We start from the raw sequence: 144,179 nt of genomic DNA, 5'->3' as shown, positions 1-144,179 counted from the left end.
GTACTCGAAAATCACTGACGAGGCTGGGACTGAGCACTTGAACCTACATTATATGACAATGTAGCACATAGATGTTTATGTGGATCAACACTTGGGAATGTACTGAGTATATGGGGGTGTATGCATTTATAGAAAACAATATCCATACTCTTTAATCAAATCATGCATCCAAATATGAATGACTTACAAACTTGAATACGCCTATAATATAAAGATTATAAATCATATAGAATGAAGCATGTAACACAAATCTCGTGAGTCATTATACTTTAGCTTTAAAATCTCAACTCTTCTCTTATTCTCATTACTCGTAGACTAAAGAAACCTTTAAACAATACTTTCAAACTCATTCATATATCTCATAGAGAGTAAAACTTCTTTAATTCTCAAAAACTTAGAACTCTTTTAAACTCAAGACACTTGGAACTCGAAATTCTATAACTCTTACTAGTAGAGAAAACTACTTTCTTCTTGAGAAAATTTTACTTTAAGAAACTATTTTGAAAATCTTACTATTAGGGAAAATCACTTATCTCAAAGCTCTAGGGAAAATATTCTATCTCAAGGGAGGTTCTCTTAACCGACATAAACCATGCGAGCTACATGGAGTCCAATGTATTCTCCTCCTAAGGAAGAAACCTCTCATTGGGGAGAGGCGTCATACTTTTACTAGGGAGTATAACCTCATCTCAGTGATCATTTATCTCAACCTTGGGCCCATAAATCTCAATCCTACGGTGACACGTAGTTTTGGGGTATGAAACCATAGTAACTTACCCAACTCGGTGCTAAATACTACTCCTTTTTTTAGCTAGCTACACTCATCTCAGGGAAATCCACTTTAAAATAATCTCATGGTTCATAAGAACCCAACTATAAAATCTGTAGTCTCGTTTGATAAAGTGGATTTCAAAGCTACTATGATCATTAAGGTCAAAACTTTCTCAATGATCTCAAAATACTCAAATCATGGGTACTTATAGCACAAAAGTTTATAAAAACTGAAATCTCAAGTTGGGTTTAATGACCCACAATCAAATCTCAAGTTAAGACTCATCAAAATGCATACTAGATGTCATAAGGATACACAAATCATATAGAAATCTAGAATGTTCAGCAATTTGTCTTAAAATATCAACATACTCTTGTACTTCAATTTCTAGAATATTGACAAATCTCAAAATTTCATGCATAGTAATATTGGGTATGAACCCTCACTTTAAATTCATAGGAGAAATCATAAAGCCATATATATTTGTAATTTAAAATAACTTTTGGCCACAAGGACGAAAGAATTGTCTTTGTTCGAACCCCACATACCTTAGATTGTGAAACTAGATGAACAAGCTTGCTTGAAACTGTTCTTCTTACTCTTTGAGATAGGGTTCTTGAAGCCTTGGACTTGGGGATTTCGAATTTCAACTCAATTTGTATAATCTATGGTGAGTTCTTGAATTTCTTGGAGAAGGGTTTTGAATTTGCTTTTGAGGGAGAAACCTTAGCTCTTGGATATTTTGGAAGATAATGAAGCTATCTGCTTCGTTTTGAATATATCAGGGTATTAAAAGAGAAAAGACCTGAAAGATCCTTTTAAAAAAAATGACTTAAAAATACTGAATAGGATTTGCGATGGTCGGAGTGACGGTCCGTCACTAGTCTGACGTTCCATCGGATCGTCCGTCGTACGTTGGTCAGAAAAAGGCCACACTGCCTTAGTTGCGACAGTCCTAGTGATGGTCCATCGCTAGCTTAACGGTCCATCGTCTTAGTCATCACACTTGGACTAGAAGAGGGAGTCACTGCCTTGGTTGAGACGGTTCGGGCGATGGTCCGTCACAAACTCGATGGTCCGCCAACCAGTCCATCGTACTTGGGCGGTTCCGACAACTCTTAGTAAAATGGCCATAACTTCTCACTCCGATACCAAATTTGGATGAAATTGGTATTGTTGAAAAGCTAATTCAATTTTCTACATGACAAAAAGTCTATATTAAGGAAATTCTATATGGTTTAAAATATTTTTCACTTGGGAAGTCAGCCCTTACTCTTCTTAAAGATGAAACTCGACTTAAAGAAAATCCGGGGTATTACAAAGGGCGCCTACGTATCTCACTTTTGAGAGAGGAGAATCAGGTGAGCGTAGTTCATAAAATTTGTCCACAAAATGGCCAATCAGACTCTCTTTCTTTTTCATTTATTTTTTCTTGAAACTTTAAGGAGAAAATAAAATAACAAATTATCAAAAGAATTGATGAAAATCTTTTTGAATTTTTTCAACTTTAACATCCCTGTACAAAATGAAACCTGTGATTACCAAAGAAAAATCTTTTTGGGTTTTAGATTTTGAATTTCATGCGAATGAAACATGAAACTATTAAAGGAAAATCTTTTTGTGGTTTTCTTTTGAAGATGTATATGAAACACCTACTCTAAATAAAGAGTGAAGAAAATATTTTTAGATTTCTTAATTAAGATCATCGAACCCTGGAAGGGTTGCCTACGTATCTCACTCTCTCGAGAGGAGAATCAGGTGTGCGTAGTTTGTTTAGATTAAAAAATTAAGGATTAAATAACAAACTGAACCATGACTTAAGAGAGACGACCAAGACAGACGAATAAAATCTTTTTTGAGTTTTCAATTTGATACTTCACATCAAAATGACACCAACAACTATGAAACAAAAATCTTTTTGGTATTTTCGTTATATGAAATGCACAAAATTTCTACCATATTTTTTGAATTTTTCTTTTATAAAAAGCTACTATTAGAATTTTTTTTTAAAAATTTTTAATTATGAATGCTTACTAAAGGTAACAAAATAAAAATATTTTGGATGTTTTTATTTTTGAGAAATGAGTGCAAAAGGTAAAATCTTTTAGAATTTTTAGATTGTGAAAAACAAATGCCATAAAGAACTCTAGAAAACTACGAAACTCTTTTTTTTGCCTCACTTATTTTCCAACCTTTCTTGCCTACAAACTTTCCTTTAATTCTAGCACATGTTTTTCCCAAATCAGTCCGCCAAATGACCCTGTTATCCTCAAATATGCAACAATTAGCACATAGAAATGATTCAGGACTGAGTCTCATACAAAAGACTAAGTGGGTGCCACTAGATCTTAATATGATGCATATAAGAATGACCTAAAGGCTGACCTAGGCTGGTGGCTACTAACAAGGCTTTTCGGGGGCGCATATGGTCAATAGTGGTTGCGATTGCTTTCCACCTACTCCATACATCCAATGGCTCTCTCCTCTAAAGTAAGGATGACTGAACTAGAGTTTGTGTACACGACGTGTACTCGGGATTTTGTTACATTAAAAATTGACTAGGGGTAATGCATATGATGCCAGATATAAAGTAGTAACATATAGGAGAAAACTATAAACCGTAGCACAAACGTATCCAACAATGATAAAACAATAACACAGTCAATAGCACAAATAAAATTTGTATACACCTATAGTGTCAAACTAAAGCGATACAACTCAAAAAATAAGCTCAAATTCTGAAGATTCCCCAGAATAAGTGCCAGAGCTGTCATACCCTTTTTTTTTTTTTACCAAAAAAGATTATTTTAAGTTTGAAGGGGTTTTTGTTATTAACTAACAAAAATTGAATAGTTATTTCAAAAAAGACTTTTAAATTTAAACTTAGAGTCACCACTTGGCATAAATTTAGTGTTCCAAGTCACTTTTGGAAATCCCTTTTCAAAATAGTTTTTGACTCTTGTAAACTGATCCACGAACAGAGATTTCGATGAAGGAATTCTGTTGATCGAGGGGAAGGTGTTAGGCACCCTTCGATCCCATTATTCTACCACGGACGCTTTGTGGAGTATATCAGCTAGTAGACACTATAAGATGTATAAACCAAACAAAACACACAACGAGAAAACAAACAATCAAACAAACAAAATCAAAATAATGTCCAGTCTAATTTATTACAGACCTAAAATAGAAAGGTATTGAAAATTAAACCTACACTAACCTAAAATGATCCTAAACTATGCTTCACCAAATGCCTCGGGTCTTGATCACTGATGCTGGGTGTATTTATACACTTTAGTATTACTATTCTAGCTTATTTCGCCTAATTTTGACGATAACTTAAGTGCTTAAGGTATTGATATTTATCTAAATAAGCATCTAAGTGATAAAATATGTGTTATTAAAATGTGCAAAGTGTATTCTAAACAAGTTTGGGTTTAATTGTATCACTTAAGAGTTCAATTGATGAAACTAGTGTTACTACCTTGAGCTAGGTGCTTGTCTAGTCTCTTTTGATGGATTATATTATGTTTAATGTGTTCTAAATGGTTTTAATGGTGTTATTATATATGCAACAACATGTTCATAGTGTACAAAGTTCAAGAGAGTCAAGTAAAGAGTCGAAACATGAAGTGAAAGATCATGGAAATTTGCCTTGTCTTAGCTCTTGTTTTTGATTCGTCGTAATGGATGTTGTGTTGTTTGAACTTATAATTCATGTGGTGTATTATTTTAAGATATTTTGTGAGCTATTTATGATGATATATTGATGAATTAGACTCTGGAAAACCATGGGAAAGACACCACAATGTCAAGGATAAATGAAGGAACGTCCAACACTTAACCCAATTTCAAGATGCAACTTCCAGAGAGGTGTCACGATGAGCTTGCAATGCGACTTCCACACATGTTTCCAGGGCTCATGTAACCCCCTAAAAATGGGTCCCAGAGCATCACACGGTGCTTGAGGCTACGAGTAGCCCCAAGATAACCCTTTGAGCCATTTTTATTTAGTTCAACACGAATCAACGTGGTTTCCATAAATAACCCTCAAATATCAATAGAGTAATCATAATCCAAGAATAAAAGAATCTCAAAAAGATAACAAAATACGACTTATTAGTCAACTCTCAATATCTATACTAGTCTGACAAGCCTGTAAGAAAATTAATAAAACCAGCGAGCCATTGAGACATGCCCCAACTGACTCATACTCAGTTATCAAATGTAAATAATTCCGTGAAACCAACATCAGACATCACGTCCTTAGAACATGAGGACTCACCACGATAGAGGATGTAGAACAGCGTGCCTGAAGAATTACTGTCGAACCTGGAACTGAGCACCTGAGCCTACATTTTGAGAAAATGCAGCCCACATCCGAAGATGTGGGTCAGTAACATGGAAAGGAATCGAGTATATGGGGGTGTATGCAATTGTATAAACATCATCATCATAAATATTTATAAAAAATATGCAGGATGTATGAAAGACTCACATAGCCTGAAGAAAATCATCATAATCATGAGAAGATGAAATAAGTATAATAACATGTGTGAGTCCTCATATAATTTGTCAATCACTTTCAGTTAATCAAATATCAATTCTCATAATGTAAATATCATTTAAATCTTTCGAAAGAATAACTTTCACAATTTAACTTTCAAATCACTTCACCATTCACCATAGACACAAGGAAACACACACACACTGGGAGATACTATAATTGACATAAACCATATGAGCTACATGGAGCCCAACGTACAACCCATGTTGGGGAGAGCCATCCTATCCTTGCCATCGGAGAAGGACTATCGATATCAAATCCACACAAACTAGTGATCACTATATAAATTAGCCTCAGACTCACTCTTATGGGGGTACGTAGTTCTAGGAAAGTAAGGTCACTTTATACCTCCCACTCGATGCTAAAGATTTCTCCTAGACTTAGCTTAGATTATTTCAAAGACAATCAATAACAAAATAATTTCAGTAGTATATAAATATACATCGAGAGCCATCATGCTTCTCATCTATCAAAATCAATCACGTTGTGGATTTCTTTCACGCTCGAGTTCAAAACAACTCCATTAAGATCTAAAGGTCAAATCATTCAAAATATCTCAAACGTGCTTATAACACACACTTTCTCAAAAAAGAATAATTTCCAATGGGGATTCACAACCCAAATATCAAAATTATGATAAATATCATTCAAGATTTATGCTTTATATCTCCACACATGTAAATTCATTTTTCAAAATCATAAACATAAAGATTTCATAATAATCATCATAAGATATGGGTTCATGTTTCAAATTCATAAAAATCAAATAAAAATCATGCCTTTGTAAAGAAAATTATGTTTGGGCACAAGAACGAAAGAGAGTTCTTGTTGAAAAACCCCACATACCTTGAATGATGAACTTTTGATCGATACTCATTTTTGAGATGTTAATCGTGCCTTTGAATGATGGTTCTTGGAGTTCTTGAACTAGGAACTTGGAATCTTGAATAAATTTGCAGAATTAATGGTGAACTTTGGAGGTTCTTGAAGTTCTTAAACTAGGAACTTGGAATCTTGAATAAATTTGCAGAATTCATGGTGAACTTTGGAGGTTCTTAAAGTTGGATGTAAGAGCTTAGGGTTTTCGTTTTCAGGGAATTTGATGAAATATAACATATAATACTTCTAATAGGATTTAATATAGGGTTTGGATGGATTTTGGGTAAGGGAGAATGACCAAAACGCCCCTAAAAAATAAAAAATTCTCGAATCTATCCTTCGGTGGACTATTTTGATAGTCTGAAGTAGTTCAACCATAACGTTTTACTCTGATTTCCAAATTGGATGAAACTAATTTCATTAGAAAGAGGACTCTCATATATTTCCGTTGATATATAGTATCTCACCCAGATCATTGTGTACGAGGAGTTATGATCGTTTGAAGTTGACCCAAAAATTCGCTTTTGATAGGCTGAAGTAGATCGACCATAACTTTTTGCTCCGATAAACAAATTGGATGAAGCCAATTTCATTGAAAAGAAAACTCATAGAGATTTCCATTGATAAATAATAAATCACCCCGATCATTATGTACAAGGAGTTATGATCATTTAAATTTTGAGCAAAAATACACCAGGCCTCAGTACTTTTTCATGCATATTTTACTGTTCACTACTATTCATGGTTTGATCGGAATGTTCATAACTCGTCGCTCGGGTGTCTGTTTTGGATGATCCACATATAATTGGAAATATTATTCGATACTCTACACAATGGTGGGTCATAATCTAAGATATTCCGCATGAAAAATTTATAATTCATTCTAGAAGATGACACCCAACATGTTTACACATAAAATTTCAACGAAAAATTTCTTGGGGTATTACAGCTCATGACGCAACCTCCACACATGTATCCAGGGCTCGCGATGTGACTTCCATAGATATTTCCAGCTAGTGCATCGTGACCGCGCTCATAATATGGCACAAGTTGCACTATGGAATCCTATACGGCTTGGGCTTTATTGTCTAGTATAAATACATTTTTGTACATATTATTATTAATCTTTGAATGTGGTTGAATATCAAGAAGGCTTATACAAATCCATAACTTAGGTTTTTATCATTTAATTTAGTTCATACATTTTCTTAGTTGTTAATTACAAACTAGTGATTACGACGATGACTATGCGTCGCTAAATTCCCTCTTTCCGAGGTTGAAGCCAAATACATGAGTAATCTTTTTTTGATTCTAGTTCATTGATTTGTTTATCATTTTTGGTTGTGTTTCAATCTTATTTTAACTATTTTGAGGCTTGATCCCCCTTAGAATACACCCATTGTCAACCTTGTGAACTCGGGAGAGGGAATAGGGAGATAGAATGAGATTAAAAAAAGTATGGTTTGTAGTCTTTTATTAAATAAGGAATATGAATTAGTGTCTAGGACAAGGATGTACTTAGATACCGTACTTGATTCAAATGTACAATGATAGCTGAAAGAACTTAATTGGATTATTACATTCCCGCTCAATGATGTCGTTGTAATATCCACGTTAGGTAATTGGTTAGAGGTCGGGAGACCATGATCATGCAATTAACCCTACGAATCGACAACCAAGATAAGTGAATTGATGAATTAAAGTCAATAACATATCACGATTATTCAAAGTGCTTCAACCCTGTGTTTTACTCCTATTGATTGTCCTAGATTTTTACCTTACGCACTATTTACTTTACTTGCAATTTGCAAACTCCAATCTCTCTTTTGGTTACTTTTGCACTAGTTGAATCTAAATTGTGAATTGAAATCGAACTGTTGTCTAATCAAGTCTCTATGGGATCAATACTTGTCTTCTTAAAAGCCACTTTACTACTTGATAAGACCACGTACACTTGTGTGTGCGCCATTAAGTTTTTGGCACCGTTGCCGGGGACTTATTATTTTGCCATTGTTTGTTTTAGTTTTACTTTTAGATTTCTTTGGTGTTTTTACACTTGGTCTTGGTTTTGTGAATGGAAAAAATAGGTTTTAAGGTTAGGAAGCTGACAAGGGATAGGGATTTGGTTTAACCAAGGCTCGAATATGAACAACACTTCCATCAACGAAGGAGAGACACAATCCATTACCCCCAATTTACATAAATAGAAGAATACCAAGTATATTTTGCTCTAATAACTACAGAAAAACAACCACGCAGGATAGTGTGGCAGTCCCACTTTCGATAAACTTGACTTCCACAATTTAAAGACCGGCTGCTGGGGGTATTTCGAGTTAAAGCACAACATGGTTCAGCTTCTCATCAGCAGGGGTCAGTTTGCAGGGCTTTCATATGAGGATCCACAGTCTACTTAAAGAATTTCATTGAGCTTATTATCACATTCATTCTGAATGGGGTGAGTACAAATTATGTGAGGCTGACACTTTTTCCCCATTCACTCTTGGGGGAAGCTAAAAAGTGGTTAAAAGAGGAATCGGCCAATTCAATCACATCATGAGACGACTTAGCCAGAAAATTCCTCATAAGATTCTTTTTATCTAGAAAGATTATGAGGCTTCGCAGTGAGATAGTGAGCTTCAAATAGAAGCCAAATGAAAACCTCTATCATTCTTGGAAATACTTCAAGGATCTTCTTTGGGATTCTCCACACCAACAACAGTCTAATGAGGTACTTGCTCACACTTTTGTAGAAGCACTTGATCACAGCACAATGATTTTTCTAGATTCAGTCGCAGGTGGTCAAGCACCCAAGTTGAGTTATGTTGAGCTGTACATTTTGTTGAACTGTATAGCACAAGGAAATCCCGAATGGCATTCATATTCTAAAAGTGCCACAAAAAAATTATGGGTGTATTGGAGGTGGACCAATACATTGCAGAATATGATAAACAGTTAGTTCAACAGCAAAAAATTGGGAGCTCTACAACCTATAGCCATAATCAATGCCATCCAACAAACTACAGGTTGGTTGAAGTGTGCGGTAATAGTGGTCATTCAATGGACATATGTGCATCCAATCCAGAATCAGTAATATATGTAGGTAACGCTCAAAGGCCAATTTATGGTAATGCCTACAACATGAAGTGGCAGACTTAATCTTGGAATGCCCAACATAAAAAAATTCAGCAACCACAGGTACAAGGGAATCAGTCAACTAGCAATATAGAAGAAATATTAATGCAACTCCTAGCTAGTCAGACACAATTGGCTGCATACATAAAAAATTTGTAAGTAGCTCATAGAAGCTTGGAGATTCAAGTGGGGCAGATACAACAAACATTAAATAGTAGGCCTCAAGGTGGTTTGCCAATAGATATAGAAAATCCAAAGAAGGTTACGAAAATCACCTTGAGGAGTGGTAAAGAGATTTAAGAATAACCTTCCAAGGCAACAAAGGAAGTAGATGCAGATTTGACTCTCCAACAGGTTTTTGAAAAAACTGCTGATAGGTCAAGAAATTCTGAGTACTTGAAAGAGAAAGTTGTTTCTGAACCAGAAAAGAAGCAAGCGCCAACACTACCATTCCCTTAGAGGAAAATAAAAGCGAAGGAGGATTCCATGTTTAAAAAGTTCTTTGACACATTCAGAGAACTTCACATTAACTTACCATTGTTAGATGTTTTGCAGAGTATGCACAAGTACGCAAAGTACTTGAGGTATGTGATTTCTAATAAGGTAAAATAATAGAATGTGGGAGAAATAACACTCACTCAAAAGTGTAGCGCTGTAATGACACAGAAAATCCCCAAAAAATTGAGAGATCTAGGAAAGTTTGCTCTCCCTATCTAAATTGGGAGTTAGGTGGTCCATGTACTGAGTGACTTAGGGGCTAGCATTAATCTGATTCCCCTATCTCTGTTTGACATATTGGTCTTAGGACCTAAATTGACCAAAGTGGTTTTGCAGCTAGCAGACGGATCCATGGCCTATCCGAAAGGAATCATTGAGGATGTCCTCATAAAGGTTGGTAAATTAGTTATTCCTGCTGACTTTATTATTCTTGATTTTAAGGCAGATGAACAGGTACCAATCATCTTGGGACATCCATTCTTAGCAACTGGAGGAGCGTTGATTGATGTTAGAGAAGGCATGTTCAAAATGAGGGTAGAGGATGAAGAGGTGGTATTTGATGTATACAAAGCACCCACACTAACATCCCAATATAAAGATTTGTGTATGATCAATGTGATTGAAGTAGATAAGTATAAGGTGGCTAGTCCACCAAAGACCTCTTTGGACTACCTGATTGAGCAGCCTAAACTTCTACCGCCTAAGCCTGATTTGATGCTAATTGATGAGCCTGAAAAGGATAAAGTTGTGGAATTTTCTGCTCTTGAGAATTCATACTCAAGAGGGGATGAAGAGAATAAAAAGATGGAGACAAGTATAAGAAAGAGAAGGAAAGAAAATGACTAAGTCGTTAGTTGGGTCGTGCACGATACTAAATCAGGTGCTGCTTGGGAGACAACCTATGTTAAGTAGGTATGTTTTCTTATTAATTTTTGTTTTTATTTCATGTAGTTTTTGTTTTTGATTGAGTTGCAGGTTAATGGGAAGTCTGAGTACAGAAAACCTAATCTAAAAGCATGGCAAAGACTGAGTGTGGGGTCCCGTGGATTTCATTAATGCAAAAAAGATGCTACTAGCAAGGCCTAGAGGCCTCAGGGAGTATTTGTATCTCTTACTTTCAAATTCACTTTGGGGACAAAGTAGATTTTTAAGTGTGGGGTCGGGGAAATTCTCAAAGTTTTGGCTCAATTTAAAATATTTTTAGGTTATGAATAAAGAAGATATTCTTGTTGGTGCTATTTTTGATTACATTGTGTAAGTGATTTGTTTGATAAAAGCATGTTGAATGAGTGAATTGCTATTTTTGAGACTCTTAAAGCTCATGTTTGTGACTCTTGTACTTGTTAGCTTAAATTTGAATTTGTGCTATTGTTTAATTGGGAGTCTATGATAATCCTATGTGAGTCTAGCATGTGCCATGTGCGTGTGAGATTTATGGTCGTGATCGTGACAAGGAACTAATAGGTGATTAACATAAAAGAGATTTATGGAAAGACCATAAAACTACAATCAACGTAGCCCAGTGTTACAAGCACAGTTCATCTGCTTTGCATCCCACTTATGAGCAAAGGAATTAATCCCAGCATAGAGTGCAATTCATGCTAAATATCTTAAGTTTGGTGTGTTTTTTAAGAACATCCCTTCCCCCATAATACCCTACCTTAGGACAAGGACAGATCAGGTGTATATATGCAACAAAAAATTCGATCTGAAGTAAGAAATTTGATGCCTCTCTGCAAGTCTTTCATCTCTAATCACGTCTAAAGATGCAATTGCAACTGCACTAGCCAGGGGATTTCCCCCAAAGGTGCTGATGTGATTGAAAAGAAAAAAGACATGTATCATGACACAAAGACAAATTAATATAAAGACTTTCAAAGCATACACATAGTAAAAACTAAGAAAGTAAATTGATTATTCAAGAAACCAATTATTCTTTCCATTCTAAGAAACCAATACACGTATAGGATAACACAAAATAATATATCTTTCTAATTCTGAATATGGCTGATGTACAATATAACACACTCTCCTCTTTTATTTCCTACACGGGTTCACAACTTTCATCTTCTCAACTATGACTACAATACTTACTTATACTAACTAACTATCATTATAACTATGTAGACATTATTATAGATAAGAACAATGACATGCTGACTATTTTTTTACATGTCCTTATATTTTTTCATAAATTTTAATTACGTATTATAGTTATTATGATTATCCTTTAGTTAATTCTTGAAACTGTATGTAATAATAGTGCAAAATTAAAATTTATTCATTAAAAGTTTAAAAATGACAGTTACCTAGTAATAACCTATTTTGAAATTCTCAATAACAATTGATATTTCATATTACTCATATTTTCTCTGGCAAAATTATCATCTAACTCCATCTCTCTTTTAAAATCTTTCAAATTTGCATATTAAGTCACAATTCCAAAGTCCTTATAATTGGAAAATAAAAAGAAATCTATTTTTGTACTAAGAAAATACAGCATACAAAATAAAAAATGATGCATACAAAGCACTTTTAACAAAGGTATGATCTTTCATTCCGACTCCCATCTCTAATTTAGAGGAAAAATCAGAAATTACTTTGATATTATAACGCCCCAAAAACCTATCTCGAGACGTCACATGGTGCTCAAGGCCACACGTGGCCTCAAGCTAACCCTCTAAGCCTGTCATGACTTTCAGAACTCATTATAGCTCAAATCATGCTAAGATAAAGAGGAATAACCATGTCATGAACATAATGAAATACGAAGTAATACTGCCCTGTACAAATAAAATACGGAAATCTCTGTACACACTGGTACACTAGTCTGACAAAACCTCTACTACATAGGATTGAGGAGCCATTGAGATAGATCCCCGACTGATTCGTACTGAACTAAAAGTAAACAACCATCTATTAACAAGACAAAATCAGAGACACAGTTCCTCGAACCATGAGGACTCACCAACCGCAAAAATGTAGATGAAGGTACTCAAAGATTACTATCGCTGCTGAGACTGAGCACCTGAACCTATATCATGAGGAAATATAGAGTACAGAAGAGTATGAGAGTCAATACTTGGGAATGTACTGAGTATGTAGGGGTGGATGCAACATTTTAAATAATATCATAAATGTATAAGAAAATCATGCATGTTGACAATAATAACTCTCTTCGCTTGAATTATCTAAAACACCATTTTCGTAAGTCATCAGTAAAAACATATGCTTCATAAATCTCATAAATCATTTAACTCAACTCAAACTCTTTGACTCATGACTTAGAGTGACTCAGTAACTCATGGTACTTAGATCATTATGGACGTGGGAATTTCTTATAACTGACATAACTACACCATGTGAGCCACATAGAGTCCAATGTTTTGCCCTCCTTAGGAGAGAACCCCACATTGGCGGAGGTGTTGTACTCTTTCCAGGGAGTACAACCTCAATCTCATTATCACAATTCCATACTCGGCCTCTGACCCATAATTATCAACATCAATTCTACGGTGGCACGTAGTTTCAGAAAAATATCATATTCTTTGCTCGGTGCTAAATACTCCTCCCAGGCTCAGCTCAGAATATGTTTGGAAATCCACCTTAATCAATATCAACTCATGGGTCTATTTTAAAGACCAAAACATAAATATATATCTCATCTATAAATCATAAACATCTTGTGGATTCCTAACCCGACTTAACTCAACACAATCTTTCTCAGCATCAAGTACATTTGCTTTTTGAATTATTTTCAAATATTAAAATCTTCAAGGAAACATCATAGGACTCAATATTTACTTTTAATCTCAAATATCGATATATATGTTCAATAGTCAAATTTCTCATGGAAAGGCATAACTCATGACACTTGTCTTAAATCGCTTAGAAATCATCAATATATAATGACAATATACAACTAAGGAATAAATTCTCAATTTAAGAAATATGATGGTGAAATAATCATAAATATCAAACTTATTCAACTCAAATCTCGTAAATCATAAATAAAGAAATTTGGGTGTAAAACCACTTGCTAAATCATGTAAATCAATAATAGAAAGTAAATCTTTAGGCATAAGAACGAAAGGAGTATTCTTGTTCAAGACCCGCATACCTTGGATTATAATTTTGGAGATGTAGAAACTTGTTTGGAACTTCTTCCTTACACTTTTGAGCTAAGATCCTTGATGCCCTTGACTTGGGAAACTTAATTCTTGAACAACTTGGAGAAATCTATGGAAGATCCTTGAATTTCTTGAAAGAAGATTTGATTTTTGGGTTGAGAGAAAACCCCAGTTTTCTAGAAAATTCTTGGAGAAATTGGAGAGAAATAGGAGAAAATGATCTTCTCCTTACTACTTTGATATATATATATATATAAGGAAACAAGGAGCAGAAATGACCAAAATGCCCTCTTAAAAAAGCTAAAATTCGCTGATCGAGGCTTGTGACGGTCGATCTGACGGTACGTCAAGTCTCCAGATGTTCCACCAGATCGTCCATCACTCGAGTGCTAAAACTGAAATGTTCTGCCTTGATGTGACGGTCGAAGTGATGGTCCATCAAAAAATTAATGGACCACCAAGTCATCCGTCACTCGAGGGCCAGAAATGAGAAATTTGTCTCGACCTGATGGACCCCTTGATGGTCCACCAACTTGGATGTCGCATGATGGATTGAAAAAGGAGTCACTTACTTGGCTTGATAGGGCATTTGATGGTTCACCAGGGACCTGACGGTCCGCCAGGTCGACCGTCAAACCTGCGCGATCCGATACCATTTAGTAAAACGGCCATAACTCCTTCGTCCGATGTTGGATTTCAATGAAATTGGTATTGATGGAAAGATTATTCAAAGATCTACATGACAAAAAGTATAAATTAGAGAAATATAATATGGTTTAAACATCAATTACTTTGGAAGTCATACATATCCACTCAAAAGACGGATTTAGGCTTAAGAAACGATCAGGGTACTACAGATATTTCTAGCAATATTTGCTTTTTTCTATAGAATAAACTAAAATAACATACAAATATCTTCTATAGAAAAAAGTGAACTCTCAAAGTACAGAAATCATTTTGTCGGGAGTGAAGAAATACTAGCCCCTTTAATAGATATAACAAATTATGAGCGATAATATCCCTAATATAATTAATTATTATTGTGTTGTTAGAACTTAATTTCTAATGCTCTTCTTATATAGGTATGCGTGGTGATAACATATTGACTGATTTAAATGTATTACCTAAAGCTAATACAAGGTTATTAGTGCTTTAAATTTTTCATCTAAATTAGATCCTAAGTTAACACTTTCAAAACTTTAATATGATTTTGCAAATAATACAGTAATATATTTCATTTAATCTATAGGTATGCATATGCATAATTCTCTGTCGGATTTAAATAATACTCTAATAATGGAAGGTAAGTATCAGATTTAAATAAAACTCCAATAATGGAAGAAAAGTATTTCAAGTTATCATTACTTATCAATTAAAAGTAATATATATTGTTAACAGTACAAATAATTAATTAGTGTATCTTTCTTACTAGAAATCGAGGCAATAATAAACAACACTGTCTTACAAGGTCTGTTCCAAGAAAATATTTATTTATCTTTCAAAAAATTACATTAGTAAAACTGAGTTTCTGAATCAATGATCTTTAATTTACAAAAAGATTATTATGTTTACATTTATATACACTCATAAATTTATACACATAACAGAGCAGCTTCAACATAACATAGAAAATGAAGAAGAAGAATATTCAGGCATGATAATCATACTTTGCTTACTTCTCTTATCATTACAATATAAAACTATCTCGACAAATATCGATATATATTGAAAACTCAAACCTATTAATTGATTTTTTACTACTTTCTACAGATGTTGATGTTGAATATGGTGACATTTACAACGAAGGTTCATCTACGAAACTCTTGATTAAGATAAAATAGTTTGATCAATTAAATCTATAATGTTTTCTCTTTAACTATATATACTATTGTAGTTATAGAATATAAGAATATAGGAGATGCTACATATGAATATAGAAATTATGGGACTTTTTTTTGATATGAAGAAAGAACACACAAGCATTATAAATCAAAAAAATTAATTTTCACAATGTGCTGTCAACAAGAAAACAATAAAGCTTCCATATCTTATAAAACCTCCTCAAATTTGAAACAATTATTATTTGGAACAGGTTAGAGAAATTATCAGTTTTAGTATCAACATATTCAAAACTACCTATATTAACCTTCTTTATTATGTAATTATGTTAATATAGGTCCTAAAAGCAACTATTTTGAGAAAAAAATAAGGAGTTATAATGCTATGTTCCCATTTACATCAATGTAAGGAAAGGTGGATGCCTCCATCAATAAGAAACGAAGTCCAAGAACATTTAGATTATTTGGACAAAACTATCATCAAATTGATAGCTTATTACTTCCTGAAGGATCTACTCCAAATTTGCACAGCTGTATATTTACGATATAGAAAATGAAGTTGCAAATAGAGTTAACATTATTAGGTAAGTATTATATCTTCATTATAATAGTATGCAATTAACAATTATATTAAATATTTTATTAATATAATATATTTTTTTGAAGGTAACAATTTGATATTATATATCTTTTGTAGTGTCTAAGGCTAGGGATGTGGATGGTTACAAGCTGTGGTACTCTGGGAGCGAGAGGCGTAGGAATGGAGTTGGCATCTTAGTAGATGAAGAGCTTAGAGGTCAGGTAGTAGAGGTGAAGAGGATCAACAAAAGGTTGATGATTATTAAGTTGGTCATTCGGGGGTTTACCCTGAACGTGTGTAGTGCCTATGCGCCGCAAGTGGGATCGGAGGGGGAGGAGAAGATGCGGTTTTGGGAGGCTTTAGAGAAGGTGGTGAGAGGCGTGCCTAGCTCGGAGAAGATTGTTGTAGCAGGAGATTTCATCGGGCACATCTGGGCGCTACCGGGAGGCTTTGGTGATGTGCATGGTGGTTTTGGTTTTGGGGAGAGAAATGAAGAGGGGGCTACCCTATTGGAGTTTGCGAGGTCCTTTGGGCTGGTGGTGGTGAACTCGGGCTTCCCGAAGAAAGACGAGCACCTGATCACCTTTCGAAGCGCGATAGCCAAGACCCAGATTGACTTTTTGTAGCTTAGGAAAGGGGATAGGGCATTGTGTAAGGACTATAAGGTCATCCCGAGTGAGAATCTTTCGACCCAGCATAGACTCTTGGTTATGGATTTGGGTATAAAGAAGAATAGAAAGAGGAGGAGTAGGGAGTGTAGACCTAGAATTAAGTGAGGCAGCCTGACGCCAGTGAATGCGTGGGAGATAGAGGAGAAGTTGGCGGAAATGAGGGTGTGGGAGTGTAGGGGAGACGTGGATAGTATGTGGGATAGGGCGGCTAGGTGCATCAGGGAGAACGCAAGTGAGGTGTTGGGTGTTTTTAGGGGTCGGGCCGGGCACCATCGGGGGGATTGGTGGTGGAATGAAGAGGTGGAGAAGAAAGTGGGGACGAAGAAAGAGACGTATACCAAGTTGATGGAGAGTAAGGACGAAGAGGAGAAGTGGGTAAATAGGAAAGAGTACAAGCTAGTGAGGAAGGAGGCTAAGTCAGCAGTCACGGCAGCTAAGACGGCCGCCTTTGAGAGCTTGTATGCAGGGTTATAGGGGAAAGGAGGGGAGAAAAAGTTGTTTAGACTCGCTAAGGCTAGGGAGAGGAAGGGTCGTGACCTCGATCAGGTGAGGTGCATTAAGGGGGAGGACGGTAGAGTGTTTGTGGAGGACGGCCACATTAAAAATAGATGGCAGTCGTACTTTCATAGGCTCTTGAATGACGAAGGGGATAGAGCTATTATGTTAGGGGAACTGGAGCACTCAAAGGATTGTCGGGATTTTAGCTATTGTAGACGTTTTAAGGTAGAAGAGGTTAGACAGGCTGTTCGCAAAATGTGAAGGGGTAGGGCGACGGGGCCGGATGAGATACCGGTGAAGTTTTGGAAGTTCGTTGGAGAGGCTGGTGTAAGGTGGTTGACTGGATTGTTTAATGAAATCTTCAAGACGACAAAGATGCCCGAGGCTTGGAGGTGGAGTACCATGATCCCTCTCTATAAGAATAAGGGGGACATCCAGAGTTGCAATAACTATAGGGGGATTAAGTTATTGAGCCACTCTATGAAGATCTGGGAGAGAGTGGTCGAGGTGAGGCTGAGACTGATAGTGTCTATTTCAGAAAATAAGTTTGGATTTATGCCTGGCTGCTCGACGACGGAGGTAATTCACCTGGTACGGAGGTTGGTGGAACAGTATAGGGAAAGGAAGAAGGACCTGCACATGGTGTTTATCGACCTGGAGAAGGCCTACAACAAAGTTCCCAGGGAGGTGCTTTGGAGATGCTTGGAGGTGAGTGGAGTACCGCTGGCATATATCAGAGCAATTAAGGATATGTATGATGGAGCGAAAACTAAGGTGAGGATGGTGGGAGGAGACTCAGAGCATTTCACTATCCTGACAGGGTTGCATCAGGGATCTACTCTTAGTCCCTTTTTGTTTGCGTTGGTGATGGATGTGTTGACGCGACGTATTCAAGGGGAGGTGCCGTGGTGTATGCTTTTTGCAGACGATGTAGTTCTGATAGATGAGACTCGAGGGGGTGTGAGTGATAAATTAGAGGTGTGGAGGCAAACCCTTGAGTCTAAAGGGTTCAGGGTAAGCAGAAGCAAGACAGAGTATGTGGAATGCAAGTTTAATGACGTGAGGCAGGAGAATGAGGTAATAGTGAAGCTGGAATCACTGGAGGTATGTAAGAGGGAGAGCTTCAAGTATCTCGGGTTCGTGATCCAGAGTAACGGTGAGATTGACGAGGATGTCTCGCACCGTATTGGGGCGGGATGGATGAAGTGGAAGCTCGCGTTGGGGTGCTGTGTGATAAGAAGGTGCCGCCCAAGCTTAAAGGCAAATTCCACAGGGCGGTAGTCCATCCGGCCATGTTGTATGGAGCAGAGTGTTGGCCAGTTAAGAACTCCCACATCTAAAAAATGAGGGTGGCAGAAATGCGGATGTTGCGCTGGATGTGTGGGCTGACTAGAGGGGATAGAGTTCGGAATGAGACTATCTGGGAGAAGGTTGGTGTGACTCCAGTGGAGTGCAAGATGCAGGAAGCCCGATTGAGATGGTTCGGACACGTGAAGAGGAGGGGCATGGATGCCCCGATCCGTAGGTATGAGAGGCTAGCATTGGATGGTTTTAGGCGGGGTAGGGGTAGGCCGAAGAAGTACTAGGGTGAGGTGATTAGGCGGTACATGGAGCAGTTATAGCTCACCGAGGACATGACCGTAGATAGGAAGGTCTGGAGGACGCGAATTAGGGCAGAGGACTAGGGCCAGTTTGAGTCGCTAGTGTAGGGAATTACTTGGTGGGGGTTTTATTCTTGTTATGAGTCCGTGTTCCATGTTTTATTACGAATCTGTGTGCTTTCCTCTGTTGTATATTACATATGGGTGCCGTATTTATGTTATGTAATCTTGTGTTGTGCTTTACTATGTGTTTGTGTGGTATCTCGTGCCTTGAGCTGGGGGTCTATCGGAAATAGCCTTTCTACTTCTTCAGAGGTAGAGGTATGGACTACGTACATCTTACCCCCCCAGACCCCACTAGGTGGGAATACACTGGGTTTGTTGTTGTTCTTGTATATCTTTTGTAGTCGTTGATAAGATGTTAATAAGATTCATGTTGAAATTGCTACTGATCTAAAACAAATGCTTGATGAAAATAATGTGTTGATCAAGAATTTTAGAATGGTGAGAGGTAGATTTCAAAAAAATAATAGCTCCTATGTGAAGCTGAAACTAATAGGGAAAAGAGGTACTAATGGTAGAAGATACAACCTACCAATAATACCAAAAGTAGTTACTTTGGTGGTTGGAGATTTTGATGTTTCTAGATTTGATCGTGATATCATTATAGAAACACAATCTAGACAGTCGCAAAGGATCAATGAACTGAGTGCTGTATACTTACGCCTCCAATATTCTTTACTTTTTTTCTTATGGTGAAGATGGGTATAGAGAGGACATTCTTTTAAGTTCAGGTGATAAGGGAATACAACGTGTTAGTAAGCATGAATTTTTTTCTTACAGGATTCAAGAAAAAAAAGGTGAAGTTCCTACCACTGTGGCTTCAAGAAGCTTTTTTCAGCAATTTTTAGTTGATGCCCATATAATGATGGAATCTTCTCGGCTGAAGTCCATTAGGACTCATAAAAAATAATTTAGGATTGAGTTTTATAAGGTCCTATCAGATGCCATTTTACATGGAGACTAATCCTTCATCCCAAGGTAAAAGAGTATTTCTACCATCAAGTTCCCGGGAGGTGCCTAATATATGCTTCAAAATTACCAAGATACTATGGCAATTTTCAAATGGGCTAGATACCCTGACCTTTTTTATCACATTTACTTGCAATCCTATGTGGCTAGAGAATACTAGATTTATAGCGAGAAGCGGGTTGAATCCTGAGGATTGTCCAGATATTCTAAGTAGGATATTTAAAATTAAATTGAATCACTTGATGAATGATTTGAAGGCCAATCAAGTATTAGGAAAAGTAAAAGCAGGTTTGTCATATTTACTATTTGATTTGAATATACATGAGGACACTATATGATCATTTTATATATATTATTCTAACAATGTATTTCTAATAAACTTATTTGATTTCTAATGTAGTGATATATACCATTGAGTTTAAAAAAGAGGATTACCTCATGCTCATATATTGCCTTTTCATCACGAGAGCAATAAATTTTCATATACATCAGATATTAATCAAATAATTTTAGTAGAAATACCAAATATAGTCAATGATCCTCATTCTTACAATGCTGTGAAAAATATGATGATGCATGGTCCATGTGGTTCTACTAGCAAATATTCTCCGTGCATGCAACATGGTAAATGTAAAAAGCATTTTCCTAAAAAGTTTGTTCATACAACAAAAGTTGATGAATAAGGGTATCATGTATACAGAACAAGGGATAATGGTAGAATAATTGAGAAAAAAGGCATTTATTTTGATAACAGGTATGTGGTTTCACACAATCACAGGTTGTTGTAAATGCTCGCATTAACATGTAATGATGCAATCCATCAAGGTCTATTAACTATTTATTTAAATATAAAGGACATGACCGTAAAACTGTTGCTTTTTCACAAAATACATGTGCTGATGGTTTAGCAACTGTTGATGAAATCAACATGTATTATGATTATGATTGTCCCTACATATCACCATATGAAGCTGCTTGGAGAATATTTAAATTTCCAATTCACCATAGAGAACCACCAGTGGAAACACTATCATTCCATCTTGAAGATAAACAATGTGTCTTTTTTTTTTCTAATGAAAATCCAATCAAAAATTTTATCAATAAATCAATTGTTAGGAAATCTTAGTTTTTAAGTTGGTTTGAGGCTAACAAAAAGTTTTCAGAAGAGGGAGATTTGACTTATACAGAATTCCCTTTTAAATTTTGATGGGGCAGAAGTTCCAAGAAATAGGATAGGAGAAGAAATTCTGCATTGTCTATTGGGAGGATCTTCTTTATTACCCCAGGGAGTGGGGAGATATATTATATCAAGTTGTTATTGAATGTAATTAAAGTGCCAACTTTCTACGAAGACCTTAGAAGAATTAACAACAATGATCATGCTACTTTTAATGATGCATGTTATGCACTTAGTTTGTTGGATGATGACAAAGTATACACCGATGCTATAACGGAGGCAAGTACTTGGAGGATGCCATCTTATCTTTGACAATTGTTTGTCATATTATTGATAGCTAATTCAATGTCATTGTAATACCCCGTACTTCTACCTAGTTTAAAATCATCCTAAAAATGTTAAAGATTTACTTTAAAAGATGAATACACTTTTCTACATGTGGAATTTTCAAGATTTTAACTTTTTGTTGTGTGGAAAATTGAATAAGATTTCCATCGATATCAAATTATCCCAAATCCAACACCCGGGCTAAGAGTTAGAGCCATTTTAGTAAGATAGTGTGCCACCTGAACCATCAATGCGTCACGGAGCATGACAAAATGGCAATCGTCAAAATCCAGTGGGCCTACATGAATATGGTGCGTCGCGCCAAGTCTAAAATCTAGAATTGTCAATTTCCAATGTCTTAACGTGATACCACCGTGTCGCGATAAGATTCCAGGTCCCATCTAGTATTGCAATGTGATTTTACCGCGTCGCGCTGTCAGCTCAGTTCCCAGTTGGTAATTTCCAAAGGCACAACACGATTTTGCCACGTCGCGCCAGGTGCCCAAGTCGGGTTTTCAGTGATAAAAATAAAAACTTTCTAAGGAAAATTAGGTCTTTTTCAATGACCCAGATCAACCTTTAACCACAAAATTATGCCCTACAAACTCTATTATATCACTTTTTCTCACTTTCTCTCAAGAATAAAATCATTCTTCCTCAAGAGGAAAAAACCCTAGCTCCAAGTTTCAAAAGCAAATCTCAAGGATCCCTCCAAGAACTTCAAGAAACTCACAATCAAGGTATGTCAAGTGTTGATTCATGGGTCCCTTTCACCCATGAAGCTCAAGAGTCTCTTTTTAAAATCCAAAGATTTTGTATTTATGAATGTTCATGATTTAGTTGAATTGAAATTCATGTTCATGTTATTGTTGGGTTTCGATTCATGTATCAAATTACATGTTCTAATGATTGATCCTACTATGTGATGTTTTGCATAATGTTCATGAGAAAACCTTCAATTTTCAAGTTGAATTATGTATCCATGATAATTTGATTTATTGATTATTGCAAAACCAAAGCACTCTCCCCATGTGTTTGATAAAATGCCTATGCGAAGAAAATAGTGCCTTCATAACATGTTATTATGAAATCCCCATTCATGTTCAAGTTAGTGCATGTAAAGTGTTTGATAAAATATCTTAGTCAATAAATTATGGATATATGTAGCCATTGTTGTACTTTTAAGATTGTGCCATGATTTACTTTAATGCTATCAAGTCCTGGGGGAATACTGATAATTTAGCTGTGTGCCTTGAGCCAATGTTATGTTTTCATGATACTCTCATTCAAGGCATGATCAATAGAATTTAGTCAGCCATGTGACTCAGGAATACTTAGTAAACTCAGTATCAGTCCAGTCCCATTTAGTAATCTCAGTAATCTCAGGAATCTCAGTGATTTCAGTCAGTCATCATGTCTCAGTAGTATTCAGTTCAGACCTTAGTAAAATCAGTCAGCTAGCATAACTCAGTAGCATTCTATTAGTTAATAGAATTCAATAGTATTTCATCAGTCAACGAAAATCCAGTAAACTTAGTTCAGTCTAGTTAATCTGTAAAGTTAGTAAAATCAGTAACTGATTAGTCCAATCTAGTATGAACTAGGAAATCAGTACTGTGTCTTTTCAGTTGGGAGTAGGATTCATCACCAAGTGAACCCAGGGATGAGGACACACACTATCAGCTTGTAGAGGGTATGATCCTTAGTAGCAATCCGAGCGTTCCAGAACTATATAGCCAACATAGGTTGAGATGTACTATTACAAGTCTAGGGACTATACATCTCATTTGAGTTTTTCCTTATTGGAGGGGTTGATGAAAGAGTTCCCTATCAGAGAGGGTTTACTCACAGCTTGTCTTTACCCATAGCATGGTACTGACACCCTTCTAGCTGCGGTTACAGGTTGGACCCCACTAGTTCAGATTCGGGGCATGTAGGTTAGATAATTACCTCCCATTGTCTCAGTTTCAAATTCAGTCTCTGTAATAGAACTCAATTAGTTCTATAGATATCAGGATTTAAGGACTGCCAGGTATAGTCATCCAGCTCTGCATAACACTTAGATCAATTATTTATAATTAGGACTGTTAGAAATAGTCTTTTAGTTATTAGTTACTAGCAAGATTAGATATCAGTAAATCTATGTGGCTAGTAGACTCAGTAGTTAGAACTCAATACTCAGTCTTATCACGACCTCAGGTACAGTTACATATTCATGTATGTATTCTCACGTTCATATATACAGTCAGTTAGTATTGTTCATGAATATGAACCCTTTGCATTCAGCCTATCTCACTTACATACTAGTACATTCAACATACCAATGCATTTACGCTATGGTGTTTTATACCAGAGGTTTAGAAGTACGGGATCCCGAGCATCCTTAGTAGATCAGACATTCAGCAGCCAGACTAGTAGTGAGTCCTCATTATTCAAGGATAGTATGATTATTTTATTAACTTTATTATTTTAGCAGTTTAGAGTTAATTAGGGACATGTCCCATTAACTCTACAGATTTCAAACAGTTTAGAGGCTTTCAGACTACAACATCTTTCAAACAATTTATTTTAGTTTTGGGTATTGTTATACCCCATTACAGACATTATTTTATATTTAGTATTAGTTTAGTTTTGAACCTTATGGCCTTACAACTTATATTCTGCATATTTATAGTATATTATTCATTACTCAATTACAAATATCAGTCATGGGTTAGCTTTTGGTCCTTCAGAGCCATGAGCACCGTCTAACATTTCTAATACCTGATTCGGGGTGTAAAAAACTTGGTATCAGTGCCTAAGGTTTAACAGTATCCTAGGAAGTCTTAAAAGTCGCATAGAGTAGAGTCTTGTGCATGGGTGTGTTGTGCACCACACTTATGTGCAGGAGGCTATGAGATGTTTTAGGAACAGTTTCCCTTCTTTTAGTATATATGTCATGCTAGTGAGCATAATATCTAATTATTTTCTTAGTATAATCTATTTCTTTCTCTCGCTTATAGAATATGCCTTCCAAAGGGGCTAGAGAAAGGAGAATCGATTATTAGTCAACACCTCATCCTATTTAGGCAGATCCCCTGGATGAATATGTTTCCCATGCAGAATTCAGGATTGCATTTACTACTCTAGCCAATTCAGTCACAACTCAAAATGAACGGCCAGGTGCTGTTTCGGCCAACCTTGTGGCTAATTCAGCTGTAACCAGGATTCAAGACTTCACCTGAATGAATCCTCCCTTATTCTCAGGTTCTAATTCCAAAGAGGATCCACATTAATTTCTTGACCAGGTTCAGAAAGTCACTGATATCATGGGAGTGACTTCCAGTGAGAGTGAAGAGTTAGCTGCTTATCATCTCCAAGATGTAGCCTATACATAGTTTAAGCAGTGGAAGGTAGACAGTGGGTACAAATGTAGAGCCCATAAAATAGGAGGAGTTTGTTATGAGCTTCTTAGATAGATTCTTTCCCCTAGAGAAGAAAGAAGCCAAAGCGTTAGAGTTCATCAATCTCAGACAAGGTAGCATGAGTGGAAAAGAATACTTCCTCAAGTTCACCCAGTTAGCCAGGTATGCTACCCATGTAATAGCTGATAGTAGATCCAGAATAAGTAAGTTTGTGTTTGGGTTTTAGGTAGAGTAGTTAAGGAGTGTAGGACTGCGATGTTGATTAAGGAAATGGACATATCTAGACTTATGGTCCATGCTTAACAGATTGAAGAGAAAAAACTTAAGAAGAAGGAGATAGAGAATAAGAGAGCCAGAATAGGTAGTTATAATTTTTCTCAGCCAGGGTCACAAGGTGGTAACCGTTCTCAGCATAGATAGAATTTTTTAGTTCCAGCTCCTTCCTCAGCCAGTGCTTCAGTTCCTAAGTTCAGAAATAGTAGCAAAGATAGGGTGCCAGGCTCCAAATCAGAATAGTGCAAGCATTATTCGCACTCATCCGCTTTGCGAAGAATGTGGTAAGTATCATAAGGGTGTGTGTAGAGCCTGTAGTAATGTGTGTGTCAGATATGGCGAGTCAGGTCACAGGGTTCGAACTATCCTAAACGCAGTCTATGAAGTCAGCACGGTCGTCCTTTAACTCAGTCTGATCACCCAAATCAGAAGGGTGCCATTTCTAGTGCCACCAGTGGGCAACTCCCAAATAGACTCTATGCACTTCAGTCCCAACAAAATCAGGAAAGTCCTTCTGAAGCAGCCACTGGTATATTACAGATCCCTCATTTAGATGTTCACGCTTCTTCTGATTCAGGGACTTTTATTTCTTTTGTTACTCTTTACATACTAGTCTACTTTAAGGTCATATTAGATTTTAACAAGATCTTCTGAGTCTCTACCCCAGTGGGTAAAATGATCATAGCCCAACGGGTATAGGGGAACTATCCGGTTATGATATCTCAGAAAGATAGGCCTTCAAGTTCTAGTAGTAATACCAGTATGTGTAGGATATCAGTAAGGTAAGATGATTCCCTGCCCATTCCTATCTCAATGCGAAGTTTTATACTTCAACTATCACGATACTTATGCATGTTTCATGTCATAATTCCATGTACCTAGCTTATATTCATACGCTTTTCATAAAATAGTGTGTGTTTTAAGTTCCTAGTATAAGGAGTTTCGAATTATGTTCCATGAGTACAAAAAATCAGACTTAGGTCATGCAACTCATGACTTATGCACTTATGTCCTATCTTATAGTATGTTCAGCCCATATGACTCACGCTCCACTCCTAGTGATCAATAAAACTCAGATTATGTCACATATACTCTCAGTTTAGATACCTCAATGGATCCATGATGTTGATGTTCCACCCTTAGCGCTCAATTACAATGTCATTCAGTAATCAATATTCAGTAAATAACTCAGATAGTACTACAGAACTATGGCTTTCAGCTATTATTTACTGAACCATCAGAATTCAGTACGTCCATATCAGTTTAAACCTCAGTTATCAGAAAACTAGTATTCAGTCCCAGTTATAGTTTTAGTTATGGTTACAGTCTCAATTACCGTCTTAGCTACGATCTTAGTCCCAGTCCCAGTCCAGCCAGATCAGAAACTCAGTTCACTTTCAGGATTACCCGACTATAGCATATGGTCATCAGTAACTCAATTATTAGTATTTCAGCACCTCAGTTACAAAATATTTTTGAATCATGTCATACACTTGGTCTCGCTATTTTAAGTAATACAATTTTCATAAATCCATGCCCAGTCACCTCATGTCACTCAATCAGTCCTTACCTTCTATGCATAATACTCTATAGCCTTAGGCTAGTTATTTAGACCAAGTACAGTTCAGTCTTATATGCCCAATATTTATCTATCTATTATTCAGTTAATCAGATCAATTAGTATATTTATGCATTCATGCGCTACACCCACGTGAATTTTTTTTTGTAGTCTCAATTGCAGTGAATAAGGTTTAGTCACTTTATCTTAGATGATGTTTCATAGGCCTTTCCTTCTAATACAAGAATCCTAGCCATGTAACGATCTCTCATTCAGATGTCCTACTCAGACCAGGCTAAGATTTGATTTCTCTCTACAGTCATTAGAACTCTATATAAAGAGTGTCATAGAAATGCTCCAGTCAAGTATAAGTTTTAGCATGAGTAAGTCTGTAGAGCTAGTAGTTTAATTTAGCAGTGAGGTGGACAAGTTTGGATGGCGTGGTTTCCATATTTCTATCCAATCGCACTATCCGTAGACTCATGAATGTGATCATTCTAAGATGGACTAACCAGGTAGTTACGCGTTTAACCCAGTTTATGCATCATGTCTTAGTTTTAGATCTCTGATATTTAGTCACGATTTAGTTTGTAGGTGCCTTGTGCATTACCTCAGTTTGTAGGTGCCTTATGCATTACCCAAGGGGGAGATACACTATAATACCCCTAAACTTTCATGACATAAACATACCGCTCTCTTTACTTAATGAATCTAGTTTGGGGTAAGGGGTGCTCATGAGTTGACCCTCAGACTCTGATCTCAATCGTAAGTCACGTATTCAAGGTGCTCAGTTCAAATTATGATATTCAACTTATGTATCATGTTCAAGACTCAGTTACATTCTCATGTTTCCATGCATATCTATCTAGTAATTAATCTCAGGCTTATTAGCATTTTTAGTTTAAGAAAATAGTCTTCCTTGAACTTATTTAGTTTCATGCTCAGATTTCCATTAAAAACTTGGTATCAGGAATTTCATTACAAATCGAGTATCAATTACCATTGCATATTTAGTCATGCAGTTATGTGTCAGTTCAGTCATGTATTCACGTATCAGATATGCGTGATCAGGTTATCAGTACTCTCAATCATGCAGTCATGCCTCAACTCAGTCATAAAATCATGCATTAGATATGCATGCTCAGTATGAATCTAAGTAATTTCAGTCATGTACTCATGTCCTAGTTGCTCATGTTCAGTATGTACTCTAGCTTATCGTTTCTCCTATTTCAGTAAGTCTTATTCGAGGATGAATATTCCTAAGAGGGAGATATTGTAATACCTCGTACTTTTACCTAGCTTAAAATCATCCCAAAAATGTTAAAGATATATTTAAAATATGAATCCACTTTTATACATATGAAATTTTCAAGATTTTCACTTTTTATTGCGTGGGAAATTGAACAAGCTTTAAATTGATATCAAATTCGCCCAAATCCAACACCTGAGCGAAGAGTTAGAGCCATTTTATAAGATAGTAAGTCACCTGAGCCATCAACGCATCACGGAGCATGCTAAAATGGCAATCATAAAAATCTAGTGGGCCTCCACAATTATGGTGCATCGCGCTAAGGCTCAAATCCAGAGTTGTCAATTTCCAGTGTCTTAGTGCAATACCACCGCGTCACAGTAAGATTCCAGGTCCCATCCAATATTGTAATGTGATTTCACCGCATTGCACTGTCAGCCCAGTTCCCAGTTGGAAATTTCCAGTGGCATGATACGATAGCACTGTGTTGCGCCAGATGCCCAAGTCGGGTTTTTAGTGATGAAAAATAAAAACTTTCTAAGGTAAATTAGGTCTTTTTCCATGACCCAAATCAAACTTTAACCACAAAATTATACCCTAAAAACCATATTATAACACTTTTCCTCACTTTCTCTCAAGAACAAAATTATTCTCCCTCAAGAGGCAAAAACCTTAGCCCCAAGTTTCAAAAGCAAATCTCAAGAATCCCTCTAAGAACTTCAAGAAACTCACAATCAAGGTATGTCAAGTGTTGATTCATGGGTCCCTCTCACCTACGAAGCTCAAGAATCTTTTTTCAAAATCCAAAGATTTTGTATTTATGAATGTTCATGTTTTAGCTGAATTGAAATTCATGTTTATGTTGTTGTTGAGTTTCGATTCATGTTTCAAATTACATGTTCCAATGATTGATCCTAGTATGTGATGTTTAGCATAATGTTCATGAGAAAACCTTCAATTTGTAAGTTGAATTATGTAGCCATGATAATTTGAGTTATTGATTATTGCATAACCAAACCATCCTCCCCATGTGTTTGATAAAATGCCTATGCGAAGAAAATAGTGCCTTCATAGCATGTTATTATGAAATCCCTATTCATGTTCAAGTTAGTGTATATAAAGTGTTTGATGAAATGTCTTAGTCAATGAATTATGGATATATGTAGCCATTGTTGTGCTTTCAAGCTTGTACCATGATTTACTTTTATGCTATTGAGTCCTGGGGGTATTAAATACCCAACAAATTTGCTGTGTGACTAGAGCCAGTGTCATGTTTTCACGATACTCTCAGTCAAGCCATGATCAGTAGAATTCAGTTAGTTATGTGACTCAAAAAAACTCAGTAAACTCAGTGTCAGTCTAGTCCCATTCTGTAATCTCAGTAATCTCAGGAATCTCAGTGATCTCAGTCAGTCATCATGTCTCAGTAGTATTTAGTTCAGACCTTAGTAAACTCAGTTAGCTAGCAGAACTCAGTAGCCTTCTATTAGTTAATAGAATTAAGTAGTATTCCGTCAGTCAACAAAAATCCAGTGAACTTAGTTGAGTTTAGTTAATCAGTAAAATCAGTAACAGATCAGTCTAGCCTTATATAAACTAGGAAATTAGTTCTTTGTCTATTCAGTTAGGAGTAGGATTCAGCATCGAGTAAACCTAGGAATGAGGACATATACTTTCATCTAGTAGAGGGTATGATCCTTGGTATCACTCTCTGCATTCTAGAACTACGTAGCCAGTATAGGTTGAGATATACCCCTACGAGTCTAGGCACTATATATCTCATTTGAGTTTTTCCTTACAGAAGGGGTTGACGGAAGATCTCCCTGTCAGAGAGGGTTTACTCACAACTTGTCTTTACCTATGGCACGGTAATGATGCCCTTTCAATTGGGTTTAGGTTGGACCCCACCAGTTCAGATTTGGGGTATGTCGGTTAGATGATTACCTCCTATAGTCTCAGTTTCAGATTCAGTCTCAGTAATAGAACTTAAATTATTTCTATAGATATTAAGACTATCAAATACAGTCACTCAGCTCAGTACGAAACTCAGTTAGTTGCATTAGATTTTAGGACTATCAAATACAGTCATCCAGCTTCATATAACACTTAGATAAGTTGTTTATAATCAGGACTGTTAGAAATAGTCTTTCAGTTATCAATTACTAGTAAGCTCAGATATCAGTAAATCCATATGGTCAGTATTTTCAGTAGTCAGAACTTAGTATTCAGTCCTATTAAGACCTCAGTTATAGTTACATATTCATGCATATATTCTCATGTTCATGTATATAGTCAGTTAGTATTGTTCATGCATATGAACCCTTTACATTTAGCCTACCTTATTTGTATACCAGTATATTCAACATACTGATGCATTTGTGCTATGGTGTTTTATACCATAGGTTTAGAAGCACGATCTCCCGAGCATCTTTAGTAGATCAGATGTTTAGTAGCCAGACTAGCAGTGAGTCCTCATTATTCTAGGATAACATGAATATTTTTTTAACTTTATTATTTCAATAGTTTAGAGTTAGTTGAGGATATGTCCCATCAACTCCACAGATTTCAGATAGTTTAGAGGTTTTCAGACTACAACATATTTCAGATAGTTTATTTCAGTTTTGGATATTGTTATACCCCATTACAGACGTTGTTTTATATTCAGTATTTGTTTAGTTTTGAACATTATGGCCTTACAGCTTATATTCTGCATATTTATAATATATTATTTAGTGCTCAGTTACAAATATCAGTCATGGGTTAGCTTGTGGTCCTTCGAGGTCATAAGCACCGTGTAATATTTTGGGTACCAAATTTAGGGTGTTACTGTCATAACTAAAAGTTGTTTGCCAACAATCATAGCAACTACTTTCAGAAGATATCCTTTGTGAAGAAAGAAGATTATTGGACAACCCAGGTACAAACAATATCATTATATAATAACAAAAATATTTTAAAAATATTTTTATTTTTAATTTAGTTATTTTATCAAATATGAAATCAATATTGATACCTAAAACAACTTTATTACTCCTTCATTTCATTGGGTTGTCTCACTTTTAATAAATAAATTATTTAAACATCCTGGGTTTTAACCCTTAGAAAATTTCCCAAAAATATGTTCTCCATACCCAATACGACTCATGAGTATGAGCTATATAATGGGGTACAAATGGTATGGTCCTACCATATGCTGACCAATATTAGTTGGTGGGATGTTTTGGTAATTGGAGTAGGTGCGACTTAGGGGTACGAGTCATATTGGTATTTATGGGTTGTTTGGTTCTCTAACTTAATCTTAGACTTGGTTACTTAGGTTGGATCTGAGTACGAGTGGCTCACTATGAGCTATAAGCCAGGGTACGATTCATACCTATGACTCGTAAGGTAAATAGTGTTTAATTCTCCTGGTATTCCATTCTACCATGGATCGGGTTATGGGTACATATCGTATAATGTGGTTACGACTTGGTTGGATGAGTAATATACTAGACAATGTTTGAACCAAGGGATAAGGTTGGGGTACAAGTGGTGGATACCGATCATATAGGAGGGCACAACTTGTATGGGTCAGTTGTATCCATGTGACAGGTTTTTGAGGCATTTTTGTGGGGGTATTTTGGATGTTTCCCTACTTACCTAAATTATGACCCACGACTTCTAATATATTTAGGAGTTTATTTACCGTATTATTCAATTCATTAACACTCAGAAACTATTCTAAAACATTCAATAATTCTCTCAAAAGATTTTGGGGTAATGAAGCTAGGGTTTTAACTAAAGGATTGCTTTGGTAATTTCTTTCCATCAATTCTTTGATTTAAGGCATAATTCTCTTCCCTCATTATAATTTCAATTAAAGGCATGGTTTATATAATTGATTTTATGTCTTTACTATTTCATGATTATGGTTTTTCAACTATTATTGGGGGTTTTACTATTGAATGTTTGGTTATGTATTCTTACAATTTTAATTATGCTTTTTATGCATTAATGGTGGTTTTAGACAATTAGAGATTTAGGTTCATGGTCAACTGGGAAGTTCACAAACCCGCATCGAGTAGAGTCTCTTTTTGGGGTGTGAAGCGTGCCACACTCATAATAAAAAGGTTGCAAGACATTTAGAAATGTTCTACTTTCTTGGTATTCTATCTTCAAAATTGATTTCTTAATCCTGGAAACTCCTCTAATCCTTTTTTATCCATTTTTCAGATCATGCCTTCTAGATTTAGAACATAAAGAAATTCTTTTATTCCATCTGGGGATAATGCTGAAGGGATATGTCCTACATCTGGAGTACATCTTTAATCTCATGGTACCATTCCTGATGGTGCTAGAGTTCCTCCTATTCCGACTAGTTCTCCTTAGGCCTCTCAGGGCAACGTGACAAATGCAAAATTTCATCAGTCTGTTCATGTCATTGCCTAATTTTCTACTTCTCAGGCTAAGTAGGGTGGGACTAGTGTTTTGTCAGCTGAGGCCACAAGGGTTGGTCAATTTATGAAGATGTGTCCTCTAACTTTTATTATGGTAAAAGAGGAGGAGGATCCACATGACTTATTGGATGAAATAGAAAAAAGCTTTCAGCTGATGCAGACTACTAATGTACAAGGGCTTAACTTTGTAGCTTATCAGCTTAAGGATATTGCTTATCAGTGGTATGAGGAGTGGGATAGGGATAGAGGTGATATGGAAGAGAAAAGATTGTGGAAGGCTTTTTATAATGCCTTTATGGATTGGTTCTTTTCTCAAGAGTTGAGGGAAACAAAGATGGAAGAGTTTGTGAACCTCAAGCAGGGGAAGATGTCTATAAAGGAATATTCTTTAAAGTTCCATCATCTATCAAGGTATGCTCCTAATTTGGTGGTTGATATGAGGTCGAGAATAAGGAAGTTTTCTTTTGGGTTAAATAGAGATTTAATTCTAGAGAGAGAAAGACAACCTTGTTGATTAAAGATATAGACATCTCGAGGTTGACTATTCATATGCAACAGGTTGAGGATGAGAAGAGAAAAAAATATAGAGTTTGGGAATAAGTAGCAAAAATAAAGTAGGTTTTCTCATCAAGGAGTTGCTCAGTCTCAAGGTGGTAAAGATGATGGAAAGTGGCATAAAAAGAATTAGGGGAGTTCTGGCTCCTTTTCTGCCAGTGCTCCTTACTCACAATAGTCAGCAGATAGGCGTCACCAAGGTGGTGATAATTCTCGAGCATCCCAATCTCAAGTGAGTGGAGGTCATTTATTTTCTTTGTGTCCTCTTTGTTGATTTTGTGGTTGTCCTCATCGAGGTTATTATGAGAAATAAAGGGACAAGTTCTTCAAGTGTGGCCAGGTAGGCCATCAGCTTAGGGATTGTCTAGTCAATAAGGTTGCTATGGGTGCGAATAAGATTCCTATTGCTTTATCTTCTGCTCCTGCACCTAGTGATGTGGCATCTGCTCATATTACTACTCTTAGTTTTAGTGTTGGTCGAAAAAGGTTGTATGCTTTGGCGTCTCGATAGGAATTTGAGGCATCACCTAATGTCGTTACTGGTAAATTGTAGCTTTTCTCTCGTGTTGTATATTGTTTGCTTAATCTGGGATCCACTCTTTCTTATGTGACTCCATTTATGGCTATGCCTTTTTGTTTTGATCCAAAAGTTATCTCGGATCCTTTTTCTATTTCTACCTTAGTAGGTGACTTGGTTATTGCTAAGAGAGTCTATAGAGGGTGTATGGTATCTATTGGTAGAAAGCAGACCTTGACATATTTGTTTGAGTTGGATATGGTAGATTTTAATGTAATCTTAGGTGTGGATTGGTTGCATTCTTGTTATGCATATGTAAATTGTCGGACCCATCGAGTTATCTTTAAGTTTCCTGGTGAATCAATTATAGAGTGGGAAGGTAGTTCCTTAGCTCTTAAGAGGAGGTTTATTTCTTATCTTAAAGCTCGAAGGTTATTCTCTAAGGTTTGTCTTTATCACTTGGTTTGGGTTAAAGATTCTAACTCAAAGGCCCTTCTTTGTCTTTAGTCCCTGTGGTTAATGAGTTTCCAGAGGTCTTTTTGGATGATCTTCCCGGTGTTCCTCTGGATAGGGAATTAGAGTTTGGTATTGATTTGCTTTCGGACACTCATTCAATTTCTATTCCTTTATATAGAATGGCTCCGATTGAGTTGAGGAAACTCAAGGAGTAACTTAAGGATCTTTTAGATAAGGGGTTTATTCATCCTAGTATTTCTCTATGGGGTGCACCGGTGTGGTTTATGCACAAGATAGATGGTTCCCTTAGGATGTGCATTAACTGCAGGCAGTTGAACAAGGTTATGGTCAAGAACAAGTATCCTCTTCCTCGAATAGATGATTTGTTTGATCAATTATAGGGTGCCAAGTTCTTCTCTAAGATAGATCTTTGGTCTGGGTACCATTAACTAAAGATTAGGGAGGTAGATATCCCTAAGACAACTTTTCATACTTATTGTGGGCATTTTGAGTTCTTGGTGATATCATGTAGGTTGACTAATGCTTCGACAATATTTATAGACTTGATGAATAGAGTGTTCAGGCAGTATTTAGATCTCTTCCTCATTGTATTTATTGATGACATTCTGGTTTATTCAAAGAGTGAGGTGGATTATGATAATCACCTCTATATGGTGTTACATATCCTAAAGGAACAATAGTTTTATGCCAAGTTCTCTAAGTGTGAGTTCTGGTTGAATGCTGTGAATTTCTTGGGTCATATTATTTCTAGTGAAGGGATCATAGTGGATCTGCAAAAGGTTGCTATGGTGGATAGAAAGCCTAGGACCATGACTCCATCCGATATCCATAGCTTCTTGGGTTTGGTCAGTATTATAGGTGGTTTGTGGAAATCTTTTCTTCTTTAGCTGCTCCTTTGACTAGGTTGACTCAGAAGAAGGTTTAAGTTTTCTTGGTAGTATGCTTATGAAAGGAGTTTTGAGAAGTTAAAGGATAAGTTAACTTTGGCTAAAATACTGACTTTGTCGGAGGGCAATGATGGGTTTATGGTTTATTGTGATGCATCTCGAGTAGCGCTTGGTTGTATTTTGATGCAACATAAAAAGGTGATTGCCTATGCTTCCAGGCAGTTGAAGGTACATGAGAGGAATTATCCTACTCACAATTTAGAGTTATTGGCGATTATATTTTCTTTAAAAATATGGCGGCATTATTTGTATGGTGTTCACGTGGATATCTTTTCTAATCACAAGAGTCTTCAGTTTGTATTCACTCAGAAAGAGCTTAATCTCAGGTAGAAAAGGTGGGCTGATCTTCTAAGGAATTATGATATGAGTCTTTATTACCACCCTATTAAGGCTAATATGGTTGCTGATTCTCTTAGCAGGTTATCCATGGAGAGTTTGGCTCACATGGAGGAGGGCAAGCAGAAATTGGTAAAGGATATTCACTGCTTGGCTAATCTTAGAGTTTGTCTCTTAGACTCTAAGGATGGTGGTGTGATAGTGCAGTAAGTGGTTCGATCATCTCTTGGTACAGAAGATTAAGGAGAAACAAGTGTTGGATTATTTTGATAAAATTCAAGAGTGACATTGGTGGGTAAAAGGTAATGGTGTTTGAGATTAGTGGTGATGGTACTTTACGGTACCAAAGGAGGTTGTGCGTTCTTGATGTCGACATGTTGTGACAAAGGGTTTTCCTTGAGGTATATGAGTTTCGCTAGGTTGTTCATCTCGACTCGACTAAGATGTATCATGATCTCAAGGATATCTATTAGTAGAATAGTATGAAGAGAGATGTGGTTGATTTCGTGGCCAAGTTCATGATGTATCAACATGTTAAGGTTAATCTATGAGGATAGGAGGGTTGTATCAAGAAATTGATTTTCTCGAATGAAAGTAGGAAGTTATCAATATAGACATCATCATCGGTATTTGTCTATTTCAAAATTAGTACGATTCGATTTGGGTCATCGTGGATAGGGTAACCAAGTCTGTGTATTTCTTGCCAGAGCAGACTACCTTTTTGGAGGAAGATTTTGTGTGGTTGTATCTTCTGGAGATTGTGAAGCTGTACGGGGTACCTATTTTGATTATTTTTATCATGGTTCATAGTTTATGTCTCACTTCTGGCGGTTTTTTCAGAAAGGGTTCGGGACTAAGTTTAGTCTGATTACTTCTTTTCATCCATAATTAGATGGGAAAGTGGAGAGAACTATTTAGACTTTAGAAGATATGCTTTGGGCTGTGTGATTAACTATGGTGGCAATTAGGTTGAGTATATGCCTTTGGTGGAGTTTGCTTTCAACAATAGCTATCATTCGAGTATTGGTATCTCTCATTTTAAGGCGTTGTATGGAAGAATGTGTAGATCTCCTATTGGGTGGTTTAACCTTGGAGAAACATATATGTTTAGTCCTGATCTGGTTTATCAGGCGATGGAGAAGGTGAAGTTGATTCGGGATAGGCTTAAGGCTGCCTAAAGTCGCAAGAAGTCCTATGCGGATGTTTGTCATAGAGACTTAGAGTTTAAGGTTAGAGATAGGGTGTTCCCCAAGGTGTCACCTATAAAGAGAGTGGTGTGTTTTGATAAAAAGCAGAACCTCAGTCCTCGGTTCATTGGTCCTTATGTGATTTTGTGAAAATTTGGCAATGGCACTTATGAGTTTGAGTTACCATCTAGCTTAAGTTTGGTTCATCCAGTTTTTCATATTTCTATGTTGAGAAAGTGTCTTGGTGATCCTTCTTCGGTTGCTCCTTTGGAAGGATTGGGTAATTTAGATTCTCTATCTTATGAAGAGGTCCCGGTTGAGATATTAGATAAGCAAGTTTGTCGGTTGTGGACTATGGATGTGGCTTCGGTTATGGTTCTATGGCTGAACCATAAAGTGGAAGATGCTACTTGGGAAGCAGAAGAGGACATGAAGTCCAAGTATCCGCATTTGTTTTCTACACCTAGGATTCGTGCGGAAGACATTTGTTCTTGAATACATCTTTATATTTTGAGTTTGATAAAGGAAAGATTAACATCTTTACCTCTTTGTTTACAAACTTTGTTACAGGGATGTTTGATAATACTAGTGACTCTATATGTTGTTGCCCCTACCTTGTTTGTCATACGGGGATGAATGTTCCTAGTTGTGGAAATTGAAACATCCTGGGTTTTGACCCTTAGAAAGTTTCATGGAAATCCATTCTCTAGACCAAATACGACTCTTGGGTACGTACCATATGTTGGGGTATGGATGGTATGGTCCTATCTTATGCTGACCAGTGTTAGTTGGTAGGATGGTTTTGGTTACTAGAATGGGTACGACTTAAGGGTACGAGTCATATTGGTGGTTATGGGTCATTTGGTTCCTTAATTTCATCTTAGACTTGGATACTTAGGTTGGATCTGAGTACGAGCGACTCACCGTGATTCATAATATAGGGTATGAGTCGTACCCCGGACTCGTATGGTAAACAATGTTATTCCCCAAGTATTTCATTCTCCAGGGATATGGGTTATAGGTACGGATCGTATACTATGGTTACAACTTGGCTGGATGAATCATATACTGTATAGTGTTTGATCTAAGGGATGAGGTTAGGATACGAGTGGTGGATACCGATCGTATAGGAGAGTACGACTCGTATGGGTCAATCGTGTCCTTATGATGGGTTTTAAAGGATTTAAGTGGAGGTATTCTGGACATTCTCTACTTACCCTATTTATGACCCATGACTTCTAATACACTTAGGAGGTTATTTACCCCACTACTCGATTCATTAAGACTTTAAAACTATTCCAAAACATCCAATAATTCTCTTAAAAGCTTTTAGGGCAAGGAAGCTAGGGTTTCAACTAAGGGCTTACTTTGGGGCTTGCTTTTGTGATTTCTTTCCATCAATTCTTCTATTTAAGACATAATTCTCTTCCCTCACTATAATTTCTACTAAAGACATGGTTTATATGATTGATTTCATGGCTTTACTATTTCATGATTATGTTTTTTCAACTATTATTGGGCGTTTTGATATTGAATGGTTCATTATGGATTCCTATGGTTTTAATTATTCTTTTGTATGCATTATTGTTTGTTTTGGACAATTGTATTGCATGGTAATTATTTAATGGTCTTTAGAATTTGTTTTGGTTATATTATGCCCCAAGGTGTTTGATGAAATGCTTATAAATATATGTTTATTGCATTGATTTCTTTTAATGGAACTCTTATATGTTTTAAATTGGATAAAAGATTTTTGAATGGTTTAAGTGGTTTGAAAAGTCTAAAGGCTAAATGGTTATGCTTGTGGAGAACATGGAAGTCTCCCAAGTGGATTTAATATGGTATATGGAAAGGGCACCTAAGGTCCACTAACATAAATGGTTTAGCTATGGATATTACTTGTAAGTAATGGGATGGTATGACATTACCTCTAATATTGGCCTTGGTTAATAAATGATAAATGGATTGTTTGGACATGGTTTTATTTGGGCATTAATGGTGAGGTGTGTAGCTAAGCCATGTAAGGTGGCAGTCTCGGGGGAAAAGGGGGAACCAAAATAAAAAACTCATATTTGCCGATATGAGGGGTCCTTCATAACCAGACGCAAGTGTTACATTTTATACTGGAGGGATGTATTAGTCATCCTATGGGATATTTCCTGATCGTGAGGCTACACACACTGGGACCCTTTCAGCAGGGTGAGCTGAACCCATATTGCCCATGGGTGGTTAGGCTTGCAAAGCTACATAGCCCAGGTAAAGGTTTTAAGTGCAAGCTAAACCCGGTCCCTTTTCCCGACACTTATATATATGTATGGTTGTATGCATTGTGGATGGTTCTACTTGGTTTTATGACTGATAATATTTTATCCTTACCCTGAGTTTCATGCTAGAGGTCATCCACTAACCCCGTCTACTGGCGGCTGTATACCCATGCTATGTAGGAACCGACCATTCTAATCCTCCTGTTTAGCATGCAGATTTGGTATTAGTATTTGAACTGAAGTGGTGAGCTTCCATCCTTTCGAAAGGCATTATTTTATGTTGTGGATTCTCTTTAGACACTTTTCTTTTATTTTGGATATTGGTTTTGGCCATGGTTTGGGGCATGCCCTCACCGGATTAGTTTACTCTTTTGGATAATGGCTTTGTGGTACTTCTGGGGGTTGGTATGGGCGGGATTGGTATTGGTGTCGGCCTTGGCATTGGAATAAGCTGGTGGGCTAACATCATTGGACTACATTATTGGTTGTTCTATCTTATTACATTTTGGGATTGATTTTTATATTATGTTATGGTATTGCCTTTGGTTTATGGTCTATGATTTGTCTTGGTATGGTTGGGAGGTTGGTGCGGTACGGTTGGATTCAATTGGGTCGGTCATGGTTGTGGCCCTATCCTAGAGTTTTAATGAGAACAATAACACTATCTTGTTATATGTTTGAAATTCATCCTATCTAAGGTTGAACATATGTGGTTGGGTTGGGTAACGGGGGGTGGTCCCCGATCCTGGTTGGACTTGGTATGCCCATTACAACAAGGCTCGGGGTCGGGTCGTGTCAATTATTTTCATCATATAAGAATTATATATTTTGATATGTTCTTAGAAATGCATATTTTAATTCTGATTTAGTGTAATTCTTGTAGTTCACTGATCTATCATATGCAATGGAATTGTACAAAAGATTAATGAACTTTAGTAACATGCATAAGCTACATCTACATAAAACTACTTAGTTGACTTATATACATGATTATGTACTTTTTTTAGACTCTTATAATATTTTTATCATCCATAAGCAGATCTAACAAATGATGAATTGAAAAATTGATGCTTGCAAAAGTTGAACAAGATCTTAAGAGATTGTGGAAAAAGATTTAACAAATTTCCAAGAATGCCAAAACCATGTTATAGTCATGAAAAATTTGATGGTACCAATTCAATCATCAATGAAGAATCGTGCTTTAATAGACGTAGCAGTTGAGCAGAAGTTTGTGTATGACAAAATTATGACTGTAGTGAATGAAGACAAAAGGAGATTATTCTTTTTATATGGTCACAGAGGAAGAAGCAAAACTTTTCTCTATAAAACATTGTCAGTTGGCGTATGCTCTAAAGGTGATATAGTATTAAATGTTGTATCAAGTGGTATTGCATCTTTAATATTACCAGGAGGTCAGATTGTTTATTCTAAATTTGAGATTCCTGTAAATATAACTGAATATTCAACATGCAACATAAATCAAGGAAGTCCATTAGCTAAGTTGATGATTAAGTGATCTGAAGTGGAATTATGCATCTCAGTGTTGTTATCTGGGCTTCTTTAGATTTGTTTTGAGAAAAACTTGCATTCTTAATGTGTTAAAAATGATATAATTGATAATCTAAGTGTTTAAGTATTTAATTACAATGTTTAAGGTGTATCTCAAAAAAGTTTGCGCTTAATTGGGTCACTTGGAATTAAAACCAGAAAACCAGTGTTACTAAATTGACCTAGGTGTTGTTCTATTTGATCTCGATGAATTCTAGTGAGTGTAATGAGTTCCTAAGATTATTATTTTGTAATTATTTTTGGAACAACATGTTTATAGTGCTCAAGATTCAATTGTATCAAGCCTAGAGTCGAATAAGAAGTTAAAGATCAAAATGGGAAAAATTAGTTCTTAACTTAAGTTTCTAGTTCATTGTCTTAAATGTTGTGTTGTTTTGACCTCTAATCCGTGGTGTTTTATGATATAGGATCCTTGGTTTGATTGTGATAATATATGTATGATAAAAAAGCTTGAAATAACACCACAAGGCTTTAGATGGAAGGACAAGTGCACAAGAAATGGATATGGCTTACAAGGTGAATTCCAATTAGGGTATGTGAATAGCCCCGTGGTACACACCCTATTCCCATGAAATACATGGAAAGGCACACACCCTAGTCCTATGGGAATATAAGGGGAGGGGTGCACCCTATTCCCAGGAAATAATCTCCACAGCACACACCCTATTTCATGGATGGCAAAAGTTTTCCTCCTATAAATAGGACACTTGAACGTGATGTTAGACACCATAGACGACTTTGAAACTTGGAGAGGGGATGGAAAATACTTCAATTAGGGTTTTATTCTTTTGATTTAGTGGATTTATGAATTTTATCATGTATTCATTTATCTTGATTATGGTTATGTCCATGAGTGGCTAAAAGCCCTTTTCTGGAGTTAAGACATAGAACATGATTACTATTGCTTTGAATTGATTTGATTTTGATTGATTATCATATTTGGTTGTTTATTTATCATTTTTTATAACCATTTTAAATGATTGTCAACCCTTAGAATACAGCTATTGTCATCTTGTGAGCTCGGAAGAAGAAACAAGAGGATAGAATGTGGGGGTAAATAGAGTAAGGTTCCTATTCCTTTATAAAATAAAGGATTTGAATTAGCGTATAGGATATAGATATACATAGAAACCTTATTTGGTTCACTATGGGTTGAAATATAAATGCATTTAGCTTAGTTCTCACATCCCTACTCAATGATGTAGTTGTAGGGTTAAGTTAGATAGGTGATTAAAGGCTCGAGAGAGCATGGTCATAATATCAACCCCGTGAATTAACGACCAAGCTATGTAATCTAACTAATGAATTTAAATAGCTTAGTGTGATTGTACGTAGTGCTTTAACCTCGGTTTTCTCTTCCTTGATTGTCCAAGCTCTTAGTTTTTTGTACTGGTTACTTGTTCTTGGTTTATAACACAAACAATCTTTAATATTTTTACACCAATCAAATCTTCACTGTTAACTAGAATTGAATAGTTGTCAAAACGAGTCTCTGAGGGATCGATACTTGGCTTCTAAAAGGGCCACTTTACTACTTGTTGAGATCATGTACACTTGTGTGTGCGCTTGGGCACAACAAGTTTTTGACTCCTTTGCCGGGGACTTGTAAATTGGCAACTATTTTAGCTTTAGTTTTACTTTTTTTGATTTCTTTGGTGGTTTACGCTTGGTCTTGGTATTGAATTTACAGGAAACAAGTTTACAGACTAGTAAGCTAGCAAGGGATAGGGAATTGGCTTAACCAAGCCCCAAACCCATGCAACACTTTCACCAATTAAGGAAAAAAGTAGTCCTTCTCCACTGCATCCCGCAAATGTAATAGGAACAAGATAATCCCACTCTCATGGCTTAAGATCCACCAGCCCGCAGGATAGTTCGCAAAGTGGCAATCCCACTTCCGATGAATTTGACTTTCCCTTTTCAAAAACCAGCCGGTGGAGGTAACTTTGATCGAAAATAGAATATAGTGCATCTTTTGATCAACAGTGGACATTTTATGGGGCTTTCACATGAAGATCCACAATTCCATCTAAGGAAATTCTTAGAGATCAGTGTCACATTCATCCCTACAGGTGTGTTACTAACTATGTTAGGTTGATACTTTTCCCATTTTCACTATTGGGGGAAGTAATGAATTGGTTGAAAAATGAGCCAGCAAGTTCAATCATAACCTGGAATGACTTAGACTAGAAATTCCTTATCCGATTTTTTCCATCTGGTAAGACTGCAAGACTGCGCAGTAAGATTGTGAGCTTCAAATAGAATCTATATGTGAACTTATATCATGCGTGGGAGAGGTTCAGAGCTCTTCTTCGGGGCTGTCCCATCATCAGCAGTCCAATGAGGTACTAGCTCACACTTTTTTTGAGACACTTGATCAAAATATGAAAATTTTTCTAGATTCAACTGTCGGTGGTCAAGCATTGGAACTAACGTATGATGAGTCATATACCCTGTTGAACTAGATTGAACAAGGAAATCCTGAGTGGTATACTGACTTAAGAAGTGCTCTAAAGAAGGTTGTAGGTGTGTAGGAGGTGGACCAATTTACTATTATATCAGCTCAGATTGCTGCACTACAAAATTAGTTAACTACTCCACTTAATAATATAAAATTAGGGGTTGCATAGGATGCAACAAAAACTAATGCAATTCATTAGAAAAATAGGTAGTGTGAGGTCTGTGGCAACAGTAGTCATTATGCAGTTATATGTGGTGCAAGTCCTGAGTCAATCATTTTTGTAGGTAATGCTCAAAGGCTGAATTATGGGAATGCCTACAGTCAAAAGTGGCAGACTCAGCCACCAATTCCATCATAGAACAACCAATAACAATAGTTTCAGCATCATCAAGTTCAAGGAAATCAGGCCATGGATCAAACTAGCAATATGGAAGAGATGCTAAAATAAATTATAGCTGCTTAAGAACAGTTGCCAGTAGATATGAAGAGCCAGTAGATGGTTACAAAGAAATTGGAGATACGTATCAATCATATGGCAGAAGCGGAGAACCCTAGGCCTCAGGAAAGCCTACCAAGTGATACAGAGCCAAATCCTAAACAAGTAATGGAAATCACTTTGAGAAGTGGTAAAGAGCTCAAGAAAGAACCTCCAAAGACAACTAAAGAGGTAGATACAGAGTTCGTTGCTCAATAGGTAGATGACAAAGTTGCTGAAAATTTGAGAAAGTCTGAGTACTCAAAAGCAAAAGTAGCTAAATGGGTGAAGGAGAGACAATCACCACCTTTCACACAGATACTGAGAAAAGCAAATAAGGATTCATACTTTAAGAAGATATTTGACATGTTTAGAGAACTTCACATTAATCTTTCTCTTTTAGATGTTTTGTAGGAAAGGACCAAGTATGCTAAGTACTTGAAGGATGTGGTCACTAATGAATTTAAACTGTAGAATATTAAGACAGTAGTACTCACTGAGGAGTGTAGTTTTATGGTGATACAGAAGATTCCCAAAAAGCTTAAAGACCATGAGAGTTTCACTCTCCTTATCTAAATTTACAATAGTAAGGTAGTCTGCGCACTTAGTGATTTGGGTGAAAGCATCAATTAGATGCCCCTATCCTTGTTTAACACTTTAGGCGTGGGGAAGCCGAGATTGAGTTCTATCATAATCCAATTACCAGATCAAAACCAAACCCGTCCTGAAGGAATCATAGAGGATGTTCTCCAAGAGGTAAGAAATGAATAAGAAGATGACCTCCAAGTTGGAGGTAAAGAAAGATAGAAAATAATGAGTCAAAGATTAGGTTGTGGTGTGATACTAAATTAGGCGCTGCTTGGGAGGCAACCCAAGTTAAGGTATTTTTTATTCTTAGTATTTTATTTTTTACTTTATTAGTTTTATATTTTGTTGAGTCAAGGGTTGATAGAAAGTTTGTACCGAAAAACATGAGCTAAGGAGCATGGCAAAGACTAGTATGGGGTTCCTAGACTCTCTTAATGAAAGAAAATGCTACTAGCTAGGCCTAGAGGCCTCGGGGGAGGGGGTATTTCTAACTCTACTTTTAAGTACACTTTGGGGAAAAAGAAGATTCTTAAGTGTGGGGTGGGGAAATTCCCATTTTAGGAGTAATTTAATTTTTTTTGGTTGTAAAAAGCATGTTGACTGTGTGAATTGCTACTTTTGAGACTCCATGTGTCATGTTTATGACTCTTGTACTTCTTGGCTTAAAGTTGAATTCATGTGAATATTTGATTGAGAGTCTATACTTATCCTACTTGAGTTAAACATATGCCATATGTGTGTGAGATGTTTGTATATTACTTGTTTTATTTGATACTAGAACTTTCCTAGTGTGTGTGCAATTTGAAATAAAGAGTCTGGATTTTGGAGATGATATAGGCATTTCCTTGATAACCATGTTTATACCCTTTTTCTGACCTACCATTGTGCATAATCCTAGTTAACCCTATTGAGCCTTTATCTTATTTTCTTTGGCAGCTTCATTTATAGCCTGTATTTAATTCTTTGATTGACCTTATTTGATCCAAAGCTCCTAAGCGCTTGAGTGTAAAAATAATTGAGTAAGAAGTTTGAAATTCAAGTAGGAGAAAGGTGAAAGTGATTCCTAAAAGTAATAGGTATTGGTGTGTACTATAGATGTGTTATGGTTGAGAGTTAGAAAAATTTGTGCAAAAAAATATCATTTTTAGCCCATTTATGTTACAATGAACCTATTTTAGCCCCCGGTCCTCCTAGGACATTATGCACCTCAACTAAGGCAAATCGCTTAAGTTAAGGGTGGATATCATAGGTGTGTGTAATGTAAAGTTGGTGTGAAGAAGGGTAAAATTGAATCATGAATTAATAGAAAATACTACCACCATAGTGTATGTGAATAAGATTAATGAGATGGGGATAAACAAATGATAGGGGTAGACAAAAGTGGTGTAAATGGGTTGTTATATGTGAATTGAATGAAAATGTGTGATGTATTAAAGAGCTTAGGGAAGATAGTCACTTTTCCTATCCAGAATAGTTCCTACCCGTCCCTTATCCGATATTAAAAACCTTAAAGACCTATTTGATCCTAAGCTTCATCATTCTAATATTAGTGGAGTACTATTGTAATACCACGTACTTTTCTTAGTCCCATTTAGCTCCTAGTGTGTCAAGGGTCAACTTTAAAAATGTATAACTCTTGATACATGTATAATTTTTCCAGCTATAGACCTACTAAATTGTAGATAATTAAACTAGCTTTCCAATGATACCAAATTTTGCTTAAATCCAATACTCGATTGGGAAGTTATGACATTTTTAGTGAAGAATAGTAGTTAACCGCAATAGCACCGCGTCGTGGTGCAGTGCAGTTTCGCAATTGTCCATTTTCTAGTGAAGCACCGCAATTACACCACATCGTGGTTAAGTCCAAAATCCCATTGTCCATTTCCAGTAGCCCACCACGATTGGTCAGTGTCGCGCCAGAAATCACGATGGAGCTTAGCACCACGTTGCGGTGGAGTGCATAATGGAAATCATCCTTTTCCAGTGACGCAATGCTATTATGCCGCATTGCGCCAGAGCCCAAAATAACACACGTCCTTTTTCAATGGGCCACCGCGATTGTGCCGCGTCACGCTGAGGCCCAAAATTGGGGTTCGAGTTTCGAACTTATTTTTTTAAAAGGCAATTTAGTCTTTTACCAAGCCCCCAATTCATGAAAAACAAGGAATTAAACCTATTCTAAGCATAATACTCTCACTTTCATCAAAATTCCTCTCCAAGAAACCCTAGAACTTCAAATTTCAAACCTCAAGAAATCCAAATTCCACCATTCTTTTCAAAAATAACCCAAAATTCAAGATTCCCAATTCAAGATCTTAAAGAAACAATATTCAAGAGAATAAATAGGAACTCAAAGTTCAAGCTTCTTCATCCATTCCTTAATTAAGGTATGTGGGGTTTTCAAAGGATAATTCTTTCATCCTTATGCCCAAAATCAGTTTGGAAGTTAATTTCACTTGTATTTACATGAGTTTCAAATTAAGATTCATACCCAAATATTGTTATTTGAAGATTATGATCTTACTAGTGATTTAGATGTTGAATTTCATGTATATTTCCATATTTTTATGCGTGTGACATTATTTTCCATATTTAGAATTGAATTTGCAAGGCTTTCACTATTAAGCATGAACTTTATGATGATTTGACATGAACTTGATGCATGAGTTACTAAGCCTTACTTTGAATGTTGATATTTCAAGAATGACTATGCTTTTAAGAATCCCGTGACTAGTTTATACTCAGATTTTTAATTAAGATTTGATCTTTTGATCCTCATCTAAGATGTGGAATCCACTTTACAATTTTAATTATAGTTTATAGTAAATAGATACACAAGTGGTTTACATTATTAACCCTTATGCTATTTTTAAAAGTGGATTTGCTATAGAATGAGTATGTAGATAAATAGAGTAGTATTTAGCACCAAGTTGGGTATGTCTACATACCCTAGAACTACGAGCCAATGTAGGTTCAGATTATCAAATTATTCCCATTTCTATATGGATGGTAGTTACAGAAATAGGAATAATTGAGTAGAACTACACTCCTATAGATTATCAAATTATTCCCTTGACAGGAGTATGACATCTCTCCCCAATGTGAGGTTTTCCCAAAAGAGAACTAGATGTTGGACAGTAGCTCACATAGTGTATGTCGGTTAGAAGAACCTCCCTATAAAAAAGAGTTAGGAATAATAGAAAAGCTTCTAGAAACTAAGTGTAAAGACTCACAATTTTATACAGATACTATTTTGGATCAGACATTAGCTACTAGATTTCATCTTTTAGTTTACAGATACAGAGGTGAGTCCTTTTACACTTAGCATGTATGATTTATAAACAGATTTCAAGAACATATTTAGAACTAAGTGTGATGGCTCACAACATTTCTATAGTATGTTTTATAATTCATTATTTATGATTATAGTTTTCAATTACTCAAGCCTAAGTGAGCCATTATTACTTAGCATGCATTGTTTATAAGAAAAATGTATAAAGTCCCTCACTATTTTACTTATGCATTCACCCCCATATTCTTAGTACATTCCAAAAGTATTGATCTACATATATGTCTATGTGCTTCATTATTTAATAATGTAGGTTCAGGTACTCAGTTTTAGTAGTGTCAGTAATTTCGAGCATCTCCTTCTACATCTCAACAGTTGGTGAGTCCTCATAGTACGGGGACCCAGTTATTCAGTTATTCAGCTTATTTTAGCTTGTTAGAGTAGTTTATCAATATTTTCAGTCAGTTTGAGTTAGCTGGGGGCTTGTCCAGTGGCTTTCTAGTTGTTAGTAGTAGAGGTTTGTCAGACTGCTAGACATAATTCAAATTTCTAGTACTAATTTTCTAGACTTTTGAGACTAATAAATTCAGATATGATGGTCAGATAATTTCATGTTAGATTAGACAGACTTTCACATTGATTATATGTTTATATTTCCCCATTTTGAGTTATAGATTTTGTAGAAGGCTTATTGGGTTAGCTTGAGACTACTCATAGTTTTGATCACCGTGTGATGTCTTAGGAGCATTTTTGGAGCGTTAAAAACTTGGTATTAGAGCCTAAGGTTATAAGAGTCCTAAGGAGACAGACAATCTGTATTACGTAGAGTCTTGATCATGGATGTGAAGCACACAATATTTATAAGCAAGAGGCTACTAGACATTTTAGGAAATCATACTTTTCCTTTATGATCTATCATGTTTATAGTGTCTTGATCTTCTTTTATTTCATGCTTTTATGTGACAATTTAATATGACTCCTCGCTAAGCTAATGCACTCAAAAATGATAACCAGCCACCCCAGCTTGTTGATCCTCTGAATGATAATGTATCCCATAAAGAATTTTGGCTATCTTTTAGGCGTTAGCCCAAGCTGTGGTAGCCAATGTTAAGGGAAACCATCAGGCAGTAGTCCCACTTCAGTAAAATGAGGATTTAGCAGTAGCCAAAATTTGTGACTTCATGAGAATAAATTCGCTTAAGTTCTTTGGATCAAAAGTTGGCAAGGACCCACAGCTTTAATTAGATGAGGTGATAAAGATTTCCCAGATTAAGCATGTTACTGAGGAGAAGAGTGTAGAGTTAGCATCCTCTAGGCTGAAGGATATGGCGCATGATTAGGTGGTCATATAAAAGAATGGTAGACGTGAGAATATAACTCCTATGAGTTGTAAGGTGTTTCAGGATGTATTTCTAGAAAGGTTTTTTCTGCTTGAATTAAGAGAAGCTAAGGTAGAGGAGTCTGTGAACCTAAGGTAGGGCTCAATGATAGTGAAAGAGTACTACCTTAAGTTCAACTAGTTGTCTAAGTATGCTCATGATACGATGGCTGAACCTAGGTTGAGTATGAGTAAGTTTGTTATTGGAGTATCTAGTTTGGTAGTCAAGGAGTGTAGGACTGCCATGCTTAATGAGGACAGGGATCTTACTAGGGTGATGATTCATGCTCAATGAATTAAGGCCAAAAAGTTGAAGGGAAGAGAAAGGAGAAATAAGAAGACTAGAATTGGGTAGCTTGGATATGGTCAGTCAAAGTTTGGAGGGGGTAATCGTTCTCAGTTTTAGAGATGATCGTCTATTCCAGTGCCATTTTCATCCCGTGCTCTCACCCCAAAATCTATCCAGGAGAAGTGGGGTAAAACTTCTATGTCCAGATCTCAGAATAGTATGATTGGAAAATACAGTTACTCTTCATGTGCTAAGTGTGGTACGAATCATCTTGGTGAGTGTTTGTTGGGATAGAAAGGTTGTTATGGTTGTGGTAAGTTGGGTTATGGAATCAAAGAGTGTTCGCATGCGAAGTAGGGAAACTAGGATTTTCGTCCCCAAACTCAGGCTACTAGCGCACCAGCTTCTCTAGGTTGCCCAGTCCCTCTCCAAGGCGTATCATCTAGTACCAATGGCAGTCAGCACTAGAATTAGTTTTATACTTTACCATCCAGTCAAGAGCAGGAGAATTCATCAGATGTTGTTACTGGTATGCTTTGTATCTTTCATCTTGATGTTTATGTGTTGTTAGAGCCCGAGTCAAATCTATCTTATGTGAACCTATTAGTTGCAGTAAATTTTGAAGTAGGTCCTAAAAAGCTTTCTATTCCCTTCTTAGTTTCACCCCAGTGGGTGAGTTAGTTGTTGCCGAAGGAGTCAGTAGAAAGTGTCTTGTCACTATCCTTCATAAGATGATGTTAGCAGACTTAATAGAGCTAGATATGGTTGACTTTAACATTATTCTGGGTATGGATTCTCTCTATTCTTATTATGCACCTATAGATTGTTGCACTCAAGTGGTGAAGTTTTAGTTTCCAGATGAGTCCGCCTTTGAGTGGAAAAGAAATTCAGTGTCTCCCAAGAGTCATTTCATATCCTATATTAAGGCCAGAAAGTTGATCTCAAAATGGTGCATCTATCATCTAGTTCGAGACTCATGTTAATTTGCGATATGGATATTGCTCGGTTGATGGCTCATGCTCAATAGATTGTGGCAGAAAAGTTGAAGTAAAGAGAGAGTAGAAACAAGAAAGCTAGGACTGGAAAGTTTGACTATTGTCAGCCAAGGCCTAGAGGGGAAAGCCATTTACAATTTTAGGGTCATTCATCATTGCCTGCGCCATCTTCATCCAGAGCCCCTACACACAGGAAAAAGAAGGATTATTCGGGCAGGACTTTGAGTTCCATGTCTTTGAACAATGTAATCAGGAGGGCCAGTTACCCTACATGTACAAAGTATGGTAGGACCCATCCTAGTGAGTGTTTGATGGGTAAAGAGGGTTGTATGGTTGTCACAAGTTGGCCCATAAGATTAAGGAGTGTCCATATGCTAAGTAGGTGTAATACCTCGATTTTCTGAACTGGAATGCTACACGGTGCTCATGACCCCGAAGGACCACAAACTAACCCATGACTGATATCTGTACCTGTATACTGCATAATATATCCTAAAATGCAGAAACATGAACATGAAAGGACATAAGGTTCGAACTGAATAAACGTCTGATAACAAAATATCTAAAAAAGGTATAATAATACCAAAATAAGTCATAAATACTAAAAAATAATAAGATCTGAATATCTAATCTGACATATAATCTGAAAGCCTCTAACTGAATTGAATAAGGAGTTGAAGGAACATGTCTCCAACTAACTCCATCTAGGAACTGAATAAAAATGTAGCAATAATCATATCTTCCTCGAATGAGAAGGACTCACTGCAAACTCTAAACACTGGAATACTACTGCTGATTTGGAGCTCATGCCTCTGAACCTATGGTGTAACATAAAAGAAAGCACCATAGCACAAATGCGTCAGTACGTCTGAATGTACGAGTATATGAGTGAGGTAGGCTAAATGCAAAGGGTTATATGCATGAACAATGCTAACTAATATAAACGTGAGAATACATACATGCATATAAAACTATAACTGAACTCATGATGATCCTGACTACTGGGTCTGAATGCTGATGACATGAATTTAATGATACTGAGATACTGAATAGCTGAATGACTATTTTTGATAGTTCAAATTATGAAGAACTAGTTTGAATGACTGTATCTAACAGTCCTGAAACTGAATACTATTAACGTTAGCTATGACAATTGATATAGCTTATATAAATGTAATGATCGGAATAATTGATATAACTGATACTGAGTGACTATATCTAACAGTCTAAGTTTTGATGGAACTATTTGAGTTCCGTTCTACTTAGAGTAACTAAATCTGAGATCAGTCCTATCTAGCGGGTGATCATGAGTACACAAATAATAAGGATGATTTGACTTAGTCAGATATCAGTCTTATCCAGCAGGTGATGTTTAAATATGATGATTCTGATACTGTTTAACTATAGTTGAGATCAGTCCTTTCTGATGGGTGATCTTGAAGTCTATTTATAATGATAAGGATTGATTGTCTATAACAGTATTGAATCTATACTACTGAACTGAGTTGACTGTATCTGACAGATCTAAATGTGTAACTGAAACTGTGGGATGTATTCATCTAACCGACATGCCCCAAGCTAAGCTGACTGGGGTCCAATCTCTTCCCTGACTGGAAGGGTGTCAGTACCGCGCCACCAGTAAAGACATCTGCTGTGGAGTCAGTCCACATCTAGCGGGTGACTCCTGAGATCAGTCCTATACATATAAATGTGCTAACGGGTGACCCCTGAGTATATCAGTCCTATCTAATAGGTGACATCTCGTACGTACACTGGCAATGTAGTTCTGGAACTTAGAGATTGCTTCTAGGGATCTTAGTCCTATTCTGGCGGGTAAGCCCCCATCCCTAGGTTCGCTCGGTGCTGAATCCTACTCCTATCTGAAAAACACTGAACTGAATAACTGGACTGAACTAAATAACTTAACTGAACTGATTTGCTGAACTGATATTGATTAACTGAACTGAAAATGGTAGTATTATTTAGCGGATCTAAAACTGAGTTTACTAAATTTCGATGATGGATGAAATATAATGAGTTCTGAGAACTGATTAAGAGTACTGAAGTTACTGAGATTGACTGTGAATATTGAAGTTACAGACTGAGTACTGAGATCACCGATATGACTGAACTACTGAGACTACTGAGATTTCTAATTTTTCCTAAGTCACATGACTTACTCAATTCTATAGATCATGGCTTAATTGAGTATCGTGATAACATGACATGGCTTTAGGTACACAACTATATTTTTCGGGTATAAGTACCCCAGGACTCGATGGAAGGAAACTGACACATATGACTGACTTGATCATAACAGTAGAGTCCATAATCCACAATATCATAAATAAGAGATTTCACACTAAGCATGGTTCTTAGCAATCTATTTCATGGAAGGGAATTTCATACAACATGAATATACTTGCATAGCTTACAATATCATGCTCATTGCATATTAGAACCACAATCCATAATATCATAACTTGGGAAATTTCATAAAGTACATGGGTATTCTACATTTTGTACATGAGTGGGTTTTGCAAGTAACCATAGCATAATTCCATAAGACTAGTTCATAAGTAATCCAATAGTGTTCACAAGACACATTATCAACATAGATGACATTGAATCATATAGGCCTATCATGAATCCTTCATTTAGTCACAATTTAGCTATAATGCATGATTTCTTGTCTCTTAGGTATTTTATCAAACACATTACATGCACAACTTAGGCATGGGTGTAAATCATACAATTACTCATAATAAATAATCAAACTTACATGTTTTCAACTCATATGATGTCATAGATTCTTATTAACACATAAAGATTCTATATTGGCATCATTCAACACATAAACATGATTAACAATCCATTCATAACATGAAAACCATAATATATAGTTTTAGAAAATGGTTCTTGAACTTCATGGATGAAAGAAGTCCATGAATGAACACACTCATACCTTAGGAAGGAAACCTTGATGATTTACTGGAGAGTTCTTGGATTGGGAAACTTAATTCTTGATTATCTTGGAAAAAGGCTTGAATCTTGCTTTTGAGAGATGAGTTTGGTTGAAACCCTAATATTGTGGTTGAGAGTGTAAGAGAGGGTTTTTAAGATGCTTAACTAAAGAAAAATGGAAAAAATTACGCCTCTTTAGGGTTATAAGTCGTGGAAAGTGAAGGAAAAGATCAAAATACCCTTATGAAATCATTTCCCAGTTGCTGAAAATCATAGCTAACGACCTTCATGATAGGACGTCACAAATATGATAAGCTATCACGAATGTCGTCACTTAGGGGTTGATTTCTGCCTAAGGATGACGACCTTCATGATAGGGCATCACAAATGTGATAAGCTATTACGAATGTCGTCACTTAGGGACTGGTTTGTGCCTAAGGCTGATGACCTTCATGATAGGGCGTGACAAATGTGATAAGCTATCACGAATGTCATCACACTATTTCCAGCCTTCCATGCTAGAGTAAAATAGGCATAACTCTTTGCTCCGATATCTTATTTAGGAGAAATTGATATAGTTGGAAAGATAATTCAATTATCTATATTTTGATAGGTCATGATCTCAAATATTACAAGTATAATGAGAGATATGCTCATTTGAAGATAACTATACCAATATCCTTCTCAAGAATTCAATCGATAAGGAGTGTTTTGATTCGTCAGATAGCTGGGAGTTATTTGATGCCTTAATATACATCTAAATTACTCATAAATCTATAAAAGAACAATGATTTACTATGCATGAGCTTGGTACATGGCTCTAATATTGGTTTGAATTTTTTGGGGTATTACAATATCTCCTTCTTGAAAACATTAGTCCTCGAATGATAACTGCTTGAGAGGGGAGAAAAGATAAAATGATGCATATATAGCATGAATGACTGATCATGATTTCATGGATGACATGATTGACAACTGAGCATATCATACTATACATGCATATATGATGCATGGGTAGCTGATTTATGAATGTAGGACTAAGTGTTCCAATAAACTGAGTTTGTCAAATTGAGCATGCATATCTGATGCTTAACTAATAAGTTGAATCCATGAATATCTGATGCATGATTATATGACTACCAAGATATATGAATGCATGACTGAAAGTACTGATAACATGACCACACATATCTGATGCTTGAATACATGACTGAACTGGCACACGAACATACAAATAAATATGTAATGGTAAAGGCACTAAGATTGAACTGAAACATGAGAACATGACTGATTCTGCTACGTAACATATAGACTGAACATCATGAACTGAACTGAACCTCTGAATACTTGACTTACAACTGACGTCTAACTTGAAGGTCAACTTATGAGTACCCTTTATTCTAGACTGAATTTGTTATGCAAGGAGAAATTGTAGGATCTAAGGCATGAGAGCATTAAGATAAAGTGGGGTATCTCACCCTTGGGACGCTATTTCCCTCTAAGAACGCTTACCTTATGGAGATACTGGGTGATGTACAAGATATCTACGAACTAGATTATAACTAAACTTTGGGAGTCTGAAACTAATGCATGAGATGGACTGAACTTGCAACTACTAGGAGGTTCTACCTTGAAATAGATATATTCTCTAAGATTTTGGATAGCATGACTAGATGCAAGGATAAGAAAATAAGCTATACAAATCTGACTGCTCACTGGCACGACATGAATACTGAAAGAAGGGAAACTGTTCCTAAAACATCTCATAACCTCTTGCATATAGGTGTGGTGCACAACACATGCATGTACAAGACTCTACTAGATGTGGCTTTCAGACTTTCTAGGACTCTATTGAACCTTAGGATTTGATACCAAGTTTGTTACACCTCAATTTTCTGAACCAAAATACTATACGGTGCTCATGACCCCGAAGGACCACAAGCTATCCCATGACAGATATCTATACCTGTATACTGCATAATATATCATAAAATGCAAAAACATGAACATGAAAGGCCATAAGGTTCAAACTGAATAAACATCTGATAACAAAATATTTGAAAAAGGTATAACAATACCAAAACAAGTCATAAATACTCAAAATAATGAGATCTAAATATCTAATCTAACATCTAGTTCAAAAGTCTCTAACTGAACTGAATAAGGAGTTGAAGGAACATATTTCCAACTAACTCCATCTAGCAACTGAATAGTAAATATAGCAATAATCATACCGTCCTTGAATAAGAAAGACTTACTGCAAACTCTGAACACTGGAATGCTACTGCTGATCCTGAGCTTGTGCCTCTGAACCTATGGTGTAACATAAAAGAAAGAACCATAGTGCAAATGCGTCAGTATGTCTGAATGTACTGAGTATATAAGTGAGGTAGGCTAAATTAAAAGGGTTATATGCATGAACAATGCTAACTAATATGAACATGAGAATACATACATGCATAAAAAACTATAACTGAATTCGTGATGATGCTGACTACTGAGTCTACATGCTGACGACATGACTTTACTGATACTGAGATACTGAATAGATGAACGAATATTTTTGACAGTTCTAATTATGAAGAACTGGTTTGAATGAATGTGTCTAATAGTCCTGAAACTGAATACTGATAACGTTAGTTATGATAATTGATATAGCTGATATAAATATAATGATCAGACTAATCAATATAATTGGTACTGAGCGACTGTATCTGACAGTCTAAGTTCTGATGGAACTATCTGAGTTCCGTTCTACTTGGAGTAACTAAATCTGAGATCAATCCTATATAGCGGGTAATCATGATATACTGATAATAAGGATGGTTTGACTTAGTCTGAGATCAGTCCTATTTAGTGGGTGATCTTTAAATCTGATGATTCTAATACTGTTTAACTATAGTTGAGATCAGTCATGTCTAATGGGTGATCTTGAAGTCTATTTATAATGATAAGGATTGATTGTCTCTAATAGTACTGAATATGTACTACAGAACTGAGTTGACTGTGTCTGACAGTCCTGAATCTATAACTTAAATTGTGGGATGTTTTCATCTAACCGACATGCCCCAAGCTAAGCTGACTGGGGTCTAATCTCTACCCTGACTGGAAGGGTATCAGTACTGTACCACCAATAAATACATCTGCTGTAGAGTCATCCTAATCTAGTGGGTGACTCCTGGGATCAGTCCTATACATATAGATATGCTATGGGTGATCCCTGAGTATGTCAGTCCTATCTAATGGGTGATATCTCGTACGTACGCTGGCAATGTAGTTCTATAACTTATGCATTAATTCTAGGGATCTCAGTCCTATTCTAGTGGGTGAGCCCTCATCCCTAGGTTTGCTCAGTGCTGAATCCTACTCCCATCTGAAAGACATTGAACTGAATAACTGGGATGAACTAAATAATGTAATTGAACTAATTTACTGAACTGATACTGATTGTCTAAATTAAAAATAGTGGTATTGTTTAGCGAATCTAAAATTGAGTTTACTGGATTCTGATGACGAATGAAATATAATGAGTTTTGAGGACTGATTAAGAGTACTGAAGTTACTGATATTGACTTTGAATACTAAAGTTACAGACTGAGTGCTGAGATTACTGAGATTACTGAACTACTAAGACTACAGATATTTTTGAGTTTTCCTGAGTCAGATGACTGATTGAATTCTATAGATCATGGCTTAACTAAGTTTCATGATAACATGACATGTCTCTAGGCACACACCTATATTTTCGAGTACAAGTACCCCAGGACTCAAAGGAAGGAAACTGACACACATGACTGACTTGATCATAACAGTAGAGTCCGTAATCCACAATATCATAAATAAGGGATTTCATAGTAATCATGGGTCTCAACAATCTATATCATGGAAGGGAATTTCATACAACATGCATATACTTGCATAGCTTTCAATATCATGCTCATTACATATTACAACCACAATCCATAATATCATAACTTGGGGAATTTCATGAAGTACATGGGTATTCTACATCTTGTACATGAGTGGGTTTTGCGAGTAAGCATAGTATAATTCCATAAGACTAGTTCATGATTAATCCAACAGTGTTCATAAGACACATTATCAACATAGATGACATTGAATCATATAGGCCTATCATGAATCCTTCACTTAGTCACAATTTAGCTATAATGCATGTTTTCTAGTCTCTTAGGTATTTTATCAAATACCTTACATGCACAACTAAGGCATGGGTGTAAATCATACAATTACACATCATAAATAATCAAACTTACATGTTTTCAACTCATATGAAGTCATAGATTCATATTAACACATAAAGATTCTATCTTAGCAACATTCAACACATAAACATGATCAACAATCTATTCATAACATGAAAACCATAATATATAGTTTTAGAAAAGGGTTCTTGAACTTCATGGATGAAAGGAGTCCATGAATAAACACACACATACCTTAGAAAGGAAACCTTGACAATTTGCTAGAGAGTTCTTAGATTGGGAAACTTAATTCTTGATTATCTTAGAAAAAGTCTTGAATCTTGCTTTTGAGAGATGAGTTTGATGAAAACCCTAATGTTGTGGTTGAGAGTGTAAGAGAGGGTTTTTAAGATGCTTAACTAAAGAAAAATGGGAAAAATTATGCCTCCTTAGGGTTATAAGTCATGGAAAGTGAAGGAAAAGACCAAAATACCCTTATAAAATAATTTCCCAGTTGCTGAAAATTATAGCTGACAACCTTCATGATAGGGCGTCATAAATATGATAAGCTATCAGGAATGTCATCACTTAGGGGCTGGTTTCTGCCTAAGGCTGACGGCCTTTGTGATAGTACGTCATAAATGTGATAATCTATCATGAATGTCGTCACTGGGGATGGTTTCTGCCTAAGGCTGACGACCTTCGTGATAGGGCGTGACAAATGTGATAAGCTATCACGAATGTCATCACACTATTTCCATCCTGACATACTGGAGTAAAATAGGCATAACTCTTTGCTCCGATATTGCATTTAGGTGAAATTAGTATCGTTGGAAAGATAATTCAATTATCTATCTTTTTATAGGTCATGAGCTCAAAAATTCCAAGTATAATAAGAGATATGCTCGTTTGAAGTTGACTATACCAATATCCTTCTCAAGAATTCAATCGGTAAGGAATGTTTTGATTCTTCTTATAGCTGGAAGTTATTTGAAGCCTTAATATACATATAAATTACTCATAAAACTATAAAATAACCATGATGTACTATGCATGATCTTGTTACATGGCTCTAATATTGGTTTGGATTTTTTGGGGTATTACAGTAGGAAAGTAGGTATTCTCATCCTCAGACTCAGGCTACTAATCCAACAGCTTAGCCAGCTGCCTAGTTCTTTCACTGGGCGTGTCATCCAGTACCGGTGGCGGTCAGTGCTAGAATAGGTTTTACACTTTACCATCCCATCAGGAGTAAGAGAGTTTACTAAATGCTATCACTGGTACGATAAGATCAAACTAGGGAAGTCTATAGAAACTGTCCTATTACCGTCCTCTGTAAGATCTCACTAGAAGACCTAATATAGTGTGAGATGGTAGATTTCGATGTTATTTTAGGCATGAATTGGCTCTATTCATGCTATACATCAATAGATTGTTTCACCCATGTGGTGAAGTTTCAGTTTTCTGATTAGGTAGTGTTTGAAGGAGAGGGTAGTTTAGTGTTTCCCAAAGTTCATTTCATCTCTTATCTTAAGAAGATAGTTGGAGTAATTGAAAAATTGTGACATAAGTGTGATCTATTATCCGGGTAAGGCCAATGCAATAGAAAGAGCACTGAGCAGGTTTCTCGTGGGAAGTTTGGCTTACGTGAAAGATGAAGAATAGGAATTGGCGTGCATAGATTATCCTATTTTAGAGTACATTTACTTGACATGAATGATGGGGGAGTGGTGGTTTAGAACATTTTGGAATTGTCTCTGGTAGTAGAAGTAAATAAGAAGCAGTAAAATGACCCATACTTAGCAAAATATTGGAAGCAGTCCAACAGTTGAAGGTCAAGGTTTTCTCATAAAGGGGAGATAGTGCACTTCTCTATCAAGGCAGGCTCTGTGTTCCAAATATTGATGTGTTGAGGGAAAGGATGTAAGATGAGGATCATGGTTTGAGGTATTCCATTCATTCGGGTGATACTAAGATGTACAACAACTTATGGGAAATTTATTAGTGGAATGGCATTAAGAGGGACATAGTAGAGTTTGTGACCAAATGTCCCAACTTCCAGCAAGTTAAAGTTGAACACCGAGATTAGGTGTTATACTATAGGAGATAAGCATCCCCACCAGGAAGTGAGAAGTCGTAAATATGGATTTCATCATAGGCTTGTTTTGAACAAGATGTTAGCATGATTCACTTTAGGTCATAGTAGACCAAATGACTAAATCAACCCATTTCCCACCTGTCAAGACTTCAGATATGGCAGAATATTAGCCAAAATATATATTCACGAGTTTGTAAGGCTTCATGGGATACCTTTTTCCATCATCTCAGACAGAGGAACTCAATTTACTTCATAGTTTTGGTAGTCTTTTCAGAAAGGCCTTAGTACAAAGGTTAAAATTAGTACTGCTTTTCATTCGTAGAACAATGGTCAGGCGTCCAATTCAGACATTATAAGATATGTTGAGGGAATGTGTTTTATACTTTAAAGTAAGTTGGTATGACCATCTATCTTTGATTGAGTTCGCTTATAATAATAGTTACCATATTAGCATTCAGATGGCTCTATTTGAAGAACTGTATGGACGTAGGTGTAGATCACCTATAGGATGGTTTGGGGTTGGTGAAGTGGTGTTGATTGGGCCAGATTCTATTCTTGATGCTATGGAAAGTTTCAGTTGATTTGTGAAAGATTAAAGGATGCTCAGAGTCATCAGAAGTCATATGCAGATGTAAAGAAGAGAGATCTCAAGTTTGAGGTAGGGGATTGGGTATTCGTAAAAGTTTCACCTATGAAGGGAATAATCATATTTGAAAAGAAAAGAAAGTCGAGTCCCCAATTTATTAATCTGTATAAGATAGTAAAGCATATAGGAGAGTTGTCTTACGAATTAGACCTTCCATCTGAGTTAGTCGCGGTTCACCTAGTGTTCTATGTTTTGATTCTTAAGAAGTGAATTGAAGATCCATCCTTAGTAGTTCCCCTAGAGAGTATTGGGGGTCAAAGATAACTTATCATATGAAGATATTCCTATGGAGACACTTGATAGGTAGGTTTGAAGGCTAAGGACTAAGGAAGTAGCATCAGTAAAAGTTCTTTGGAGAAACCAATTGGTTGAAGGGGCCACTTGGGAAACTGGAGTAGACATGATGACCAAGTATCCTCATCTCTTTTATTCCAACTCAGTTTCCATCGAAGGTAAATAGTTAGTTTCAACCAAAACTCTTCTTCTTAAAGTTTGTTTAAGTATTCTTATGTCATATACTATGTTGTAATTAATTGGAACCTTGTGATAGATATAAGCTTGGTTATAAGTTTGGTATAGAGGTGTTGATTCTTTTCCAAAATCAAAATCCTAGATGAATAAAATTCGAGGACAAATATTTTCAAGGGGAAGATATTGTAAAAACCTATGTATGAAAGCCACTGTGTACCTTACGACTCACCTCTCTAAGTCTTATATACACCATATAAGTTATAAGTTGTAAGTTATAACTATGGCAGTGTGGAGTAGTTGAAGTCTGTTGTAGTTTAGATTTGAACCTAGGAATCGTTATAGCATGTTACGAGTCATATGAAGTGAAGTCGCAAGGTTAGCAGTATAGGTTTCCTACGTTTCTATCCAAGTTATGAGTGGTTATTTTGAATTTTATGGACATGTAACGAGTCATAAAATACCACTCATACGTTGACCTATGTGTATTATCTTTGCCACTGCCAAGCTTATGAGTTACTAGTCTAACTCTTATCCCTATCTTATGAGTAGTAAGATTGCCTCATGATGACTTGCAGTCAATTACTATAATTTAAGTTAAGTGGCTTTTTATTCTATTCCTCCACTTATAACTCCTAAACCAAGGCCTATAACCCAAGAGAGGCATTATTTCCCTTAATCTTTTAGTCAATTAACATCATATTCTCTCCTCCTATCTTTAAGAACAACAAGATTAGGGTTTCTCTCACCAAGTCATCTCTCAAGTCTCAAAGTTCAAGTCCTCTTCAAAAGTTAAGCAATTCTAGGTATGTGGGGTTATTGAATAGGGTTAATCTTCCATCCTTGTGCCCCAAAAACATGATTTTAAGATTTAATTTACATGTTCTACATTAGGTTTCATCCCTCAAATTCTCTTATATTGAAGTATACCCTTATCTTGTGATTTAAAGGTTAAAGATGCATAAAGGTTACATTTATTCATGTTTTGAACTTTAAGTTTGATATTGTTATTTGAATTTCATTACCTTGATTTGGATTTATGAAATATTTCTATATGGGTATTGAGCCTGATATTTTGTTATAAGTGCTATTAAATAAAGAAAGAGTTTCAATATTTAAGAAAAAGTATTAATTTTACAAGAAAGTATCATATTTTAATCTCCATTCATATGCAATATAGCATGATTCAAGAAATCTTGATCCTTTGATCTAAAGATAAGACATGAAATCTACAAGTGTTCATGTTGATTATGATTTTACGTTAGATAAGCATAAATGGTTTTCATTATATAAACCTTTTTGCGATTTTTAGGTGGATTTCTTATGTATGAGCATATGTATATTTTAAGAGTAGTATTTAGCAACAAGAAGGGAATATGGGTGAGCTTATCCTAAATTTTTGGAAACTATGAGCCACTGTTGTTTAACATTTTTCCCATATGGATTAAGTATAGGGATCACCTAAGTTAAGGTTTTATTCTAATGAAAAGGGTAGAACAACTTTCCCCAATGTGGGTAAGACGTTGGACTCCATTTTATCTCACATGGTTTATGTCGGTTAGAAAAATATCCTATAAGAAAGAATAAGAGTAAAGATTTTAGAAATTAAGTGTTATGGCTCACTAAGCTTATTTATATGCTTCATTATCCATGTTTTATGATCTTGTAGTCTTTAGTTTTACTTAAGTCCAAGGTGAGTCATTTAAGCTTAACATGCATCATTTGGAAGTATATATATACATTCAGTTCTTGTTTTACTTATGAATTCACCCCCATATACTCAGTACATTCTAGAAGTACTAACCCATATATTTGTCTATGTGCTACATTATCTTATAATGTTGGTTTGGGTGCTCGTTTCCAGCATTGACTATGGGCATCATCAACTTTTAGTGAGTTCTCATAGTCTGAGGACCCAGTTTATCAGACTCCTGTTCATTGTTAAACGTTATTTTAGATCTTTGATTTCTGTTTAAGTTCATGTCAGCTGGGGTCTATTTTAGTTGCTCACTAGTTAGTAGTAGAGGCTTGTCAGATGGTATATGCTCTAAGTTCAAGAGTTTGTTTAAGGTTTTCAAAGATAAAATTTACATTAAGACATGGAATTACTTACCTTCGGTTTCTATATATGTTAGTTCACCCTTTCATGTTAGTTCTAAGTTGAATAAGTATCAAGGGTTAGATTGGGCCAATTCGTAGTCCTATGCACCGTGACATCTAGAGGGTGCTCCCGGAGTGTTACACTCATGGCATTTGAAACCTAACTTGATGGAATATCAATTATGGAATCTAGAGCTTAAAATCTTGGGGTATTGCATCGTGCATCGCAACAAAATGGGTTCGTGTTGGCTTCATTCCATGAAAAGTCCTGCAAGGGCTCACTATCTCAGCTTTGTGCTGGCCTTTGCACCGCGAAGTTGTTTGTTTGCATTGGGCTTTGCACCACAAAGCTGGGGGTTTACCTTAGGCTTCGCACACAAACCTCTCTTATTTCATCGAATGCAAGTTTGTTTTAAAAGTGTATGAAACTTAGTTTTGTCCTTTTACGTCTTATAAACCATCCAATCTCTACATAACCCATTTGTAAGCCTTAAGACTTTTGTATTATCTCAAAAAGGATCACTCTTGTTACCTAAGCTACGGTTGAAAGGCAGTGAGGTTAGGTTTCAAGCTTGGTGCTTCTTTTCTTGCTATTTTCAAAGGGTTTTTCCTCAAACAAGGTATGTTTCTTATCCTTAACTTGAATTTTACATTGTGCCATTTATTTAATCATTATTCATGGGATTTTAAGTGATGGGTTTGAGATTGGGTTGAGTACTTTTGATGGTTATTGCTTGAATTAGTTTTTCCATGATTGAAATGTGTTGTTTATTCATTTATTGATGGTTGTGGGACATAATGGGTGCATTGTTATGTAATACCCCATACCTTTTCTAGCTAAAATCCATCCCTAGAATGTTAAGGCATACCTTCCAAAATGAATAATAATTATTTTGTGTGGAATTTTCCAGCTTCCATTATGTGGGAAATTTAATAAGCTTTCTAACGATAAAAGATTCGCCCAAGTCCGACACTCAGTGAAGGAGTTATGTCATTTTTAAGTTGACAGTGTGCCACTTGGGCACTTAGCGCATCGCGGAGAAGGCGAAATCCACAATTGTCAAATTCCAGTGGCCCTCCATGATAGCCCCACATCGTGGAGAAGCCCTTTTTCCCAATTGTCCCATTCCAGTAAGATTTCATGATTTTGGCGCGTCATGCCAAAAAGGGCACCGTAATTGTGGCGCATCGCAGTGAATGCCCAGTTCCCGCTCGTCCTTTTTCAGAGAGCCACTGCGATAGTGGAGCGTCGTAGTGGCCCAATAATTTAGGATTTTTGGTCGATTTCTAGTTCCGATTTAAAGTTTAATAGAGGCATTTTTGTCAATCCCCTGGGCGGCAATCCGTTCAAAACACATCATTAAGCATATACCAAAGCACTTTATGCTTATTTTATCACTTTTCTCTCAAAAGGAAACCCTAGATCATCAAAGCTCCTTATCCAAGAAACCCAATTCTTTCATTAATTCTCAAAGAAAATTCAAGATTAAGGATTCCTAATACAAGAACTCACAGAATTCTTCATCTTCAATGCATCAATAGCTATCCAAGATTCAAGTTTTAATATCTAGTTCATCAATTGAGGTATGTGGGGTTATGAACAAGGATACCCCTTTCATCCATGTGCCCAAAACTTATTTTAATGAATTTACTGAATTTTATATGATTTTCCATAAAATTGAAGTTAGGGTTTATACCCATTAATGTTATTTATAACCTTATGATATTTCCAATGATTTAGAAGTTGAATTACATGATTATGTTCATATTTTCATGCATATTGCAGAAATTTCTTGATTTTGAATTGAATTATCAATGTTTACATTATCAAGCATGAACATTTTGATGTTTTAATGTGAGATTGATACATGGGTCATTAAGCCCTAATTAAAGATTGTTATTTCAAGAATTGTTATGATATAAGCACCCTATGACTAGATTCCTTTAAGATTACTGATAAAGATTTGACCTTTTGGTCTCAGAATAGATATGAAATCCTCTTTATAGATTCACATTATAGATTTATCTTTACAGATATACAGTCAATTTTTATTATAAACCATTAGATTATTTTAAAAGTGGATTTCTATCAGAATGAGCATATAGATTTAATGGATGTAGTATTTAGCACTGAGATAGGTATTTACTACGGTTTCATACCCCAGAACTACGTGCCAACGTAGGATTTATATTGTTCCCATTTCTATATGGATGATAGATATGTGATCACTTAGATAGGTTATACTCTCTGGCAAGAGTATAACTCCTCTCCCCAACATGAGGATTCCTCCTTAGGGGGACAAGAACATTGGAATCTATGAATGCTCACATGGTTTATGTCGGTTAGAAGAACTTCCCTACTAGTAAAGAAAAGCTTTCAAAGAATTCCATTCACATAAAGTATTTTTCCATGCAGAATGAGTTTTCAGATTTCACTTAGCCTGTATGATTTGAGAATAAGAACAAAATAGAGATTTCAGATCTAAGTGTAATGGCTCACAAGATGTATATTATGTTCTCTACTATTCATGATTTATGATCTTCAGATTTCAGATTACTCAAGCCTATGTGAGTCATTTACATTTAGCATGCATGATTTTATAAATTGTGATAATATTGCTTAATTATTGCATTCACCATCATATACTCAGTACATCATCAAAGTACTTATCCACATATATGTCTATGTGCTACATTGTCTCATAATATAGGTTCAGCTACTCAGTCTCAGCAGTGTTAGTGATTTTCGAGCATGTCATCTACATCCCTGCAGTTGGTGAGTCTTCATAGTTCGGGGACTTAGCTATTCAGATTTTCAGTTTATTAGTAGATGTTTCATTATTCTTTTTAGATAGTTTGAGTTAGCTGGGGCATGTCCTAGTGACTCTCTAGACTAAGTCAGTAGAGGCTTATCGGACTACTAGATTCATTTTAGACTTTTGATCCAATATTCAGATTTTTCAGTATTGTCTTACCAAGACTTGTGAGATTAGTATGTTTCAGATAAGATTTATGCATTTATTATGTTTTCATATTCATATTCATATTTCCCCATGTTGAGATTCAGATTTAGTAGAAAAGCAGTCGGGGTTAGCTCAGGACTACTTGTAGTTCATAGCACCGTGTGACATCCTAGAAATCAAATTTTGGGGCGTTACATGTTTTGAGGATTGGAAGGGGGAACATGGGTTTCCCTAAATTGACATTTTCTCGCTTGAAAATGGAATTAACCCTAACTCACTTTTAAAATGTTTATTTAAACATGTGATTTACATTATTTAACTTACCTTTGGTACATTACATTGGATTGTCTGGAATGCCCTTGGTGGCCATGATATTAGAATTTAAATAGAACTCGAGAGTCTAATGGTTACATGAATTGGTTTTGCATAATTATGTTAGCTTGAAAGATTATTGGTATGATGATAAAAAGTTGGTATATGCCTTAATAAATGAATCCTGGGTTACTGGTTGGTTTTGTGCAAATTATTTTAATTTGACTTTAAGAAAATTATGTAGCTCACTGTAAAGGTGTAAGCCTCAGGGGGGGACAAACACTGAATACCACATTTGCCGATGTCGGAAGGTCTACATGACTGTGTTCTTGGTGCGTACTATATATTTTGGGATGGCTATCTCCTTGGTGTCTTTATCCCTCCCGGAGTTTTCCATAGTTCTTATGGCTAACACACACTGGGCCCTTTCAGTAAGGGGATCTGAACCTACATAGCCCGTGGGTGCCTTTATGTAAGACCCTATAAAATATTGATGATTTTATTTTTGATCCTCCCATATGCGTAATGTCAATTTTTAACTTGCATCATGTTTAAGGATGTTAAAAGGGTAATTCAGATAAGTTTAGGAATTTTTGAGAGGGTACAAGGTCATTTTGGGACCCCCAAGGCAGTAAGGGTCTTCAATATTAACATTCCACGTAGGTTAGACTCCAAGATATCGGCGTGGCATGAAGGCTACCCTATGCGATAGTGGTATTTTAATTTTGTCCAGTTTTGTTTTTTCACTAGTGGTGAGGGAATTTTAATCTTTTTACCCCTTGTACAACTTTTAAACATAAAAGTGACTATTTTAATTCATTTTTAAAAGATCAAATCATTTTCTTTCTCTCTTAGACTCAAAATCAAATAACCCTGGGTTATTGGATTGGTCTATATGCAAATTGCTTTACTTTGGGCTTATAGGGAATTGTGTAGCTTACCGTGAAGGTGGTAGTCCCAGGGGATGGAAACTGGAAACTATATTTGTTGACATTAAGGGTCTATATGACTCTGTGTGTGTGTGTATATATATATATATTGGAAGGGATATTGCCTTGGTGGCTTAGCTTTCCCTCGGTTTGTCCGATTAACAAGCACTGGGCCCTTCTAACAGAAAAAGCTGGGCCTATATAGCCCATGCGTGCCTTTAGGATGAATCAAGCTGCACAACTTAAGTTAATATTTTTAAATATCATGTTAGTTGACCCTTGTCCCCATCCTAACATCCTATCTATATGGATATATAATTGTTATGCATTTGGTTTTGACTGTTTTTGGCATTGACATTATTTTACTACTTACTTTCCCTGAGTTACATGCAGTGCTTATCCCACTGACCGATCCTGAATGCTACATCATTTTATAATATGGGGTCCAAAGGATTTTTAACTGCTCCTGTGCAATGTTAGGTGGCTGAGTACTCCCATGGATCTACTGAGAAGTGGTGAGCTTCCATTTTTTGGAAGGCTCAGTCATTTTACTAGATTTATTATTTTTTTGTATTTCATTTGGATCTATTTTTGGTCATAGCTGGGGAAATGTTTCAACTTAGTTGGAATATCTAGTTTTAAAGGATTTTGTGGACAATGTGGGGATGTCTTGGTTATTTGTTTGAATTCTTAGTATTGTTACTTGACTTATTTATATTTTTATTACTATCTTGATTGGGTTCCACCTTATTATTATTATTATTATTATTATTATTATTATTATTACTATTGTGCACTTGAGGTAAGGCTAAGAGGGTGGTCTCTGGTCCATTATGGGCTTGAGATACCCTTCATGACTAGTCCCTGGTTCAGGTCATGACAAGCTTGGTATCAGAGCATGATTCAGGGTCGTTGGGTATCCATACATCCATGTCTAGTAAAGTCCCTTTTATGGGCATGTAGCACTCCACACTTATAAAGGGGAGGATATATGGAATTTAGGAATGTTTCTCTTTCTTGAGTTCTATTCTTGAGCTATAGAGTCTAGTGCTATATACTTATCTAACTCCTACCTTAATCGCACTTTAGATCATGCCTCCCTAAAGATCTAGTGATCGTAGAAACTCTATTGAAACCTCTGACCCACCTGAGGAGAATGTAGAGGGGACTCACCCTATTTATAGAGTACAAACCCGATCTAGGGTCTCTGCTCCTGACTTTACCACTCCACATGGGGTTCCTAAGCTGGTGACACATATGCTCAGTTGCCACAGGGAGATATCTATAATGCAAAGTTTCTTCAATTTATTCATATGCTTGTGTAGTTGGTGGCATCTTATTCTCATCAGACTGGTTCTTTCTATTCTGCTTTTGGCATATATAAGGTTACTTAGGTTAGCTAGTTATGAGGTTAAATCCCTAAACCTTTACGTTCCCTAAGGTTGAGGAGGATCCTCAAGGTTGTATTGATGAGATAGAGAAAATTTTTTGGGTTATATAAGCTACTAATGTAGAAGGTATGGAGTTTGCTACCTATCAACTAAAAGATATGGCTTATCAATGGTATAAGGAATGGGAAACGATGAGGGGTGATGATGCTGAGTAGGCAGTATGGGATGACTTTTCAGATATTTTTCTTAATAATTTCTTTCCTTAGGAGTTGAGGGAAGCTAAGGCTGAAGAGTTTGTGAATTTGAAGCATAGTAAGATGAGTGTTAAGAAGAATACACTGAATTTCAGTAGTTGTCTCGTCATGCTCCTAAACTAGCATCTAGCATGAGGTCCTGAATGAGAATGTTTTCTTTTAGGTTTTCCTATGATTTGGTGTTAGACTATAAGGCTTCCATGTTATCTAAGGATACGAACATCTCGAGGTTGGTGGTCGATATGCAGCCAGTAGAGGATGAAAAGAAAAGACAAGTAGAGATGGGATAGAGGTAGAACAAGAGATTTATATATTTCAAGTAGGGTACAAATTAATAGAACAGTGGGAGAAATGGTAGATAGTGGACTAAGAAGAAGAATTTAGCAAATTTGTATTCGTCTGCTAGTGCTCCTTATCCTATGTTATTAGGAGATTGTTGTTTTCAGGGTAGCGGTGGTCCTAAGGCAAAGGGTGCCCAATCTTAGGTGGTGGAGCTCAGTCAACCACCCTTTACCTTTCCTATTATTTTTGTGGGGAACTTCACCGTAGAGATTGTAAGAAGGGAGAAATTGGTGTTATAATTATGGTTAGCTTGGTCATATGCAGCGAGATTTTCCTTCAGCTAGAGTTTCCACAAGGCTAATAAGGTCTTGTTACCACTTCTTCAACTCCATCACCGAAGGGCGCTACTTCAGGTACCGATACTAGCCAAAATTATCTTTATGCTCTTTCTACTCTTTAGGAATTTGAGGCATCTCTAGATATTATCACTGGTATGTTATAGCTCTTCTCTCATAATGTTTGCTATTTTCTTGATTCAGGTTCTTCCTTATCTTATATGAACCCTTATATGGCTGTACATTTTGGTTTTATCCCAGAAAGTATCTCCGATGCCTTCTCTGCGTTTACTCTAGTGGCTGATTTTATTGTTGTTAGAAAAATATATAGAGGTTGTGTAGTGTCTATCTTTCAAGAGAGACATTGGTGGATTTGATATAGCTGGATATGGTGTATTGTGATGTTATCTTGGGGATGGATTGACTTCATTCGTTCTATGCTTCTTTTTATTATAGGAACCAAAAGGTCACTTTTAATTTTTTAATGAGCCAGTGATTGAATGGGAGAGAGGTTCCTTCGTACCCAAAGAAAGTTTTATCTCATACCTTAGAGCTCAAAAATTAATTTTTAAAGCATATCTATATTATCTAGTTTAGTTTAAGAATTCTAACTCTAAAAACTTTTTTTTTGCAATATGTCCCTATGGTAAATGAATATCGTAAAGTTTTCCCAGATGATCTTCCTAGAATTTCTCTTGATAGGGAAATAGATTTTAGGATTGATCTTCTACCAGATACCCATCCCATTTTCATTCCTCTTTATAGGATGGTTGCAACTGAACTAAAGAAACTTAAGAAGCTTTTGAAAGATCTTCTTGATAAAGGGTTCATTCACCCTAGTGTTTCACTGTGGGGTGCTCCTATACTTTTCATGTGAAATAAAGATGGGTCTCTTTGTATGTGTATATATTATTGTCAATTGAATAAGGTTATGATGAAGAATAAGTATCTTGTTCCTAGGATTTGTGATCTTTTCGATAGCTTCAGGGTGCTAGATATTTCTACAATGTTGATCTTTATTTGGGCTATCATTAATTGAAAATTAGGGAGGTTTATATTCCCAAGATTTATTTCTGAACTTGGTCTAGTCACTATGAGTTTTTGGTTATGTCATTTGGGATGATAAATGCTCCGACTGCCTTCATGGATCTTATGAATTAGGTGTTCAGATAATTTTTGGATTTGTTTGTTATAGTCTTCATTGATGAGGAGGGTCATGCCAATCACCTCTATATTGTGTTGCGAACTCTTCAATAACAATAAAAACATACCCAGTGTATTCCCACATAGTAGGGTTTGGGGAGGGTAAAGTGTTGCAGACTCTTAAGGACTAGAAATTGCATGCAAAATTTTCTAAGTGTGAATTTTTGTTAAGTGTTGTGACCTTTGTTGGGTATGTTATTTCTATTGAATGGATCAAGGTGGATCTACAGAGAGTTGAGACAGTTAAGAGGTAGCCTAGACCCAGGACTATAATCGACATTAGGAGCTTCTTAGGCTTGGTTGGGTGTTATAGGAGGTTTGTAAAAAGTTTCTTATCTATTGCTACTCCTCTGATGAAGTCAACTTAGAAAAAGGTTAAGTTTTTATGGTCCAATGATTATGAAGGTAGTTTTAAGAAGTTAAAAGGTAAGATGACTTCTGCGCCTATTTTGACCCTACCCGATGGTACTGATGATTTCATTGTGTATTGTGATGCGTCCCATGTGGGCTTGAGTTTTGTGTTGATGCTGCATAGTAAGGTTTTGGCCTATGATTCTCGGAAATATAAGGTTAATAAGAGGAATTATTTGACTCACGATCTAGAGTTGGTGATTATAGTCTTTATGCTGAAAATTTTGTGCCATTATCTGTATGTAGTGCATGTAAACATCTATTCAGGTCATAAGAGATTACAATATATGTTTACAAAGAAGTAATAGAATTTTAGGAAGAAATGGTAACTCAAGATGCTTAAGGATTATGATATGAGCTTTCATTACCATCTAGGTAAAGCTAATGTTATTGCTGATGGTCCTCACAAGTTGTCCATGGGGATTCTATCTTAAGTTGATTAGGATAAACGAGGGTTAGTGAAGGATATTACAGGTTGGCTAACTTGAGAGTTTGATTTTTGGACTCTGAGGATGGAGGAGTGATTATTCAGGAAGTGGTTAAGTCATCTGTTGGTGTTGAGGTGAAGGAAAAATAGGTTTTGGATCCTATACTATAACGCCCCAAAAATGGGTCTCGAGACGTCACACAGTGCTCAAAACTACGAGTATCCTTAAGATAACTCTGTCTGCCTTCTACTAAGTCTGAATCTCATCACAAGGGAATACAGATATAAAATCATATTAAGTGCAAAAATCTGTCTGAGGTAACTAAGAATATCTAAATATAATCCATGAAAAATAATAGACTCTATAGTCTGAATAATCAATATTGAATAATCTAAATCATAACTAGCAATCTGACAAGCCTCTACTACTAATAACTAGAGAGTCAATGGGAAAAACCCCCGACTGACTCAAACTATCTGAATCATTTATACTAATAAGATGGAAAACTGAAAGACTAAGTCCCCAAACTTGAGGACTCACCAACTGTCGGGATGTAGATAGAGATGCTCGAAATTATTCATGTTGTTGGAACTGAGCACCTGAACCTACATTATGAGACAATGTAGCACATAGATGTATATATGGATCGGTACTTTAAGAATGTACTGAGTATATGGGGGTGAATCCATAAGTAAAGCAATGTCTCAACATTATCACAATTTGTAAAAAAATGCATGCTAAATGTAGCTGACTCACATAAGCTGGAATATCTGAAAACTGAGTATCATAATCATGAGTAGCAAATCATACTTTATAAATCTAGTGAGTCATAACATTTAGTTCCAAAAGTTGTACTAGTGTTCTGTTTGTAAATCATTCCTACTAAGTGTAGAAATGACTCACATTTATATCTGAAATTTGAAATCTGAAATCTTTAGCTAAAGGCTTATATAAAGCAATGTCTAAATAAAACTGTGAGCCTTTACACTTAGTTTCTAAAAGTTGTTCTATGATTCTTTACTCTTTTCTGTAAGCTATAGGAAAATTCTTTTAAAATCTTTCTGTAAGATAACTTTTTTTTTTGTAGGGAGGTTCTTCTAATGTACATAAACCATGTGAGCTATCATGGGGTCCAACGTCTAGTTCCCTTATGGGAAAACCTCACGTTGAGGAGAGGTATCATACTCTTGACAAAGATTATAACATAATATAAGTGATCACATTTGTATCTGTCATCCATATAAAAATGGGGATAATCTTATAATCTAAACCTATATTGGCTCGTAGTTCTGGGGCATGAAAACATTCCTAACTCGGTGCTAAATACTACTCCCTTTAATCTGTATGCTCATTCTATTGGAAATCCACTTTAAAACCTAGTATAATTGTTCATTAGGAAATCCAACTGTGTAATTGCTAAGTTAAACTGAAATCTAAAACTGTAAAGTGGATTCAATGTCTAAGGTGAGATCAAAGATCAAATCTTTGTCAAAAATCTAAAACTAGTCTAGTCATAGGATGCTTAAAAGCATAATCTTCCTGAAATAACAATATCCAATTAGGGATTAATACCCATGCATCAAATTCATGTCAAAATATAATAAAAATCATGCTTGATAGTGAAGGTACTGATAATTCAAATCAAAATCTGTAATTTAGTTCAATACGCATGAAAATACGAAAATAAACATGCAATTCAACTTCTAAATAACTTAAATCTCATAATCTTGCAAATAACAATAATGGGTATGAACCCTAATTTGAAACTCATGTATATTCATAAAAAATCATGTAAATTTGTAAATAAAAATCTAGTTTTGGGCACAAGGATGAAAGAATATCCTTGTTCATAAACCCCATACACCTTAATTGATGAAATTGAATACATGCCTTGATCTTGAATTCCTATTTGTGCTTTTAAAGATACCCTCTTGAAGTTCTTGAATTGGGAATCCTTAATTTTTAAGCTATATTGGAAAATATTGGAGGAAATTGGATTTCTTCAAGGTTATGTTTTGTGCTCTAGGGTTTTCTTTGAGAGAGAATTGATGAAAAGTAAGCATAAATTGCTTAGAATGAGCTTAATCATGTGTTATTCACGAATTGGGGGCTTGAGAATTGACCAAATTGCCCCTTTTACAATTTTAAACAGAACTAGAAAAGAAAGAAATTTCCAATTTGGCCACCCACCACGATGCGTTGCAATCACGGTGGCCCACTTGAATTTGACAATTGGGGACTGGAAAATCAAGACGATACGGAGCTATCATGGTAAGCTACTGAAATGCCATTTAGGCCATCACCGCGATGCAGTACCTTCATATTGGGCTACTGAATTTTGACAATCGGGAAATGTGACATGAACGCGATGCGCCACAATCACGGAGGTCCACTGGAAATTGACAATTTCCATTTTGGCCTTCATCGCGACGCGTTGCTTGTCGAAATGCCGTACTATTTCACTAAAAATATCATAACTTTTCAACTGAGTATCAGATTGAGGGAAAATTGGTATCGTTGGAAAGCTAATTTAATTTTCTACATACTAGAGGATTTAGAACTGGAAAATTCTATATGTATCAAAGTTTATTCATTTTTGAAGCTATCCTTTAACATTCTAGGAGCTAAATTGAGCTAGTAAAAAGTAAAGGGTATTACATTATCTCTCCCTTGGGAGAATTCGTCCTCGAAAGTGGCTAGCTAAACTGAAATTACTGAGGAATCTAAGGCTATGTGCTAACATGTACAACTAAAACAAACTTCATGACTAAATCTAGAATATATTGAATGACTGAGATAATCTGGGAGTGCATGAAATTAGATGAGGACAACTATATAGCTGAATCTGTGACTAGAAAATAACTGAATTAAGGAAAAATTTTACCTTCGAATGAATCTGAGTTCGTGGAGAAGAGATGAGGATAATTGGTATGCATGTCTGCTTCTGTTTCCCAAGTAGCACCCTGAACAGACTGATTTCTCCATAGAACTTTAACCAAGGAACCTTCTTTGTTCCTTAGTCTACGAGTTCGATGATCAATAATCTCTATTGAAACTTATTCGTATGAAAGACTATTCTGAATATCTGTACTTTCTAGAGGGACTACAATAGCTGAATCATCTATGTACTTCTTCAATAAGGACACATGGAACACTGGATGAACTGAGGAAAAATCTGCGGGTAGCTCAAGCTCGTATGCTACCTTTCCCACCTAACTCAAAATCCTGTAAGGGCCTATATATTGGGGACCAAGCTTCCCCTTTTTTCAATATCTCTTTACCTCCTTCATGGGTGAATCTTTCAAATAGATAAGGTCATCAACCTCAAAGTCAAGATCTCTTCTTCTTAAGTCTGCTTAAGATTTTTGACGACTCTGAGCTGCTTTCAATCTCTCTCTAATCAACTAAAATTTCTCCATAGCTTCAAACACCATATCTGGCCTAATAAAAATAGCCTCACTTACTTAAAACCAATCGACTAGCGATCTGTATCTCCACCCATAAGAGCTTCAAATAGGGCCATTTGAATACTAGAATGGTAACTATTATTATAGGCAAACTCAATGAACGACAAATGGTCAACCCAACATCCTTTGAAGTCAAGAACATAGGACCTTATCATATCCTCTAAGGTCTGAATGGTCCTCTCTGCCTATTCATCTATCTGCAGATGAAAATCTGAACTAAGATGAACTTGGGTACCAAGAAACTTCTGAAAGGCTTTCCAAAATTGAGAGGTAAACTAAGTACTCCTATCTAAGATTGGACAAAGGAACTCCATACAATCTAACTAACTCTCTGATAAACAACTTAGCATAATTTTCAACTGTGTAGGACGTATGGACTAATAAGAAATGGGCTGACTTGGTTAATCTGTCTACAATCACCCAAATCAAATTATGTTGACGATGAGAATGGGGTAATCCAGTCACAAAGTCCATATTCACCTCTTCCCACTTTCAAGTGGGGATACCAACTCCTACAACATACCACTAGGTTTTTGGTGCTCTACCTTAAACTGTTGACAAGTTGCACACTTGGCTACAAATTTTGCTATATCTTTTTTCATACCACTCAACCAATAGATTTCCCATAAATTTGGTAAATCTGGTGGCTCCTGGATGAATGGTGTAATACACACCATGATCTTTCGCCATAATCTGCTGCCTCAAATTATCAACACATTTCACACACAATCTACTCTGATGCCTCAACACACCATATTCCCCTTGGGAGAAAACCTCTACCTTTTGGTATTTAACTAACTCCTTCAGTTTGACCAAACTAAAACCCTTATCTTGCTTTTCTTTCACTTTCGAAACTATAGAAGATTCGGAACTACTCTGAGCCTAAACGTTCTCTTTAGCTGAATCAATTAATCTAACACCCAATCTAGCTAACCGATGAACTTCCCAAACTAGTGCTTTCTTATCATTCTCCATATGATCAACACTGCCCATAGACAATCTACTAAGGGCATTTTCCACTACATTGGCCTTACCCGAATAATACAACACAGTCATATCATAATCTTTCACTAATTCTAACCACCTTCTCTGATAAAGATTTAACTTCCTCTGTGTAAATACATACTGTAATTTTTATAGACTGTAAACACATCAACATGTACCCTATAAAGATAGTGCCTCCAGATTTTCAATGCAAACACAACAGTAACTAATTCAAGATCATGGGTAGGGTAGTTCTTTTTGTGAGGCTTAAGTTGTTTAGAGGTGTAGGCTATAACCTTACCTCCCTGTATTAAAACACAACCCAGACCAATTCTAGATGTATCACAATAGACAACGAACCCATCTGTATCATCAGGTAATGCTAAAATTGGGGCTGAAGTGAGTCGAGTCTTTAACTCCTGAAAACTCTTCTCACAGGAATTTGACTACTGGAACTTAACTTTCTTTTGAGGAATATAGACTTAGGAGATGCAATAGATGAGAAACCCTCAATGAAACGTCTGTAATAGCAAGCTAAACCCAAGAAACTTCCAATGTCTAATGGAGAAATAGGTCTAGGACAGTTTCTTACTACTTCTTCCCTTTAGGGATCAACTCTAATTCCCTTACTAGAAATAATATGACCAAGGAAAGATACTGACCTTAGCCAAAATTCATATTTGCTAAATTTGGCAAACAACTAGTGATCTCTAATAGTTTGCAACACAATTCTAAGGTGGTCTTCATGATCATCCTCACTATGAGAGTAGACAAGAATATCATTGATAAAGACTATAACAAATATGTCCAGATATTGTTTGAACACTCTGTTCATCAAGTCCATGAAAGCTAATGGAGTATTTGTAAGACCAAATGACATGACTAGAAACTTGAAATGACCATAAGAGGATCTGAAAGGTGTCTTTGGAATATCACATTCCCATACTTTAAGCTGATGATAGCCGTATCTAAGGTCTATCTTTAAGAAATAACTTGCACCTTAGAGTTGGTCGAATAAGTCATTAATTCTAGGAAGAGGTTATTTGTTTTTGATTGTGACTTTATTTAGCTGGCGATAGTCAATTCCTATTTGCAAAGAACCATCTTTCTTCTGTATTAATAGGACGGGAGCTCCCCATGGAGAAATACTAGGCCTTATGAAACCCTTATTTAAGAGATCTTTAAGCTGCTCTTTTAAATTTTTAAGATTAGCTGGAGCCATATGGTATGGAGAAATAGAGATAGGTAGAGTATTTAGAAGAAGGTCAACATCTAATTCTATTTCCCTATCGGAAGGTACCCCTGGCAAATCTTCAGGAAAGGCATTAGGAAACTCATTGACTACACCGACTAACTAAACTATTGGGGTCTTAGACTTAGTGTCTTTGACTCAAACTAGATGATAGATACACCCTTTGGAAATCAACTTTCTGGCTTTAAGATAGGATATGAAATAACTTTTGGGAGACACCGAATTATCTCCTACTCAAGGATTGGTCCATCTGGGAACTGAAACTTCACTACTCGAGTGTGAAAATCTATAAATACATAACTGGAATGGAGCCAATCCATACCAAGAATAAGGTCGAAGTCAGCCATATCTAACTCTATCAAGTCTGCTAACATGATTTTATGAAGGACAATGACGGGACACTTTTTATAGATTTTTTTGTCAATAACTGACTCACCTACTAGGGTAGAAATCAAGAAGGGCTCAGGGATATTTTTAGGACCTATTTCAAAATTTACTGGAACTAACGAGGTCACATAAGAGAAATTCGACCCAGGGTCTAAAAACACATAAATATCAAGATAAAAGACACGAAGCATACCAGTAACAACATCTAGTGAATTCTTTTGCTCCTGATGGGATGGTGAAGAATAAAATTAATTCGAGCACTGATCTCCACCGATACTAGATGATGTGCCCTGAGGAGGGACTGGGTAGCCTAGAGGAGCTGGTGCACTAGTAGCCTAAATCTGGGGATGAACACCCCTGTTTCGCTGCTTAGCATGTGAACACTCTTTGATTTTATATCCCAACTTACCATAACCTAAACAACCTTTCTTTCCCAACAAGCACTCACCAGGATGATTCTTACCATACTTAGCACATGGAGGATAACTGGGTTTTACACTTACACTATTCTGAGATCTGGACATAGAAGTTTTACCCTACTGCTCTTGTCTAACTTTGGGAGTGGGAGCACTAGCTGTAGATAATACTGGCATAGATGAATAATTCTAAAATTGTGAATGATTTCCCCTCCATACTTTGTCTGGCCATACTCAAACTACCCTATTCTAGCCTTCTTATTTCTTCTCTCTCTTCCCTTCAACTTTTTTACCTCAATCTATTGAGCGTGAATCATTAACCTAGAAAGATCTATGTCTCTAATAAGCATGGCAGTCCTACACTCTTTGACTACCAAACTAGATGCTCTAATAACAAACTTACTCATACTCACCCTAGGATCATCCATAGTATTGGGGGTATACTTAGACAACTAGTTGAACTTAAGGCAGTACTACTTCAATGTCATTGAGCCTTGCCTCAGGTTCACAAACTCTACTACTTTAGCTTCTCTTATTTCATGCAAAAAGAACCTGTCTAGAAAAACATCCTAAAATGCCTGCCAACTAATAGGAGTTGCGTTCTCACCTCTACCATTCTTTCATATAACCACCTAATCACATTGTACATCCTTTAATCAATAGGATGCTAACTCTACACTCTTTACCATAGAAACATGCATAATCTGGATGATCTTCTTCACCTAATCTAAATAAATTTGTGGGTCCTCACCTACTTTTACCCAAAGAACTCTAGTGAATTCATTCTCATGAAGTTTTGAATTTTGGTTGCTACTAAATCACTATTTTGCTAAAGTGGAACTGCCGCATGATGGTTTACCTGAACATTAATAGTCACATCTTGGGCCAATGCTTGAAAGGCATCCCAAAATTCAGCATGGTATGCATTCTTATTCAAAGGGTTAGCTGGATAGGGTGGCTGGTTAACATTTCTGCCGGCGTTAGCTCAACGAAGAGGCATATTCAAATATCACGTAAGACTATAAGTTAAAAGAAGATAGAGATACTGTAAGCACGATAGATCATGAAACAAAGAGATAATTTCATAAAAACATCCCATAGTATCTTTCTCATAAATGTGGCACACTTCACACCCATGATCAAGAATCTATGTAATACAGCTTATCTGACTCCCTAGGACTCTTATAAACCTTAGGCTCTAATGTAAAGTTTATGACACCCCAAAAATAGGTCCAGAGATATCAAATGATGCTCAATACTATGAGTAGCCTTAAGCTAACCTTGTCTACCTTCTACTAAGTATGAATCTCTTAATAAGGGAATATAGATATAAAATCATATTGAATACGAAAATCTATCTAAGCTAACTGAGAATATCTGAATATAATCTTTGAAAAATACTAGACCCTATGGTCTGAACAATCAATATTGAATAATATGAATCATAACTAAAAGTTTGACAAGACTCTACTACTAATAACATGAGAGTCACTGGGAAAAACCCTTATCTGACTTGAACTGTCTGAATCATCTATACTAATAAGCTGAAAAACTAAAACACTAAGTCCCCAAACTATGAGGACTCACCAACTGTCTGGATGTAGATGGAGATGTATGAAATCACTCATGCTGCTGGAACTGAGCACCTAAATCTACTTTATAAGACAATGTAGCACATAGACGTATATGTGGATCAGTACTTTGAGAATATATTGAGTATATGAGTGTGAATGCATAAGTATAGCAATGTCTCAACATTATCATAATTTTTAAAACAATACATGCTATGTAGATGACTCACATAAGCTGGAATATCTAAAAATTGAGTATCATAATCATGAGTAGCAAATCATACTATATAAATCTAGTGATTCATAATATTTAGTTCTAAAAGTTGTACTAGTGTTCTGGCTATAAATTATGCTGATGAAGTCCAGAAATGACACACTTTGATATCTGAAATTTGAAAGCTAAAATCCATAGCTAAAGGCTTATATAAAGCAATGTTTGAATAAAACTTGAACCTTTACACTTAGTTTCTAAAAATTGTTCTATAATTCTTTACTCTTTCGTATAAGCAGTAGGAAAATTCTTTTAAAAGATTTTTGTAAGATTACTCTTTTCTATAGAGAAGTTCTTCTAACTGACATAAACCATGTGAGATATCATGGAGTCCAATGTCTAGATCCCTTATGGGAAAACCTCACATTGGAGAGAGGTGTCATACTCTTGCCAAGGAGTATAACCTAATTTAAGTGATCACATATGTATCTGTCATCCATATATAAATGGGAATAATTTGAAATTGAATAAAAGACTTTATCTTGAATTCCTATTTGTGCTTTTGAAGATGCCTTCTTGAAGTTCTTGAATTGGGAATCCTTAATTTTTAAGCTATCATGAAAAAATATTAGAGGAAATTGGATTTATTGGAGGTTAAGTTTTAAGCTCTAGGGTTTTCTTAGGGAGAGAATTGATGAAAAGTAAACATAAAATGCTTAGAATGAGCTTAATCTTGTGTTATCCACAAATTGGGGGCTTGGGAATTAATCAAATTGCTCCTATTAAAATTCTAACCAAAACTAGAAAAGAATGAAAATTTTTATTTGGCCACCCACCACGATGCGATGCAATTGAGGTGGCCCAATGGAATTTTACAACTGGGGACTGGAAAATCAATGTGACGTAGAGCTATCGTGGTAAGCTACTGCCATTTAGGCCGTCACTGCGATGTCATACCATCGCGTTGGGATAATGGATTATGAAAATGGGGAAATGGGACTTCAATGCGATGCACCACAATCAAGGAGGTCCACTAGAAATATACAATTGCCATTTTGGCCTTCACCGCGATGCGAAGCGATGCTTGTCGAAATGTTGTACTCTTTTACTAAAAAGTCCATAAATTCTCAACCGAGTATCGGATTGAGGAAAAATTTATATCGTTAGAAAGCTAATTCAATTTTCTACATATTGGAGGGTCTAGAATTGGAAAATTATATATGTATCAAAGGTTATACATTTTTAAGCTAACCTTTGACATTCTAGGAGCTAAATTAAGCTAGAAAAAAGTGCAGAGTATTACATATACTTATCCAGATTAAGGATGATGTGGTCAGCAAAAGGTTATGGATTTTTAGATTAGTGAAGATGGTATATTGAGGTATCAAGGTAGGTTGTGTGTTCCTAATATAGATGAGCTGCGGGAAAGGATTTTGGCTTAAGCTCATGAATTTCGATATACAATTCATCCAGTATTGACTAAAATGTATCATGACTTAAAGGAAATCTATTGGTGGAATAATATGAAGAGTGATATGGAAAATTTTGTGGCTAAGTGTATGTTTTCTCAACAAGTCAAGGTTAGGCATTTAAGGCCTGGGGGCTTATCTTAAGAGATAGATTTGCCTAAGTAGATGTGGGAGATGATTAATATAGACTTCATTATGGGTCTTCCGTAGTCTCAAAATCAATATGATTATTTGGATCATTATGGATAGGATGACTAAGTCTTCTCACCTTTTTCTTGTGTGGACTAACTACTCAGGAGAGGATCATGCTATATCATTCATTGAAGAGATAATTAAGTTGCATGGGGTACCGGTGTCCATCATTTTAGACTGAGGTACATAGTTCTCTTTACACTTCTGGCATTCATTTTAGAAAGGTTTGAGTACTTAGGTGAACCTTAGCACCATTTTCCACCCTCAAACTAATGGACATGCAACCCTTACTATTTTGACTTTGGAGGATATGCTAAAGGCTTGTGTGATTGATTTTAAAGGTAGTTGGGTTGATCATTTGCCTCTTATTGATTTTGCATATAATAATTATCATTCTAGAATTTAGATGGATTATTTTGATAATCTTTATGGTAGAAGGTGTAGGTCTCCTATTGGGTGGTTTGAGGTAGGTGAGACTAGGATTTTTGGTCCCAACTTGGTTCACTAAGCCATGGAGAAGGTAAAGATGATTAGATAAAGACTTAAGACTATTCAAAGTTGCCAAAAGTCTTATGCAAATTTAAGAAAAAGGGAGTTGGAGTTTGAAGTATGTGATTGGATATTTTTGAAGGTGTCTCCTACGAATTGAGTCATAATATTTGGAAAGAAGAGGAAACTCAGTCCCCATTATATTGGACTATATTAGATTTTAAGGAGAATTGGGAATGTCTCTTATGAGTTAGATTTACCTATGAGTTTAGCTTTTATTCATCTCGTGTTTTATGTGTCCATGCTTAAGAAGTGTGTGGGTGACCCTTCTTTGTCATATGAGAAAGTCTTGGTTGAGACATTGGATAGGAAGGTTCATAGATTAAGGACCAAGGATGTAGTCTCAAAGAAGGTTCATTGGAGAAATCAAAAATTAGAAGAGGCTACATGGGAAGCTAGAGAAGATATGAGATCCAAGTACCCATTTGTTTTCCCCAAGTTGGATGAAAGTGCTTAAGATATGAGTTTTGTTTTCCTCGTATAGTTTTCGAATTTGTTACTTGATTTTGATGTACTCTTTCTATTCTTGTGTTAAAAGTGTCCTAACTCATTATTCGAGGACGAATGATCCTAAGGGATAGGGGAAGGGGTAATGTAAGACCATATAAAATCTCAACAAATTTATTTTTGACCCTCCCGCATGCTTAATGTCAATTTTTAACTTGAATCATGTTTAGTAGATAATAAAAGGGTAATTCAGGTAAGTATAAAAAATTTGAAGAGGAGTTCGGGGTTATTTTGGGACCCCGATGAAGTGAGGTTCTATGCTATTGACATGTCATGGGGGTTAGCCTCTACGATATTGGTGTGGCATGGAGGCTACCCTCCGAGATAGCAGCGTGCCACACCGCTATTTTAATTTCATCCAGTTTTTGTTATTTTCCACTTGGGTGTGGGGCATTTGGTATATTTACCCCATGTACGCCTTTTAAACATGTGACCATTTTCCTTCAATTTTAAAAAATCAAATCATTCCCTCTCTCTTAAACTCAAAACATAAGAACATTCAAGGGTTTTATAGAGAATTCACCACCTGAACGCCAAACTTCAAATTTCCTTCAATTACTTATGTATTTAAGGCATGTTTCTCTTCTCTAAACTTGAATTTTACATTGTGGCATTAATTGAATGGACTTTCATGTGATTTAAATTATGGGTTTGAAAATGGGCTAAGAGATTTTGGTTGTTACTGATTGAATTACTTGTCCCATATTTTAAATTAATTATTCATGCTTTAAACTAATATTTTTGGGGACTGAATTGGTGCATTGTTTAAATGGTTGAAATGAGGGACATGGATTTATCCAAAATAATGGAGTTTTGGTTTGATAATTGCATTCAGCTCAATCCACTTTGAAAATTTGATTTTGAATATGGAAAATTGCATGGTTTAACTTATTTTTGAACCCATTGCATTGCATTAAAGGATAAATAGATATAAAAATGGTTTTAGATGGCCTTGGTGGCCATGGATTGGATTTTTCAAATGGAACTTGGGAGTTAATTTGGTTATGTGTATTGGATTGGCATAATTTGCTTGCAAGTATAATGTTATGATGATACAAAGTAGTAAATGCCTTAATAAATGACTCCTAGGTTATTGAATTGGTTTATGTGCAAATTATTTTAATTTGCACTTAAAGGGAATTGTGTAGCTCACCGTAAAGGTGTTAGTCCCGAGAAGATAAACACTAGAAACCACATTTGCCAGTGTTGGGTATCAATATGACTGTGTTCTTGGTGCACACTTGATTTATATATTTTGGGAAGGCTATTGCCTTGGTGTCTTAGCTTTCCCTCGGTTTTTGCTTGGTTGGTATAGCTAACACGCACGGAGGCCCTTCTAATAGGGGGAGTTGTACCTATATTGACCATGGGTGCCTTTATGATAGATTGAACTACATAGTTCAGGTTAATATTTTGAACTATCATGTTAATTGATCCTTGTCCCCATCCTGGCATCCTATATATTTTTATATAATAGTTGTTCATATAGTTTTGACTGTTTTTGGTATTGGCATTATTCTATCACTTTCCTAAGTTACATACCAGTTTTTATCCCACTAAATGTCCCTAGACTGTATATTATTTCATGATGTAGGGTCTAAAGGGTTTTCAGTTGCTCCTGTGCAATGTTAGGTGACTAAGTACTCCTGTGGATCTGCTGTGAATTGGTAAGCTTCCATCTTTTGGAAGTTTTGATCATTTCACTAGATTCATTACTATTTTTAGTATTTCATTTGGTCCCCTTTTTGGTCATAGTCGTGGGAATGCCCGGACTTAGTTGGTATTTATAGTTTTAGAGGCTTTTGTGGACAATGTGGGGATATTTTGATCATTTATTTGAATTCATAAAATTTTCACTTGACTTATTTATCTTTTTATTACTATCTTTATTGGATTTTGCATTATTATTATTATTATTATTATTATTATTATTATTATTATTATTATTGTGTTTTTGAGGTTAGGCTAAGGGGGTGGTCTCCGTTCCATGGTAGGGTTGAGATACCCATCACGACTAGGCCTTGGTTCGGTTGTGACACTTTAGGATAGAGCGAGCTATACAATTTATGCTAATGATTTAAACTCTCATGTTTATGACCCTTGTCCCAACTCGACAATCTATATGTGTATATATAAGTGTTGTGCATGTGGTTCTGACTGGATTTTCAGAAATGGCTTTATTTTATCCTTTCCCCTGAGTTATATGCCTGTGCTCACCCCACCGACCATCCTTGGATGCTGCATCAATTCATAGTGTAGGATCCAAGGGGTTTTTTATTACTCCTATGCAACGTTAGGTGATTTAATAATCTGGTGGATCTTTTTGAAGTGGTGGGCTTCCATCTTTCGAAAGGCCCTATTATTTCATTGCATTCTTATTATCTTAGTATTTTGGATTCATTTTGTCATAGTTGGGGGCATGTCCAGACTTAGTTGGTATTCTTGGTTTTGAGGCTTTCTTGGATAGGATTGAGATATCGTTGATGACTTGTTTTGACCCCTTATATTTTATTTTAGTAATTTTTATCTATCATTGGTTTGGTTGGCTTCCACTGGTTATGTTTATGTGCTCTTGAGGTAAGGTGTAATACTCTATATTTCCCTATCCTAGACTAACCCTCAGTACATGGGTTATACTAGATAATTTTTTTGATATACTCAGTAATTTTTAGATTAGAGCCTGCCATTGCATAGAAAATTCAATTAACTTTCGAACGATATAAAATTTTCCTAGATCTGGCTACCGGGTAAGAAGTTATGGTGATTTTAAAATTCAGTCATTAAACATTGTCATTCAGGCCTGTAGCACATCGCGGAGTGTGTCAAAATATCTATTGTCAATTTTCAGTTTTGCTCTGCAATATTGGCATATTGCGCCATAGACCCAATTCACAGATGTCAATTTCTAGTTTTTCAATGTGATTGCACCGCGTCGTGGTGCACTTCTAGTTCACAAACAAAGAGGCAACGCGGTACCACTGCATCGCGCCACCAAGTAATTTCCCACTTGTCCTTTTTCCAGTATCACGGCGCAATAGCGCCTCGTCGCACTAAGGGCCCTGATCGGGATCGGGATTTTTTGGTTAATTTCCAATTTTAAATTTCGAGTTTTTAAATCATTCCAGGGGTATTTGAGTCTTTTTCCATGACCCTAGTCAGCCTTTAACACAAAAATCAACCCTAATAAACCTAGTTACACCATTATTCATTCAGTTTTTCTCCAAATTAAATCATTCTCTCTCAAGAGGCAAAAACTCTAGTTCAAGAATCAAGGTCAATCCTCAAGAATCTCTCCAAGAACCTTCAAGAACTCTTTTTCTCAGGTATGTTAGATATTGATTCATGGGTCCCTTTTATCTATGAAGTACAAGAATCCTTTCTCAAAGTACAAAGATGATGTATTTATGATTTCCATGTTTGAATTAGATTGAATTCATGTTTATAGTATTAGTTGGGTTTCAATCAATGATTTAAATGCAAGTCTCATGAAAATTAAATATCGTGTATAATAAATATGTGCTTATCTTGATAGAACCTTAAATTTATAAAGTGATTAATGCATATATGATTTTGATTTGGTTTTCAATCCATGATTATGATAAGATTCATGAAAAAATAGAATAGTATTTAGGGGGAATTATATAAATTACATGCTAAACCCTTGAATTCACAATTAAGTATTGTATTCATGATGTTCATGTTATGACCATTATCATATGAAATACTCATGCTCCCCAAGTATTTGCTAAAATTCCTATATGAAGTAGATAGAGGAATCATGAGATGTTATTATGAGTTCTTTATCATGTACAAGCTTATGCCCTACAAGTGTTTGATAAAATGCTTATGTGAATTAACTAGTGAAGGCATGACATGTTATTAGTGTAGGGTTTGACCCTTAGTAGAAATCCATGTGTTACAGAACTACATAGCTAGCGTAGGTTGAGATGACTTCCTTCTAGATAACGGTTGACACATCTCTCATGAGTTTTCCTATCAGTGAGGGTTGACAAAATGTCTTCCTACTAGTTAGGGTTAACGCAAAACCAGTGTTAGTACCTGTGGCACGGTATTAGCACCCTTCCAACTGGGGTTACAGGTTAGACCCCAATTAGCTCTGAGAGGGGCATATCGATTAGATAATTACCTCACACAGTTTTAGTTTCAGTTTCAGTCTTTAGTTTAGAAGTCAGCTCAGTTTTAAAGAATCAGGATAGTTATACACAGTCAATCATTACCAGTAATTCAGTTATCAGTAATTTCTGATATCAGTTATATAGCTAGCAGAACTCAATTACTCTATATTATTTAGTCAGTTATTGTTTATGCATATGAACCCTTGCATTCAGCCTTACCCCATCTAGTATTCCAGTACATTCCCACGTACTGATGCATAATTTCCTGCGGTATGATATTTTATATCATAGGTTTGGATACTAAGATTCCTGATCGCGCTTAGCCAGATTAAGCCAGCAGTAGAAGATTTAGCAGTGAGTCCTTATTTATTGAGGATATGCTTTTATTTCATTACTTCAGCTTAGCAGTAGTTTAGTAAATTGAGTTAGTTGGGGGATTGTCCCATCAACTCCATTTTCAGATAGTCAGATAGAGGCTTTTCAGACTAGATTTTTAGACAGTACTTTAGATTCAGATGTTATTATTCATTATCAGTATTTTAGATGTTTATAACCTTATGGAATTTCAGCCTATTATTCGTAATTAATTCAGTATTATTATTCAGTGCTCACAGAAGGTACCAGCTCATGGGTTAGCTTGTGGTCCCTCAGGATTGTAAACACCGTAGAACTACTAGGGGGTAGTCTTCAATCATTACAAACTTAGTATCAGAGTGATAATGCTTAAACTACACTCTTGAATGGGTGTAAGCGATCGTTGTCAATATAAAACCCAACTAGGTTAGGGTCGAATCCCATAGGGAATAGGGTGTGAACTCAAGTTGTTTACGAAAGAATTCACTGGTAGTTTACTGTTTCCTGAAATGGGGGTTTAAATTTCTCAGACAATTATTAGTCACTTTGAGATTAATATTTGTAATCAATATTTATGAAATAACCGGGATTGTGTTTACTAGGCTTTATGGTATATAATAGATGCTACAAATAACTCAAGGTTCTCATGGTGGTTGGGATGATAGCTATCTCAATCGATAGTATGCTTGAATGTCTCTCGACCTATTCAAGCGTCTAATTTCCTAATCTTCTCGGACTTAGGGAATCACAACTCATTGCCCAGATTTTACCTCAGGTTAATCAACCTTATTACAACGCTGATTATTAAACGAAGCCTTTCCTAGTCCCTGTCGATAATTCACTTCCTACTGTTTATGATTTCTTTCTCAAGCAAACCAAAGTAGGTACGCCTATTGTTTGCAACCAACAGACATAAGTCAGAATATCAGAATTATCAAGAAATCAAAACATCTATTAAACCTTGAGTAATTAATCAACACCTTATCATGACCTAACCCTAGATTCCATAACCCAGGTTAAGAGTGTTTAGCTACTTATGATGCAGGAAATAAGCACACAAGTTGAATTCATAATTGAAAGGATTAACTTACAATAATGAAGGAAATCAAAAGTGTTCTTTCAATTGAATGAGAAGGCAAACCACCAAAATATTTGTATTCTCGATAGAGAGAGAAGAAAAAGTCGTATGTTGTAGGATATGTCAATAAATTGATGGATAATACAAAAACCCTAAAACAAGGATTTAAATAGTTAACCCTATATAAGGAAACAAAATTAAAGTTTCAGATATTCTTTGGAATATATGACGGTAGTTGTGACAGCCTATCATGATTTTGACGGCCTATCACGGACGTCATCATCTTCTCTACAAATTTAGCTTCTGCTGCCTAAGGTTGATGATGATAGTGACGACCTGTTAGGATCTTGACGGCGTGTCATGAAGGTCGTCACAAAACTTCCTGAAACTCCCTTCTTCTATTTAAGTTTGATGGCATCCTTGACAGCCTATCACCAAGCTGACGACGTGTCATAGATGTCGTCAGCCAGACTTAGCTCTTCATTTGCTTCCGATTTCATATTTTTTGCTTCCTCTATTTTTGGTTCTCCTTCTTCTCTACTTTTACTGCAAAACCAAAGTAAACTAATCAAAAACGACTAAAGTTTCTCAATACTTTGCAATTATTTATAGTTAAAAGCTTCAAATATGTTAGCATGGGCTCACACATCAACACCATCAACTTAAACAATTTCTTATCCTCAAGCAACCTTAACATAACTAAGAGTATACAAAGTACAATTTGGCTGCTAACTACTCATGTCAGTTTAGAATACATGCACCAGCTCCAAGGTCAGTCAAAGTAAGAGTAACTATGTCTATTATAGAAAACACCCATGCAACTCACAAGGATCAATATGTGGCAAAAGTTTCAGTAATAACAACCTAGCACATACCCAAATCATACTATCCGAACAAGACTGTGATTAGCAATATACCTAGTGTGCTCTCACAATAAAGAAATCCCTTTTTCACTCATATCAGAATTTATACACACAGGGATAAACACAAGACTCACTCTTAGAAAAGAGTTCCAACATTGAGCATCAAATACCATAGGCTTTCCCTTATAGTTAGTACCCAAGTCTTCAAACAGGTAAGTTAGGATCACTATAGGGCTTTTCTTAAGCTTTTAACGTAGGCTAGGGGCTGGTATCATATTCATGGATATTTTAAATTGACTAAGCCTCCTTGATACTACATTAGACCCTAGGGGTTTCAACTCTTAACCTTCTTTTCTTCTTTTTTTTATTGATCATGCGTGCTCAAGATGGATGCGGTCTTTTCAATTAACTGATTATCTTTTTATTATTTTTCACACAATTTTCTCTTTTCTTATTTATTTTTCACCGCCCCAAACTCTTTATTCATCCTTCTCATTATAACTTTCTTCATACATAGATTACATCAAGCACCTCTATAATAGCCACCCTCAACTTAGGTTATTTGCCTGAGTTAAGGTGCACAGTGTCCAAGGAGGACCAGGGCCAAAACAGGTTCATTGTGATGTAAACGAGAAGGTGAAAGGTGCATAAGAAAAAAAATAGGTTATTTAGGCTCAAAGGGGTAGCAAGGGATATTATTCACATTAGGAAGGTCATTTAGGCTAACATGGGCTAACATGCAAAAATGGCCGATGATCCTTTCATAACGCCTATCCGATGACCATGGCATGACTAACCGAGCATGTTCTAGATTCAAAGCACAATAGGAACTAAGCAAGACCTTACACACATATGGCACACAAGTATCTTACATATCACAACTTATTCGGTTCATGCATTTGTTTAACACAAGTCATTTATTTGCCATACTAATGCCACAAAAAGATACACAGTGGTCACAATGGATGCAATTCATACAGTACACAATAGATCACACCACTGTAGAAGTATTCATAAATCAAAAAACAAGCCAACTACCTCAAGTACTTGTACTACTCTTAATTATCTACAGATTATGTTACAATAATAATTTACCCTACACTCTCAACTTAATAATCAAAAATAAAATGCACTAAGGGTTAGGGTATACCAAAATATAGTCAAGCACGTCGATCCTAGGTCTTCGACCCTGCTACTGTATCATCTACTGTCTTCTCCCCATCAGGAGTATCTATCCTGGCGGTGGTCAGAGCCTGGCTAGATGAAGCACCTGTAGCCCTAGCTCGAATGGCTGCTTCCCATTTCTCATTATCAGTCATAGACTCCAATCTTGCCTTTTTCAACTCTTCTTTTTCTGCCTTCTTCTTTGCCTTCCTCTTTGCTTTTCTTTCTTGTTCACTATCTGGCTCTTCTCTCTTATTCTTACCTTTCTTTTCCCCTTTGTTCTTTTTTTTCTTCGACGAGTTTGTAGTGAGATCAAGTATAGGAATTTTTCCCTCCAATTCTTCCACAACTGGACCTGTTAACATCATAATTTGGTGCTGTTGCAGCACCCCAACCCCAACCTCAGCCTTAACCTTATCCAATGCAGCCCTGAATGTAGCAAGATCAGCACCTGTCATCTCTTTTACCTGGGCATCGAATTTGTTCTCCAAATATGCAAATTGAGCAGGAAATGTCACAAAAGGCTCTAGTACAGCCTTGATTCTTTTGTCCACAGCAGCAGCAAAATGTTTGGCGAAGGCATGTAGCTGGGCCTCGCACCACTTTGCTTGCTTAGCGACCTTTCTGATATCAATAGGCTGAAATGCCAAACCTGTTGTTGCTGGAGGAACTGAAGGATTGGCTTTAGTCTTAGGCACTAAAGCTGCCTGTGCTAAAGAATCCTGTATATCGACCTGAGGTGCCGCTCTTACATTTGTAACCAGTGCTTCTACTGCTACCTCTGCCCCCTTGTCAAATCTAAGTCTGGGCTGAATTTCATCAAATTGGATGGGGTTGTGAGTCTTCTGGGCATGAACGTCTTCGTTAAATCCCCCAATCTTTGGCACCTCAGAAGCTCTGCACAACTCTGTAATAAGACACGAAAAAGGATAAGCAGTGTCGACCCTCGACATCCTAATCTTCATCTTATCCACAATGATTTCCCCAAAGTTCAAGGGAAGCTGCTGCACCAAACTTGCTACCAAAATATCTCGGTCATCACCCAGAATATTGTCTTACTCAATATGCATTAGCCAAACTCGCACTATGCCCCACCAAAATTTTGCCTCCTGAGTCAACGAGGACTTACAGATTCTCTCATTTGGGTTTGTCACCCAAGACGGTTCTCCGTCAGCAATGATGTTGGCCAACTAAGGATGTTGTTTGTCCGTATTCTTTATCCGAGCATAAAATAATGGTGTGGTCGCCTGAGGCATAAAGTCGTGGCCATGCAAGAATCTATTGATGGCTTTAGTCAAAACATTAATGCTTATACCCCTCACCCGAACTCTCATTAGAAGAGGATGATCTACTACTTTTTGACCTGGTTTGTACATATTCTCCAACTGGGATTGGTACAGCAAACCCTAGGTACGGATTTAGCCATTTTCCAAGTTTGAACTTGGTTCAATCACAATGGGGACTTGAGTTAGTTTCATTCACTATACATCACAAGCAAAGAAGTGTTGAAGTAGAGTATACCTGATGGGGCTTTTAATCTAGTGCCACGCATAAGAAAAAGTGTGAAGGAAGAAGATGTTCTTGATTCTTAAGTGCAAACCACACACAAATTAAACTTGTTTTGCTTACAGTACTTTGCCAAGAATGGAAACTATTTTAACTAAGGTAAAAAAAATAACTAAAGAAAAAGAAGTTAAAAGCAGTGGAAATTTGAAAAGGCTCACGATTTGGGCCGGGTCAGATCTGATTAAAATTAGGCCCAGTTTTTAGATTTTAGGCTTTGTACTGACGACGATCTTGATGGTTACAATAGACAAAATAACAAATAAACGTAAATCTAGAAAAATTAACTAACAACAAATTAGCGTACACAAACTTTTAGTTTACAACCATATTCCCCGACAACGGCGCCATTTTTGATAACACTCAAACTACACTCTTGAACGGGTGTAATTGATCAATATCAATATAAAACTCAACTAGGTTATGGTCGAATTCCATCTCAGGAAACAGTAAACTACGAGTTAATTTTTTCATAAATAACTTGAGTTCACACCCTATTCCTTGTGGGATTCTACCCCAACCTAGTTGGGTTTTATATTGATAATGATCGCTTACACCCATTCAAGAGTGTAGTTTGAGCGTTATCACAGAGCCTAAGGTTCAACAGTGTCCTAAGGATTCTATAAAGCCACATCACATAGAGTCTTGTGCATGGGTGTGTAGCGTGCCACACTTAAGGATAAGAGGCTATGAGATATTTTAGGAGAAAGTAACCCTTCTTTTATTTCTCAGATCATGCTATAGAAACTTCCTCTAAGAAAGTTATATAGATTCTCATCTTGGTCTATTCTTGCCAGTGCTGCTTTGTTTTCAAGGTAATAGAAACATTCCAGATCGATCAATCCTTATAGATAGAGATTTCTCAGGCAGTTCCGTACAGACAGTTATGGGATTTTATTTAGTCTTAAAAGTATCCCATCAGAGCCCTTATGATTAAGAAAGATTTCATTCATAATTCATGAAAAATCATGTATTTAGCCAAAATCAGGTGTTCTTTTAGATCCCTCCTCAGAATCCTTTGATAGCATATGACCTAGAGTTAAAAGAAAGGACCCAGATGGTTAGAAGCAGTAAAATAGGGATAGTGTTATCTGAATTTAAGAAGATTATATTTCATGGGGCTAGTTGTATGAAAGGTGAATTAGTAGGCTTGAAGCAGTGCATGCAAGAACTTAAGTTTGTTGATTTGAAATATATGTTGTGGATGTGATACTTGTAGGCTATGATGAAAGTAGTACATTTATTAAGGATTTGTGAATATCCATGATATGTGTTAGAATCTAAGTTTGAATCTTCGAAGATTGAGCTAGTAGAAAGAAGAGTGAGAATTCTAAGATTTGTCGATGTTGATATTGATATATAATAATTGTTGGGGCTATAGAAAGCTAAGAATTGTGTATCAGAAGGAAGTAATAGAAGTAGGCCTTTCATTATCAGGTTTAGTCCTTCATAATGAGTTTAATGTTTATAAGTATTGGTATACCTCATACTTTAGAGTAAGGTAGTGACAGCTCAGTTTAGAATTGTTGATTGAGTGGTTCACAACTTTACAATGATAGCTTTAAGCTAAAGGGGAGATGGTAGAATAAGTAACCAAGTCAGGCTTTTAGATTTTAGTGATAATGCCAGTAATGTCAATACTCATGCCTTACATGTTAGCTCTATGATCATAGATCATATTCATGCGCATTATCGAAAGCCATGCATGCTTATTGTTTCTATTATAAGGAGTTCCAGTTCACTCTGTAGTATGAATTAGGTTCCATAAGTTCAAAAATTCCAAACTCAGGTTATTCATTTCATGACACACGTATTTATGTTTCCCAGTATGCTCAATTCTCATGGCTCATGTTACACTCTAAATAGTCTGTGAAGTTCAGTTTATGCCATGTGTTCCTCAGGCCTCAGTAGTGTGTTGAAGTTATTCAGTTGTATTTCAGTTAGATAGTGTCTCATACATCATCACAGTTTTCCTTAAGCATACTCAGTCCCATATTCAGTATTGTTAAAAACTTGGTATCAGTTACAATCTTATATCATCCTTATGTTAGTTATGTATTTCATAAATCGATATTTATCCATGTAATCATGCATTACATATACATGTTCTGTATGTAAGTTTAGTCTATCAGACCAATCTCATAATCATGCTTCAGTTGTTTATGTCTAGCTTAGTACGTAAACATAGTCTATCTGTACTCTCTCGACTTAACTAGACACATTTGAGGATGAATGTTCCCAAGGGGGAGATATTGTAACACCCTGTATTTCCCTAGCCTAGATTAACCCTTAGTACATGGGTTATCCTAAATAATTTTTTTCAAAATAATCAGTAATTTTCGGATTAGAGCCAGTCATTGCATAGAAAATTCAATTATCTTTCCAACGATATAAAATTCACCTAAATCTGAAAACTAGGTAAGAAGTTATGGTGATTTTAAGTTTTAGTCGTTAAACATTGTCATTTAGGTTTGTAGAGCAAAGCGGAAAGTGTCAAAATAGTAGTTGTCAATTTCCAATGTTGCTTCGCGATATTGGCACATTGATAACGCTCAACTTACACGACAATTTAGTGAAAGGCGGTCGTCGTCAATATATTTACCCAATTTTTGGAGTCGGGGTCGAATCCATAGGGAACAATGTGAGTGATGATTAAACTAATTTGAAACTATAGCTACAAGTTGAATTCAAACAGATGATACGAAAAGATATAGTGGGGTTTTTGGAGATTAGCAAATAATTGTTGGTCACTTTAGTTTCAGTGTTTGTAATCAAGAGTTTATGGAAAACCAGAATTATGTTCACTATGGGTTTTGGTACTTGACAGATGCTAATAGTGATTCAAGATTCTCACGATAGGTAGGAACAACAGGCATGTGACTCTTCCCTCATGTTAGTTCATGAAAATCATGTGTTTAAAGCTTTGTTTATGAATCATTAAGGGTATTTTTGGAAACCAATGTTAAGGGTTTTGTTGCATATTGTTGAGTATCATTTACTCTTGGTTTTGATTATGAATATACATGTTTTAATGAAGGTTTTGCACATGTGGGTCCGTTGTAATTGTGGTTTAAGAATTGGGCCATAGTTAACCCTAAATGTTACGGTTTTTACTTTGATTTTGGTCTTGGTAAAGGTATGCCCTAAATGTGTTTGTGAAAATGTCTATGTGAAGAATCTAGTCACATGATAAGTTGTGTTTTGAACTAATGTTTGGCATAAGAATGTTAATGAAGGATGCATGGCTTTGTAAAGGTCAAGATGACCATAAATTGAATTGAATTATGATTTGAACTGAGACATTAGCCTAATAATTTAAATGGTTGGTTAATGGTTTCATGAAGGCCTTGTTTGGACATATGTTGATTTGAATTGTAACCTCAGTGGTTTAAATGGCTAAATGGGTTTGACTCCCTAAATATTGGATTAAATTGATGTCCTTGTATAGACAATGGGTTCGAGTCCCAAAGTCAAGTGGTAATGGTTATAGTATATTGTATGCTTAGAAGTGGGGTTGGTATGATGATACCAACAGGATGCCTTCAGTAAGTAATTGGACTAATTATTGTGTGCCTGTGAAAATAATATTTTAAATTAGTATTTAAAGTGAGATGTGTATCCAGGCTGTGAAAGTGGAGTTCGAAGGACTAACAGTGGAAACTGCGCTAGCTGGTGCGAGTGTCTATATGACTGAGAGGTTAGAGTCCCCCGAATGGATATATGAATGGGAGGTTCGATTCCCCCATATTGTGTATATTGGTGCTAAGTCACCTTGATAATGTTGGGAGGTTTGAGTTCCCCATAATGGCATATACAGCTATGGATATTCTCTGGTTCGTACGGCTACACACACTGAGGCCTTTCTAGCTAAGGGAGAGTTAGGCCTATATATCCTGTGGGTGCCTTGTATTTTGGCAGTTATGATACATAGTTGACATAACCCAAACCAAGGCCTAGTCTTGTCAGGTGCTTTAAGCCCAACCCGGGACAGGAGACTACCGCTAACACCTAACTGTTACCACCCTATATCTTATGTCAGATGAATTCTAAACCTATAACAAGATAGAATAGAACAATTATAAATTAAATACATCTGAATGGTGTCATCCCTAATACCAATACCAATGCCAAGGCTGACACCAATACTGACACTGCTCATGCCCATAGTAGTCACACAAAGCTCTATCCAAAAGTAAAATAATATCCGATCGTGACATGACCCCGACCATAGCCAAAACCAATGTCCAAGAAATAACAAAAGTATGCAGAGAAAACCATAACATGAAATGCAGTCTTTCGGAGTATGGAAGATCTCCACTTTAATCTGACACAAGCAGTCCCCGAATCGAGTCAATGAGTAGAAGAAGGAGTATGGCTAGTTCCTGCATCGCATGGGGATATAGTGCCCAAAGATGGGTTAGCGGGTGAGCATTAGAATGCACTCAGAAGTAAGGATAAGATAATGCCAACATTTAAAACCAAGTAAATAACCATATTCAAGCACATGCATACATATATATATATATATATTCGATGATGGGAAAGAGAATCGGGTTTAGCATGTATTTAAAATATTTAACCTAGGTTTGTATAGCTTAACCGTCGTAATCCACCCATGGGCTATATGGGTCTAGTGTTACCCCCTGAATGGGTCCCAGTTCGTCTCAATACAAACCAAAGATATCATAGGGTCCAGGGTTTCTCGTGTACCCTTTGCCCTCCTTGATACATATATATAAGTATAACTTAGGGGATTCCCATATACCCAACAAGTCTATGGTCACCATGACCAACCCTCATGCCGTCAAACATGAGTTTCAAGTGTTCGTCCATCAGACTTACACCTTCATGGTTAGCTATCACAACCTGCCATTATTTCCCAACTAAAACCTTTAGTACACAACAAATCCACCAATTCCATGTATTAATAACCAAGGCATTATAAAGTGGTATCATCATGCCGACAATAGCTTGTAAGTAATGTCACTAGCCAACACTTAGGAGAGTCCCATGTACCCCACAAGATTTCCATTATTAAAAATCACTTGAGGAATTCCCATGTACCCCTCAAGTTTTTCATTTAAACCAAAACCATGGCCACCAAGACCTTACCAATCCATTTAAACTAATTTAGGTTCCATTATCATCTTATGCTATGCAAAGTCTCTAATGAAAGTCCAACCACGTGACAAAACCATTCTTACAGGCATTTTATCAAAAATATTGAGGGAGTACAGTTTCCAAAACCAAAATCAAGTATAAATTGACCATTCCCATGCAACCTCAAGTCTAAACCATAATTATAACATGAAATACATAAGTAAAAACATGGGAAAACATTATCCAACCGTTCGTAACTGAAACCCCAACACCTATTTCAAAACCAAAATAGTACAACAATAAAACCATGAAAACATGATTTTAGTTTGAACTAACAATGAGGGAGGAGTAACATGCCTTATATAATCAATAAGATGGAGAGAAACCACCCTTTAGAGCCTTAATTGATTATTTCAAATAAAACCCTAGCATTTCTTGAACTAAGACCTTGATAGAGATTTAAGAGTGTTTAGAGTATGATTGATGGAGAATACTTGGTTAACAAATCCCCAAAACTGTGTATAAGTCATGGTGTAAAAAGAAGTTATTAGGGGAAATGTCCAGAATACCCCCAACTTCAATAATGAAAATTCCTGCATGGGGGTACGGTTAGACCCCTCACTCATACCCACATCATAATTAGTACCATCTAGTCATACCTATACTATAGAGTTGGACCATATTCTAATCAACACACAACTCATTTCCCTAAGTCGTATCATCTCCATACGACTCGTATGGTCTTAATCGTACCCAAGATAGAATCCAAAGGGATTGACACTTGATAATATACGACTTCACACCATGACACATACCCTATCCTTATGGCTCATAATGAGAAACTAAAACTCAGATCTAAGTCAAGTTACTAAGTTTCAATTTAAGTGAAGGACCAAACCATCAATCCATCACCAACCATACGACCCATACCTACGAAGTCGTAACCATACCAGAAACTCAATTATAAAACAATAGACATCTTATGAGTTAGGCCACCTAACCCGTACACTCATCATACAACTAGTACAATGAATCTTATGATCAACAAAAGGCTTAAAACTCAGGAAATTTTTGACGGCCAAAACCCAAAATATTTCAACAGCCCAGGTTAATGTTTTCAAAGTTCATGCTAAGCTCTGTTCCATATCCCGATAGGATATATGCATATATAAATATACATGTGATTGTAAATTATGGTTTGAATTATTTTTAATGAGGAATTATTTTATTCCTCTATCCTTAAGTTTCATGCTAGCACTCCAACTGCTAACTTTTTTTGAATGTTATATCCCCATCAATATAGGGACCAGAACTTCTTTTTCTCTTCCTGCACAGTGATCAATTGTTTGAGTGGATCGGGTATTGACATTGAAGTGGTAAGATTCCATACTTCGAAGGGCATTCATTTCATGGTCTTGTTATCATTGGTCTTAGATTTGGCTTATACATCATTTTTGGCTATTATCGGGGGTATATCCCAACATATTATTGACTTTGGTTTTGTAGAGGCTTTATGGATTACTATAGACTTGGGTGTGTTGATTTAGAGCATTGTTTGACAGATTTGTTTAGACATATTATGAGTTATCATTTGTCGTATTTAACTCTACCTTGTTATATGTTCAAAAATTATCCAATACGTGTGGTTGATATGTTGGTTAGGTTAGGTAAAGCGGAGTGATCTCCAATCCATGTAGGACTTGAGATACTCATCATGACCAGGCCCTGGTTTGGGTCATGACATATATGCAGCAATATTGTCCTTCAGTCAAGGTTGCTACTTGGGATAATAAGGTCCTAGTTGCCACTTCTTCAGCTCCGCCACCTAAAGGCACCACTTTATGTATCGACATTGGCCGGAATCATCTCTATGAACTTTTACTCATTAGGAATCTAAGTCATCCCATGATGTTATTACGAGTATGTTACAACTCTTCTCTTGTGATTTTAATTATTTTCTTGATCCAGGTTCTACCATATCTTATTATGTGGTTGTGCATTTTTGTTTTGGTACTGAAAGTATTTCTGACCCTTTCTCTATTTCTGCTCTGGTAGGTGATTCTATTATTTCTAGAAAAATTAATAGGGGTTGTGTAGCATCCATATTTCTTAGAGAGACATTAGTGGATTTGATATAACATAATATGGTGGATTTAATAGAACTTAATATGATGGATTTTGATATAATCTTGGAGATAGATTGGCTCCAATCATGCTATGCTTTACTAGATTGTAGGACCTAAAAGGTCAACTAGTATTTTTCTAATGAACTGGTAATTTAATGGGAGGGAAGTTTCTTAGTGTCGAAAGGAAAGTTTATTTCTTATCATAGTGCTCGAAAAATGATTTCCAAAGGGTATCTTTATCATCTATTTTGGGTTAAAGATTCTAACTCTGAAAGTCCTTTTTTGCAATTTGTCCTTGTAGTTAATGAATTTTTTGAAGTCTTTTTGAATGATCTTCCTAGAATTCCTACCGATAGGGAAATAGATATTTGGATTAATATTCTACCGAATACGCATCTTATCTCTATTCCTCCTTATAGAATGGCTATAGCAGAGCTAAAGGAACTAAAGGAGCAGCTAAGGATCCTCTTAATAAGGGTTTTATTCATCTCAGTGTTTCTCTATGGGGTGCTCATGTACTTTTTATGCAAAAAAAAGATCGGTCTCTTTGAATGTATATAGACTATCGACAGCTGAATAAGGTTACAGTAAAAAAATAAGTATCCTTTTCCTAGGATTGATGATTGTTTTAATCAGCTTCAGAGTGCTAGATGTTTCTCTAAGATCAATCTTTGTTCGGGCTATCTCCAGTATAAAATTAGGAAGTTTGATATTCCTAAGACTGCTTTTCGAGCTCGGTATGGCCATTATGAGTTTTTGGTTATATCATTTGGGTTGACTAATGCTTTAAAATATTTCATAGACCTGATGAATTAAGCGTTCAAACAATTTTTGGATCTATTAGTTATTGTCTTTATTTATGACATCTTGGTGTACTCCAAGAGTGGGAAGGATTATGCCAATCACCTCGAAAGTGTATTGCAGATTCTTAAGGACTAGAAGTTGTATGCAAAATTTTTCTACATGTGAATTTTGGCTAAGTTTTGTGACCTTTCTTGGGCATGTTGTTTCTATGGAAGGGATGAAAATGATCCATAGAAAGTTGAGACAGCTAAGATGTGGCCTAGACCCATGACTCCAACCGACATTAGGAGCTTCTTGGGATTAGCTGGGTATTATAGATGGGTCTGTGGAGAGTTTCTTGTCTATTGCTTCTCCGATGATGAAGCTAACTTAGAACAAGGTTAAGTTTTTATGGTCTGATGCTTGTGAGGGTACTTTTTTAAAGTTTAAGGATAAGTTGACTTCTGCAGCAGTCTTGACCCTACCCGAGGAAACTGATGGATTTGTTGGGTATTTTGATGCATCTCATGTGGGGCTGGGTTGTGTTTTGATGCTGCATGTCAAGTTTGTATCCTATGATTCTAGGTAGCTTAAAGTTTATGAGAGGAATTAGTCGACTAATGATTTAGAGTTGGTATTTGTGGTCTTTGCTTTGAAGAATTGACATCATTATCTGTATGGGGTGCATCTGGATATTTATTTAGACCAAAAAGAGCTTACAGTATGTGTTTATGTAGAAGGAATTGAGTCTCAGGCAGGACGGTGGCTTAAATTACTTAAGGATTATGACATGAGCCTTCACTCCTATCCAAGTAAAGCTAATATTTTTGTTAATTCTCTTAACATGTTATCCATGGGGAGTCTTTCTTATGCTAATGAGAAGAAAAAGGGGTTGGTAAAGGATATTCATAGGCTGGCTAACTTGGGAGTTCGTCTTTTGGACTCCGAGGATAAAGAAGTTATTGTTCAAAAAGTGGTTAAATTATCTCTTGGTGTTGAGGTAAAGGAGAAGCAAGCTTTGAATCCCATACTTATGCAGATTAAGAATAATATGTGTCAGTAACAGGTGATGGTTTTTGAGATTGAGAGAGATGGCACCTTGAGGCATCAAGAAAGGTTGTGTGTTTTTTATGTTGATGGGCTACGAGAAAGGATTTTGACTAAGTCTCATGAGTCCCAATATATAGTTCATCTGGGTTACTAGTGGAATAATATAAAGTGAGATGTGGTAAAGTTTGTGGCTAAGTGTTTGGTTTATCAGCAAGTCAAGGTTGAACATTTAAGGACTGGTGGCATGTCTTGGGAGATAGAGCTGCTTATGTGGAAGTGGGAGATGATCAATACGAATATTTCATTATGGGTCTTCCACAATTAGTATGATTCTATTTAGGCCATTGTGGATAAAATGACTAAGTCAGCTCACTTATTTCTTGTGAGGACTAACTACACAGGAGAGGATTATGCCAAGTTATTCCAGGAGATAGTTAAGTTGCATGAGACATCGGTATCTATCATTTTAGACCAAGTTACAAAGTTTTTTTCACTTTTGGCATTTTTTTAAGAAAGTTTTGGATACTTAGGTGAACCTTACCATAATTTTCTACCCTCAAATGGATGGAAAAGTGAAGCAGACTATTTAGACTTTAGAGAAAATAATAAGGGCCTGTGTGACTGATTTAAAGGGAAGTTAGGTTGATTGTTTGCCTTTTATTGAGTTTTCTTATAATAACAGTTACAATTCTAGCCTTGGTAAAGGTGCTTTGGAGAAATTAAAAAGTAGAAGAAGCTACATAGGATTCTGAAGAAGATATTAAAAACAAATACCCATTCTTGTTCTGATGTTTGATGGAAGTTCTTAAGGTACGAAACTTACTTCTCTTCATGTTATATTTTAAGTTACTCTTAGGTCCCTATTGTACTCTTCTTTATATAGTTCTATGGGTATCCTAATCATTTATTCGGGGACTAATGATCCTAAGGAAGGGATAATGTACCACCCCGGGTGTTACGGGGTCTAAACCTAGCTAAAACGAGCCTAAATTACCCCTGTCTTGAGCTTAAAACACTTTGAAAAGAGTTTGGGTATGTTGGGGGAAGTATTGGGGCCTTAAAGATATTGTGTGTCATAAAAGGGCAGTTAGCGTTGGCTTTGCATTTCAAAGAAGCTCGCGAGGGCTCACTACCTCAGCTTCGCATTGGCCTTTTCATTGCGAAGCTACAGCTTCTCTTTGAGCATCAAACTGTGAAGTTAGGGATTTGCCTTGGGATTTACATCACATACCTCTTTTTTTGTTGATGGGAGTTTGTTTTAAAAGTGTATTAATGTTATTCGGTCTTTTTATGTCCTATAAACCATCAAATCTCTAGATAACCCATTTTTAAGCCTTAAAACTATTGTATTCTCTTAAAGGGTGATTATTCATCCCAAAAGTAAGGTTGAAAGGTAGTGAGGTTAGGGTTCAAGCTTTGGACTTCTTTTCTTGCTATTTTTAATGGGTTTCTCCTCAAATAAGGCATGTTTATCATCCTTAACTTGAATTTTACATTTTGGCATTTATTTAATCATTATTCATGGGACTTTAAGTGATGCATTTATTTAAGGCATGTTCAAGTGCTCGCCCAACTGAACGTCCCTGAACGTTGCATCATTTTATGATATAGGGTACGAGGATTTTTCTGTTGTTCCTGTGCGGCCTTAGGTGATTCGGTAATCCAGTGGATCTGCTGCATAGTGGGGTTCCTTCATTTTTTGGAAGGCCTTGTCATTTCATTGGTTTCTTATTGTCTTAGAATTTTTGATTCTTTTTGTCATAGTCGGGGGCATGTCTCGACTTAGTTGGTATTCTTGATTTAGAGGGTTTCATGGACAGGATTGGAATGTCGTTGATGTTTTGTTTTGGCTCCTCTTATTTTATTTTAATGCTATTTATTTATTATTGGTTTAATTAGCTTTCGTTGTTTATATTTATGTGCTCCTGAGGTAAGGCTAAGGGGGTAGTTTTCGTCCAACGGTAGGCTTGAGATACCCATCACGATCAGGCCCTGGTTTTGGTCGTGGCAGTTTGCAATCTATAAACTATAACCTATATCTCAATCTCAACTCATCTTTCTAGCTCGTGTTTCATAGTGAGGGTCCTTATAAAAATGTTTCATTTTATTTTAAAAACAATGTTCCTCAATAGTACCGGTATCTCATGAATGTATATGTGTGGAATAGGAATGTAATGCTCACAATCAAATCACTATGAAGATATCAATCCATTCAACACATATATAAGTGACCCAGAAATAAACTAAATATGTCCACATTCTCGATTATCAATTATAATTAGGCACCATCGAAAGGAATATGTATGCAAGACATCATAAATATTATATCAATCGCTAAAGCATTTTTATCATGATAAAGGTAATCAACACTCAATAAGGCCTATAACAATAGTTCAAGCCCTCCCCATGCATTATATCTAAGATAAAGGAATATAAATGCGTAAATAAGGCCAATGATATCAAAGAAAGCCCCACATAGGCAACACACAATATCATATATCACAAGTCAACAACAATAAAATATAAGCCCTCACTCGGTCTCGCATAATTAATAATAATCTCAAAATATAACTCCATAGTTATTTTTTCCAACTCATAATATGCTTTACTTATTTATTTACTACCCATCTCAATTTGAAAGAAGTTATCCATAACCTACCCCAAAATAATGAAATCCAAGCCTAAAGTGCTTCAACGTGAAGATTTTCCCTTTCGAATGGCCCCGAAATCAACTATAACATTCAAATATAATATCCACGTGTTAAAAAAAATTAATGATGTCCATATTGCCCATATTCGAGCAGAGTCCAAAACGAGTTTGAAAAAATAAGTTCAAAAATGAAAAGGGTGGAACTGAAATTTATTTTAGAAATATATTCCCCAAGGTTATAGGAGTCTATAGCTGAAAATAATGCGAGAACGAGTTTAAAATAAGGTCCAAACAGAAAAAGTATTTTAAGCTTTATCGGAAAAAACCTCAAAGTCCCATTTCAAAATCACGATTAAAAGGCACTTTCAAAGATGTAATCAATGAAAAATAATGGGGATATGATTTTAGAGGTTACCCACATGACACATGATGAAGAAACCCTCGAACATCAACTTTCTTGAAGCTTCAAAGCCCAAAAATGGAGAAAATTGCAAAAATAATTTTATATACTATTTTGTGAACTACCCTCACGAACGCGGTCAACTCTTCATGTTTGCGAGGTTCAATTTGTAAAAACCAAAAGTTTGGCCTTCGTTTTTTTGGCTGCGGCTTTGCGTTCACAACAACCTCATTGCGTTCTCGAAGAAGGATTTGATTTCCCTTCAGAATCGTGGCTACCTCCTTATGATCGGGATGAAGGAAAATTTTCTTCTTCGCGTTCATGAAGAAGGCTCTATGCACCAGATGTAAGCTATACACTAACTGATTTTGCATGATTTTGAATTCTTCGAATGGACTCTCAAAATTCATTTGGGATTCAATAGAAATAAACCATGCATACTATCAGGATATTTTTGATGTTCTGGACTTAATGACGATGTCAAATTTTTTTTAAAAAGATCATTTTTATTATATTAACCTCTGAGATCCCTTTTGGCAATTTTTCAAATGAAGGGTCAAAAAGCAAATTAAAGGTTCCTAACCCTAACCAACACAGCTACTAACCCAAACTCGACATATCTGGCCTAATAGGACTGCCCAAATCGCCATCTGTCACTCAGAACCAAAAATATTGACCAAAGTAATTTATATGACTTTTAAAGCCTCTAAAAATCACAAACTTCCCTAATTTTTTTTATTGCATCAAAAATCATGTCAACCATGCCCGCACCCCAAAATCAACATAAAGCAGCTACATGAGAGAAGAAAAAGGACAAAACATGTCAAAAAGTAAAATTTAACAAATCAGGTCACTACAAGAACTAGGACTTTTTTTACTCTTGGTAGAAAGTGAAAAAATTATCATAAACGACTTTTCTTGTAATTTAGGAGTCCAAAATATTCTCGATGCATGGCCACCCTGGGTATACATTACTATCTTGTGCAAAATTCAGTATTTGATTCTTGAAACCTAGACTACGGAAGGGATCTACTTTTGAGATAATTCGCGTTTCCTATGTTCCTATAATCCATAAAGTTGCGGGTTTATTTGGCTCCATCATAATAGAAAACTTAGTACAAAAAATATAAGCTATCAAAGTAGCTGTAGGTCTTTCATTCAAATCATTTTGAACTCATAACAGTCTTATAAATATACATCTCATGATTTCAGACCTTGAATTTGAGTAGCCAATAAGATTTGGATCGATATACAAGTTACATTGTTCTTCAATTATTCTACAACTTCCAAACCTATAAGCAATATTGACATAGTATTCATCTACGTTTGGTTGAAATGTCACGTTTTGCGATCAACAAATTTGAAGACATATCATTATATTACTTGATCACATTCATAGTTTCTCTTAAAGATTATAAAAGTAATTGAGTCTTATATGAAGATAATGTTAAAATGACTTTAGTCATAAGCTTATACGCTAAAATAATATAGGCCTAGTGCATAAACACACTTGAATTTTGCCTTAGCAGGCAAAATAAGCAGGGTAAATTGGCTAGCAAGCCACTTTCCAAACTGAAATTTAGATACAAATTCTAAAGTATTGGGGGTATACCCACCTATATGACATCACCCTTACCCCACCCTTTTCTTATCCTTTTTAAACCCTAAAGTTAACTAAAATACATAGAAGCCCCTCTCCCTCAATCATCACTACTTAATATCATATTTATTTTATTTAAAGAAAATAATAAGTTCATCATTTATTAAAAAAAAAATTCAGCTAGGCACATTTTGATTTATACCAAAAAAATAGATCGAAATGATTTATTTTAAAAAAAATAATTTTATTTTTCTATTTAAAGTTGTGGTTATCCGGTTCAATTTTTTATTTTCAATATCCTATTTATTTTTTCAAAAGAAAATTCACGATTTAATATAAGGAAGTCCCCAACCGGTCACATTTTGATTTGAATAAAAAAATTGATCGAAATATTTTTTTTCAAATTTAGTTTTATTTTTTATATATATTTTTATCGATTGTGATTTTAATTTTTTAAAATTTAGCTGTTCGGTTCGGTTTGATTTTTCAGAACTCAAATTTGATTAACCAAAAAGTCAAATTTCGGAGCTTCGAGATTTTAATTTTTAATGATCTCGTGAAATTTGAAATTACATTATTAAATTTTTTTTTCTTATGTGTTTTAAACTTTAATTTTTAATTTTAAATAATTATGTGAAATAGGTTTGTTTAGTTATTGTAAGACCCCATAAAGTCCTAGCCCATTTCAGCAGCATATAGCATGCCAAAAGAGGTCCCAGACTTAGAAAATTTCAGCCAAGTGTTGACACTTAGTCTTATTTTTGCATCGATATTTCAATAATTTTATTTTCGATCTTTTCGGTCTTAGATTGTTGATTTTTAAATTGATTCATGATCAAGGTTATCTATAGGTCATCTCGGGTGAGTTTTAAAAGTTTCAGACATCGTTCGAGGCACGTTTGGGTGACCAAAATTGTAAGCCAATGCGATCAGGATGCGTTGCATTGGCTATCGTATTGTCACCATCGACGTGGAGTGTCAGTAATCATGTCATTACAATCGATGCAACGCAACGCCTGTCGCGTCACTGGAAACTTTTTGCTTTTACGGGCTTGTGAGGGAAAATGAGTCATTTTCTACCCATCTTAACCCATCATAACATGAAATTAAGCCTCTCAAAGGGCAAAATTCACTAATTATTTCACAAATTCTCTCAAGAGAAAAACAATAGTTCATCAAGTCTAAGATCAAGTTTTGAGAAATCACCAACAATTCCTTCGAATTAAATAATCAAGGTATGTTTAGGTGTTCATCCTTGGGTTCCTTCCACCCTTGGAGTTCAATAATCTTTCTTTAAAACTTAGATTATGATTTACATTCTTGAATGGAATTGTGTTCATCTATGTGTTGTTGTATGGGATTTCAAATCAAGAATATTTTGAGTTTCATGTGAATTAACTAGAATGTATGTTGATTTATGTAACCCTCAAGTTAAATCCTTGAATTGTGGTATTGAATGTGGTAGTTATGATAATCATATATTTCTGATTCTCATGTACAAAAATTATGTATTTTAAGTGTTTAAAAAAATGTCTATGTACAGGAATTGTGCATGATAACTTATGTGTGATGCTTTTAAGGTTGAGATATGGTTCCATTATCTATGCAATCAAGTCTTGGGGGTATCGAATATCCAAAATTTAGCTGTTATATAGTTTTCCAAAGTCTACAGAACTAGTTTAGTTATACCATGAGCGAGATCACTCAGTCAGTTAATGTAGTCAAGTGTCAGTTTAGTCAAGCCTAGTACAGGATAGTGGTCAATTCAGTGTTGATTCAGTTGGTAGTAGGATTCAGTACCGAGCGAACCTAGGGATGGGGGAATTCCCACCAGCAAAGGGTTTGACCCATAGTAGCAGTTCCTGTATTACAAAACTACATAGCCAACGTAGGGTAAATTCTTCCTACCAGACTAGGGTTGACATAATCATATACATCTCATAAGTCTTCCTGCTAGATTAAGGTTGACCTAGCTCATGTTAGTAACCCGTGGCAAAGTTCTAACACCCTTCTAACTGGGGTTACAGGTTGGATCCCAAATCAGTCCATAATTAGGGTATGCCAATTAAATGATAACTCCCACAATTATAGTTTCAGTATGCAGTATTCAGTAATCAGTATCCAGTATTCAATATTTAGTACAAAACTCAGTTCAATTATACATGATCAAGACTTATAATTTTCAGTTATGCATTTATCAGAAACTCAGTACTTCAGCTTCATACTAACTCAGACAGACGATATATGCTTCATATTGCATGTTCAGTACTTACATTAGTCCCAATCTTGCATATCCTCTCATCCAGTTATTTTATGATATTTAGTTATTATTCTCATACACGTAGAACCATGCATATCAGCCGAACCTCACCTAGCATACTATTACATTCAAAGTACTGATGAATACTCTTTCTTTGCACTATGATATCTTATACTATAGGTTCAGACACTCGGGTTCCTGACCATACATAGCCAGATCAGTCTATCAGCCGCAGTTACATTAGTGAGTCCTCATCCATTGAGGATGTGACACTTATTTAGTTATTTTATTATTTATAGTATTTAATTTTTCAGTTACTATCAGACAACAGTTGGAGTTAGTTAGGGCATGTCCCATCAACTCATTTATTTTGGACGTTAGAGGCTTTCAAACATTTTCAGTTAGCAGTTATTCTATAGATGTACTCAGTATTAATTCAGTTTTATGAAACTTAAAGATTTTTTTAGTTTTTACTTCTACATATGTTTCATGATTATTTTTTAGTGCTCATAGCAGGTACCAGTCAGGGGTTAGCTTGTGGTCCTACAGGGTCATAAGCCCCGTGTGACACCCAAGGTGTAGTCTCAGGGCATTACAAAATTGGTATCAAAAACAAATTCTAAAGTGTACTAGGGAGTCTAAAAGCTATATCAAGTAGAGTGTTGTGTATGGGTGTGTAGTGCGCCACACTTATGGACAAGAGGCTATGAGGCATTTTTAGGAATAAAAGTTCCCTTTTTTTAGTGCTCATATCATACGTGTGAGCATTAGCTCAAGTTAAACTCTATGTCCAATCCAAATTTCCCTTCTATTTATAGAACATGCCTCCCAGAAAGAGTAAGAAAGAAGAGATAAGAACCATCCAGCACCTCCACCCATTTAGGGAGATTCCCCGAATGAGCATGTCTCTCACTCTAAATTTAGAGTTGTTTTCACTGCCTTAGCATATTCAATAATTGCTCAAAATAATCAGCTAGCTATTTTCCTATCTAGGATTATGGTTCATGTTTCACAAAGTGAAGAGAAGAAGCATAAGGATAAAAGAAGAAAGAATAAAAAGGCCAGAACAGGTAGTTTTAAGTCAAGGCCAAAGAGTGGTCTTACTAAACCTCGTTGTAGGAGGTGTGGTAGGAATCATCCAAGCATGTGTAGGGCTGGTAGTGTTTTGTGTTTTGGGTGTGGTAAGCAAGGCCAAAGGATCAGAGAATCCCTCAGGTAGGTTCACAGAGTCAGCATAATCGTCCCCTAGTTCAATATGGATACCCGTCTAAGCAGGGTGCTACTTCCAGTGCTACCAGTGGACAGGCACAAATAAGCTCTATGCACTTCAGTACCTACAAGATCAGGAGAGTTCTCTTGATGTAGTTATCGGTACGTTGCAAGTCTTTTACTTATATGTTTGTGCTTTGTTAGATCCTAGAGCTTATCTGTCATTTGTAACTCCTTAGATAGTCATCAAATTTGGAGTCAGTCTCAATATCCTATTAGATCCTTTATCAGTCTCTACCCCAGTAGGTAAGTCTATCATAGCTTGGTGGGTATTCAAGAACTATCCGATTATGGTATCTCAGAAAGTTACTTCAGTGGACCTGATATAGCTAAGATAATGGATTTTGATGTCATTCTCAGCATGGATTAGATCTATTAACGCTATTCTTCAATTGATTATAGAAACAGAGTTGTTTATTTTTAGTTCTCGAGTGAACCAGCCCTTGAATTAAGGGGTAGTACCACAGCACTTAAGGGTCAAAATTTTTCATACCTTAGAGAGAGAAAAATGATATCCAAGGGATTATTTATTATCTCGTGCAAGTAAAAGACTATAGTTTCAAAACTCCTAGTCTTGATTCAGTTCCAGTTGCAAGTGAATTTCCAGATATGTTTCTCGAAGATCTTCCTGAGGTTCCTCCTAAAAGGGAATTTGACTTCGGAATAGACCTTTTTTCCTATACTCAGCTCATCTCTATTTTGCCATATAGAATGGCTCCAGCTAAACTTAAAGATTTGAAAGAAAAGTTGAAAGACCCCTTAGACAAAGGGTTCATTAGGCCAAGCATATCTCCTTGGGGTGCACAGTTCTATTCATGCGAAGGAAAGATGGTTCTCTTAGAATATGTATAGACTACCATTATTTGAATGAATTCACAATTAAGAATAAATGCCCACTTCCTAGAATCGATGGCTTGTTCGACCAAATTCAGGGTACCAGTTACTTCTCTAAGATAGACCTCAGATTCGGTTATCATTATCTCAGAGACAGAGAAAGTGACATTTTAAAAATAGCTTTTAGAACTCGGTATGGTCACTTCAAGTTTCTAGTTATGTCCTTTGGTCTCACCAATGCCCCAGCAACCTTAATGGACTTGATAAATTGAGTGTTCAAATAATATTTTGACATGTTCGTTATAGCTTTCATTGATGACATTCATGTTTACTCTTGTAAAGAAAATAATCATGCAAACCATCTAGAATAGTATTACAAACTCTCAGAGCCTATCAGTTTTTTGCTAATTTCAGTAAGTGTGAATTTTTTCTAAGATCAGTAGCTTATCTTGGCCATATTATTTTTGGTGATGGCATTAGAGTTGATCCTCAAAAGATTGGAGAAGTGAGAAACTATCCTAGACCTATTTCTCCATCAGATATCGGGAGTTTCTTGGGTTTGGCTGGCTATTAGCAATGATTTGTTGAAGAGTTTTTGTCTATTGCATTCCCTATGTCCAAATTAACTCAGAAGAAAGTAAAGTTTTAGTTGTCAGATTTTTGTGAGATTTCATGGAAAGAAAAATTTAGTTTAGGAAGTTAATCAGCTTGCCATATTAGGTGTCCATTTGGTTAATTTGGCTGAGGATAGTGTTTGGGTGCAAAATAGTTCAGAATCTTCTTTAGTTTCTGAGGTGAAAGAAAAGCAGGATATGGATCCCATTTTAGTTAAGCTGAAAGAGTCAGTTAGAGACCAGAAGGTCGAGGTCTTCTCCCAAGGGGAATATAGTGTGTTGTGTTTCCAAGGTAGGCTATATTTGCCATATGTAGATGATGTAAGGCAGAAAATTCTTGCTGAAGCGCATAGTATGCATTACTCTCTTCATCCAGGGGCCACTAAGATATACCGTGACTTATGGAAAATCTATTGGTGGAGTGGGATGAAGAGGGACATTGCAGAGTTTGTGGCAAAATGCTCAACTTTTCAGCAGGTGAAGATTGTGCACCAAAAGACTAGTGGTTCCATACAGGAGTTTGGTATTCCCATATAGAAGTGGGAAGAAGTGAACACGTACTTCTTAATGAGTTTGCCTCGTACTCATCGTCAACTCGATTAAATTTGGGTCATTGTAGATAGAATGACCAAGTTTGCCCATTTCTTGCCAATCTATACTCTCTATTTAGCCGAGGACTATGCAATGCTTTATATCAAAGAGCTAGTTAGGTTACACGGTGTCCCATTGTTCATTATTTCAGATAGAGGTATGTAGTTCACCTCTCACTTTTGGGAAAGCCTTCCAAAAGGTTCTTGGTACCCAAGTCCTTCTTAGTACAACCTTCCACCTTCAGATAGATGGTCAAGAAGAAAGGACCATTCAGAACTTAGAGGATATGTTGAGAGCATGTGTCATTAAATTTAAGGGCAGTTGGGATGACCACTTGCCTTTGATTGAGTTCGCATTTAATAGCAGCTATCATTCCAGTATTCAGATGGCTCCATTTGACACTCTTTATGGAAGGAAATGTAGGCCTCCAATTGGTTGGTTTGAGGTAGGTGAAACCGCTTTGATAGGGCCTGACTTGGTATTTGTTGCTTTGGAGAAAGTTCAGTTAATTAGGGAGAGACTTAAGATAGCCTAGAGCGGACAAAAATTTTATGTGGATGTGAGGAAAAAGGAGCTTGAGTTCGAGATTGGTGACTTTGTGTATTTGAAAATCTCTCCTATGAAGGGAGTGAAGAGATTTGGTAAAAAGGGGAAGCTTAGTACCCGATATATTGGTCCTTATAGGATTCTGAGTCATTTTGGAAAGGTAGCTTATGAACTTGAGTTGCCTGCTGACTTAGCATCAGTGCACCCAGCGTTCCTTGCCTCCTTCCTAAGGAAGTGCATAGGTGACCCAGTATTTGTAGTCCCCGTAGAGTGTGTATATGTTCAGAATAGTCTCTCTTACAAAGAGGTTCTAGTCAAAATCCTCTATCATCAGACTCGCAGAATGAACAAAAAAGTTTTATTGGTCAAAGTTCTTTGGCGGAACCAGTCCGTTGAGGAAGCCACTTAGGAAGAAGAAGCAGACATGTAAACCAAGCACCATCATCTCTTCTTTGAAAACTCAAACTCTTCCTAAGGTAACAGTCTTCCTTAGATTTACTCTATTCTATGCTTAGTTTCAGCTGCATATCATTCTCATATCATTCATGCATTCATGGATCAGTTCAGTCGTGTGTCATGCCTCAAGATTCAATCATGTTTCAGCTATGCATGTCAGTATAATCTCAGTACCTTAGTGCCTCTCAGCTTAATCACTCTCAATCGAGGATGAATATTTCCAAGGAGGAGATATTGTAAGACCCCATAAAGTCCAAGCCCATTTCAGCCCCATATAGCATGCCAAAAAAGGTCCCAGACTTGAAAATTTCAGCCAAGTGTTGACACTTAGTCTTATTTTTGGCCTCGATATCCCAATGGTTTTATTTTTTATCATCCCGACCTTAGATTGTCAATTTATAAATTGGTTCATGATCAAGGTTATCTATAGGTAATCTCAGGTGAGTTTTAAAATTTTTGAACATCATTTGAGGGATATTTGGATGACCCAAATAGCAAGCCAACACGATTAGGACATGTCGTATTGGCTATTGCATTGTCACTATTGATGTGGCGTATCGGTAATCGCGTCGTTACCATCGACGCAGTGCTGCGCCTGTCGCATCACTAGGTATCTTTTACTTACTAAATTATGGGTTTGTGGGGGCAAAGGAGTCATTTTACACCTATCTTAACCCACCATAACACAAAATTAGGCCTCTCCAATTCCCTCATTATTTCACAAATTCTCTCAAACGCAAAACCCTAGTTCATCAACTCTAAGATCAAGTTCCAAGAAATCACCAACAATTTCCACGAATACAACAATCATGGTGTGTTTAGGTATTCATCCTTCGGTTTCTAACACCCTTAGAGTTCAAGAATCTTTATTTAAAACTTAGATTACAATTTACATTCTTGAATGGAATTGTGTTCATGTATGTGTTGTTGTGTGGAATTCCAAGTCAAGGATATTTTGAGTTTCATGTGAATTAACTAAAATGTATGTTGATTTATGTAGCCCTCATGTTAAATCCATGAATTGTGGTGTTGAATGTGGTAGTTATTATAATCATATATTTCTCATTCTCATGTACAAGAATAATGTATCCTAAGTGTTTGAAAAAATATCTTTGTGAAGAAATTGTGCATGATAACTTATGTGTGATGCTTTTAAGGTTGAGATATGGTTCCATTATCTATGCTACAATAGAGTCTTGAGGGAATAGAATATCCAAAATTTAGTTGTTGTCTAGTTTTCCATAGTCTACAGAACGAATTTAGTTATACTATGAGTGAGATCACTTAGTCAGTTAATGTAGTCAAGTGTCAGTTCAGTCAAGCCTAGGACAGTCTTGTGATCAGTTCAGTGTCAAATCAGTTGGGAGTGGGATTCCACACCGAGCGAACCCAAGGATGGGGCATTCTTGCCAGCAGAGAGTTTGACCCTTAGTAGCTGTCCCTACATTACAGAACTACATAGCCAGCGTAGGGTAGATCATCTTCCTGCCAGACTAGGGTTGACGTAATCATATACATCTCATGAGTCTTTCTGCCAGATTAAGGTTGACCCAGCTCATGTTAGTAACCCTTAGCACGGTGCTAACACCCTTCCAACTGGGGTTATAGGTTGGACCCTAAATCAGTTCATAATTGGGGTATATCGGTTAGATGATAACTCCCACAGTTATAGTTTTAATATTCAGTATGCAGTAACCAGTATCTAGTTTTCAGTATTCAGTACAGAACTCAGTTCAGTTCTACATGATCATAACTTTTAGTTATCAGTTATTCAATTATCAGAAACTCAGTACTTCAGCTTCAGACTAACTCAAACAAACAATATATGCTTGGTACCATATGTTCAGTACTTGCAGTAGTCCCAGTCTTGCATATCCTCTCATCCAGTTATTTCAAGATATTTAGTTATTATTTTAATACACGTAAACCCATGCATATCATCCTAACCTCACCTAGCATAATAGTACATTCAAAGTACTAATGCATATTCTTTCTTTGAGCTATCATATCTCATATTATATGTTCGTACGCTCGGGTTCCTAACCGTACCTAGCCAGATCAATCTATCATCCGCAGCTACAGTAGTAAGTCCTCATCTGTTGAGGACGTGGTACTCATTTAGTTATTTTATTATCTATAGTATTTCATATTTTCATTTACTTATGATGGTAGTTGGAGTTAGTTGGGGCTTGTCCCATCAACTCATTTTTTGGATATTATAGGCTTTCAAACACATTCAGTCAGCAGTTATTCTACAGATGTACTTAGTATTGAATCAGTTTTATGAACCTTAAGGCATTTTTCTGTTTTTACTTCTGCATATGTTTCATGATTATTATTCAGTACTCACAGCAGGTACCAGTCATGAGTTAGCTTATGGTCCTTCAGGGTTGTAAGCACCGTGTGTCGCCCAGGGTGTAGTCTCAGGGCGTTATAATTATTGTCAAATTTTTCTTTTTTAGATATTTGGAGCTTTAACTTTTAATAATCGGTAAAATAAGTTGTTGTATTTTTGTAAACTTTCTCACTTTTGAGCAAGATCTATAAAATCTCAATAATACAAATTGTGTTTATTCCATATAAATCATCGATATCTACATAAATACAGTTTAATATCGCTTCTACCTAAAATATATGATATTGGGTTAATGAAAGTTTGTTTCTTTCTTATTACTGCTAATTGTTGGAGTGTGTGTTTGTTTAAAAATGATAATCTTTTACCATTTTTCTTAGTTTAACTTTAACAGATTACCTAATAAATTGAATGTTTTAGAAATCAGCTATTAAAATCTCAATTGTCAAAAACTGATATAATTTTAAAAGCACAATTATGATAGAGAAAAGACTTGATAATCGAACTGAATTGAAGTTATCTATGATATAGTCTATGATATACTGATTCTTGGATAAGGACAATTAAATGTCTAATTTATTTTATTTATTTATAAATATTACCTTTCTTTTTCATCCTTTTCCTTGTAATTCTCAATATACATAATAATTTATTATTTAATATTATTAGATGGATTGATTTAAAGGATTTATACAAATATTTTCTCTTTATTCATTTTAACTTGTCAATTTTAATATAGAAAAAAGGGTTACATTTATTCTTGTACTCTAAAAAAAAGTCATATTTTTCGTTTAATATACTTTTTGGTTATACTTGTTCTTAACATACAACTTTGGGTTAGTATTTGCCTTTAAATTGTGTTGGTATGTATGCATTTTATTACTAAAAGGCAAAATACATAGACAGACTCCTGAACTTTGACTTTTTTCATATTAGTACTTCAATTGGGTCATGTATTTATTGAATCCTTTAGTTATTCATAAATTGTATCAATTAAACTCAAATTGCACAATTCCAGATTACATTTGGCGCGTGAAAGTCACTTGTCTTGTTATGACAATCATAACCAATGATAAAATTACATGTCACCCAAGAAAAAAGAAGTTAAAAAATAAAAAAAAGAACTCCATTTTTTTTTGCCCTTCTTCTTCTTTAGTCTTTTCTCTCTTTGCATCATTAAAGTTTACCGTCACTCCTTCATTTTCCACCAAAACAACACCCAAAACCCACCCAAAGCAACACTGAACAGCAAAAACAACACCAATAAAACACCCAACACCCACCCAAAATAGCACACAATAGCTAAAACAACACCGAAACAACAACCAACAACCAACACATACATATATACAGCAAGACGCAACAAAAACAAAGAACAGACCATGCAATTCTGATTTTTAGACAAAAAAATTCATTAAAATATATCACCAAAAATACCATCACCAATACCACTAACGCATAAATGGACGAAAAAGGGTCGATGAACATCAACAATGTATGGAAGGAATTAAAATTTTTGGTTGGTTGAAATTCAATGTATCCATTGAAACCTTTTTCCCCAAAATCATACTTTACCAATCTTGATACAAGATGTAAAATACGAATATAGAAATAAATAAAACAAAGAAAAATGACACAATAAAGTAAAGGATAGATAGACCAACAAAAGAGAAGGAACGTAGGCAAACCACAATATACTAAATTGAGGCCCTCAAACATAATCCAGATACAAGTACCAATTCTCCTATGAAGACCAAAAGGGTCGTTTAAACCTCACAACTCACATTTCTAGACAACCAATAAGCTCAATAAAACACAAGCAAGTGCATACAAATATATCCAAAGTCATCTACCTAGAAATGAAGAAGGTCCTGGCTATTTATAGTCCCATAGGACACTTATTACAATTTGAACTCAAAAGTGATCCTAAATGAAACTTGGGCGCAAACGTGACCCAAGGCCTAAAATATAACAAAAGTAGTCTTCATTCTTCCAATTGTCTCATGGGGGATCATAATATTCCTCTTCGTCTCTTAACCTCGGCCATGAGGCACTCTCACTTATGTCATCCTCTCCTTCTTGAAGAGAATTTGTCCTCAAATTCAAGAGCTCATCATATTCAAGATCAAGGAATTCCGAGGAGTTCTTAGAAGTGGGAGAGAGCATAACATGTGTAGCCAAGTAAAGTGGAATGCTAAACTATCCTTCTTGAGGCCAAACTTTCTCCATCGGCACTTTGTTGGCTAGCATATTTAGAACGGTAATATCCCCATCATATGGATTCACATCAACCTCCACATTTGCATCAAGATCACCAACTCCTTGCTCATGCTCCACTTTATCTTTGTAATATGGATCACCTTCTTGAAGTATGATGGCTCATCTAGTTGGACACTCACTCATTCAGTGAACCCATTCTCCACATTTAAAGCATTGAGTACCCTTAAGATTAAGATTACCTCCTTCTCTAGGGGGATACTTTAGAGCACTCTTATCAATGGTCTTATTCTCAAAAGTTTTCTTAAAGTCAATGCCTTGACTTCAATTGGATGACAATTGATTCCCCACCTTAGGCTTAGTTGCCTCCTTCTCTAACTTGTTATCTCTCCCAACATCAATAGCTACCTCTAAAAGATCATCCATCCGGGCAAACTTGTGTATTGACATTCGAGTGGAAATTTCTTAATTCAATCCTACTTTAAACCAGATCTTGGTGTGCTCTTCATCCTCTATGTAATCAAGCTTCAAGAGTAGGTTTTGAAATTCATCATAGTATGTTTCAACACTTTTGTCTTCTTGTCTCAAATTATAAAACTTGGAAAGCAACCCTTTTCTATATCTCTTTAATACAAACATGGCTTTCATAAGGGCCTTCATAACATCACATGGTGGATATTGACCTCCATAAAGGATTCCTTATGTTCTCTTAATCGATTCCTACCAAGTCAAAGCATATCCTTCAAATTAAGCAATAGAATAGGTCATCTTCTTAATATTGAGAAAATTATTATCTTGGAAGATCCTATCACATTTCAACTCCCATCTGAGGTACTGCTTGGGATCACTACCTCCATGAAAACTAGGAAGAGTGACCTTGATAGAATTCAAACCCCTATCACGACCTCCATAGACACCTTGGTCTCTTAGGATATGTTTGTGCATCATATCCATAACCTCTTTCTACATGTCCTACACTCCTTAAACTTCAACAGCTTGGTGTGGTGGTATTTAGTTAAGTAAATCTTGGTAGGGAAGATTTAGATTTGGTGGCCTTTGGTAGTATGGTATTTGGATTTGGGGTAGTTGATAAGGTGGCTAGTAGGGTAAATTGAGGACTTATGGATTCAATCCTTGGGGAATTTGGTAGCTTAGAGCTTGATTTGGGGGTGTTTGATAGGGTAGAGTGAGAATTTGGGGAGCTTGGGTAGTGTTTTGGGGTTTTTATTGGTTAAATTGTAGTTTTGGGGCTACATGTCATGGAGTTTGATCAGTATTCATAGTGGTAGGTAAGGGATCACTTGCTTGTGGGGGAGGGTAGATCATATTGTGGGGAGTTCTAGGAGAGATAGTAGTCAAAGTCTCTTGAACTTGCGCACTTGAGGATGCCCGAAGGTGGTGTTGAGGAGTAGCATAGGAAGAATTATGGTTTCTTTCAACACTCGCCACTCTTTCATCAAAATTCATCACTCTCCCCTCCAAATTGGACCACATCTCATTAATATTCTCCCTCATCATATACATATCTTGTCGTATTCCCATTATAGCTTCCACAAGAGTATCAAAGTTCGCTCAGCTTGAGATAGGTTAAATCTCATCTCCTGAAGCCATGGTACGTATCAATGAGACACTCAACACAATTAATAAACAAGGTTAATATTAGTGAAATAAATCTTCTCGATCCAAGGTTTGTATTAGCTCACAATTTAGCTCAACTTGTTGGCATTGATTGCTTGTAGTTGGTTTCTGACTCTATTAGGGAGTTAAGGGCTTTGAAGAACTTGAATTTCAAGTGTAAAACTAAGAAAACAAGAGATAAAAGAAGGAACATACACAAGAAATTAATACACAACGAAGAACTAATTGAACAACTAAGTAGATTATGGTTTAGTTGTTAATTAGTTTCAAGAATCAAAGAAATAAAAGGAGGAATTAAGAGATGGAACTAATGGATTAAACCTGAGCAAATGAAGGTTACAAGAGTTGATTTACATTGGAAATGAGTTGGATATGCGTTGGAAGTGTGTGGGCAGCCCTTGGCACATCTTGCGCGCTTGCCAAACGAATAAGGGATTGCCTTGGCCTGCTTCAGAAGGTCCAACTCACCCTTAGTGTAGGCTGGACAAGGCTGGGGTTATGCCTACTATTATGACCTGCATTTAGGGTGATGCAGAAGGTCAGCCATAGACCCAATGCACACCAGGCCCACCTGGTCCGTTCCACAGCTTGCATTGTACCATTTTGGACCCCAAGTGGTCCCCCTTTTGTCCTTGCTTTAGAATATTCCTTAGGATCTTCAAAAGGTGCTTGTACAAATACTTTTGTACACCTTTTTCTTTACTTTTGAGGATTAGACAACCACTTTTTGAAGACAACTCCTCTTGAAGATATGAATTTCTCTAAGAACACTCAAGAACACCTAAAATTTTAAAAATCTCTAACTCTTAAACCGTTGATTGAAATGGGATGAAATTTTGAATCAAAGCTATTTTTAGCCTTCTAAACACATTAAAAGCATCAATTTACTCAAATTCTCAATCAAAAATTTCAGATTTTTAATTCCACCTTCAACCTTTAAACTTGAGCTTCTCAATAATGGTAGACCCTCCGAATGAACTCAAATTCAAGATTTAAACTCTAGTAGTGTTAGGGAACAAGAATCGAACTCAAACACCAAAACACGAGAAAAAAATAAATCAAAGACTCAAAATTTGACCTAAAGATAAAAACGTGAATAGTGAATTTTTGGGGGATTTTCAAGTTTTCAACACAACGAGACCCAAAATTGACTTCATAGGAATGCAATCAAGCTCGGCTCTAGTACCAAATGATACAAGATGTAAAATACGAAAATAGAAATAACACAAAAATAAAGGAAACAAAGAAAAGCGACAAAATAAAGTAAAGGATAGATATAACAAGACAAGAGAAGGAACGTAGGCAAACCATAAATACTAAATTGAGGCCCTCAAACGTAATCCAGCTACAAGCACCAATTCTCTTTTGAAGACCGAGAGGGACATTGAACCCTCACAACCCACGTTTCTAGACAACCAATAAGCTCCCAACAAGCTCAATAAAACACCCATAAGTGCATACAAACATATCTAAAGTCATCTACCTAGAAATGAAGAAGATCCTGGCTATTTATAGCCCCGTAGGCCACTTTTTATGATTTGGACCCAAAAGTGACCCTAAATGCAACTTGGGCCCAAAAGTGACCCAAGTCCCAAAACATAACAAAAGTATTCTTTATTCTTCCAATCTTGTCATAGGGAATCACGATATTCCTCTTCGTCTCTGAAACTCGGCCAATTACGTCAAAAAGTTTTCCAAATTTTCACACCAATTATGTCAAAAATTCAATCCCAAAGATTTTTTTGTAAATATTTTTTAATTTCTCCCACCCATTTTATCATTAGTTTAATGCCTACAATACAAATTTGTAATTTCTAAAAGACCTATTAGGTTACTAAGTGATGGTATATTATTAATACATGGTGGTGGAATGGTAGTGAAGTCGTGGCGAAGTGCAGCTTATAAAAAGGAAAAACAGATACTTTATTTTAAAAATAAAAAAAATGAGGAAGAAGAGATTTAAAAATGGAAAGAGATTAAGAGATTTAGATAAAAAAAATAATAATATTTCACACTCCCAAATTTAGTGTAGTACATGCACTATGCCACATTAGCAAATTGTGTCTAATTGACACAGTTTCTACAGAAATCAAGTGTTCAATAGGTACAGGACTAAGTACAAGTGTCTTGTAATCCTCAATATACTATAATAGTTTATTACTCCCTCCGTTTCAAAAAGAATGACCTACTTTCCTTTTTAGTCCGTTTAAAAAAGAATGACCCTTTTCTTTTTTGGCAATACTTTAATTTCAACTTTCCACATGGCATGTTTAGGACCACAGGATTAAAGGGCATTTTGGTACATTTGACACAACTTTAATTTAAGGCCACAAGATTCAAAAGTCTTATTTATTTTTTTAAACTTTGTGCCAAGTCAATGTAGGTCATTCTTTTTCAAATGGAGGAAGTATTTAATATTACTAGTCGGGTTGATTTTAAGGATTTATACAAATACTCTATCTTTGTTCATTTTAACTTGTCAATTTTAATATAGAAAAAGAGTTACATTTATAGTTGTATTCTAAAAATAACCATATTTTTTATTCATTATACTTTTTGATTATACTTGTTCTTAACATACAACTTTGGATTAATAATTTTCCTTAAATTGTGTTGGTATATATGTATTTTATTATTAAAATAATATATTAAGTGCATATGTTAGTCGATATAAATTGTGGTAAAAGATGTGAGCTATTGGGGAAGATCAACCTATTATCCCTAGAGTAACTTTTATCCATTGAGCGACGGCCCTTCCACTCGACACCATCGGATCACTAATGCAGACTTTCATCTCTGCTCGAAGATTGGGTCTTGCAGTCAAGTTCCCTTCTACCTTCGCACTCAAGGGCCAATCTTCATTAGATTTGAGGAAATATTTGCATGCCACTGTTACTTTATGGGAGGCCTACGCCCTATAGAAACTGTCTACCTGAGACTATCCCTTGGCTCGTAGGACCTGACACGAGATTAGAATTTGATACACCTACAATATAACTCTCCTAAAAGAGTGTAAGCGATCTTTGTTAAATATGTAACCCAACTAGTTGGGGATCGAATACCATAGGGAATATGGTGTTAAATAAGTATTATGAGTATTAATTAACTGTTAATCAAAAGTTTCCAGAAATAAAAAAGGGTTTTATTGTTAACAAATATTGTTCAGAGTTTACTATGTGTATGAGCTAGTGATTAGCTTGCAAAGTTAAAAATCAATGAGAGACAGTAAACTAGGATTATGATCACCAAGGTGTTTCAACAATAAGGGCTGTGGGTCATCTGAAATCCATATTTAACAAATCCAATTACAAGGCTAATTGTGCAATAAAGTCCATCTAATTGTTTCTCAATCCTAAAAGATGGTTACACTTTAATTCTTTGGAACTTAAAGAGCAAATTATATTAATCAATTAAATCCTTAAGAGATTGATCCAGTTAAAGAATCAACCATAATATCAAAGGTTAATTTCTATGATTTTCCTGTAACTCTTCTCTTTTCCTAACATCGACTCTTCTACTCAAACAAGTGGTATCTATAGGTATATCTTTCAAGTTTGCAACCAAGAAAAATCATTAAACTGAAGAGAATGTTATGCAATTGGATTAACCTGAAGAATTTGATCATTCCACAACCCTGACAATGAATCACACTAAGGCTCCCATAACCCTAGTTACGACAGTTTCAGCCACACATAGTTAAATAAAGAAATTTCATTGTATGTTTTATAAATAATTCAGAAAAACATACAAAGATACAAGAGTTATTCCAAATATTCAATTGATTGTGAATAAAATGAAATCCCAAAATATAAACTTGTCTCTTAGAGAATTCTACGTTACCATTATGTTTCAATAGCAAAAGATACCTAATTTAACCCTAAGTTAGGTATTTATAGGCTCCCAGAAAGTGGGGATTCAAAATTCAAATAAAAGTTTTTGCGTCATCAATTGATGGTCTGTCACAATATTAATGGACCATCACCAAGTCCATCATTGGGACTCTGATTTCCTTCTATTCTGTTTAAGGCAGCTGGTCACAGTGATGGATCGTTGCAAGCCTAACGGCCTATCACCTAGTCCGTTACAGGGATCTTGATTTTCCCTTGTTCTGTTTAAGGACAACGGATATAGTGACGGTCTGTCACTAGCCTAATGGACCTATTTTTCCACTTGGATCATGATTTCCCCTTGTTCTATTTAAGGTCGATAGACACGGCGATGGTCCGTCGCAAGGTTGACGTCCTATCACTTAGTCCATCACATGCATTCATTTCCTGCTTTCCCGAGTGATTCCTTATTCTAAGTAATCATCTTGAGAACAAGTAAAACCCAACATCAAATACTTCAATAGTTGCTTAAAATCATACAATTACCCTTGTAAAAGGTATAAAATAGTTTTTCAAATACCAAAATATCAACACCCTCAACTTAAGACAATTGTTTATCCTCAAGAAACTCAATACCACATTACATGTATAATAATAACAATGACTGATAATCAGCTGTTGGACTACATATTAAGCAACTACTTAACTTGAACCTTACTCATGAAATTTCAACACAGAAGGATCCATATTTGGCATTACTTGAAAATTCACAACATGTATACCCATGGATACAAAACCTCAAAGAATCAGTAATGACAAGCACGGTTTAGTTTTCCCTCACATTTAGAGAAATCCGCCACATTCATTCTTTTAAATTGTGGGCTAACAACTAAAACTCTCTGTAACGCCCCGAGATCCCATCCTGAGATGCCACACGGTGCTTATGACCCCTAAGGACCACACGCTAACCCTTTACTGATATCTATACCTGTACACTGCATAATATCAGAAATAAATGAGGAAACTAGCCATAAGGTTCAACACATCTATGAATACTCATAATACAGAAAACTAAATACTAATACATCCATCTGAAAAGCCTCTAAATTGTCTGAACTGTGGAGTTGATGGGCCAGGTCCCCAACTAACTTCATCAACTAAAAATAAATAAAGTTTGAAACAATAATAGTAAACTGATATTCATCATCTAAAGAAGAGAACTCACTGCTACTACTACTGACTGGGACTAAACTGCTGAGGATACTCTGGATCCTGTGCCTCTGAACCTATGGTGTCAAATAAAACACCATAGCACAAATGCATCAGTACAAGAATATACTGAGTATGTAGACGGGGTAGGCTAGTGCAAGGGGTCATGCATGTACAATATCTAAACTGAAATAATCATGAAAGATGCCGCATGAGAACACATACATGAATGCACAGACCATGAACACAATCATCGCAACTCTAGATACTGAAACTCGGATACCACTTTGCTTTGGACTGAACTCACTGCTGACACTGAGATACTGAATAACTGACTCATCTAATACTGATAACTGAGTATCTGGATGTACTTACATCAAGGACTGAATTCTGAGCTTACTACTTTCGGCTGACAGAATTAGAGATCAACTTTTCTAATAGATGACTTTGGAAGCTTTATCAATGATAAAAAATGTGATTATATTTGAATCTAACAACAAGAATATTCAATAGAAATTTGATATTATGATCAAGTCTGTCTGGAGGCATATCTCTGAATATGATATCAAACAACTGTATATGAGACCAAGCCTATCTAACGAGATGGTCCATGAATTAATGGAACTATCTGAGTTTCTCATAAAGATAGATAACTGTATCTGACAGTTTTGATTTTTTAAGATTAATTCTGAAACTGAGATTGACTCTGAAACTGAAACTGTGGGAAGTAGTCATCTAACCGGCATACCCTTACTATCTCTTAGGGGTCCAGCCTTTACCCCCGGCTGGGAGGGTGCCAATACCGTTCCACGAGTAAAGACATTATCTTTATATAACCCTCATCTATCAGGTAATCAAATGAGAATGGTGGAGCCCTCATCTAACAGGTCAAGCCACCTCATCTACCCTCAATTATCAGGTATGATTTCTCAACCTACGTTGGCTACGTAGTTCTGGAGTGCAAGGATTTCTTCTAAGAATCACAGCCTCTACTAGTAGGTGAGTTCCCATAAGCTCAATCGGTGTTGAGTCCTACTCTCAACTGAAAGACACTGATCTGATTCTTAACTGAACTTAGACTGAGTTGAATCTGATACTGATCATTTTTCTCAAAAGATCTGACTAAGTTATGTTGAGATTACTTAGTTTCATGGTATCTGACTGAAGATACAAAGCTTAAATATATTACTTGAATTTCTTCTGAGATTAGAACTGAATCACTTGTATAATATTAGAACTGAGCTGATTATGGGACTGAGGCTAGATTACTTGTGATACAGAGATAACAGAGATTACTAAGCTTTCTTAAGTTCTGCACTTGTCTGAGGATATAGAGTTCTATAGTTCACTGAGTTTTGAGAATTATGGCTCAACTAGAATTATCGAGAAACTGACACCAGCTCTAGAAAGCAGCTTTATTGTCAGGTATAAATACCCCCAGGACTCGATGACATAAAAGTAAAGCATAATCATTCATTAATCATCACGTTCATTCATATATCATCACAATCATTCATGCATCTTCAAGATCATTAAAGCATTTTCAAGTAATTAGGAATCATATCATAAAATAACGTAGGGGAAATATGCTACTAGATCATACTCTATTCAACAAATTTTTACCTCCACTATTTCATATATATCAATCTTGACACCTGTTTGGATATCACATGGCTTGGGGAAACTTCATACTATCATGTCACAACTTACTTGCTAACCACTTGACATGTATTAAAAACTTAGCATATATCAAAGAGCACATAATCGGGGAATTTACAACCATCATATCTCAACTTGTTCATTAGGGCCTTTCAACAACCACTAGACATGACCGATTTTACACCTACATGGGGATTTTATGCTATCTTGGCACATATCACTCACTAAGGCATTTTATCAAACACTAGGCTTGCATAGACTAGCTCAAAATTTGGGGCTTTCTATTCAACATACTATAATGGCCCTTATGCTTCACCTAAGCTCTTTATCAAACCTATGGGGGACATGCTTCGCTTATTCAACCATTTCTACATGTAAAATTCATGAACACATTACATAGAAAACAACTTCAAGAGGGCTATCACAAATATCACATGAATTCCATACACTAGGGTCAAATCTCATAATTTTTGTAGGAAAACATAAATCAAAACTCAAAAACACATTGAACATCAATTTCAACTCATACAAATCATAGACATAAAAATCTTTTAGTTTTAAAAATGGTTCTTGAGCTTCTTGGATGAAAGGGACCCAAGAATCAACATCTACATACCTTAACCATTGAAATAGGATGAATTCTAATTCTTGAGACTCTATCCACACTTGTAATAAATGATTCTCAAATCCCACACTATGAGGAACTTGATTCATGAAGAAAGCTTAAAGATTTATGGATGAATTTTTAGAAGATTAGGGTTCTTGATGAAACCCTTAATTATCTATTCTTGAGAGAATTGGAAGAGAAAAATGATGAAATTAGGTTTTTGGAAGTGGGTTTTCATATTTATAAAGGCTCACAAAAGGTAGGAAATAACCAAAATACCCTTGCAAAAACGTCTCTAAATTGCTGAAAAAAATGGCTGACGACATTTGTGATAGACCATCAAACTTGTGACAAACCGTCACAAAATACCATCACATAAGGGTGGATTTCATGATTTTTTGCCTAATTGTGACGACCTTTTATGACAAGCTGTTAGATCTGTGATGGGCCATTACAAAATTTCATCACACATTTTCCAGACTGACATGCTGGAATAAAATGGGCATAACTCTTTCCTCTGATATCAGTTTTTTACGAAATTTGTAAAGATAATTAAAATATCTTTCATTGGATATATGGTAGGTCCTATAATTAGATATATACAAGGAGTTACGGTCGATTAAAGTTTACCCAAATTTTGATGGTCACTAAAACTTGAACGATAGGAAAGCTTTCAATTTGTCCATGAGTTAGGGGACCTCTATGATCTTGATTCATTCTCAAATAGATTCCCACACGATTCAAAGTATTTCATACTTGGGAGGATATTTCTGAAATATTTTGACTCAGATTTTTTCTTTACCAAAATATGCTTTAAGGCTCAGACTGGAAGAGGATTTTGCGGGGCATTACACTCTCACTCTCATAATGAAAGTTTCAAACAAAGAACATACACCTATAAGCTTGCCCTTATCATCTTGTGTAGCCTATGGTTGATTAGCAACGATCACTCAGGCCTTTTTACTACTTGTAATGAAGGTTTGGTGATAGGTGAAGGATGTTTTGGGATAGTGTATCCACCCTCTTTGTCCTTAATATTACTTGCCATGTCTAATTCTTCTCAGTCTCCTTCATAATCTGTACTATTCTTCCTGTAGCCTTAAAACACTTTTTTTAAAATATACATCAGCAAACCTCAACTTATGTTGATTTTCTTAGTTGAATTACACATTATCTAAATAGATTAGGGCCGGATGAGACTCCTTTATACAATTCAAACTACTTGCTTTTGAATTACTAACTTCCGAACAGTATCCACCCTTAACATAGGTATTTTGCCTAAGTCGAGGTGCACAATGTCCAAAGAGGGACCAGATCTAGAATTAGTTGTCAATAATTAGAAGAAAGTGACTAAGAATCGTAGGGAAGAGAATAAAAACAAAAAGCTCAAAATAGGTTCAAAGGGAGACATTGAATCTTTTTGGTTGGATTTTTTATAGCTCAGTGGACTAAAAATTAAAGGAGGTCTGTTATCCTATCCTATTTAATTAACCACAATGTTATGCAAATGAATAGGGCAAGTTCTCGCTTTTCACACAATGTAAGAACTGTATCAAATCCTTACAAACACTGGCAATAAACTAATACTCCATTGATAGACTCTTGGACTTGCACCAACATGAGTATGCTTGCTATAATTCAATATTCTAATGCAAATTACAGATCCACAATGGTTAACCATCACACAGTATATACAATAAGTGACAAAAGGGAATATTTTCATAAATCTCAGTTCAAAGCTATCTACCATATCACTATTCTTCAACACATATGAAAGGTATTTAACACTTAAATATGAAACAAAAGAACATAACATATTTATAATTACAAAAGAAACATATCAGAAAAATAACATCTTAAATATGTCGGTTCTACTAGATAGCACATGAGGGTAAAGAACACAAGCAACAAAAACCCCTGTGGTGACCTATTCCACATAAAAACACAAGCAACAAAAACCCCTGTGATGACCTATTCAACATAAAAAGTACCCCACCCCTACTAAATGGAAATATTTTGTCCTCAATGCATCATAAATTAATAACAATGGAGTAGAATACTTGAAAATCCCTTAGGCTTGTGAATCAGTTGAGTTAGGCAAGGCCTTTTTAGCCTCGGATACTACAGCAGCAACCCTCTCAATAACTGTGGTGCTCAACACAGCTTCCTTCTTAGTGAAAGGTATCAGAATAGGAATCGGCTCCAATGTGTGCCCATTTCCTCAGGCTGAACTAGTGGACATCCCAGCTTCTTCATCAGTGGCTTTCTTCTTTCTTTTCTCTCAATCTCTCTTTGATCATTTTAGTACTTTTCTCAAACTTCTTTGCTCCAGTGTTTCATATTTGTGCCTTTTCTTTCTATTTGATCTTGTGTCATCACTTTCATCAATTTTCTTACCTTTATCCTTGAGTGTCCAGCCCATGAGATCTATAATACATTTTTCTTCATCACTTACCACCAATGTAGGATCAAATGAACTTAGTGGTGGTTGCCTCTTTAATTTAGTAATTCTGCCTGTGCTTGCTTGAATTTAGCCATGAACTTTGCAAAATCTAAAATAGATAGCCTTATTAGACTGTTGTTCACTCGCTCTTTCATATCATCCATTCTTGAATACAAGTTCTCATATGGTTTAACAAATTTAGCTACAATTCTATCAATAAACAGCTTAAATTCTTTTGCCCAAGTATTCAGTTGTCGCTCAAACTTTATTTGAGCCTTTACCATTTTTGTAAAATTCTCCTGGGACAACCTGTACTCCAAATATCTTTGAGGTATAAAAACAATTTCAATGTCTCTCCCATTGGAGGTAAGACTCCACAACTATAGAATCACCATATGGGACATAAGTAACTAAAGGAAATAATAGACCTAAAGGCACCTCTGAAGTCTCTAGAGTGGGTGTAGTTTTTGCATCACTGGCTGGTGGCTATGGACTCACATCTCAAACTTGGAATAATTTTTTGTCCACTCAATGTCTTACCTTCTAAAAGATCAAACCTCATTATCCATACCCCTAATTATGAGTACGAACAAACATCACATTAGTAATAATGTGACCAAAGTCAATCTTCAACCTCTCAATCATACTGGATACTAGCACTACCCTTTGATTATCCAGGTTAGCATCCCCTCCGGTAGGCATCAACCTCAATCTGACTATGGCCCACCAAAACTTTATTCTAACACTTAGGAACAAATTTGCTATATATTTTTTACCCTACTGCCTTGATGGATTATCATCATCTAGGAGAACACGAGCCAACCAAAGCTTTAGGTTAGATTTTGTAGTCATACGATGCTCGAGCTCCTATGAGATAGTTGGTGCTTCATAATCTAAACCAAACAACATTCTATTGATTGTGCAATCAGAAATATACTTTGTTCTTCCTCTCACAGGAACTTGAGTTTCATTCCCCATATCTGCGATTCTGAAGCCATTGGTACAATCCTTCTCTAATAGTGCCAAGTAGTTAGTAGAGAATTCTCTCACTATGTTTAGAAAATACAAACCCAGAGGCTTACTCAAGCCTACTAGCTCATACTCATTAAACTTTATTTCCAAATTTGGGTACTCATAGAGATCAAATATTACTGATTGATACTCTTCAGTAATGGGTCACTTCATTGATATGTTCTGAGTGGTATGGAGCCCATAATAGAAGTAATTTTTTGTACCCTCAACCTTTCACTGGATTGATTCGTGTACTTCTGAATTTTTGTGTCTGATCACATCTCCTTCTTCAAGTTTTGACATGTCAACTGGGTCAAGGTTTGAATTATTAACCACTTCCTCATCAGGGCTATAACTTGTGCTGCTACTGTTTTCACTTTCACTCTCCACACCAAATTGAGAGAGTACTTGCTTCTTCTTCTTACTTTGGCGAGTATTAAATGTTGGTTCTTCATCATCTCTTAATTTCTTACCTCTTCCTCTTGAAGTGGTGGTGTCTTGGGATGGTTGAGATTGCCTACTACCTCTCATTTCTGGTATTTTTTGAGTCATAGAACATGAAGATGAAACATAAAATCAAAGAACCAATTGGAAGATATAACAGTTTATAATATCTGTAATGCCCCACAATTCGGGCTACAATAAGATCATGATTTTGATACACTATTGATCCCGAAGCCATAAAATCCTATGCCAATATGCAATGTTAATTATTGTGTAGCATTTGAATCCACTAAAGCTTGAATTTAGACTATAGAGGACCTTCAACTCAAGGATGAGTTGAAACTATTTTGATCGACTAAGTTTTAGTGGACGTTGTAAAGTGTGTCATATTCCATCGACCATAAGTCTCTGCATATATCGAACTAGAAAGCCTACTATGTGTCAAATTATAGGTATTCGAGTTATCTTTCTAATGATACCAATTTGGCTAAAATACGACACCCGAGCAAGAAGTTATGTCCCTTCAAAATGATAAGCGTTGCCTAACCAATCGCCCATGGCCACTGGAAAGCATAGGTAATAGACTAGGCGGTGCCTATGTAAACATAGGCGATAGCCTAGTCGGTGCCTATTTAAACATAAGCGATAGCCTAGGTGGCGCCTATGTGAACATAGGCAATGAGATGGGTGGTGCCTATGTAAAGAAATCTAGGGACTTAAACACTCCATGTTAGGGACAAAGTAGTCCTTTTCCACCCTTACTTAGCCCTAAAACATGAGATTTAGTTCCAAGGACCCCAAAATACATATTCACTCATGGGAATTGTTTGCCGATATACTTAATGGTTGAAACCATGCATATGTGATTTGAGATTTTCCTTGGAAATTTGATAAATATGAATGATAAATTGCTTTCAAATTCCCATGATAATGTCTTAATACCCCATATCATATTGTGATCAACAAAAGAGACCATGAATTTGTAATAAATATTGTTCACTACTTGTAAATAATGAAGCACCTTGGATTTTACATGGTTATGCATATGTGGAAGTGATATTGAGGACTTACAAATTGGGTATGACGATACCCTACAGAATATGATATGTGATTAAATAAGATGAAATTTAAATGCATTGATTTTATATGAGAAAGGTGGATGCCCGAAGAAGGGTTTGAGACATAAGGGCTCATCGCTGGAAAACGTGTTTGCCGATATGAAATATTGGTACCAGGCTAAGTGATCTTGTGTACTTGACTTCATGTCATTCCCAAATTAGGACTATAGGTAAGAGCCCGAGCTACGTGATCTTGGGCACTACCATTGGGTCGAGACACCATGCTATGTGATCTTGTGTGTCTCTCCCTCACTTATACTCAAATCTCGGTGGCAACCGAGGTTAGAAAGTTGGTGTAAATTATGTAGGGTATTCTACCTAGCTCAGTTGCATTTCATAGATTATTGAGAAAACTATTGCATTACACCCATGTGCTATCAAATGGTTTGATACGAAATTGCTTTATAATGGCTCTCAACTATATTTTGTAAAAATATTATGTTTTGTTTTGATATCTCTACTTCCAGTACTTTTGTGCTGACCCTCTCCCCTCTCCAACCTCTCAGATTCAGAGGCCCAGTCTAGGAGTCAAAAGAATCAGTAGATCATTCAGACAAAATTGCAGAGACAAGTGGTGAGCCTTCTATGTTTTGGAAGGCCTTATGTCCTGTAGTCCTTTTTTTTTCTAATATTCAGTTTTGGGGTCTACTGGGGGCCTTGTCCCTATTTATATACAGTTACTTGACTCAGTTATTTGTTAGAGATTTTTGAAGACAGTTGTTTAGAGGTTAATTAATATTGAGGGAACCTTATCTCCCCATTATTGTTTCTTTTCATATTTATGACCATGTTTCTGAATTATTGTGTTTTTCTACATTACTTTGATCATATGAATTAGGTGCATGATTACCAGACAGATAGGGGTGTTTTAGGCCTTCATGGTTCGAAATGCTCGTCACGGCCAGGCCCTAGTTTGGGTCATGACAAACTTGGTATCAGAGCATGGTTCATGGTCCCAGGGTGTCAGCTAAATCTCATCAGGTAGAGTCTTATTTATGGGGTGTAGTGCACCAAACTTATAAGTAGGAGGCTGCTAGGCGTTTAGGAAATGTTTCCCTTCTTTGTGATTTAGTTCGTGCTTCAGAGTCTGAACTATCCCCTAATCAATAATCATTTGTGTTTTAGAAACACAGTTATGCCTCCACGTTGTATCATCGATCAGAATGCTTAGGAAGATGAGGTTCGTCCCACCCATGGTATGCGGACCCATAACAAGGCTCACACTCTATAATTTTTCCCTACACCAAGAGTCTCTCCAGTCCTAACTAGTCTACCTCGGGCTCTACAGACTAATGCCAACTGTCCTCCAACTGCTCAGGGAGATATTTCAAATGCAGAATTCAGATGGTCCATTCATATGCTAACACAATTAGTAGCTAACCAGGTTCAATGATCAGAAGGTGTTGGGTCTGTATCTGTTATGTCTGAGGCTTCTAGAGTTGGAAATTTCATGAAAATGAACCCACCTAAATTTACTGGCACCAAGGTGGAGAAAGATCCATAGATGTTTGTGGATGAGATAGAAAAAATCTTTAAGGTGATGCATGTGGATGAGGTTGAAGGGGTGGATCTAGAAACCTATCAGCTCAAGGACGTCGTGAACTAGTGGTATCTCGACTGGAAAGATGAAAAAGGTAGAAGTGCTGAGCCCACAGTTTGGGATGAATTTGTGGAAGCTTTCCTTGATCAATCCTTTCCTCTGGAGTTGAGGGAGACCAAAGAGGAAAAGTTTATAAATCTGAAGTAGGGCAGTATGAGTGTCTAGGAGTACACTTTGAAGTTTAATAAACTAACCCGCTATGCACCAGAGTTAACTAGTAATATGAGAGCCCGAATGAGGAAATTTGCATCTGGCCTTGCTGATAACCTAGTACTTAAGTGCCAGGGGGCTATGTTGAATAAGGAGTTAGACTTTGCTCGACCGAATATTCATATGCAGTAGGTGGGAGAGAAGAAGAAAAAGATTGTTGAATCTAGAGAGAAAGATAGACAGGCTAAGAGAGCTAAATCTGTGGACCAGCACCAGAGTCAGCCACAGAGTGGTAACTAGGGGAAATAAGTGGTCAAACAAGAAGAAGTTTTGGAATAATGCACAGTCAGCAGCCAGCGCCCCAGCACCCAGACCACCGACAGACAGACAAACTTAGAGTTTTCAGACTCCCCATGGGTCCAAAGCTCTAGGTACACAGTCTCAGGGTAGTGTGGACCAGCAGTATCATACTTATCTGTGGTGTGAGGTTTGTGGAAGGAATCATCTAGGGAAGTGCTGGTTTGAGGGGTGAAACTGTTATACGTGTGACAAAGTGGGTCGCCTTCAGAGAGATTATCCTTCTACTAGAGTAAATGGGGGGGGCTAAGTCCCAAGCCGCCTCTACAGCTCTTTCTCCTAAGGGTGCCCCATCAGTTGCCGGAAGCGGTTGCAACCGGTTATATTCTTTGACTAACCGCCAGGAGGCGAAAGCTTCACCAGATGTTGTCACCGGTATATTATGAATCTTTTCTTGTGTTGTTTATGTATTGCTTGATCCCGGGTCTACTTTATCTTATGTGACCCCTTATGTGGCTGTTGGTTTTGGGTTTGAGCCTGAAGTTATTGTAGAACCCTTCTCTGTTTCTAAACCTGTAGGTGATTCTGTTGTCGCTAGAAGGGTGTATAAAAATTGTGTTATATCTATTCATAGTAGGGAAACTATGGCAGACCTTATAGAACTGGATATGATAGATTTTGATGCCATTCTTGGGATGGACTGGCTCCATTCTTGTTATGGCAGCCTTGATTGCAGAACCCAAAAGGTCACTTTTTCTTTCCCGAATGAGACACCAATTGTATAGGCAGGGAGTTCTGTGGAACCTAGAGGTCACTTTATCTCTTATCTTAAAGCTCGAAAGCTTATCTCCAAAGGTTGTATTTATCGTCTAATCTGAGTAAAAGATTCAAAAGTTGGAAACCTTCCTCTGCAGTCAGTCCCTATAGTGAATGAATTCCCAAAAGTCTTTCTCGAAGATCTCCCAAGGATACTCCCTGATAGGGAGATAGATTTTGGCATTAATGTGTTGCCAGACACTCATCTTATTTCTATTCTGCCATATAGAATGGCTCCCACAGAACTAAAAGAGTTAAACGAATAGCTTTCAGACCTCCTAGACAAAAGTTTTATTCATCCTAGTGTTTCCCCATGGGGTGCACCCGTGCTCTTCGTGCGAAAGAAGGATGGGTCCCTTTGGATAGTATAGACTACCGTCAGTTGAATAAGGTCATGATTAAAAATAAATATCCTTTTCCTAGGATTGACGACCTTTTTTACCAGCTTCAGGGTGCCAAGTGTTTTTCAAAAAATAGACCTTCGTTCGGGTTATCATCAGCTGAAAGTTAGGGAGCCAGACATACCTAAGACAGCCTTCTGAACCTGATATGGTCTCTACAAATTTTTAGTCATGTCCTTGGGGTTGACTAACGCCCCTACATCCTTCATGGATCTTATGAATAGAGTGCTCCGTCAGTTTCTTGACTTGTTCGTCATTGTATTTATTGATGATATTCTGATCTATTCTAAGAGCAAAGAGGATCACGCCAATCACCTCCGATTTATCCTTTAGACCCTTAAGGATCATCAGCTGTATGCCAAATTTTCTAAGTGTGAATTCTGGTTAGACGTTATTGCTTTCCTATGGCATATTGTGTCTAGTGACGGGATAAGAGTGGATCCCCAAAAAGTTGAAGTAGTGAGAAAATGGCCCAGACCCACGACTCCAACCAATATTCAGAGCTTCTTGGGTTTGGTGGGGTATTACAGAAGGTTCATAGAGAGTTTTTCTTCCATAGCATCTCTTCTTACTAAAATGACTCAGAAAAAGATGAAGTTTGTGTGGTCTGACTTGTGTGAAAACATTTTTTAGAAATTAAAGGACAAGCTGACTACTGCTCCTATTTTGACCCTTCCCGAGGGTGTAGATGATTTTGTGGTTTATTGTGATGCATCCCGTGTGGGACTTGGTTGTGTATTAATGCAGCGTGGTAAGGTGATAGATTATGCATCTAGGAAGTTAAAGGTACATGAGTGCAATTACCCCACTCATGACTTGGAGTTAGCAGCCGTGGTGTTTGCACTTAGAATCTGGAGGCACTATCTCTATGGAGTGCATGTTGATATTTATACTGACCATAAGAGTTTACAGTATATTTTCTGGCAGAAAGAATTGAACCTCAGGCAGCGACGTTGGATGGAGCTTTTGAAAGACTATGATATGAGTCTATATTACCATCCAGCAAGGCAAATATTGTAGCGGATGCCCTCAGCAAGTTGTCTATGGGCAGCCTTTCTCATGTAGAAGAAGGAAAAAAAGAGATGGTGAGGGATATTCACCGCCTTGCAAATCTGGGATTGTGACTCTTAGATTTTGAAGATGGAGGGGTGATTGTTCATAAGTTATCTAAGTCATCTCTTTGTGCAGAATTTAAGGAGAAGCAGGTTGAAGATCCCATCTTGGTGCTAATCAACAAAGATGTGGGTCAACAAAAGGTTACGTCGTTTGAAATTGGTGGCGATGATATTCTGAGATTTCAGGGTAGGTTATGCGTTCCGAATGTCGATGGGCTACGGGAAAGAATCCTTAATGTGGCACACACTTAGAGGTATGTCATTCACCCAGGCTCTACTAAGATGTACCAGGATCTGTAAACCTTGTATTGGTGGAATAACATGAAACGTGATGTAGCTAATTTTGTGTCCAAGTGTTTGAACTGTCAACAAGTGAAGGTAGAACACATGAGGCCAAGTGGTACTTCCCAAGAGATAGTCCTGCCTTTATGGAAGTGGGAGATGATAAACATGGACTTTATTACAGAATTTTCGAGATCCCGAAACCAGTATGATTCTATATGGGTGATTGTAGATTGGTTGACCAAGTTAGCCCACTTTTTTCCTATGAGGACTAATTATTCAGGAGAGGTTTGTGCTAAGATTTACATTGAGGAGATAGTTCAATTGCATGGGGCACCAGTGTCCATTATATCCGATAGAGGTACGTAGTTTTCATCTCAGTTCTGGAGATCTTTCCAGAAGGGTTTAGGTACACAAGTAAATTTGAGCACAGATTTCCACCCTCAGATGGATGGGCAAGCTGAGCATACCATTCAGACCCTCAAAGATATGTTGAGGGCATGCGTCATTGATTTCAAAGGTAGTTGGTTAGATCACCTTCCACTGGTTGAATTCGCTTACAATAATAGTTACCATGCCAGCATCAAGATGGCCCCTTTTGAGGCTTTGTATGAAAGAAGATGTAGGTCTCCGATAGGATGGTATGAAGTGGGTGAGACTCAGTTTTATGGGCCTGATTTTGTTCATTAGGCGATGGAGAAAGTGAAGATCATTACAGAATGACTCAAGACTGCTCAGAGTCATCAGAAGTCCTATGCCGATGTTCGAAGAAGAGAACTAGAGTTTGAAATTGATGATTGGGCATTTCTCAAGGTTTCTCCTATGAAAGGAGTTATGCGGTTTGGAAAAAGGGGTAAATTGAGCCCTTGTTATGTTGGGCCATATAAGATTTTAAAAAAGATTGGTACAGTTGCATATGAGTTAGAATTGCCTGCAAGTTTGGATTCCGTTCATCCGGTATTCCATGTATCCATGTTGAAGAAATGCATTGGAGACATTCTATGGTATTGCCAGAAGAGGGTATCAAAGTGACAGACTCCTTGTCTTAGGAAGAAGAGCCCGTTGAAATTTTAGATCGCCAAGTACGAAAGCTGAGGAGCAAAGAGATAGCCTCAGTAAAGGTACTGTGGAGGAATCAGAAAGTCAAAGAAGCAACTTAGGAGTCAGAAGATGACATGAGAATTAGATATCCCAATTTGTTTGCTTCGATGGAGGAGGAGACAGAAGGTACTATTCCTATCTTATCTTTCCTAGTCCTTTAATATGCTTGAAATTGTGTTTGTCTGTGTCCCGCATCATCATTCGGGGACGAATGATCCTAAGGGGAGGATAATGTAATGCCCCACAATTCGGGCTACAATATAGACCATGATTTCGATGCGTTGTTAATCTCGAAGCCATAAAATCCTAAGCCAGTATGGTATGTTAATTATTGTGTAGAATATGAATCTACTCAAGCTTGAACTTATACCATATAGGTCCTTCAACTAAAGGACGAGTTGAAACTATTTCGATCGACTAAGTTTTAGTAGACGTTGTAAAGTCTGTCAGCTTCCATCGACCATAACTCTCTGTATATGTCGAATTAGGAAGCCTACTATGTGTCAAATTATAGGTATTCGATTTAGCTTTCCAACAATACCAATTTGGCTGAAATCCGACACCCGAGCAAGAAGTTATGACCCTTCAAAGTGATAAGTGTCGCCTAACCAATCGCCCATGGCCACTGGAAAGCATAGGCAATAGCCTAGGTGGCACCTGTGTAAACATAGGTTATAGCCTAGGCGGTGCCTATGTGAACATAGGCAATGGGATAGGTGGCGCCTATGTAAAGAAATCTAGTGACTTAAACACTCTGTGGTGGGGACAAAGTGGTCCTTTTCAACCCTTACTTAGCCCTAAAACACAAGATTTAGTTCCAAGGACCCCAAAATACATATTCATTCATCAAAAGTGCTCAAAGATTCTCCTTAGGATTTCAAAATAAAAACCCAAATATTTTAAGATTTTACCGTAGGTTTTCAAAGATAATTACATATTTGGAATCACCAATCCGCAAGCTTCAAGAAAACATCTATTATCCTTGGAAATAGAGGTACGTGGGGTTATCCAAAAATCACATGGGTGTAGTTTTTATGAACATGCATGATTTTAAATGGGGGTTTTCAATCAAATGCTAATATCTTGCTTTCAATATGATTTCTAAGTCATTTACTTTATGTCATGGGAATTGTTTGCCGATATACTTCAATGGTTGAAACCATGCATATGTAATTTAAGATTTTCCATGGAAGTTTGATAAATATGAATGATAAATTGCTTTCAAATTCTCATGATAATGTTTTGATACACCATATCATATTGTGATCAACAAAAGAGACCATGAATTTGAAATAAATATTGTTCACTACTTGTAAATGATGAAGCACCTTGGTTTTTACATGGTTATGCATATGTGGAAGTGATATTGAGGACTTACAAGTCGGGTATGATTATTTTTTTTGTAATGTCTTGATACCCCATATCATATTGTGATCAACAAAAGAGAGCATGAATTTGAAATAAATATTATTCACTACTTGTAAATCTTGAAGCACCTTGGTTTTTACATGGTTATGCATATGTGGAAGTGATATTGAGGACTTACAAGTCGGGTATGAAGATACCCTACAGAATATGATATTTGATTGAATAAAATGAAATTTGAATGCATTGATTTTACATGAGAAAGGTGGATGCCCGAAGAAGGCGTTTGAGACATAAGGGATCATCGCTGGAAAACGTGTTTGCCGACACGGAATATTGGTATCAGGATAAGTGATCTTGTGTTCTTGACTTCATATCATTCCCAAATTAGGACTATAGCTAGGAGCCCAGGCTAAGTGATCTTGGGCACTACCATTGGGTCGAGACACTATGCTATGTGATCTTGTGTGTCTCTCTCTCACTTATACTTAAATCTCAGCGGCAACCGAAGTTAGACAGTTGGTGTAAATTATGTAGCGTATTCCACCTATCTCAGTTGCATTTCATTGATTTTTGAGAAAACTATTGCATTACACCTATGTGCTTTCAAATGGTTTGATACGAAATTGCTTTATAATGGCTCTCAACTATATTTTGTAAAAATATTATGTTTTGTTTTGATATCTCTGCGTGCCAGTACTTTTGTGCTGACCCCCTCCCCTCTCCAACCTCTCAAGTTCAGAGGCCCAGTCTAGGGGTCAAGAGAATCTGTAGATCATTCAGACAGAATTGCAGAGACAAGTGGTGAGCCTTCTATATTTTGGAAGGTCTTATGTCCTATAGTTCTTTTTTTCTAATATTCAGTTTTGGGGTCTACTGGGGGCCTTGTCCCAGTTTATATATGGTTACTTGACTCAGTCATTTGTTAGAGATTTTTGCAGACAATTGTTTAGAGGTTCATTAGTATTGAGGGAACCTTATCTCCCCGTTATTGTTTCTTTTCATATTTATGACCATGTTTCCGAATTATTATGTTTTTCCGCATTACTTTGATCATATGAATTAGGTGCATGATTACCAGACAGATAGGGGTGTTTCGGGCCTTCATGGTTCGAAATGCTCGTCACGGCCAGGCCCTGGTTTGAGTCATGACAATATAAAAGAAGAAGAGTCATTGTTTTAAAGTGATGGTTAGTCTAACAATCCATCGGGCCACTGACGGTCCATCACCTTGTCCATCGCATCTTAGCAGAGGAACAGTAATTCATTGAAGGTCCATTGGGTAACTGAGGGTCCATCACCTTGTCTGACGCTTCTTAACAAAAAATATTTCATAACTTATTTTGGCGACGGCTCTTGTGATGGTCCATCGCTAGGTTGATATTTCATCTCTTTATCCGTCATCCTTTTCTTTGGAGTTTTAATTTCCTTTTGCGGTATTTTGTCAAACACCTGGTAGACTTAAATTTTATATTGAAAATTTTCACCCCGCAAGACCACTTTTTCAACCATTTTTAGGCATAATACAACATGGGTTACTCAGACATCACCCCAACCAAATAATACCAATGTTGGACTCACGGATAAATTCAAAAATACTTTTCAAAAGGCACTTGTACTATATCCTTAACGATTTCATGCTTTGAAACAAAAAGAGAGTAGTTTAGAATCATACTTTTTCCTTAATGCTATTCTTCACTCTTCTTAGACTTTAAAAAATGTGAACTACTGTAACTTAATCCTTTATAAGGTAAGAGTTTAAAGTTTAAAGCTGATGAAAAAAAAAAGAAATAGATGGTGATTTAATAGAGGGGGAAAGAACTTAAAGAGTCCTTTGAGAGGATGAATTTAGTTTAAGAAGAATGAATGTGCAGGAGTTTCAACCGTGTTGGGAGTTGTAGAGACAAGAACATTCATGTAACTAATTCCTTTTATCCATTTAAAAATAAAAAACCATTTGGATCAATTCAAATACTCCCTGGGGCTCAATTTTCCCCGACCCAACCCATTTATTTTAAACTAAGGGTTTTTCTGATAGTCTAGCTTACGGTCCATCAGGTGACTGACGGTCCGTTAGGTGACTAATGGTCTGTCGGCTAAGCCATCACAGCTTACCAGAATCTCATGTCGATCGACTCATTTTGACGGTCCATCTGATAGGCCATCGTTGTCGTGATAGTCCATCGCACTTACCGTCAGCCCTTATCCAGAAAGTTGGATTTTTTCCCCAATGGTGATGGTCTAAGTGACTATCCATTTGTCTTTCCATCGTACCTTATCCAGAATGTTACTTTGGTTTTCCATGGCTCTTATGGATATTATAACTGCCCATTGGGTTACTGACGGCCCATCGGTCTCTCCATGGTATCTTGTCAATTTGTTTAATTCCTTCTCTCTGAAGCACAATTCCTACACACTTAACAACCAAATTAATTGTAAAAGAAAAACAAATAATATTAACTAAATGCTAATAAAACACATTATGCGTTGCCTCCCACTAGCGCCTGATTCAATATCGCGGCACGACTCAATTTACTTGATTACTCAGACTTTATCAAGACACACTATACTCAACCATTTCATTGAGTCTATTGGACCAATGTTCTATTTGACTCATTTCCCATTCACCTTAAAGACACTCCCATCTTTATTTTCAAATTCAACTACTCTAGATGAGTAGACTTAAGTGATTCTTAAAAGCCCATACCATTCCAATTTCAGCTTACCAGGGAAGAGCTTAATCCTTGAGTTAATGAGCAATACCCAATCACCAACCTAAAAATCCCATTTCTCAATTCTTTGGTGATGGTATTTCTTCATTCTCTCCTTAAATAAATTAGCTCTTTCATATGCACCAATACAAAACTCATCCATCTCATTAAGCTGCTCTAATCTCAATTTCACTGCCTCCTTCCAATCCATGTTCAACCATTTGAACGCCCATAAAGATTTATGTTCAAACTCATTTGGTAGATGACATGCTTTGCCAAAACCCATCTGATACGGTGACATCCCTATGGGCATTTTAAAATCCTTTTGATAAGCCCATAGAGCATCATCAACCTTCCATGACTAGTAACTTCTATTTGTGTTCATAGTCTAGTCCAAAATTGCCTTGATTTCTCTGTTTAAAACCTCTACTTGCCCACTAGTTTGTGGGTGATATGGAGTGGTCACTTTGGTGTTGTTTCATGCCATACTCTATCAATGTAGCCCAAAATAATTTATTGCAAAAGTGAGATCCTCTATCACTTATGATCGTTTGAGGCACCCCAAAGCGTGAGAAAATGTTCTTCTTCAAGAATGCAACCACTCCTTTTCCTTCATTGTCAGCTAAGGCAACGGCTTCAACCCACTTAGACACGTAGTCCACAGAAACTAAGATGTATTTGTGGTAATAAGATCTTATAAATAAACCCACAAATTCTATGCCCCACACATTGAATAATTCTACCTCAATTATCTTTGTCATTGGCATTTCATGAGGCTTGGAGATTGAACATTACCTTTGACATTGATTGCATTTCTTAATAAAATCATAAGCGTCCTTATAAAGTGACGTCCAGTAATAACCACTTTGTAGAACCTTTTGAGCAGTGTGATGGCGTGAATGATGTCCCCCAACTGGTGAACCATAACAAGCTTCCAAAATGCTTTGCATGTCAACCTTCGGTATGCACCTTCTGATGATGTTGTCTGTACAGCATTTGAACAAGTAGGGCTCAATCCAAAAATACCTCGTAGCATCGTGGAGAAACTTTTTCTTCTTCTAATGGAATAACAGGTTATCAAGAATGATGTTGCTAACAACAAAATTAGCAAAATTAGTATACCACGATATTCTCTACTTCGTTATAGGTAGTGGTATGGTCTGTGTACACTTTACCCTCTCCAGACCCCACGATGTGGGAATTTACTAGGTTTTTGTTGTTGTTGTTGTTAGTATACCACGGTATCAAGTCAAGATCAACAACTAGAATATGCCCATTCGGAAAATAATCATTAATCTTCAACTTTTCCATAGTGGACTGGTCATTCTCTAACCTAGAAAAGTGGTCTATTACTTAATTTTCAAACCCTTTTCGATCTTCGACTTTGAATTTAAACTCCTACAGAAACAACACCCATCTGATAAGTCTTAGTTTGGCGTCTTTCTTTGCCATCAAGTATCTTAACGCGACATGGATGGTGTGGACCACTACCTTGGTCCCCAACAAATATGCCTAAAACTTTTCAAATGCATACACCACTGCTAGAAGTTCTTATTATGTGACCGTGTAGTTTTTCTTTACCCCATTTAATGCCTTGGAAGCGCAATAAATGTGATGGAATAGCTTCTCCTTCTTCTATCCCAGAACAGCCCCAAGTGCTACCCCACTCACATCGCACATTATTTCAAACGACTTAGACCAATCCAAAGCAACAATAATAGGTGCAACAACCAACTTCTCTTTAAGGCATTAAAATTCCCTCATACAATACTCATCAAACAAGAACTTTCTCTCTTTTTCCAATAATTTGCAAAGTGAAATTGTAATTTTGGAAAAATCTTTTATAAACCTTCGGTAGAACCCAGCATGGCCAAGAAAACTACGAACTCCTTTAACTGAGATAGAAGAAGGTAGCCTTTCAATAATTTTGATTTTATATCTATCAACCTCAATCCGTTTTACTAAGATTTTGTGTCCCAACACTATGACTTCCTTAACCATGAAGTGTCACTTTTCCCAATTTAGGACTAGGTTGAATTCTTTACATCATTGCAAATCCTTCCTAGATTCACCAAACACAAATCGAAGAAATCACCAACCACAGAAAAGTCATCCATGAACACTTCCAAAGTTTCCTCTACTCTATCTAAAAAGATTGAAATCATACACCTTTGGAGCGTAGCTGGTGCATTACAAAATCCGAATGACATTCATTTGAATGCAAATATTCTATAGGGGCATGTGAAAGTAGTTTTCTCTTGCTCCTCAAGAGCTATTAATCTATGATTATATCCAGAGTAACAATTGATGAAATAGTACCAACCCCTTCCTGCTAATCGATCAACCATTTGGTCCTTGAAAGGCATTGGAAAATGATCTTTCAATGTCCAGAATACAGATTCCTGTAATCCATATAGACTCGTCAACCAGTCACCTATCTGAGTGGAATTAGCTCATTCCTCTTATTTGTTAAAACTGTCATGCCTCCTTTCTTAGGCATGCACTTTACAGGACTTACCTATTTACTATCAGTGAATGGGTAAACTACCCAGCATCAAGCCACTTAATGATCTCCTTCTTCACCACTTCTTGCATTGGTGGGTTCAACCTGCGTTGATGTTTAATCGTAGAAGTGCATTCTTCTTCAAACTAGATCTTATGTATGCAAATACTAGGTAGAATGCCTATGATGTCAGAAATAGTCCACCTATTAGCTTTCTTATAGCACCTCATTATTGAAATAAGAGATTCGACTTGATCCTCCCCCAAATCCACTACAATAATAACTGGTAAAGTGTTTTTATAAGAGACTGTAAGATCCTAACTCAATTCAGCTTGCTATTGCATGTCCAAGGGATCCAAGACTTTGAAAATTTTATTAAGTGTTAGGACTTAGTCATTTCTAAGGCCATTAAACTTTGATGATTCTATTTTTAACCTACTCGTTCTTAGAATACCAATTTTAAGATTGATTCATTATTGGAGATATCAAGGGTACATCTCGGGTAAGCTTCAGGTTTTTTGAATGAGGTTTGAGTCCTGTTTAGATATTCAAAATAGTGAAGCAACATGATATGGCCGCAGTGCATCACAAATTGCATTGGTAAGGTACAACGCAGCGCGGCGCATATCGCATTGGTAGAGTGATGTGGTGCATCATTGGTCCATTTTAATTTATTAAATTACAGGTCCATGAGGGTATCTGAGTCTTTTCCCTTCACCCAATTGACCCATAATATGATATTAAATTACTAAAAAGGCTTAATTGGCCATTCAATTCACAAATTCTCTCAAAACAAATCATCATCTCTCAAGAATCAAAACTCGAACCTCCTCTCAAGAACACCAAGAGCTCTAATATTTTCTCTTCCAAAAAAGCAAGAATCTAAGTTACCTAATTCAAAAAGTTCAAGAAAGCTTCAATATCATCTCCAAGGCTTACAATTCAAGCTTTCATTCATCAAATTAAACTTATTAAGGTATGTGGAGTTATAAACAAGGATACTTTTTCATCCTTGTGCCCAAAACTTACTTTTAAGTTAAGATTTCATGATTTTCATTTTAGGGTTCATACCCAAATTATCTTGTTCTAAGTTTATTAATTTATAAATAATTTAAGTATTTAAGTGCATGTTTATCTCACCTATTTATGCTTTGAATTGAACATTTATATCGTGAATTGCACTTTCTTCTAGTGAATTGATATTGTTGAATGATTTGAAGAATAATATTGAGCATGAAGTTTTGTTGTGAATTGTTATGAGTTTAAAGCATGAATTTTTAAGCCCAAAGTTTAAGCATTGAAATTTTAAGAAGATCATACTCTTAAGTTTTATTTTATAAGTCAATATCAAGAATGAGTTTGATATTTTAAGAAGACTATGGTCGTAAGTTTCGTTGATAATTGTTTGCCAAGTTTTAAGGAAAGATGGATCTTTTGATCCTAAACTAAGATTGAAATCCATATTTATTTATCTTGATTATAGTTTAAAGCAAAGAAGAGCATAATTGGTTTTTCATTATATAAACCCTTATGCTATTTTAAGGTGCATTACTTAAAGTTCAAGCATATAAGTAAGGGAGTAGTATTTAGCACCAAGTTGGGTATGAGTCCAAGGTCGCATTCCCCAAAACTATGAGTCACCGTAGGTCAAAAGTCCCTATATGGGTTAAGTATAGTGATCACTTAAGTTAAGGTCCTATTCTGATGTCAAGGGTAGGACAACTTTCCGTAGTGTGAGCTCTCCCATTAGTGGTAAATCTTTTAGAAACTAAGTTTCATGGCTCACGAAGTTTATACTTATGCTTCATTACTTATTTTTATGATTTTACAGCTTTGTTTTATTCAAGCTCAAGGAGAGTCATTACACTTAGCATACATTTTTTGCAAGTTTATATGAATATTGAGTTGTTGTTTTACTTATGCATTCACCCC

Source organism: Capsicum annuum, chromosome 12 (assembly GCF_002878395.1).
Source record: "Capsicum annuum cultivar UCD-10X-F1 chromosome 12, UCD10Xv1.1, whole genome shotgun sequence".
Lineage (NCBI taxonomy): Eukaryota > Viridiplantae > Streptophyta > Magnoliopsida > Solanales > Solanaceae > Capsicum > Capsicum annuum.
The sequence above is the reverse complement of the archived record's forward strand: the minus strand, read 5'-3'. Positions refer to the sequence as shown.